Below are 111,447 nucleotides of genomic sequence, written 5' to 3' on the forward strand. Positions count from 1 at the left end.
TACAAATAATATTTGCCCTTTTTTGCATAACCATAAAGAAACGTTAACCCAATCCAGAGACAACAGCACCTGAAACTACCCTGACACTCGATGGCAGCTCAATAAAATGCTCGCCCAGCTATACAGTATGTGGCCACTGCACAGCTGTACATGGTTGACCTCGATCTGCCCCGTCAGCCCTGTAGGTCATGTCCCCAAGGACTGTGGGTAAAAAGTGAGGTGCGGGTTGGACTACAGCAAACACAGTAATGGAAGAGTGAAGGGGAGGGGGGTCGCTCGTGCCAAGTGACACAAACCCCCCTTGGCAGCCTAATTAAATGTTCCACTTTTCCACACTCGCATTAAGCCTCCATCCAGCCAGAAGAAATGGACTCACCGGAGGAGTAGACCTCGGGAAAAAACTCTGCCCCCCACCCTTCCCTCCTTCCTTCTTTTTCGCTCCTGTCTCCTCTTTTCCCTTCCCTTGCATTTGTGCTGTAGTTGTTTGCGTATTGCAAAAGGGAGAAAGAGTCTGTTGTGCGTGAGACAAGAGCAGTCAGGAGAAGTCAGTCTCTTCGTCTTCACCAGCTGACTGTCCCTTAGCACCTAGAAGAGAAGCCCTAGTGGGAATACTCATCCGTCATTATAGAGATGCCTGCTCATTTGCTTCCATTTAAAATGTACATGAGGGAACATGATCAAAAGCATAGATAAAACACAAAATTATTGGGACGATTCTTGCAGATTAGAAGCAACATGCTGAGCTTGAGGCAGTTATTGGCACACCATGAATTATTTTCTTCAAGATTAAGAAATACAAGCTCAAGTCTATTGTGTGGTAATTTTGCTCAAGCATTCCATGGAAATCCAGGGATATAAGCACAATTTCTGGATTCCTGATTTTCCTTCGTTAATGTGTCTGTAAAGAGAGTATTCAGACAGGACGATGCTCATTTGAGTGTGCACAGTGACCAAAGAGATATTCTGCCTGTGTGTCGCTCTCTATTTCTTTCCCTTTGATGCTATCCTTTTCTCTATCTCACTTCCTTTTTCCCCCCCGCTTCTCAATGTTTGCTGTGCTGTGGCACACCTGCCCTCTAGATGGCCATTGTTGACAACCTCATATTCTTCTCATATCTAGTCTGACAACCTACATTTCTTCTTAGATCCTCTAGATAATCTTTGAGTTAAGTAATTACACTTTATCACTGTATTTAGGAGTCATCATAAGAAAGGATCAGTTAGTGAGGATCATTCTCAGCAAACTGGATGCAGTTTATCACAGAGCCATCCGTTTTGTTACTAAAGCACCTTATACCACCCACCACTGCGACCTGTATGCTCTAGTCGGCTGGCCCTCGCTACATATTAGTCGCCAGACCCACTGGCTCCAGGTCATCTACAAGTCCATGCTAGGTAATGCTCCGCCTTATCTCAGATCACTGGTCACGATGGCAACACCCACCCGTAGCACGCACTCCAGCAGGTGTATCTCACTGATCATCCCTAAAGCCAACACCTCATTTGGCCGCCTTTTGTTCCAGTTCTCTGCTGCCTGTGACTGGAACGAATTGCAAAAGTCGCTGAAGTTGGAGACTTTTATCTCACTCACCAAATTCAAACATCTGCTATCTGAGCAGCTAACCGATCGCTGCAGCTGTACATAGTCTATCGGTAAATAGCCCACCCAATTTTACCTACCTCATCCCCATACTGTTTATATTTATTTACTTTTCTGCTCTTTTGCACACCAATATCTCTACCTGTACATGACCATCTGATCATTTATCACTCCAGTGTTAATCTGCAAAATTGTAATTATTCGCCTTCCTCCTCATGCCTTTTGCACACAATGTATATAGACTCTCTTTTTTTCTACTGTGTTATTGACTTGTTAATTGTTTACTCCATGTGTAACTCTGTGTTGTTGTCTGTTCACACTGCTATGCTTTATCTTGGCCAGGTTGCAGTTGCAAATGAGAACTTGTTCTCAACTAGCCTACCTTTGTTAAATAAAGGTGAAATAAAAATAAATAAAATAAAAAAAGTGTAGTTAATGGGAGCACGACTTGCTCTCTGACCCCAAAAAAAGCCATTAACATTCCCAGCTGACAGGCTTTCCCGCTCAGGCCGACATTTTCGTATGCACTGGACAACTTTGTTGACGGACAGAGATAAACTTCCCCATTGTGTTGTGGTTCCCTTGAAAAGCACTACTGAAAACACAATTCGATTTGACCTGTTTTGGAGCAGTGAGGCGTGAAAACAAGGCCGAGAACTACCAAAATAAAAACCTGACCTACCACTACAATGTCAGGTGGCCAACTAACAGGTTACTTTGTCATTGTTTTTATTTGGCCTTTTTCCAGTCTGCAAAACAAGTTGGCGAAATGTCCGGTAAGGTGATGGACGTACTGTTTATCCATAGCTGCAGATGGAGGGGTTGACTCCTCCATTGCCTGTTCAGAAGTCCCCCAACCACTGAAGGGGTGGCAGGGTAGCCTAGTGGTTAGAGCATTGGACTAGTAACCAAAAGGTTGCAAGTTCAAATCCCTGAGCTGACAAGGTACAAATCTGTTGTTCTGCCCCTGAACAGGCAGTTAACCCACTGTTCCTAGGCCATCATTGAAAATAAGAATTTGTTCATAACTGACTTGCCTAGTTAAAAAAAAGTTATTTTCCTCTCCAAGTCCAGGCTATTTGTTTGCTTCTTCGACCACACACTCCAACATTTCCCCTCTTCTGTTTTTCGCCTTGCCTGAGCAGTGTTTCATTCTTCTTTGTTTCGAGGTACGCTGCGTTTGTGGCGTACTTCCTTCCATTGTAGCAGGAAGAACTGATACCCTCTGGCTGTAAACTTATGGTAAAGAAAATCTCACTTATTACTGTTAAGTGTGTTCATGTGTGACATGATTGAGGATATCAACATAAGAACGCCTTGATTCTGTCTTATGTAGAAGAATTGGAGATTCTGTTTTTTACATTGGATAAAAGCAGAAGCACAAAGCTACAAAATGGTATATAATACACTGTATTTGAGGAACAATGAGAAAGTCATTCTGCTTTGAAAGTTGATAAACTTGTAACTTCACTTTTGAGAAAATGGCCTTTGAATGTTTTGGTACCTACTAGAGAGCTCTTCTTTGTCTACACCCATTCAGCATCGTTCACACAAACTTTAGCCCCCACCCAAACTCTGACCATTTTACCCTAGCAGAGCTGGTTAGGCTGTTTTCATGTTGTCCAGAGCGTTAGTGAATGTAACTGTGCTACTGGAAACAATGATTATTATTATTATTATTTTTTACCCCTTTTTCTCCCCAATTTTGTGGTATCCAATGGTAGTTACAGTCTTGTCCCATCGCTGCAACTCCCGTACGGACTCGGGAGAGGCGAAGGTCGAGAGCCATCCGTCCTCTGAAACAAATAGACAGAAGTGTGCTACAGTATATGGCAGACCAATCCAAACTCATCTTTCGGCATGTCTAGCCCACTCATTATCTTAGCCAATCATGTTTAGCAGGAAAGTTGCTGTCTTTTTCTGTGGCTAAACCAATGAGGCTCGTAATTCAACAATTGTATTCATATTTACATTTGGCATACAAGTTTGTTATTAAGGCACATGAAAGTTCACATATTCGAGAATGCATTTCTGCCAAAAAACGCATTTTGATTTAAAAAAAAGTTTATGTTCAAACGGCTTTCATGTGAAGTAGTCACCTGCGACATAAGCCTAGTTTCCTGAAACAGGTCACATATGGTACCTTCACTCACAGTCATCTCTTGTTGCACATGGTGTTGTTGCAGCTTGTTTTTGCCACTAGAATGGCTAGGGTAAAGGTTATGATTCCATTGCAGAATTGTATAGCATTTAACAACGAATATCGAGAATCACCTTTAGTCCACTATGCAATGGACTGCGGGTTGTCAACATACAAAGGAGAAGTGTTGAACCGTAGCGTTCCTTAACAACATTGAGTCACCTCTCAGGTCACCAGCTAGATTTTTCCGCCCTCAGCAAACAAACAAAGAACCATTTGGTGGTTGCTACATAATGGCAAGTTGGCATTTTAGCCAGTGCTATTCCTCAGAGGTTTTCACATAAGGTTATTCTTTTTTCTACAGCACTAGTGTCCAATTGGATACTTTATGACATATTGAAATTATAAGGAGACTGAGGCATTATGAATGCAAGGTTTGTTGACTACTACAAATACTCGAATACTGTTTAAAATAAGCAAAGAGGTAGGCCTACCTACTAGCGCCTCATCCATAAGCAACCTTTAAAGGTTGGATCCCTGAGATCACCACCCAGTTTAAAATGATATCAAAGCCTGCCCATACCTCCTTGAACAGATCAGTGATCTGACAAGGATGTAAAGAAGAAGTTTATGATCGAGTCATAGAAATAGATCATAGGTGGGGTTATCAATCACTGTGAAGCCCTGGAAGCTCTTGGCTTGACGTGTCCAAAACACCATATAGGCTTTCTGATTTTCTTGCTCTGACCCTCTAATTAGTTCACATCATAATGACGGCTGTCAGAATAGAGACCAGAGGGTTAAAACTGCACTTGGATAAAATAAATTCCCCTCGGTATCACACATTCCACTATGGTCAGGAACGCTCTATTGTGCTGGTGTGCTCCTCTGTTTCTTACTTCTTGACATTAGTCACCATGGTAACCGGCAAATACAATTGCAGAAAGATAGGTTGCTAATATGGATCAGCTGTGTCTACCAATCTGGATTAAAATACAATACAAATCTGTGCAAGGTTCATGACGTGAAAGGGTTGTCATCTTGAGCACTGGTTATTCAAAATATTACATGAAATGTAGTAACATTATGAAGACCATGGTAGATGTCCATGGTAGATGTCACCAACAAAGGGTGCATATTTGGCTCTTACATTTTGTCATTTAAAATAGGTTGTAACAAAATTATATGTTCTTGCTTAAATTCAGGTGGTGGTTAGAAAATCTTATAGACAAACCACTATATTTTCAGTCACCTGGATAACATGTCAGCTTACGTATAGTATAATAATAACAATAATAATAATAATAATGGAAGTACAACTAGGCTTTTGAATTTTTATATGTAAAATATATATATATGACTGTCATGCTGCAATAACAGCTCACACTGCCTAGTTCCCTGTCTGATCCTTTACCCCATTGCCCTCCGAGTCAGCATTTTAGCGTGTGCACGCATAGACAGCATTTGGAGTGATCAGATTAGCTAGTCTGATCACATGAGGTATTATCCAGGTTAGAGTGTTAATTGAACCTGTTTAAAAAATACTGTCGCGGAGGTGATACAGAGAAAGAAAACAAATGAGTTTTGTCATCCCATTCCCATACATTCATTAAATGATTTGATAGTCGATGTAAACATTTTCTCATACTTTGAATATCAGTTCATATCCTTGGCTAACTTTTAAACAAATGGAACTGAGCCCACTTCAGTTTATAGTCTGGTTAATCACACAGTTCTTCTCCCTGCCTTTCCAGCCATCTCACTTTTATCTTAACACTTTCATCATTACACGTTACCTTTACGTTCCTAATCTTTCAGATTTGTCTTCGCACAAGTGAAAACATTAGTACACCAAAAAGCATACTATTTCAAATATATATTACTTTCACATACATTCAAATCAAGTATTCAGATATATTTTCTTTGAAAGACAAGTAATTTAATATTTTAATGTATTTGGAAATACACTTGGAAAGTATTCTACAGTATTTTCAAAAATGTATTTCAAATATTTTCAGATACCTGAGTTAAATGCATGGGAGTGTATTTGAAATATGTCTTCCATATATCTGTACCAGATGTACTGTCATTATTATATTTGCACTGATGTCATGCTGAAATTAACATAAGCCCTGCAGCAAAACAAAGCCACGCATTATATAGATGGATATTACAATACCACGGAAACTGTAACCAGCTAACAGAATGGTGTTTTGTCTCATACGGTCATATGGAGGTGGATGGCCAAACATTGATCTTGACCTCTATTGATTTATAAATTGAGTTTTGTTTTGTTTGAATGCCAGCTGTTGGTGGATATACAAACAATAGGAACTGGGTTTAGCCATTGAAGGCAGTGGGTCAAAAGGGTTTGACCCTCCTGATCTCATGCAGGAAATGACACGCTATTTGTATTTATTAAGGATCCGCATTCGCTGCTGCCAAGGCTAACATTTTAATTTTTTTAACTAGGCAAGTCAGTTAAAGAACAAATTCTTATTTACAATGACAGCCTACCGTGGAACAGTGGGTTAACTGCCTTGTTCAGGGGCAGAACAACAGATTTTTACCTTGTCAGCTCAGGGATTTGATCCAGCAACCTTTCAGTTACTGGTCCAACGCTCTAACCACTAGGCTACCTGCCGCCATAAAATAATGTACGATAAAACAGTATATCATATAACATTATCATCATATAACATAATTACACATATCTCCACTACAAACCACCATAAAACAACATTACAATGCACGTGTGTGTAGAGTGCGTGTGCTAGCGTGTGTCGGTACCTGTGTTTGTGTGTGTCTTCACAGTCCCCGCTGTTCCATAAGATGTTTTTTATCTGTTTTTTATCTGATTTTACTGCTGGCATCAGTTACCTGATGTGGAATAGAATGCCATGTAGTCATAGTCATAGTCTGTTCTGGACTTGGGGATTGTGAAGAGACCTATAGTGGCATGTCTTGTGGAATACGTATGGGTGTCCGAGGTGTGTGCTAGTATTTTGAACAGACAGCTCGGTGCACTCCAGTGTCAACACTTAAACTAGAAGTAGTGATGAAGTCAATCTCTTCTTCACTTTGAGCCATGAGAGACTTACTTACTGACTTTATTGTCCCTGTGCTGAAATTTTGTTGCAGTGTCATGTACACAGTGGTGTTTTAAATACATAACACAATTGACAATACAACTTTCAGAACAGTTACGTACCAATAAAACCTTTTTTTTTTTAAAGACTAGCCTACTGGCCTTACTGAGTCGATAGGAACATTAGCCCGAGCTATTTAGGAGGGATATCACATCTGGCACAAATTATTGTCTAGTTCTGTTTTTCCTGCTGAGGGGTGCCCTGTATACCCGCGCCAAGAGGGGAGTAGTTTAAAGTCCGGGTAAAGGGGGTGGCTTGGGTCAAAAACTATTTTGTGAGCCTTGTGGAGGGTCCTGACCTTAAAGATCTCATCCAGGCCTGTCCGTTTGACTCCAAGTACCTTGCTTGGTGTGGTGATAATCCTTCTCAGCATATTCTGGCTGACAGTGGCATTGCCAAACCAACAAACACAGACAGACATGCATATCATTAATGTTAACTCTGCTGCCCTGTTCTAAGCCAATTGTAATGTTCCTAAGTCCCTCTTTGTGACACCTTACCACATGACTGACCAGTAGTCCAGGTGTGACTAAACTAGGCTCTGTAGGATCTGCCTTGTTGAAAGTGTTGTTAAATAGGCAGAGCAGCGCTTTATTATGGACAGACTTGTCCCCATTTTAGCTACTATTGTATCAATATGTTTTGACCATGACCATGACATCTTTGTTAAATGTTGCAATCATTGCAGTCGCTACAGTAGCTGACGTGTATAGAAGTGAGTCGTCCGCATACATGACACACTGGCTTTAAAAACAATTTTTAAAAGTAAGGGGCCTAGACAGCTGCCCTGGGAATTCTACCTGGATTAAGTTGGAGAGGCTTCCATTAAATAACACTTTTTGTGTTCTGTAAGAGCGTCTGCTAAATGACTTAAATGTAATGTAAATGTAATGTAACAGTTTATCCACAATATAGCAGAGGGTGTAAAGCCATAACACTATTTTTTTTCCAGCAGCAGACTGTGATCGATAATGTCAAAAGCCACACTGAACTCTAACAAAACAGCCCCCACAATCGTTTTATCATCAATTTCTCTCAGGCAATCATCAGTCATTTGTGTAAGTGCTGTGCTTGTTGAGGGTGCTTCCTTACAATCATTCTGAAATTATGTTGTCAATTGTTTACTGTGAAATGGCATTGTATCTGGTCAAACACTTTTTAAAAAGGGAGCTTTACTATTCTTGGGTAGTGGAATTACTTTTGCTTCCCTCCAGGTCTGAGGGCACACACATTCTAGTAGACTTTGATTGAAAATATGGAGTAGGAGTAGGAGTGGTAATATAATTCGCTATTATCCTTAGTAATTTTCCATTGAAGTTGTCAGACCCGGGTGGCTTGTCATTGTTGTCTGGACAACATACATTTTTTCACTTCTTCCAGACTCACTTTACGGAATTCAAAATTACAATGCTTGTCTTTCATAATTTGGTCAGATATACTTGGATGTGTAGTGTCAGTGTTTGTTGTTGTCATGGCATGCCTAAGTTTGCTAATAATTAAAGTAGTTGGCAACAACAGTGGGGTTTGTGGTGAATGAGCCATGAATGATGAAGCAGAGTAGCCTTTTTACCCAAAGTTTCATTTAAGGTGCTCCAAAGCTTTTTACTTTTGTTCTTTATATCATTTATCTGTGTTTCACAGCACAGTTTCTTCTTCTTTTTATTCAGTTCAGTCACATGATTTATCAATATGTAGTACGTTCCCAATCGGTTGTGCTGCCAGACTTATTTGCTATACCTTTTGCCTTATCCCTCTCAACCATACAATTTTTCAATTACTCATCAATCCAAGGGGATTTAACAGTTGTTACAGTCATTTCCTTAATGGTGTGTGCTTATTAGTAACTGGAATAAGCCATTTCATAATTGTGTCAAGTGCAAGGTCTGGTTGCTCCTCATTACACACCACAGACCAGCACATATTCTTTACATCATCAACATAAGAATCACAACAAAACTTATTGTATGACCTATTATACACTATATTAGGTCCATCCTTTGGAACTTTGGTTTTCCTAGATATCGTGATCACTACATCCGATGAATTTGGATACTGCTTGAAAGCACATGTCTGCAGCATTAGTAAAGATGAGATCATTAAATGTTGATGATTTCATTCCTGTACTGTTTGTAACTACCTATGTGTTGCACGGCCTTGTCCTACATTGTTGATGAGGCTGTAGAGAGCCCATGTAAAACAATTAGGTAACCATGTATAATTACTTTCATGAATAAATCTTCTTAAACTATATAAGTAATGTACATATTATTAATCAATGAGTATGTACATTTGTTGTTTGGAAAATGATGTATTGATACATTTGAAACGATGTCTAATTGTAACCGGATTAGATTGTGAACGTCTCTTGGCGGAATGCATTGCTTGACTGCTGTGAGGGGCGATAAGCATGATATCGTTCGTGAACTGCAGCACCCAGGCAGACCCCCAAACAAGTTGTTCTCGAGTTCGAGTTTGTTAAGCAGAGACTGTGTGTGTTTTGGTTCTACAAAGCTGTGTCCATCATAACATTCAATAAACAATTGTTTGCATTCGTTCTTGCACCATGCGATCAATTATCAATTCTAAACATATATTTTTATTCTCTATGCTGTCTGCAGCATGCTCTATTTTCCTGCGCACATACAGTAAAACTGAGTGCACAAAATGTTAGGAACACCTGCTCTTTTCATGACATAGACTGACCAGGTGAATTCCGATGAGATGAAGGGGAGGAGGCAGGTTAAAGAATGATTTATACTCTTAAGACAATTGAGGCATGCATTATGTATGTCTGCCATTCAGAGGGTGAATGCGCAAGACAAAATATTTGTGACTTTGAACATAGTATGGTAGTAGGTGCCAGGCACACTGGTTTGCGTGTGTCAAGAACGGCGACGCTGGTCTCCAGTCCGGAGCCTCCAGAGACGGTGCCCAGTCCGGGGCCTCTAGAGACGGTGCCCAGTCCGGGGCCTCCAGAGACGGTGCCCAGTCCGGGGCCTCAGAGACGGTGCCCAGTCCGGGGCTTCCAGAGACGGTGCCCAGTCCGGGGCCTCCAGGGACGGTGCCCAGTCCGGGGCCTCCAGAGACGGTGCCCAGTCCGGGACCTCAAGAGACGGTGCCTAGTCCGGGGCCCGCAACGAGGGTGCCCAGTCCGGGGCCCGCAGCGAGGGTGCCCAGTCCAAGGTCGGCGACGAGGTTCCCCACACCAGAGGTGCCACCAAAGTACATTTACATTTACATTTAAGTCATTTAGCAGATGCTCTTATCCAGAGCGATTTACAAATTGGTGCATTCACCTTATGACATCCAGTGGAACAGCCACTTTACAATAGTGCATCTAAATCTTTTAAGGGGGGGTGAGAAGGATTACTTTATCCTATCCTAGGTATTCCTTAAAGAGGTGGGGTTTCAGGTGTCTCCGGAGTGGGGTGAGCCGGTGGTGGAGCGGGGTCTGCGTCCCGCACCTGAGTCGCCACCGCGGATAGATGCCCACGCAGACCCTCCCCTATAGGTTCAGGTTTTGCGTCCGGAATCGCCACCTTTGGGGGGGGGGGGGGGTTCTGTCATGCCCTGACCTTAGAGATCCTTTTTATGTCTCCTATTCGGTTTGTTAACAAACTATAGTTTTGGCAGGTCGGTTAGGACATCTACTTTGTGCATGACAAGTAATTTTTCCATCAATTGTTTACAGACTGATTATTTCACTTGTAATTCACTGTATCACAATTCAAGTGGGTCAGGAGTTTACATACACTAAGTTGACTGTGCCTTTAAACTGCTTGGAAAATTCCTGTCACGTTCTGACCTTAGTTCCTTTGATTTGTCTTTGTTTTAGTATGGTCAGGGCGTGAGTTGGGTGGGTTGTCTATGTTCCATTTTCTATGTTGTGTTTTGCGTTTGGCCTGGTATGGTTCTCAGAGGCAGGTGTCGTTAGTTGTCTCTGATTGAGAATCATAGTTAGGTAGCCTTTTTCCACCAGTGTTTTGTGGGTGTTTATTTTCTGTCTCTGTGTATGTCACCAGACAGGACTGTTTCGTATCATTCTCGTTGTTATTTTTGTTTTTGTGTTCTGAGTTGAATAAATATCATCATGAACACGTACCACGCTGCGCATTAGTCCTCCGATTCATCTTCCTACTCCTCCTCAGAAGAGGAGGACTAGAATCGTTACAATTCCAGAAATGTATGGCATGGCTTTGGAAGCTTCTGATAGGCTAATTGACATCATTTGATTCAATTGGAGGTGTACCTGTGGATGTATTTCAAGGCCTACCTTCAAACCCAGTGCCTCTTCGCTTGACATCATGGGAAAATCAAAAGATATCAGCCAAGACCTCAGAAATGTTTTTGTAGACCTCCACAAGTCTGGTTCATCCTTGGGAGCAATTTCCAAACATCTGAAGGTACCACATTCATCTGTACAAACAATAGTATAAACAATAGTATAAAGTATAAACACCATGGGACCACACATCTGTCAAAACCGCTCAGGAAGGAGACACGTACTGTCTCCTAGAAATGAACGTACTTTGGTGCGAAAAGTGCACATCACTCCCAGAACAACAGCAAAGGAACTTGTGAAGATGCTGGAGGAAACAGCTACAAAAGTATCTATATGTACAGTAAAATGAGTCTAATTTTGACATAACCTGAAAGGCCACTCAGCAAGGAAGAAGCCACTAATCCAAAACCGCCATAAAAAAGTCTGACTACGGTTTGCAACTGCACATAGGGACAAAGCTCGGAACTTTTGGAGAAATGTCCTCTGGTCTGATGAAACAAAAATATAACTGTTTGGCTATAATGACCATTGTTATGTTTGGAGGAAAAAGGGGGAGGTTTGCAAGCTGAAGAACACCATCCCAATCGTGAAGCATGTGGGTGGCAGCATCATGTTGTGGGGGTGCTTTGCTGCAGGAGGGTCTGGAGTACTTCACAAAATATATGGCTTCATGAGGTAGGAAAATTTGGTGGATATATTGAAGCAACATCTCAAGACATCAGTCAGGAAGTTAAAGCTTGGTCACAAATGGGTCTCAAAATGACAATGACCCAAAGCATACTTCCAAAGTTGTGGAAAAATGGCTAAAGGACAACAAAGTCAAGGTATTGGAGTGGCCATCAGAAGGCCCTGACCTCAATCCTGTAGAACATTTTTGGGCGGAACTGAAAAAGCGTGTGCGAGCAAGGAGGCCAACCAACCTGACTCAGTTACACCAGCTCTGTCAGGAGGAATGGGCCAAAATTCACCCAACTTATTGTGGGAAGCTTGTGGAAGGCTACCCAAAACGTTTGACCCAAATTTAAACAATTTAAAGGAAATGCTACAAAATACTAATTGAGTGTATGTAAACGTCTGATCCACTGGGAAAGTGATGAAAGAAATAAAAGCTGAAATAAATAATTCTCTCTACTATTATTCTGACATTTCACATTCTTAAAATCATCTGGTGATCCTAACTGACCTAAAATTGAATTTTTACTCAGATTAAATGTCCGAAATTTTGAAAGACTGAGTTTAAATATAATTGGCTAAGGTGTATGTAAACTTTCGACTTCAACTGTATTTAACAACCATAATCGCACCAATTTCCATGAAATCTGTATTTTTGTGGATGATCCAAATACAGTGGGGCAAAAAAGTATTTAGTCAGCCACCAATTGTGCAAGTTCTCCCACTTAAAAAGATAAGAGAGGCCTGTAATTTTCATCATAGGTCCACTTCAACTATGACAGAGAAAATTAGAAAAAAAATCCAGAAAATCACATTGTAGGATTTTTTATGGATTTATTTGCAAATTATTAGTCATTCTGATGCAATAGATTGAAAATTAGTTCTTTCATTACCTATGCTGAAACTTGCACATCACACACTATAATTCATGTTATGGATTATATAACACATTGTTTATGTTGAGAGGGAGTAAACCCCAAAGGCTGTTTGCACACCTGATCTACAGGCTACTAAATGTGGACGATGGGGCGCAATGATCAATAGCCTAGGTTCTATCTGGCACTACCCCAAGCCTACATTTAAGTGTTTATATCACCTTTGGTCTCATTGTAGCTTTACCTTTCAACTATTTCCCGTTAGCCTGGCTTTTCATATTGGACCACTCTGGAAACTGTCTTGAACAGATTATGGCTATAGGTCAAGGGCAACTCAATTAATTCAAAGGTCATTTGAGGTAACTCCCAATATTTTGTTGTTCCTTTTGTGTCATATTGGAAGAACACCCTTGGTCTCTGTCATTGGTCTTTCGTTTCGAACGTTTCCTAAACAAGTGTAGACCTAATGTAACGGTACTTTGTTGAGCGTAGGCATCTCTCTTAAATTCGCTTTCTTGGCAAGGATGCATGTAACAAACACTATTTTAGTGGTGTTATTTGTAGTTGTGGTTTTAACGACTAATATAGGAACCATATAACATTGGATTACAGTTAATTTGGCATTTAGTAGGCCTCTTCTACGTGGCGTAATTCTGGGCTCTATGCCCTCCTGGAACTGCGTCTGAATTACCCCACATTTCATGTCTCATCCTTTGCGGTAGCTATGAAACACATTTTTGTGTGACACATTATCCACAGCTGCACTCTATGATAATTCCATAGCATTTTTGTGTTGTGTTTTGTTTCCAGATGTCCTTACAGCAAAATAACCAATATATCCTGCATGAACCACATAAGCAATATGCCTTTGCCAGATGTATTTTCTGAAATGTCACTGGTCCAAATAGTTCGATGTGCTATGAGGACTCGAGACGGGGGAATAATGTCGAGAAAGTGGTAGCGTTTCCTTTATTATTTCCCGTTACTTTTGGCCTAGCGACATCTATATGTTACTTGGGCTACACATAAGGGCAAGAATTGACATACTGAAGCTGCGATTTTTTTTTCAAGGGATATCATCTCTCTCGATTGCATTCTCCCTCTCTCTTTCTCTCTCTTCGGTAAAAATAAAAAGCTTCAAACACTTTGAATAGTTATGAAATGAAAATCTACAAGGACTGCAAGATAAAGATATAACATTCGGTGATTAACTGCATAGACCTGCACTGTGCGGCCCAGAGACCCTTTCCCTAGAGCAAGAGATGAGAAAGTGCGTTGAAGGAGGGGAGGTAATCCCTTCCAGTCTCTGACGTGTCTTTACCAAGGAAACCCACACGCGTGTCCTCTGACGCAACTGCCCATTTCAGGAAACATGCGTCAATGGACCGAACCAAATCAGACAAACGGTGTATCTCACCTCCAACGGATTTTATATACATGTGCATAAACATTTAGCATAAACATAATAAATCCCCTTTAACTATGTAATGTATAAACAATAAAACTGATTTACGATACTGTCTGCTGATTTTTACAATCTTAGCTGTGATAACCCCTTCCCAAGTGAAGTGTCTACGCCCAGGGACTGTGACGTGGAAGCCGTTAGCGTTGATAAGCGGTTGCATTTGTTCGTATTGTCATTAGAGTGAGTCATCTTAGCGAGTTCGGTGAAGGGATATGGAAAGAAATACAGAACAGTTCCAAGGGATAGTTGAAATAAATGTGTCTTGGGGAAGGGATTCTATAGAGTATGCTGAGGTGGAAAGCAAACAAAGCTTCTGTCTGTGACTCACACGCAAAACGGGTCTATTCTCCGTCAACTCTGTTTTGACAGAGAAAGTAGGTGTCCTGCTTACTTTTTTTTCTTGAAGTTGGCTCTTGTAGCACACCCGAATAGGCTAGCAGTGGAGGAAAGAACAATAGCTGAAGTTATTCTCAAGGAGAGAATTATTTTGGAGTGGACAAAACAGCTTTACTTCTTGGTAATTGCCTTAAGTTTCATTTCGAAGAGACTGGATTTATTGCACTAATAGTCAGGCTATTTTGAGAATTTTGTGAGGGTTCTCAGTGTTTTAAAGACTGTTCAAGTCAACTTCGTTTTTTTTTGAGAGCGTCGGAGCTCATATCATCTACAGAAATCGTCCTCTTTCCTGGATCATGTACCAGGACTACTCCGTGAACTACGACACCTCGTCCCGCGGCAGCAGCACTTCTCCGGCCCAGCCAGAGTCATTCACGAGCGGCAGCAGCACGATCGGCAGTCCAATCTCAACCTCAAGCTACCAGGTAACCAACACTATATATTTTCTCTTCTCTCAAATGAAAATATTGGTATTCACAACTATCATTAGCTTAATTTGAGTTTCATTGTATCTAAATGTCACTGCAGTTGTCTGAGTTTCTACCCATTGACGCACTCTTCGATTGGTAGGCCTAACTTGATGCGTAGTTACAGTATTGTCAAGGCTATCACGCTGAAGACTGGTGCCAATTCTGGGATTTTTGTCATGACTGTCTGCTTCTGCCAAATGGAACCAGTTGACGTGCGGAAGCACAATAGCTGGACTGGTCTTAGTTTAAGTTGGTCTTTTGAAATGAGCCTATACATCAAATGACCGTATGGGTTACATCAGCTTCGAGATAGTCAAGCGTTGCCGTTGGTGCTTTCTCTACCCTGGAAGGGTTTAGTATTATGCAGGTAAAGGTTGCTGGAATTTGACATCCTTTTAGTTTTCTGGGGGCGGAGGACAAGTATTCTGTTCGAGTAAGTGGTCTTTTTTCTCTTACAGCAGTGGTCAAGTCCCAGTATGTTATTAAGGACCAGAATCCGGGAAAGCGGGGAAAGTTTCCCGGGGCACAAGGACTGACATGATAGCTTATTGGAGACAAATCTCGGTGCCATGAAACGTGTTGGCTGTGTTTTATTTGGACCCCGCACCAGAAATGTTTCCAAACAATGGTGCTTTTCATGCATTTTAATTAGTTTACCAACGGTCGATTCACCTATTGTCTCTAAAATTAAGTTTGCACAATCGCCTTCCTTGACATATGTTCATATCCCCCTCTTTACCAGAAATGTATGACCTCTCCGTGTGACAACAGGCACCTCAATTGATTGTAACCAACCATTAGATTACTCAATTTATAGCTCTACCTTCTGGTTAGTTATCTGCCACTGGGATTTATGATTGCAATGGAATTTTCACTGTTGCCTCACTTCTGGAATGTATTGGTGGGGGACCTGGTTTCTCTCTAGCCTAATATAATACCGCTTCCGCCTTACTGGAACTGACCGACATGCGTTACATATCCCCAACATGACTCATCACAACATAATGGGTGAATTGTCTGTACAATGGACACGCTCACTGGTGTCATATCCTTTAAGTCTATCATAGCCTTTAAGTCTATCATCATAAAGGTGCCTCATGAGGGCTTAAGAAAGAGTAAGCTTTATTTAGTAGGCCTCTACTATATTTTGCCTCAGATGGTCACTTCTGTGCTTGCAACTCACAATGTTGGTAAAATGTGTCAGTCTTATGAGCGTTATAGTCTTCAGATACCCAAGTAACCTTGATGTCTTATTGAATCTATTCATATAATCTATTTTATTAGATAGGTTACACTTGTATATGGAAAGAGATGGGCCTATCCAGTGTTATCAGTGCCAATGCAAAACAACTATCACATTTTCTGACAGGAATAAACTAGTCATCACACCTTTCTCCATGGATTGTATTTTTTTTCCAGAGATGTACAATTCCATACCAATTTGCTCACCAGATGACTTGCTGATTGATGCAACTAAGCTCTTCTCTCCTATAGCCATAGTAAGATGGAGGCAGTAGCAGCACTACGGGCTTTCCCGCCATGATTCACTGAATGTGTCACTGACTGCCACTCCGGGGGTTAAACAGGCAAATCTAGACAGTGTTTGTGTGTGGAGTCAGTGATTCACTACTACAGTAGGCTTCAATGTAGAGGATTTGTGAGTATGATTAAGAGTGGGTGACCTGTGTTCAAGGTGGTTAAGCTACAGGGCTTGGAAATTAATAGCAGTCAAATAGCCTACATGTCAAGTGGTGTTTTTCTTCTGCTATAACAAGTGGAGAACAAAAGAATGAATGGAAATTGAGATCTGTGAAATAGTCACCATGTTGGTATGTTACTTCAATAAAATGATGAGTCTTCCCCTAGAGTTGACACACAGAACTTACTTGCTAGGCCCTGCCCCAGAATTTTGGGCAACCAATGGATAGTCGAGTCCACCACAAGGACAAGCTCACTTTTTAAAAATAGTTTGAAAGCCTGTGAAGGCTGATTTAAAAGTTTTTTTTAAATCTAAGTTTTTAAATGGCTGAATAATTTAACAGTGCTGCAGGAGTAACTGTGATTCCTGAAATTCAGAGCCAGTTCATGGAGTATTTTTAAAATCTGAAATTATACTTTTGTTACATTATTTGCTAGTCCAGCTGGTTAGCTAGTCTCATTGACCTCCAAATGTTGCTAATTCTAGCTAGCTAGCCACTTAATATATATTGTTTTCTTAAGGTGTAGGTTAGCTAGCTAAGTTGGCAATGTTATGAATATAACTCCCATCTGCTGTCGATATGATTTGAGAGCACTAGTTGGCTCAAATTGCATGCTGGCAGGGAATTCAGAGTCATTCAGTGGCTAGCTACACTACAAATATAATTTTACCAGCTTCACATGAAGCAATTGTTATAGCTGTTTAATTTTAGTCTGTATTAGAAACAGTTTGATTTTGGCAGTGGTTGAATTGAGCTTCCCGGGAAAATGTCAGAGGTTGCAATAGTAAGCAAAGATCAATTGTCATCTTGAAATCATCCACTCACCATTTCTCTCCTGATCTGCCCTCTTTCTCCCTCTCCCAATCTCCCTTTCTCTTTGCTACCTTTCCTGTATCTAGAAATACCGGGCCGACATGCCTGGCTCTAGCAGTGCCTTCATCCCCACGATTAACGCCATAACGACCAGCCAGGACCTGCAGTGGATGGTGCAGCCCACAGTGATCACCTCCATGTCCAACCCTTACTCACGCTCCCACCCCTACAGCCACCACCTCTCCAACAGCCCAGGGCTCCTGGGTCACACTGCCCTCGCCCGCCCGGGTGTCATACGCTCTGTCGGGGACACCCGCGTACGACGAAGGAGAGATGAGCAGGTGAGGACCACAAGTGTACAGATGCTTGTGTTCAAAAGTTACTTATGTGTGGAGAGCATCTTGTGGCGGCAAGCAACATTTTAAAATATCTTCTAATATTGTAAAACGGTTCTACTTTCAAAGTACCAAGATGTGAGGAATTTGGCCATTTTGAAGATGGCTTATAGTTGTAAACCCAAAGCTTCTCTACTTGTTTGTTCTGTTCAGCTTAAGTGTTAATGACAACTCAGTGTTCTTTTTGCCCTCAGCTTACCCCTGAGGAAGAGGAGAAGAGGAGGGTGAGGCGCGAGAGGAACAAATTGGCAGCCGCCAAGTGCCGCAATCGCAGACGAGAGCTCACCGAGATGCTCCAAGGGGTTAGTTAGACAACTGCACAACACACTCTCCTACGCGTACGCACATGCATGCGCACATACACACACCCCTGTCAGTTTAAATTCCAGAGACTCTGTTTGTCAAATTAGTTGCTACAATTCTTCATATGTTGTGCACTTGCAGTACAAACGAGGCATCAAAGGGGGGAAAAATATATTCACTTGTGCAGGACAGTTTCATGTTCAGCTCAGTTCACTAACACTTCTCAAACAGTGTTGCACGTATTTATGAGTCAACCTCAAACCAGAACCTCGCGACACTGGTTTGTCTAGGTCTCGGAGGACTTTAGCTATTAGCACTAAGTCGTGCTGACAGTGGATGTAAGGGTTTTTGTCTGGGTGCAGACAGCTGTGGACAGGGCTGGGCCCTAACCCTCCTAGCTAAGCAGACAGCACTAATTAGACTCATTAGCTCAATTACAAAAGAAACAGGAAAGGAATGTGCTGCAGGCGGCTGTCATTATGAATGGGAGATGTTTAATAAAGTGGGAGTTTCATTTCTTACTATCCCATGCAATTTTGACGAATCCATGGCTATACCCTCCAACTCCCCCCAACTGCTTCCAGCAAAAACGCCTTCCCTCCACCACACACGACTCTTAGTTGAATCACCAAATAAGGAAGTGTCATATTCCAGCCATGTCAGCAAACTTATGATCTTTCTTGTTCTATTGCTCTTTTTTTTGGGGGGGGGGGGCTGCTAGTTTGTTTCCTACTTTCTCATATCTTTGTGTTGGAGACAAAGTTCTCAGACAGGCCTGTGACTTATCTGTTTTCTGCCCTCCTGATCTGGTGACTACAGGTTTTAAGGGTCTGTCTTTGTCTGCTGGGTCCGTGACACATTAATGACACATTACGCTAGAGGAAACGCGCTGTGTTTTGCGTGTTACATCATGTAGCTCCATCTGAGAACAACAACCTTAAACATGAATGTGTTTTTTTGTTTGGACAAAGTTGTAATAGTAATTACTTTTAGTATCAGGATAACGGGCACACCGCCAAGATGTGTATTGATTGCCCTTTTGCTGTATCAACTCTTTTCCTTAGCAAACTTACAGTACCTTCAGAAAGTATTCATACCCCTAGACGTTTTCCAAATGTTGTCTTGCAGCCTGAATTTAAAATGGATTAAACTGAGTTTGTTTTTGTCACTGGTACACACAATACCCCATAATGTCAGTGGAATTATGTAAATAAGTTCAGGAGTAAGAATGTGTAAGTGTCATGGACTCACTGTGCAATAATACAATAGTTTTAACATGATTTTTTTGAATGACCTCCATCTCTGTACCCAAACAAACATCTGTAAGGTCCCTCAGTTGATCAGTGAATTTCAAACACCGATTCAACCTCAAAGACCAGGGGTTTTTCAATGCCTGACGAAGGGCACCTATTGGTAGATGGTTCAAAATAAAAAAAGGCAGACATTGAATATTCCTTTGAGCATGATGAAGTTATTAATTACACTTTGGATGGTGTATCAATTCACCATGTGATTACAAAGATACAGCCGTCCTTCCTGAATCGGTTGCCGGAGAGGAAGTAAACCGTTCAGTAATTTCACCATGAGGCCAGATACTGAGCTGAATGGCTATGATAGGAAAAAACTGAGGATTGATCAACATTGTAGTTACTCCACAATACTAAGAAGGAAGCCTGTACAGAATAAAAATATTGTAAAACATGTATCCTGTTTGCAACAAGGTACTAAAGAAAATAGGCAAAAAAAAAATATGGCAAAGCAATTCACTTTTTGTTCTGAATACAACGTGTTCTGTTTGATGCAAATCCAACACATTACTGAGTATCACTCAATATTTTCAAGCGTAGTGGTGGTTGCGTCATGTTATGGGTATACTTTTAATAGTTGAGGACTGGTGAGTTTCAGGATTACAAATGTACGTAACGGAACTAAGCACAGGCAAAATCCTAGAGTGACAATCTGGTTCAGTCTGCTTTCCACCAGACACTGGGAGACTAATTCACCTTACAGCAGGACAATAGCCTCAAACACAAGGCTAAATCTACACTGGAGTTGCTTATCAAGAAGACAGTGAATGTTCCTGTGTCTGAGTTTTGACTTAAATCTATGGCAAGACCTGAACATGGTTGTCTAGCAATGATACATTTGAAAAGAATAATGGGCTAATGTTGCACAATCAAGGTGTGGAAAGCTCTGAATTTGCCCATAAAGACTCACCGCTGTAAGTATTTACTCAGGGATGTGAATACCGACGTAAATGAGATTTCTGTATTTCATTTTCAATAAATTTGCTAAATTCTAAAGCATATTTTCACTGTCATTATGGGGTATTGCGTCTAATCATTTTTAATTCAGAATGTGGAGTAAGCAAAGGGTTATGAATACTTTCTGAAGGCACTGTACAATGTGCTTTGGGTTCTTTTGGTGACATGGTGACCTCTTGTGGTAGCATTAGGTGATGCAGAAACTTAATAATGTGAACCTTAAACAGTGGTTGGGGCTTTGCTGTCTAATCCATACACCAGAATTGTAATTGAGCTGAATATGAACCCTTCAGATACTGAAGATAAGTGTCCTTATCTGCTGTTTTTTTGTTGCTGTGGTTTACAGGAGACTGAGGAACTGGAGGAAGAAAAGTCTGATCTACAGAAAGAGATAGAGACACTGCAGAAGGAGAAGGACAAGTTGGAGTTCATTCTGGTGGCCCACAACCCCATGTGCAAGCTGCCCCCCAACGATCGCCACCAGAGGGGCCACCACCAGCAGCAGTGTGCCCCTCTCCCTCTGACCATGCGCAACAGTCTGTGTCCCCGAGGCCCCATCAACACCGTTGTGGTGAAGCAAGAACCTCAAGAAGACGACGTGGAAGGAAAGTCCCAGCGCTCTGTCATTAAGCCTATCTGTCTTGGGGGAGGTAGTGGGATCTTCTGCGATAGTGACAGCCTCAACACCCCGGTGGTGGCAGCCTCCACCCCAGCATCCACACCCAGCGTCCCCAGCCTCATATTCACCTACCCCAGCATGCTGGAGCCCGAGAGCCCCTCGCCATCCTCTGAGTCCTGCTCGAAGGCTCACCTGCGCAGCAGCAGCAGCAGCGGGGATCAGTCTTCGGACTCCCTCAACTCGCCCACCCTCCTGGCCCTCTGAGCAGGGGCAGTTATGGTGATTTTGTGGGGGAGGGTGAGCAGCGCCCCCCCTACTTGGCAGACAAAAAGCACACACAAACCTGGACCAAGCCAACCGTGAGCTGTGTTCTTGCCATCAGGAACCCTCAAGGGCTAAGCCGCTTGTTTTTCTCATACGCGTCAGTGACATTAACTCGAATAAAATGTATACCCAAATGTGTTCCCCTGTACCAGCCAGTGTCAGCCCTTCATTTCAACTCCAGCACCTCAATTTGCTTGTTGAGCAATAAACAGATGACATGGAGGTGAGAAATGCCAGCAAAGCCATTCATATGAGGGGCAAACTGTGGAAAGCAAGACATTTTTAGATCAACATTAAGTAAAGCCATCTGGTGACAGTTGCACTCTCCTACAATCAATTTACCAATAAATCATTAAATGAGAAATCCTTTCCTGACATCCCTCCTGTTTGAAGGAGGGATACAGAGACAATGGAGAGATTTCAAAAGACAGTATGTTCATAAATATCTGACTATTTCCATATCTACTTGTATTTATGGCGTGTGCTAATATTTTCTAAATGTGTCCTTGCGTTCTGATGTCTTCTGATCTGCCTGTAGAACAGCAAAAATGGTTCACTGGGTGAGCTGTAAAGCTGCAGTGTCTCATAGGAAAAGAGCCAATTTTTACTCAATGCCTTGTTTGTCACCAGTCTATTCCTAAAATTGATCATAGTATCAATGGCCATCGTGTTGATGTTTTCCTCAGTAACGTACCTGAACTATATTATGCATTTATTACAAGTTTGTGCGATTTACATTGTGAGGGATTTCTCTTCTGTGTGGTGGTTGAATAAAATGTATTTTAAGGCGCAGCATTGGTTTAAATGCTAGAGTGATATCTGAGGACTTCTACTTCTAAAATGTCATTCACCAAGACAGTTTGACCATTGAGGTTATTGTGAGCAACTCCTTATACCCCCACTACTGATGGAAAGTTCAACCAGACACTCGAGCTTGATTGAAAGTTATCCATTTGTTTTGTATCAGCATTCTTTTCCTCTCGCCTGTAACAAACTCTGGCTTTGTCAGAAAAAGGGGATTGGATATTGCCCAGTGAACTCAATATTCCCTTGCAATGGGGTAGGTTTCGAAACCAAGAAAAGACATCTGTATATCATTTGTACTAAAGGAGTGGTCTGGTTGAACTTTTCAGATGCTACTGTGGTGTGAAAACATGGTAATAGTAGTAACACTGGCTACATAATTTTGTAATTTCATCATTAATGTTCTTATAAGGGGCAACACCGATATGTGTGCAGGTGACCCTATATCAACAAGCACATTGTAACCTGTTCACTGGCCATTGTGGCCATTTCAGACCCATAGCAAAAACAATGCACTTTTCAATTCCTTTTGACTGATGGGACAAATGAGATTTTCTTTACAGCTGGCCTGAGGTGGAAGAGGAATGTCTTGAGGATAATGGTGAAAGAACACTTGTGTGTTTTTTTTTATGGGGCAGAGGGTTAAGGATACCAAGCACTGAAATGGATAGAATTGCAATATTTCAGACATTGTTTACTTCAAACATTCTTTACATGGCCAGTGGGGTAATGACCATTGTGGTGATCACAGGACAGAAGACGGACTGAAACATTTGTTGTGCTGGGTGCAGCAAATAAGATGTAAAAAGCAGTGCTGCTGTTGTTGTGGACTAGTCGCATCACTTATTGATCTTTGTTTGGATGGTTATAGTATCACATGATGGCATTTGGACAACTCATCATGCTTTGGGATAAATTGCAGACCAAGAAAAAAGAACAAAACGTAATTGTCAGTTTCTTGTCTGTTCGAGTCTTGAGGCCCTAAAAACACATAGGAAAGCCATCAACTTGAGATATTCTACAGTACATGTCTTCTGTTTTTGAAAACTATTTCTTATTTTTCCAAATGCTTTAATTGTTTTAAAATGAATCGAAACAAACAAAACAGCAATGTGTCGCAATGTTTGTTAATTTCGTAATTCAATAATAAAAATTTCAACAAGGAATTCTTGAAAGCTGCTATTGACCTGTTCATTTATGTCTTCAGTGTCTATGGGCAAAGCAGTGTCATTTTTGTATCTCTGAACATTAGGCACATTTGATTTAAAAGGTGGTGTACCTCAATTAGGGCTTGATTCAATCTGTATTGCAGAAGATCCAGGGTATAGCAGGATGGAAATTTTAAAGATAATGTTCCCGCATTAATGGAGACTGCATTCATGGTAAACGCTGTGTATCTCGGCTCAATCGGACATTAGGCTACCTTTTTAAATTTCAATCGTGCTATACCACAGATCTTCCTCGATCCGGATTGAATCGAGCCCTTAAGTGGAGTATGAGTAGAGTAAACCACCTGTCATGCAATAGCAGAACATAACACTGCCATAAACGATGGTGAAAATGTCAATACAGGAGGATTCATGGTGGGCTTGGAGGTCAGTGTTACACATGCACACATCTTGGTAGGTCGTTCTAAGCAGTCAGTTTCAGTCAGTCCTCGTCTTGTGTCCCATATATATCTTCGCATATCTTTTATATATTTTCTTTTCCAAAAACAACTTAAACACTCCTGCAACCCACCTCGCCAATTAAAAAAAAATGTTTACCTCAAATGAAATCCACAATAGAAGCTAGTCAGTTTACTGGCTAACGTTAGTATTCCGCAAACCACAGTTTGTGGTCATCAGCTATCCTTTAGCTCAAATCTATCGCCAGTTTTGTACAATGCAACTCAGACCAGAACATACCGGACCTATTTTTCTCTCCATATCCCTGGATTTCAACCGCAAGCTCTGGACATTTACACCTGGATCTCGCAGCGAGATGGCTGCTATCCGTGTGACTGCTATCCCCTCCGTCGCGACGTTACCTGAACACCCATCTGCGGCCCGCTAATCGTTAGCAGCCAATAAGACAGCTATCTGAATAAGTCTATCGGACAATTTTTCTTTGGTCACTATAACTATATCTATTTTGCCAATTGGATTGATCCCCTCTACCACACGGAACCCCACTAATCTACCGACGGAAACGCACAAGGTGAATAAAAACAGACCTCCATCCAATGCTAGCTTGCTACCGATGGACCGGCTTGCTGTCTGAATCGCTGTGACCCCAACCAACCTCACTATTCACTGGACCCGTATGATCACTCGACTAAGCATACCTCTCCTTAATGTCAATATGCCAATATGTCAATATGCCTAGATCCTCTAACCCTGCTCACTATACCTTATCCAACCTTTCAGCTCCACCACCCACACATGCAATGGCATCACCTGGTTTCAATGATGTTTCTAGAGACAATATCTCGTCATCACTGAATACCTAGGTTTACCTCCACTCTATTCACATCCTACCATACCTTTGTCTGTACATTATACCCTGAAACTATCTTATCGCCCCCAGAAACCTCCTTTTACTCTCTGTTCCAGCCCTGCAGTGCCTAGCTCCACTCCTATTCCCCAGGTGCTCTCTTTTGATGACTTCTGTAACCGTAATAGCCTTGGTTTCATGCATTTTAACATTAGAATATCCTCCCTAAGTTTGTTTTATTCACCGCTTTAGCACACTCTGCCAACCCGGATGTTCTAGCCGTGTCTGAATCCTGGCTTAGGAAGACCACCAAAAATTCAGAAATGTTCATCCCTAACTACAACATTTTCAGACAAGATAGAACGGCCAAAGGGGGCGTTGTTGCAATTTACTGCAAAGATAGCCTGCATAGTTATGTCCTACTATCCAGGTCTGTACCCAAACAATTTTAACCTCTACTTTTAAAAACTACTCTCTAAAAACAATTCTCTCACCGTTGCCGCCTGCTATAGACCAACCTCTGCCCCCAGCTGTGCTCTGGACACCATATAGTGGGGAGAACAAGTATTTGATACACTGCCGATTCTGCAGGTTTTCCTACTTACAAAGCATGTAGAGGTCTGTCATTTTTATCATAGGTACACTTCAACTGTGAGAGACAGAATCTAAAACAAAAATCCAGAAAATCACATTGTATGATTTTTAAGTAATTAATTTGCATTTTATTGCATGACAAGTATTTGATCACCTACCAACCAGTAAGAATTCCGGCTCTCACAGACCTGTTAGTTTTTCTTCAAGAAGCCCTCCTGTTCTCCACTCATTACCTGTATTAACTGCACCTGTTTGAACTCGTTACCTGTATAAAAGGCACCTGTCCACACACTCAATCAAACAGACTCCAACCACTCTACAATGGCCAAGACCAGAGAGCTGTGTAAGGACATCAGGGGTAAAATTGTAGACCTGCACAAGGCTGGGATGGGCTACAGGACAATAGGCAAGCAGCTTGGTGAGAAGGCAACAACTGTTGGCGCAATTATTAGAAAATGGAAGAAGTTCAAGATGACGATCAATCACCCTCGGTCTGGGGCTCCATGCAAGATCTCACCTCGTTGGGCATCAATGATCATGAGGAAGGTGAGGGATCAGCCCAGAACTACATGGCAGGACCTGGTCAATTACCTGAAGAGAGCTGGGACCACAGTCTCAAAGAAAACCATTAGTAACACACTACGCCGTCATGGATTAAAATCCTGCAGCGCACGCAAGTTCCCCCTGCTCAAGCAAGCGCATGTCCAGGCCCGTCTGAAGTTTGCCAATGGCCATCTGGATGGTCTGATGAGACAAAAATAGAGCTTTTTGAGCTAAACTCCACTCGCCGTGTTTGGAGGAAGAAGAAGGATGAGTACAACCCCAAGAACACCATACCAACCGTGAAGCATGGAGGTGGAAACATCATTCTTTGAGGATGCTTTTCTGGGAACAGGACTGCACCGTATTGCACCATATTGAGGGGAGGATGGATGGGGCCATGTATCGCGAGATCTTGGCAAACAACCTCCTTCCCTCAGTAAGAGCATTGAAGATGGGTCGTGGCTGGGTGTTCCAGCATGACAACGACCCAAAACACACAGCCAGGGCAACTAAGGAGTGGCTCCATAAGAAGCATCTCAAGGTCCTGGAGTGGCCTAGCCAGTCTCCAGACCTGAACCCAATAGAAAATCTTTGGAGGGAGCTGAAAGTTCGTATTGCCCTGCGACAGCCCCGAAACCTGAAGGCTCTGGAGAAAGTCTGTATGGAGGAGTGGGCCAAAATCCCTGCTGCAGTGTGTGCAAACCTGGTCAAGAACTACAGGAAACGTATGATCTCTGTAATTGCAAATACAGGTTTCTCTACCAAATATTAAGTTCTGCTTTTCTGATGTATCAAATACTTATGTCATACAATAAAATGCAAAGTAATTACTTAAAAATCATACGATGTGATTTTCTGGATTTTTGTTTTAGATTCCGTTTTCAAACAAGATCTCAGCAATCACTACCTCATTGCCTGCATCCGTAATGGGTCAGTGGTCAAACGACCTCCACTCATCACTGTCAAATGCTCCCTGAAACACTTCAGCGAGCAGGCCTTTCTAATCGACCTGGCCGGGGTATCCTGGAAGGATATTGATCTCATCCCGTCAGTAGAGGATGCCTGGTTATTTTTTTTAAATGCCTTCCTCACCATATTAAATAAGCATGCCCCATTCAAGAAATTTAGAACCAGGAACAGATATAGCCCTTGGCTCTCTCCAGACCTGACTGCACTTAACCAACACAAAAACATCCTATGGCGTTCTGCATTAGCATTGAACAGCCCCTGTGATATGCAACTTTTCAGGGAAGCTAGAAACCAATATACACAGGCCAAGGCTAGCTTTTTCAAGCAGAAATTTGCTTCCTGCAACACAAACTCAAAAAAGTTCTGGGACACAGTAAAGATGGAGAATAAGAACACCTCCTCCCAGCTGCCCACTGCACTGAAGATAGGAAACACTGTCACCACCGATAAATCCACTATAATTGAGAATTTCAATAAGCATTTTTCTATGGCTGGCCATGCTTTCCACCTGGCTACCCCTACCCCGGTCAACAGCACTGCACCCCCCCACATCTACTCGCCCAAGCCTTCCCCATTTCTCCTTCTCCCAAATCCAGTCAGCTGGTGTTCTGAAAGAGCTGCAAAATCTGGACTCGTACAAATCAGCCGGGCTAGTTAATCTGGACCCTTTTCTTTATAAAATGATCTGCTGAAATTGTTGCCACCCCTATTACTAGCCTGTTCAACCTCTCTTTCGTGTCGTCTGAGATTCCCAAAGATTGGAAAGCAGCTGCTGTCATCCCCCTCTTCAAAGGGGGGGACACTCTTGACCCAAACTGCTACAGACCTATATCTATCCTACCCTGCCTTTCTAAGGTCTTCGAAAGCCAAGTCAACAAACAGATTACCGACCATTTCGAATCCCACCATACCTTCTCCATTATGCAATCATGTTTCAGGGCTGGTCATGGGTGCACCTTAGCCACGCTCAAGGTCCTAAACGATATCTTAACCGCCATCCATAAGAAACAATACTGTGCAGCCGTATTCATTGACCTGGCCAAGGCTTTCATTTACATTACATCTACATTTAAGTCATTTAGCAGACGCTCTTATCCAGAGCGACTTACAAATTGGTGCATTCACCTTATGACATCCAGTGGAACAACCACTTTACAATAGTGCATCTAAATATTTTAAGGGGGAGGGGGTGAGAAGGATTACTTTATCCTATCCTAGGTATTCCTTAAAGAGGTGGGGTTTCAGGTGTCTCCGGAAGGTGGTGATTGACTCCGCTGTCCTGGCGTCGTGAGGGAGTTTGTTCCACCATTGGGGAGCCAGAGCAGCGAACAGTTTTGACTGAGCTGAGCGGGAACTGTACTTCCTCAGTGGTAGGGAGGCGAGCAGGCCAGAGGTGGATGAACGCAGTGCCCTTATTTGGGTGTAGGGCCTGATCAGAGCCTGGAGGTACTGAGGTGCCGTTCCCCTCACAGCTCCGTAGGCAAGCACCATGGTCTTGTAGCGGATGCGAGCTTCAACTGGAAGCCAGTGGAGAGAGCGGAGGAGCGGGGTGACGTGAGAGAACTTGGGAAGGTTGAACACTAGACGGGCTGCGGCGTTCTGGATGAGTTGTAGGGGTTTAATGGCACAGGCAGGGAGCCCAGCCAACAGCGAGTTGCAGTAATCCAGACGGGAGATGACAAGTGCCTGGATTAGGACCTGCGCCGCTTCCTGTGTGAGGCAGGGTCGTACTCTGCGGATGTTGTAGAGCATGAACCTACAGGAACGGGCCACCGCATTGATGTTAGTTGAGAACGACAGTTTGTTGTCCAGGATCACGCCAAGGTTCTTAGCGCTCTGGGAGGAGGACACAATGGAGTTGTCAACCGTGATGGCGAGATCATGGAACGGGCAGTCCTTCCCCGGGAGGAAGAGCAGCTCCGTCTTGCCGAAGTTCAGCTTGAGGTGGTGATCCGTCATCCACACTGATATGTCTGCCAGACATGCAGAGATGCGATTCGCCACCTGGTCATCAGAAGGGGGAAAGGAGAAGATTAATTGTGTGTCGTCTGCATAGCAATGATAGGAGAGACCATGTGAGGTTATGACAGAGCCAAGTGACTTGGTATATAGCGAGAATAGGAGAGGGCCTAGAACAGAGCCCTGGGGGACACCAGTGGTGAGAGCGCGTGGTGAGGAGACAGATTCTCGCCACGCCACCTGGTAGGAGCGACCTGTCAGGTAGGACGCAATCCAAGCGTGGGCCGCGCCGGAGATGCCCAACTCGGAGAGGGTGGAGAGGAGGATCTGATGGTTCACAGTATCGAAGGCAGCCGATAGGTCTAGAAGGATGAGAGCAGAGGAGAGAGAGTTAGCTTTCGACTCTGTCAATCACCACATCCTCATCGGCAGACTCGACAGCCTTAGTTTCTCAAATGATTGCCTCGCCTGGTTCACCAACTACTTCTCTGATAGAGTTCAATGTGTCAAATCAGAGGGTCTGTTGTCCGGGCCTCTGGCAGTCTCTATGAGGGTGCCACAGGGTTCAATTCTTGGACCGACTCTCTTCTCTGTATCCATCAATGATTTTGCTCTTGCTGCTGGTGATTCTCTGATCCACCTCTACGCAGTCGAGACCATTCTGTGTACTTCTGGCCCTTCGTTGGACACTGTGTTAACAACCCTCCAGGCGAGCTTCAATGCCATTACAACTCTCCTTCAGTGGCCTCCAATTGCTCTTAAATACAAGTAAAACTAAATGCGTGCCCTTCAACCGATTGCTGCCTGCACCTGCCCGCTTGTCCAACATCACTATTCTGGACAGCTCTGACTTAGAATATGTGAACAACTACAAATAACTAGGTGTCTGGTTAGACTGTACACTCTCCTTCCAGACTCACATCAACATCTACAATCCAAAGTTAGAATGGGCTTCCTATTCTGCAACAAAGCTTCTTTCACTCATGTTGCCAAACATACCCTTGTAAAACTGACCATCCTTCCAATCCTCGACTTCGGCGATGTCATTTACAAAATAGCCTCCAATACCGTACTCAATAAATTGGATACAGTCTATCACAGTGCCATCTGTTTTGTCACCAAAGCCCCATATACTACCCACCACTGCGACCTGTACGCTCTCATTGGCTGGCCCTCGCTTCATACTCGTCGCCAAACCCACTGGCTCCAGGTCATCTACAAGACCCTGCTAGGTAAAGTCCCCCCTTATCTCAGCTCGCTGGTCACCATAGCAGCACCCACCCATAGCATGTGCTCCAGCAGGTATACCTCTCAGTACTGTCGTCGGACGGTGTGTCTCACAACTCCTGACCGGTCAACTAAAAAAGGTCATCAGAAACTTGTTGTGAAAAACTAAAGTTCTGCACATTGGAGTTATCCAAATTTAGTTTTGTGAGACACCTGTTTGATGTAAGTAACCAAATTCTATTAATTTGTATTGGTAAAGGATCATGGGGAATACATAGTGGTAAATGCAATTTTGAACTGATCAATCGCTCTTATGGTATAACAACGAATGTAACGTACTAAATGGGTCGGTTGGTGTAACGTGTACCCAGTTGTTTGAATGACAGTGAATCGGATTGGTTAAAGGAATTCACTAGTGTGTGTGTGAGCAGGATCGCAATGTAACAATGAATGCTGTGTACTGTTGTGCATGAGGAAATTTTTCTAGTATAAATGGATATTTACTTTGGGTAAATTTAGAGTGAGTGCAGTAACACTGGGATATAAGTGGGCGCGCTGTATCAGAGTGAATGATCTACGGATAGAATTTGCAGGCCAACAAATTAAAAAAGACCTGTGTTACATTGGATGGTTGCTGAAGCATATGTAGTACATTAGATATTTCAGTTGTAGCTGGTATCAAGTTTGAATGAAAGGTTTATTAAATGCTTATAAGGGTCATAGTACCTGGTTATATTGCATAAGAGTAAGGGAGGATAAATAACTGCGCATTTTTATTATTTAAATTGAGTGCTTCGAACTGACGTATGTTTGTAAGGTTTGAGTGATTCAACCATGTATGTTTGCAGGTTTGAGTGATTCAATCGTGTATGTTTGAAGGTTTGAGAGAGTCGAACCGTATGATTGTAGTACATTAGGTATTAGGTCGAAATACTAATCCCAAGTTTGTATGACCTTCGGCTAAATAACAGGTGTGAGACCTAGGTTATGTTTTGAAACGGTAAAGGAGAAGTGCACGGTGTTTACTAGACAGTGGCTAGATTGGGACACATTCTAAGGCAGCACACAATTGAACCTGATCATTTATATTGTATTCAAATTAAAACAAGTAATTTAAATACATTAGACAATGGCTAATCAGGAGGCAGTGAAGGTGTTGAAAACATTGAAATCAGCATTAGAGACCAATGGAGGAAGAGGGAAAAGATTGGAGAAAAATTATACAGACGATGGATAGAAGAGAGCAGTATTGCCGCGCCCAACGGGCTCCCAGACGAAGGGGAGCCTGGTAGAATGCTGGAAGCGCTGAAGCGTAAAACATACAAAACCTGTTCGGAGTGGAAACAGGGAGGAGAGCCGAGTCAGTGTAAAATCAAGGAAGACATGGAGAAGGCTCAAATTGAAGGAACGCATAGGACTGGCTATGCTGGAAAAACTCAAGAAAATGTGCACGGATGAAAACCCACCAAAACCACAGGGAGGTAGACTGTACCCGGGAACTCCCTAAAGAGCCACCACCCTATGATAGTCCACGAATAATGGCACCCGTACTGGATCTCTCAGCCACAGTAAACTACCACAAAAGACCAGATGATGGCAGCAGTGGACAAGAATGGTGCCTGGCGTCAGAGGGAAGAAAAGAAGAAATACAGGCTCTGGTGGAAGCTGCCAGAGAGCTGAGCAGAGGAGTGGCTGAACTAAGTAAAGTACAGATGGAAGGAGGAAATATGAGCATAGACAGCAGGAGTGAAAGTGGATCCTCTGATAATGGAATCAGATGGACTGAGACAAGCCTGACAAATACCCAAGAGGAAGAAGAGGAGTGGAGGAGAGTATGGAATGAACTCCAAGACAAACTCAGAAAGGAGGAGGGAGCAGTGAAAATACTGGAACGGAACCTGAAAGACATGGAATGGATTGAAATAAGGTGTAAGGAGCAGACTAAGCTGAATCAATGCACAACGACATCAGGGCCAGGTGTACATTTCATCAGGCTGGGTACGCACAGCCAAGGAACAGAGGAATATGAAGATGGTGAAGACACACCCCGGGTCGGGCCCCCACAGTGTGAGCTTGACCAAAGATTCATCTGTGGCGTATTTGAGGGGGGGCTATGGGATCAACAGTCTGCTCCCGCACACCACACCAGGAGTAAGACCAAACAGGGTGGTGCTAACATGATGCCACTAATACAACTACCTGGTGGACAAACAGTATACAAACCTTGGGCTCACAGGGACTTGCAGACTCTAGTAGAAGCCCTGCCGCTACCAGAAGAGTCTGAATGTAGGTGGGTGAAGGCCTTTGAGAGCCTGACTGCAGCGGATGAACTGACAGTAGGAGACATGGTGGCTGTCATGAATAGATGCATGGGGGACCAGGAATGTCGTGAACTCATGAATGATGCAGGGCTGAGAGGGATGTTTGCCATAAAGACTCCATTAGATCAATACCGCAATGGGATGTGGACTGCCATCAGGAGGAAATACCCCACTCAACCCATGCCTCAGTTGATGAAATCATTGACCCTAGAAGAGGATGAAACTGTGCCGGTTTATATGAAAAAAAGCCAGGATCCTGTGGAGACAGGCCTGGAATGCTGAGCCAGATAAGAATGAGATGAAACATCTATTTCTGGAACAGTGCATGAAAGGGCTGCCGGACCAGGTGCGCACAGAGTGTGAAAAAGTGGTGTGGATCACTGTGAAGAATGTGATGGAATTCACTGAGATTGCTCAACACCGTGTGGAGAGATGGAGAGAAGGAAAAAGGAAGGAAGAGGATGAAATAAAGCAACTACAGAAGAAAGTCTTGAAGAAGCAACTGGCAGAGGATATGCCAGCAAAACAGATGCCTCTAACCAGCACTCCTCAACCTGCACCACAACCTTCTGGAGCCAACACCAGTGACACTGTTACTGCTGTGGTGCAGACTATGGCGGGATTGATGACACCCCAAAGGAATGCGTATGGGGGACAACCACCTTCTACAGGATGGCCAAGCTACAATCAAGATCCAGACAGAGGGGCTAACCTCACCTGTTATAGATGTGGAGGCTATGGTCACTGGGCATGGAGTTGTGGGCAGTCATCAGGAGTAGTCGGAGAAGTGGTAGGGGTCCTTTTGGACCCCAATGGGGGAAGAGGCCAATGGGGGGACACGCAGGAACTCAGAGAGCTGGCAGGGTCAGAGAGGGGGTTCACAAGGTCAACAATACCAACAACCACAATGGATTGCAGGTTGAGTTTATTTGGAGAAAGATTGAATGAGTTACATGAAACATTGAGGAAATTTAAAACTTACTATTTGAGGGTATTATTATAATTATTAGGTTTTGTTTGTAGCAAACGTTTTGGGTTTAAGGGGATTTCTATGTTCACAGAGACAAGATATCTTAAAGGGGTACACTCACATATGGAATATTAGGAGTTTTATTTTCTTAGTTTTGATTAAACAAGTGATTTTTTAAATATATATTTTAAAGATAAAGGGTTCTTTAATATGTCTAATATGGTATGGAACACGAATGTAAGGGGATGGTGTAACCTTTGACCTGCTTTCATGGCTCTCCCAGGTGGTCTGATCAGCCACAGGGGGGGTGCCATTTGAATAATGAATTTGTGGTCATGGGTAATACTGCTTTAAAAAAATTATATATATATATATATATGTTTTTTAAGGTCAATTAATTAGAGTGGAGTTTAACCTCTTCGAGATAGGGGGCGCTCTTTTAATTTTTGGATAAAAAACGTTCCCGTTTTGAACAAGATATTTTGTCACGAAAAGATGCTTGACTGTGCATGGAATTGACAGCTTTGGAAAGACAAAACTCTGACGTTTCCAAAACTGCAAAGATATTATCTGTGAGTGCCCCAGAACTAATGCTACAGGCGAAACCGAGATGAAGTTTCATACTGGAAATAACCCAGATTCTGAAGGCACTGTGTTCCAATGTCACCTTATATGGCTGTCAACGCGCCAGGAATGAGCCTGCCCTTTGTATCATTTCTCCAAGGTGTCTGCAGCATATCATTGGAAGATTGACCATAAGAGACTACATTTCCCTGGTGTCCGCCCGGTGTCCTGTGTCGAAATTATTGCGTAATCTGTAGGTTCATGCGCGTTCCATTTCTTCAGAAGAGAAAGTCAACTGCCACGAAGGATTTATCGTCAATAGATATGTGAAAAACACCTTGAGGATTGATTCTAAACATCGGTTTGCCATGTTTCTGTCGATATTATGGAGTTAATTTGGAAAAAAGTTCGCGTTTTAATAACTTAATTTTCGTTTTTTTTCTTACCCAAACGTGATGAAGAATGATGAACAAAACGGAGCGATTTGTCAACACATAATAGTTTTTTAAAAACGGAACATTTACTATCTAACTGAGAGTCTCCTCATTGAAAACATCTGAAGTTCTTCAAAGGTAAATGATTTTATTTGAATCCTTTTCTCTTTTTTGTGAAAATGTTGCATGCTGAAAGCCAGGACTAATACTATGCTAGGCTATTAATACTGTTACACAAATGCTTGTTTAGCTATGGTTCAAAAGCATATTTTGAAAATCTGAGTGTTGTTAACAAAAGGCTAAGCTTGAGAACAAATAGATCAATTTCATTTCATTTGCGATTTTCATGAATAGTTAACGTTGTGTTATGCTAATGAGCTTGCGGATAGATTTACACAATCCTGGATACAGGTTTTTTTCGTAGCTAAACGTGACGCAGAAAACGGAGCGATTTGTCAACACAAATAATATTTTTTGTAAAAACGGAACATTTGCTATCTAACTGAGAGTCTCCTCATTGAAAACATCTGAAGTTCTTCAAAGGTAAATGATTTTATTTGAATCCTTTTCTGGTTTTTGTGAAAATGTTGCCTGCTGAATGCTAACGCTAAATGCTATGCTAAATGCTATGCTAGCTATCAATACTGTTACACAAATGCTTATTTTGCAATGGTTGAGAAGCATATTTTGAAAATCTGAGATAACAGTGTTGTTAACAAAAGGCTAAGCTTGAGAGCAAATAGATTCATTTCATTTCATTTGCGATTTTCATGAATAGTTAACGTTGCGTTATGTTAATGAGCTTGAGGCTGTAGTCACGATACCGGATCCGGGATGGCTCGACGCAAGAAGTTAATTAACCTATATAAGGACTTTAGAAATTGCCACCATAGACATGTTTTTCAAAAAAATCCATGAGTTTAGATAAAGCCAAACAGTGAGACATTTAGTTAAAATTTGGAAACATGAGAAAAAGAGCTACAGACAGAGGGAGAAAAGGCAGACAGAACAGCCCTCCCCACACTGCGGAGACCTTGAAGGTTGGAGAGCAGAGAGGATAAGTTTTAGAAGGGGCGCCAGGACGAGCAAAGATAACAGAATGGGTAGATAATAGTTACTGAGTGGAGACAAAAGGGAGAATTGGACATGTGGAGAATGAAAGGGGCGCTCCTACATGATAATGTCAGAACATAAGGATAATACTAATCTTACCTAAATTAGTATGGGGATTACATGATAACCAATTTGGGACAGCTCTGGGATTGGAGAAGAGGGTATCCTTATAGCATAGGGGATCCCACAAAGGTGGATAGGTTTTCCATGATATGGGGGAAACCTGGGAGCACTGTTGAACTCTTTAAATGTGATGAAATCCTACTAACCATCAAAACTATTAAGCTCTCTGATGCAGGCACTTACACCCTCGGACTACAAAGGACCGGGACAGACACGATGGGTGTGTTTTCTATTAAGGTGCTGCCAAAAACCACAGAGGTCCCAGACGAACCAGAGCCAGACACACTCCTCTACCACCCCTGGACCGAGCCTGCCACCTACCACCACTGTGTCAAATCCCATTCAGGTAATTAATGTTAGAGATGATTCAGCTATTGATTAATTAGGCACTGAGACTGGTTTTGATGGTAGGGACAATTTGTGGCTGTCTTATATGATCTATACAGCTAAGACCCTGAAAAGAAAGGTCCAGCCATAGTAGATGCAAGACAGACTGCATGGATTAATTATATATACTATAATCAACAGCGTTTTGTGGTATGTAAACAGACTGTGGTGGTATGTAAACAGTTGCGAAAAATGCAGATGAAATCTCCCTCGGTAAATAGCGTGGTCTACAGCTTATCATGAGATACTCTACCTCAGGTGAGCAATAGCTCGAGACTTCCTTAGATATCGTGCACCAGCTGTTATTTACAAAATACATAGTCCGCCACCCTTTGTCTTACCAGAATCCGCTGTTCTATCCTGCCGGTGCAGCGTATAACCAGCCAGCTGTATGTTGATAGTGTCATCATTCAGCCACGACTCCGAAAAGCATAAGATATTACAGTTTTGAATGTCCCTTTGGTAGTTTAATCTTCCGAGTAGGTCATGGTTGCATGGTTGCTCGCAGAATGGAAGGAAGTGGGGGTTTATTCGATCGCCTACGAATTATCAGACGGCAGCCTGCACTCTTTCTCCACCTCCTCTTCACGCAAATCACGGGGATCTGGGTCTGTTCCCGAGAAAGCAGTTTATCGTTCACGTCGGGCTCATTAGACTCATGAAAAGAAAAAAGGATTCTGCCAGTCCGTGGTGAGTAATCACGGTCCTGATATCCAGAAGTTATTTTCAGTCATAAGAGACTGTAGCGGCAACATTATGTACAAAATAAGTAAAAAAATAAGTTACAAATAACGCAAATAAACAAACAAAAAAATACAATCGGTTGGGGGCACGTAAAACATCTGCCTTCTCTGGCTCCATTGTTATGAAGGGAGTAGATATTTTGGCATTTATTGCTATGGCGATAAACTGCAGAAGTAGATTAGGAGGCCCCCTTGGAGTCAGAATTTTCTGACCTCAACTGACCAAGACTCACCTCCAACAACACATCAAATTTCACATAACTCTGCCCCAAAACAATTACAAATTATCTCAACCACTGGCATAGGGGCTTTTTAGGTGAGCACTGATGCCAACCTGTGATAAGCAGTGCCCACTTTGCAAAATATTTATCGCCTCTCCGGGGCGCTTTTGCAGTGACGCATCGTTGTGGCGCTCCCCCAACATTCAAAAAAAGAATCTAACATAAATCATGTAGCAGATATAGTATATATATCTGTAGAAAGAGAATGTGGCCTTTTCTGTAGCCTACAGGCTGTAGCTAAAATATATGACAATGTAATGAGAGACAGATTTTACATCATGCAGGTTTCTCTGATCAAATAGCCTAAACTAAATGGTTCCATCAAATAAAAAAAGTGCTGACATGTTAACAAACAACATGCCCTAAAAACAGAACAGGTCAAAGTAAAATGGAAAATATGGAATCGAGACAGGCCTGAGTAGGGCTCTGAGTGTGTTTTGAGGGACTGAGGGTTTTACGTTTTTGCTTTGTATTTAGTTTTTAGTGAATTCCATTTTACGTTTTGGATATCCCTTTTTTTATTGGTCATCCGGGATCCTTGGGACATCCCTACCCTAACCTTAACCATAATCCTAACCCTGACCCTAATCTTAACTTTTTTAAATTTCAAATTCTTTGGGGGTAGGGATGTCCCAATGAACCAGATAGCACCAAAGCTTTTTTTTAATTTCCAGCATGCAGTAGTGTGCGGAAATACACCGTTTGCCCCAAAACATCACCTGAGAAGAATGGTTTCCACTAGTTACCATGAAAACAACCAGTTTTAGTCTCAATTTAAGTTTATGTTTTGGCATAATGTTAGCCGCGTGGTTAGGTTGAAGGATAGGTTTAAAATCACATTTTAAGAAAATAAATTGTAGAAATGGGCGTGGTTTACGACTTTGTGGATGTGGTAACTAGTGACGAACGACAGCTACGTAACTTTGTTCACGTGACTCCTCCGAGGGAGCAGCATGGCGGACATGAATACGCAACCTCAAAACAAACTCCTGCAATTATACACTTAGCAAACCACGAAAACCGTGCGACAGGCCTAGGCTACGTCCGCCCGAGGTCACTGCAACATGGACAAGGATAATAGACTTCAGTTCCCGTCCCTTCCTGCGTCAAAGGATGACCTATTGGTAAGCGATAGCATGCAAGCTAACGCAGCTAGCAAATCATGAACAATTTAGCTAACTTGCGAGCATACTCAAAAACAGCCCGTAACATGAACAAATTACTCTAATAACATGTAATCGCACTCGCTAAATTGAACTTGTAGCTAAATGTAATCATGTATGAAGTGAATTCAAATGTTTGTTTGCTAGTTTGCTAACCACATATCGCCAGTCGAAAGAGTTCAGCTGGCTATCCCATTGGCAAGTGTAGCTTATGCTCGCTACAATAACACATCCAGGTAGGGGTATCTTGTGGCAGATGACTACTGACCGGCGAGAGAACTAGCTAACCAGTCAGTTAACATATTCCATTGATTTTCTTATCTATTCCACAGGACTGGGCGTATCCAATGAGAAGAGAGATGCAGGTACCGTTTGCTTGTTGCCCTTTTGTCCCCAAAATTGAATTATTGTAAGGGGCACCAAAAGTGACTGCTGTTGAGTGATTAGCTATAGTATCTAAATCATGTAATCTCATAATGATGTACCTAAAACCTGCTCATCTGTTGTTTTAGGAAATTCTACCAGGCCTGTTTTTAGGTCCCTACTCAGCTGCTATGAAAAGCAAGGTAATTTGGTATCCCATAAATCTGCTGGGGTGGCTGTTCTTATCTGCTGAGGGCAGGTGTGGGTGCAGGCATTTGTTCCAGACTAGTCAAGCAGAAACTCTTTACTGTTTAAGAACCAAACGGAATGAAACTGGGAGGAAACTACCAAAGTATTTTTATTTAACCTTTTTTAGCTAGACAAGCCAGTTAAGAACCTATTCTTATTTACAATGACGGCCTACCCCAGCCAAACCCGGACGATGCTGGGCCAATTGTGCGCCGCCCTATGGGACTCCCAATCATGGCCGGGTGTGATGCAGCCTAGATTCGAACCAAGTACTGCAGTGACGCCTCTTGCACTGAGATGCAGTGTCTTAGTCCACTCCCCCATAAGTAACGCTAATTTACAATAGACAACGTTTTGCAACAGAATTGGCGTAATGGTTACACCCCTGATTCAACCCGTCAAATCTTGACTATAAACTGGGTTTAGCTGATTACTAGAAGCAGGTGTGTTTCTGCTTGGCTTAGATGACAAGCCAGAACCCACACCGGCCCTCTACGTTGGTCAGTAGAGTGATGGAACTTATACTGTTTTAATGATCCTACAACGCGCCGAATAACAAATGATGTGTGTCGTTGGAGCATGTGTTGATACTGATAGGATCGAAAGGCAGGGCTGCTCTTTGATCAACCTTCCCCCGTCAAATCTTACCTTGAAATTATAATTATTCCACAATATTAATGACGGATCAGCTCAGAAAGAGATGATTTTGGGAAACCGTGCCCTGGACTATAAAATAACAACATATTGTAGAATCTCAAAGTTAACTCAACTCTTTTGGTCTTTTTTAGCTTTCTGTCCTTGAAAGACAGGGGATAACGCACATGGTGTGTGTCCGCCAAGATATCGAGGCCAATTTTATAAAGCCCAACTTCCCACATAAATTTAGGTAAGCGACAAACTGAGAACAGGTACTTGTAGTGTATATAACTCAGCCAATGACATCTCTCACTTAATTTGTCAGCTAATTAATGTGGCCTGCTTTCTTCTGTTTTCAGATACCTCGTTTTAGATATTGCTGACAATCCTGTGGAAAACATAATTAGATATTTCCCTATGGTGAGTTTCAGCATGTGTGGTGGATAATGTTACATAGTATTTCAGTCGGTCAATAAAAAAAGTGGTCAGCTGAAGCAGATGCTAAGCTACAGGACTGTTTTGCTAGCACAGACTGGAATATGTTCCGGGATTCTTCTGATGGCTGACTGGCTTCATCAGTAAGTGCATCGATGACGTCGTCCCCACAATGACTGTACTTACAATTGAAGTCGGAAGTTTACATATACTTAGGTTGGAGTCATTAAAACTCGTTTTTCAACCACTCCACAAATTTCTTGTTAGCAAACTATAGTTTTGGCAAGTCTACTTTGTGCATGACACAAGTATTTTTTCCAATTGTTTACAGACAGATTATTTTACTTATACTTCACTGTATCACAATTCCAGTGGATCAGAAGGTTACATGCAATAAGTTGACTGTGTTTGGAAAATTCCAGAAAATTATGGAATGGCTTTAGACCACGCAGCCGTCATACCGCTCAGGAAGGGGACATGTTCTGTCTCCTAGAGATGAATGTACTTTGGTGTCAAAAAGTACAAATCTATCCCAGAACAACAGCAAAGGACCTTGTGGAGATACTTTTGTACCGGTTTCCTCCAGAATCTATATCCACAGTAAAACGTGTCCTGCATCATGTTGTGGGGGTGCCTTGCTGCAGAAGGGACTGGTATACGTCACAAAATAGATGTTATCATGCTCAAGACATCAGTTAAGAAGTTAAAGCTTGGTCGTAAATGGGTCTTCCAACTTGACAATGACCCCAAGCATACTTCCAAAGTTGCGGAAAAATGGCTTCAGCGGGAAAATGGCTTAAGAACAACAAAGTCAAGGTATTGGAGTGGCCATCACAAAGCCCTGACCACAAGCCTATAGAAAATTTGTGTGCAGAACTGAAAAAGCGTGTGTGAGCAAGGAGGCCTAGAAAACTGACTCCTTTACACCAGCTCTGTCAGGAGGAATGGGCCAAAATTCACCCAACTTATTGTGGGAAGCTTGTTGAAGGCTACCCAAAACGTTTGACCCAAGTTAAACCATTTAAAGGCAATGCTACTAAATACTAATTGAGTGTATGTAAACTTCTGACCCACTGGGAAAGTGATGAAAGAAATAAAAGCGGAAATAAGTCATTCTCTCCACTATTATTCTGACATTACACATTCTTAAAATTAAGTGATCCTAACTGACCTAAAATGGATTTTTTACTAGGATTAAATGTCAGGAATTGTGAAAAACTGAGTTTAAATGTATTTAGCTAAGGTATATGTAAACTTCCGACTTAAACTGTACATACCCCAACCAGAAGCCATGGATTACAAGCAACATCCGCACTATTATTGGGTAGAGCTGCCGCTTTCAATGAGTGGGACTTCTTATAACCCGGGAAGCTTATAAGAAATCCCACAATGCCCTCAGAAGAACCATCAAACAGGCAAAGCGTCTACTGGAATAAGATCGAATCTTACTGATGGGATTACCAGGACGTGTACTCCGAGCATGCGCTGACCAACTGGCAAGGGTCTTCATTGTCATTTTTCATCTCTCCCTGTCTGTAATACCAACTTTTCAAGCAGACCACCATAGTCCCTGTGCCCAAGAACACTAAGGTAACCTGCCTAAATGACTACCGACCCATAGCACTCACGTCTGTAACCATGAAGTGCTTTGAAAGGTCAGTCATCGCTCACATAGACACCATTATCCCAGAAACACTAGACCCACTCCAATTTGCATAGCGCCCCAACAGATCCATAAATTATGTAATCTCTATTGCACTCCACACTGCCCTTTCCCACCATGACAAAACACCTGTGAGAATGCTATTCATTGACTACAGCTCAGCGTTCCACACCATAATGCCTTCACTAAGCTAAGGACCCTGGGACTAAACACCTCCCTCTGCAACTGGATCCTGACGGGCCACCCCCGGGTGGTAAGGGTAGGTAACAACACATTTGCCACGCTGATCCTCAACATGGGGGCCCCTCAGGGGTGCGTGCTCATTCTCCTGTACTCCCTGTTCACTCATGACTGCATGGCCAGGCACGACTCCAACACCATCATTAAGTTTGCCGATGACACAACTGTAGTAGGCCTGATCACCGACAACAATGAGACAGCCTATAGGGAGGAGGTCAGAGACCTGGCCGTGTGGTGCCAGGACAACAACCTCTCCCTCAACGTGATTAAGACAAAGCAGATGATTGTGGACTACAGGAAAAAGAGAACCGGGCATGCCCCCATTCTCATCGACGGCCTCTATACCAGGCGGTGTCCGAGGAAGGCCCTGAAAATTGTCAGAATCCAGCCACCCTGGTCATAGACTGTTCTCTGCTACCGCATGGCAAGCGGTACCGGAGTGCCAAGTCTACGTCCGAAAGGCTTCTTCCCCCAACCCATAAGACTCCTGAACAGCTGATCAAATGGCTACCCAGACTATTTGCATTGCCCACCTATGCTGCTGCTACTCTATTTATTATCTATGCATAGTCACTTTAACTGCCGACATGTACATATTACCTCAATTACCTCGACTAACAGGTAACCCCGCACATTGAATCTGTACCTGTACCCCTGTATATAGCCTCGCTATTGTTATTTTACCACTGCTCTTTAATTATTTGTTACTGTTATTTTTCATTTTTTTACTTAACGAACAATCCAGTTAATTCTTTTTGTTTAAGGGCTTATAAGTAAGCATTTCACTGTAAGGTTTTGTATTCGGCACATGTGACTACAATTTGATTTGATTTGCCCTGTCATGTTAAAATGTATATATTTTCCTCTCTCCACAGATTAAAGAATTTATTGATGACTGTTTAGCCAGTGGAGGTAATAAACATTTCTTTAATTGAATAGTATCTTGTCTTTAGAATTTAGTTGCAATAAACTGTGTGCGTACAACCGTGTGCGGGTACTTTTACTTCAATGTTACATTTCTTGTACCCTGCACCTTGAGAATTGTTGGAATTTGCAGTACTATACAGTACTTGTGAACTCTACAATATACACTACTGTTCAAAAGTTTGGAGTCACTTAGGAATGTCCTTGTTTTTGAAAGAAAAGTAACTTTTTTGTCCATTTAAATTTACTTTAAATTTATCAGAAATACAGGGTAGACATTGTTGATGTTGTAAATAACTAGTGTAGCTGGAAACGGTTTATTTTTATTTTATTTTTATGGAGTATCTACAGAGGCCCATTATCAGCAACCATCACTCCTGTGTTCTAATGGCACGTTGTGTTAGCTAATCCAAGTTTATCATTTTAAAAGGTAAATTGATCATTAGAAAACCATTTAGCCTGTTTGAAGGCTGTTCAATGCGAGAAATTGCTGCCAGTTTTAGGGCTTATGAGGCATCTGTTTCTCAAACTAGACACTAATGTACTTGTCCTCTTGCTCAATTGTGCATTGGGGACTCCCACTCCTCTTTCTATTCTGGTTAGGGACAGTTTGCGCTGTTCTGGGAAGGGAGTAGTACACAGCGTTGTACCAGATCTTCAGTTTCTTGGCCATTTCTCGCATGGAATAGCCTTCATTTCTCAGAACAAGAATAGACTGATGAGTTACAGAAAAGTTATTTGTTTCTAGCCATTTTGAGCCTGTAATCGAACCAACAAATGCTGATGCTCCAGATATTCAACTAGTCTAAAGAAGGCCAGTTTTATTCCTCCTTTAATCGGTACTACAGTTTTCAGCTGTGCTAACATAATTGCAACGGGGTTTTCTAATGATCAACATTAGCCTTTTAAAATTATAAACTTGGATTAGCTAACACATGCCATTGGAACACAGAAGTGATGGTTGCTGATATTGGGCCTATGTAGATATGCCATAAATCAGCTGTTTCCAGCTACAATAGTCAATAACAACATTAACAATGTCTACACTATTTCTGATCAATTTTATGTTTTAATGGACAAACAATATGCCTTTCAAAAACAAGGGGATTTATAAGTGACCCAAACTTTTGAACAGTAGTGTATCTTGACTCTGTCCTTGTCTTGTTCACATAGGAAAGGTACTAGTTCATGGAAACGCAGGGATATCAAGAAGGTTTGTCACATCCCATGTTATAGATTAGATTTTTAATAGATCCTTGGTGTTTGAAAATACTCTTGCCTGCTTGAGTGTTGATATCGCTTGATCTTCCTGTTAGACAAGTATTAAACTCAATCACAATTATTGTCTTGTCCTTTCAGCGCTGCCTTAGTTATTGCATACCTTATGGAGACATTTGGCATAAAGTACAGGTAAGACCGTTCAACAAACCAAGCAGGTTTCATTTATTGCAGAGACACTGTCCAGATGCATTGTGACCAAATATCTAGTAACATTTCCTTCTGAAATGTGCTGGTTCTTCTACAGGGATGCTTTCAGCCACGTTCAGGAGAGGAGATTCTGCATCAACCCTAACGTGGGCTTTGTGCATCAATTACAGGTAGGGTCCTGTGTATCAAGTCGTGAACTCATAATCTTTCAAACAGCTCTGATCACTGAGATTACATGAGGCATATTCAATGGTTTTCAACTTTACAAATGTGTCAGATGGATGTCTGCTTGATACCAGACATTTCTGTCTGAATGGTTTGTAAATGCAGCGCTCCATCTCTTGATGATGTGTTTTCCAGGAATATGAAGCGATCTACTCAGCTAAACTAACCATCAAGATGATGTCACCAATACAGCTGGGCAGATCGTTCTCCCTGCATGCTGGAATGCCAGGTCAGTGCGTGCATCTTCCATTCATGTTACAGTTACAGGAACCTGGGCTCATTCCACGCTTACCATACACGTCTGTGTCACCGTGGGTGCATTTTAAGAGGACTTACCAACAGCCTAGAAAGTCCTCGATTGCAGTTGGCGGAGGTTCTTATGTACAGACAACACATTTAGTGGTTTTCCAACCGCAAAGCTCATAGCAACAGGGCAGTGTCAAAATACCCACCGTTGTTCAATAGAGGTTTTAGTTAGAGAAGAGTTTAGTGACATTCTACCACCCTATATCGTCCAACAACACATTAAGAACACTCACAAACTAAATATCATATTGTGGTAAGAGGTCTCTCAAATATCACATTTGTTTGGATCTGCTATAGCAGGGGTACTCCAGTACTATTTGAGAAGTTCCGGTCACACACCTTTCCTAGGTGGCAAACCCCCATTTCGAAACCCATGCGACCCAAACGGTTCACAGCCCTGTTGGCGGAGATAGAATTATTAATTTTAAAGCTAATTTCCCGCAATTCTACACATTTTCCATGCCTTATGAGTGTTTATATGATATCGGGTTGTAGTCCGACCGCGGTCTGCCAGTAGAGTATATGGGGGCATTACAGCTTATAAATTGTGGCAAATGATTCTTATTCAGGTTCACGTAGGTCAAGCTAAACACCCTAATTAATAATTGGGGGACAATTGTGCTTTCCACAATAGCTGCAGGGTGCAGTGGATGAGGAGCAACTGCAGAGACTTGAAGCGACTTAAATCAAAACGGCATGACCGCCAATCATGTGGTTTATGCAGTCGACATGTAGGCTCAACTTTAATCCCTGTATTGCAATATGCATTGAAAGGTGATCAGCAACTGAGCAGAATTGATGCTCTCATAAGTGCCCAAAGATAAGCGATTCTTTCCCATGAAATTCAGGTGTTTACAAGTTTATTAAAGGGATACTTCGGTCATTTCCTACTTACCCAGATTCAGACAAACTCACAGATACCATTTTTATGGCTCTGCGTGCAGTTTGAAAAAAATGTAAGGTAGCATATTGTACCGAAGTATCCCTTTTAAGTTCACCACCAGTCACTGCTATTTTTCCCTTTCTTTATTTCTGGATGTTTGACCCTGTGAATGTCTGTACTTCTCAGGCAGCCTGAAACGAAGCCTGGAAGAAGACGAGGACTTCGGGGGAATGCAGGTCACTGCTGCACAGAACGGATAGGTTTATTATGCAGATAGCGGTGTCTTTGCATACAGTGCACTCTTTTAAAAAAACATTTTTATTGGGATTAAAAATGTAGATATTTCAACTTTTCTAAAGGGGACGGGTGGGGTATTAGGTTCGCTTCCTGACGTCTGAGACCAAAGGGAGGGGGGTACAGTTTCATAAGTGATTATTATTTTTTGCTGAATGCACTGTTTTTTGCAGTTTTATACTATTTAAAGCATTTTGCATTTTCAGCGGGACAGTATTGCAATAATGCATTTTTGATACTTGATTTGTTATTTCTTGCCAGAAGGTGGCAGTTGGCGTAAGGGACAGTAATAGAAAGTCAATGCCCTATGGAGAGATGGAGGCCCACATTTGGGAGTGTTGGACAGAGATTAGGTTTAAAATGTGATGGTATTTAAATGAAAGGGAGAGAAAAAAGCTTGCCAGAGAATTAACGACCCACTGCTCAATAAACAGACGGCTAACATGCCTGTTGTACTGTCATTTCTAGATGATCAATTTTACACATATTATGGAAGTTTACGTAAAAGTCAATGCACCCAAGTAGTATAAGTCAGGTTTTTGTATTTCGAGCAATAGATAAAGTAACAACCAGTCGAATGTTTAAAAAGTATTTATTTGCATTTTACATAGAATGTATTATTATAATGAAATGATAAAATACAAATGTCTGCAGTTAAGACTACTGAAAATAAGGTTGAATAAATAAGCTTTCACAACAATTACATTTAATTTACCCCACACAAATGTACATGGCAATTCTTTCTGATACCAAATGTACTGTAGCTATGTAGTTTATGGGACAGAATTTCATCTTGATTACAAACTTCCTGAGGGCTGAAATAACCAGTAACTAATACAACCCATGTCAAATCAAATTGTATTTGTCACATGTGCCGAATACAACCGGTGTACAGTCGTCGCCAACGGTTTTGAGAATGACACAAATATTAATTTTCACAAAGTCTGCTGCCTCAGTTTGTATGATGGCAATTTGCATATACTCCAGAATGTTAAGAGTGATCAGATTCAGATTTGCCATGCAAATTAACTGAATCCCCCAAAAACATTCCCACTGCATTTCAGCCCTGCCACAAGACGGCCAGGTGACATGTCAGTGATTCTCTTGCTAACACAGGTGTGAGTGTTGATGAGGACAAGGCTGGAGATCAAAAGGAGGGTGGTGCTTGGAATCATTGTTCTTCCTCGGTCAATCATGGTTAACTGCAAGGAAACACATGCCGTCATCATTGCTTTGCTCAAAAAGGGCTTCACAGGCAAGGATTATGCTGCCAGTAAGATTGCACCTAAATCAACCATTCATCGGATCATCAAGAACTTCAAGGAGAGCGGTTCAACTGAAAGTCCAGCAAGTGCCAGGACCGTCTTCTAATGTTGATTCAGCTGCGGTATCGGGGCATCACCAACACAGCTTGCTCAGGATTGGCAGCAGGCAGGTGTGAGTGCATCTGCACGCACAGTGAGGCACAGTGAGGCAAAGACTTTTGGAGGATAGCCTGGTGTCAAGAAGGGCAGCAAAGAAGAAGCCAGATTGATATTCTGCAAAAGGTACAGGGATTGGACTGCTGAGGACTGGGGTAAAGTCATTTTCTCTGATGAATCCCCTTTCCGATTATTTGGGGCATCCGGAAAAAAGCTTGTCTGGAGAAGACAAGGTGAGCTCTACCATCAGTCCCGTGTCATGCCAACAGCAAAGCATCCTGAGACCATTAATGTGTGAGGTTGATTCTCAGCCAAGGGAGTGGGTTCACTCACAATTTTTCCAAAGAACACAGCCATGAATAAAGAATGGTTCCAACACATCCACCGAGAGCAACTTCTCCCAACCATCCAGGAACAGTTTGGTGATGAACAATGCCTTTTCCAGCATGATGGAGCACCTTGCCATAAGGCAAAAGTGATAACGAAGTGGCTCGGGGAACAAAACATAGATATTTTGGGTCCATGACCAGGAAACTCCCCCTGACTTTAATCCCATTGAGAATTTGTGGTCAATCCTCAAGAGGCGGGTGGACAAACAAAAACCCACAAATTCTGATGAACTCCAAGCATTGATTATGCAAGAATGGGCTGCCATCAGTCAGGATGTGGCCCAGAAGTTAATTGACAGCATGCCAGGGTGGATTGCAGAGGTCTTGATAAAGAAGTGTCACCACTGCAAATGTTGACTCTTTGCATCAACTTCATGTAATTGTCAATAAAAGCCTTTGCCATGTATGAAATGCTTGTTACTATGGAATACTGAGGTATAATTACATCTGACCAAAATATCTAAAGACACTGAAGCAAGAAACTTTGTGGAAATTAAAATGTGTCATTCTCAAAACTTTTGGCCATGACTGTAGACCTTACCATGAAATGCTTACTTACAAGCCCTTAACCAACAATGCCGTTCAAATATTTTCCAAAACTAAATTGGGGGGGACGAATGGAAGAATCACATATGTATACAGTTGAAGTCTGAAGTTTACATACACCTTAGCCAAATACATGTAAACTCAGTTATTCACAATTTGACATTTAATCCTGTTTACAGTCAGATTATTTCACTTAATCACAATTCTAGTGGGTCAGAAGTTTAAATACACTAAGTTGACTGTGCCTTTAAACAACTTGGAAAATGTCAGAAAATGATGTCATGGCTTTAGAAGCTTCTGTTAGGCTAATTGACATAATTTGAGTCAATTGGAGGTGTACCTGTGGATGTATTTCAAGGCCTACCTTCAAACTCGGTGCCTCTTTGCTTGACATCAAGGGAAAATCAAAAGAAATCAGCCAAGACCTCAGGAATTTTTTTGTAGACCTCCAGAAGTCTGGTTCATCCTTGGGAGCAATTTTCTAAATGCCTGAAGGTACCACATACCAACAATAGTATGAATGTATGAACACCATGTATGAACACCATGGGACCACGCAGCCGTCATACCGCTCAAGAAGGAGACGTGTTCTGTCTCCTAGAGATGAACGTACTTTGGTGCAAAATCATTTAATTTTTAATCATTGGGTAGCTCTAAAGATTGCCAGAAAACCGTTAGATATCAACAGAATACCCTGCCATACACCTCAAGGTAGTAAAAGTGATCTATAGACACAATCACAGTCTGGAGTTGACTGATCTACACTCCTAGAAACAAAGGTTTTGATTTGATTGTACCCCAGTTCATACCTCAGTTTCTTCATTATATACAATGCATTCGGAAAGTATTCAGACCCCTTGACTTTTTCCAAATTTTGTTACATTTACAGCCTTATTCTCAAATGGATTAAATATTTTTTTCCCCCTCATCAATCTACACTCAATATCCCATAATGACAAAGCAAAACCAGGTTTTTAGAAACAAAAAAACAGGTTTTTAGAAACAAAAAAACCCCTGGAAATATCATATTTACATAAGTATTCAGACACTTTACTCAGTACTTTGTTGAAGCACCTTTGGCAACAATTACAGCCTCGAGTCTTCTTGGGTACGACACTACAAGCTTGGCACACCTGTATTTGGGGAGTTTTCCCATTATTCTCTGCATGATCCTCTCAAGCTCTGTCATGTTGGTTGGGGAGCGTCATTGCACAGCTATTTCCAGGTCTCTCCAGAGATGCTCGATGTTGGAAGGTGAACCTTTGCCCCAGTCTGAGGTCCTGAGCGCTCTGGAGCAGGTTTTCATCAAAGAGCTCTTTGTACTTTGCTCCGTTCATCTTTCCCTCGATCCTGAATAGTCTCCCAGTCCCTGCCGCTGAAAAACTTTCCCACAGCATGAAGCTGTCAGCACCAATCTTCACCGTGGGGATGGAGGCAGGTTTCCTCCAGACATGACGTTTGTCATTCAGGCCAAATAGTTCAATCTTGTTTTCTTCAAACCAGAGAATCTTGTTTTTCGTGGTTTGAGATTCTTTAGGTGCCGTTTGGAAGAATTTGTTCTTAATTGAATTGCCGAGTTAAATAAAGGTTAAATAAAAACAAATTGGCAAACTCCAAGTGAGCTGTCATGTGCCTTTTACTGAGGAGTGCTTTCTATCTGGTCACACTACCATAAAGGCCTGATTGGTGGAGTGCTGCAGAGATGGTTATCCTTCTGGAAGGTTCTCCCATCTCCACATAGGAACTCTGGAGCGCTACCATCGGGTTCTTGGTCACCTCCCTGACCAAGACCATTCTTCCCCGATTGCTCAGTTTAGCTGGGCGGTCAGCTCTAGGAAGAGTCTTGGTGGTTCCAAACTTGGTACACAATCCTTTCTCTGAACAGTACGGACAATTCCTTCGACCTCATGGCTTGATTTTTGCTCTGACATTCACTGTCAACAGTCAACCTTATATAGACAGGTGTGTGCTTTTCCAAATCATGTCCAATCAATTGAAATTTGAGTCCAAACAAGTTGTAGAAACATCTCAAGGATAATCAATGGGAACAGGATGCACCTGAGCTCAATTTTGAGTCTCATAGCAAAGCATTGGAATATTTATGTAAATAAGGTATATTTTGTATTTTATTTGTATAAATTTGCAAATATTTCTAAAAATGTGTTTTCGCTTTGTCATTATGGGGTATTGTGTGTAGATTGATGATGAAAATGTTTTATTTAATCCATTTGAGAATAAGGCTGTAATGTAACAAAATGTATAGTCACAGGTACAAAGGTGACTTTAGATAAGGTACATGGTACAACACTTCCACTCACTGGTGGCACAAAGAAATGAACTAAAAAGCCACGTCCACACTAAGCAACGCCTCCCAATATAATTTCACAGTGTGCCTTGCCTGTGAATTCGTTCATTTTCAGTCCTGTGGTCTTCTCCAAGTGAGTTCCTAGGCTAATGTTATCATAAAAATGTAATTATTTATGACTTGAAATTACATATCTCATACGGCCTTATTTTGCGGCCTAGTTTTACCGTAATAGAGTAGACACCTTAGCTCATGGTTTACAGGCCACATCAGGCCTGCAAGTAGGGTTACAACATTCTGGTTACAGATTTCCTGCTTATTCCCTCCTGTTTCCAAGAATCTTCCAACCGGGATTCCTGGAAAACCCGGTAATTTTGGGAAAGTTACCAGAATTTTGCAACCCTACCTGCAAGTCACATTATGCTAGCTTGGAAAGTGCTGTGTAATTCCTATCAGAATCCAGTCATATATCCAACTATTTTTATTCACCCACAGCCTGCATTCAGAATGAGAACATTATGGGGAGACTACCTAAACCATTGAAACTGGAACAAGCATTTCAGTAAAGGATGCAAAAAATGCAACTGATTGCATTAGTTTAGAAAAATATGTTATTTATCTTTGTGTAGCATAAGATTACTTGATCAATCTACATTAAAGTTCCTTTAAAGTGGCAAAAATACATCATTATACCTTGAGGGTACACTCAGTAATGGGATGGGGACGGGGACGGGGACGGGGGTCTGTTTTATGATCACTTTTAATACAGGTGTCATGAATAGCTCCTGCACGGAGGGACGTTTTTCTTTTGAGTTTGGTATGACAGCAACAATTTGCACTAAAATAAGAAATGCCACATAGTGACCGGGCACAGAGTAGACCTGGTGTGTTTTCACAGTGGAGGGAGAAGGGGCTCACAACAATTATACATTGATGGTCAGTTAGCTTCATCAACAATTACAGTGTAATAAGTTTGACATGCCAACAACATTTTTTCAGATACCTCCAAATACCAGGAATTTCTTAAGGACACATATCCCACAGTATGGCATTAAGCCAAATAATCCTACATTAGATAGCTTTATCCTTGTCAAACCTCGTTCAAAAGGGTCGGTCTCTAGACTTTATGATGTGCTACAGGCCCACATAGAGGGATCTACAGACACTGCTAAAAGGGCTTGGGAGCTGGAACTTGGTTCAGAAATCTCAGATGAGGACTGGGTAGAAGCTCTCAGGAATATAAACCACAGTTCAGTGAATGCCAGACACAATCCTGTTCAGTTTAAAGTGATACACAGGTTACGTTACTCAAAACTGAAACTGCATAAAATATTCCTGGACACCTCACCACTGTGTGAGAGGTGCAAGCAGGATAAGTCCTAAGTTACATGCTTACTGGGCTCTCATTTTTGATTACTTATCTAAAGCCTTTGATAGAGTTATAGCCCCAGACCCATTGATCACTCAGTTGATGGGAATAACCAGGAAGGGAAGGCTGTCTCTCTTTGTACTCTATTAGCCAAAAAACAAAGCATAAAATACAGTACATTTGTATTTTTAAAAACAACAGAAAAATATCCTCACAGTAGAGTGGGATGATTGTATATTTTATATTCAAAATATAGGGTATAAAAATTTACCATTATACAAGGTTATCTGCACATCTACCCTAAAAGATACTGAACAGTACCATGTGAGATGATGTGTTCCTCTAAATGTACATTATGTGTATTTGGATATTTTTTACCCCAGGGAACAATTTGTACCCTATCCGTACCCTTATATATCATTTTTTTGTTGCTTTTCCATAATCATTTTTTACAAAAATCTATAGGGATTTTACCACTGATATGTTACAGAGCTGTGAATTCAGGAGGTGTTAATAGACTACTTAAAGGGATAGTTCTCCCAAAACGTTTGCCAGCATTTTCATGTCGTAAAGAACAGGGACGCAATTAGCGGGACGCAACGTTTTGGAACGTTCAGATAGAAATATGCTATGTAGAACAAACATGCCGCTCTAACATGTAGAATAAGGATTCACGTATTCACAGCATTTCTATCTGCAACATTCGAGAATGTTTGGCAACTGAACATGGCCCAGCTGGCCATGTTCCACATCATGATTGGTTACTCTCCCTTTAATTAATAAAACAGATGAGAGAAAGGGGGTTAAATGTCTAGCCCACTGTAGCAAAGTCCTCAGTATGTCTGCTTAGAAACAGCCCCTTGTAGAATGCATACAAAAAAAACAAAATGATCCATGTAGAGTTTCAGGTTCACAACCATGTCCATTTCTGGTGGAAAAAGGCTGAGAAGGACAGAGAAAAAAGCTTCATGGCTTCAAAGTGACACAGCATCAGGTGATTTTATTGATTTTGTTTCACATCATAACTTTTACAAATTATCAGTGCTGTAGAATAGCATAATATTCAGCCTTGTGTACTCTAGTGATTACAGTCATTTTCTCCAGGTAGAAGTTTGAGTTTATTAACATCGAAGACAGTTACTTGGAGAAGAAGGCGGCAAAGCAGAACCAAGGCAATTAAGTGGAGCAGCTATATAAAGTGGTGGGAACTCCAGCTAAGATATGCGTAGTCTGATCCCCATAAAGAATCACATTAAAACAGTAAAAAACATCAAGCCTTGTCCCGGAATGGTTTGTGTTGTCAGGCCATGACAACAATCATATTGTTGGCTATGAAGCACAAACAGATCTGGGATCAGGCTAGAAAACATTCGTCCTTGCTTTCAGTTCCAACACACAAGCACCATCACCTAGGAATCCATGCCTATAGCTCACACTGTGATTTAAGGTCAACATTTGAAGGTGAACATGAACTGTGGCCTACTGTGGATGAAGTCACTGTATTGTGTGCGTGCAACTTCACGAGTTGGCTTGAAAAACCACCAACATCAATCAATCAATGGGAAAATCTTAATCGCCACCATTCGGTTTGGGTTGGGCAACATTGGACAAATGTTTCAACACCGTTTTGGGTTGCCAGGCGCCTGCTCTGTCATGATTAGGAGTCGGGCCTAAGTTTAGAAAGGCTAAGGCTATTAGTCAGATGGACCACTTCTAGTTTTCAGTCCCACAGCGTCCTGACTGAGCTGCTGGACCAAGATGTCATGGTTACCATCACATAACAAGGAAGTGGCGGCAGAGTGGTGGGTGGATGCAAGGGTAGACATTCCGTATTGAAGTCCCACCGTATTTAGTGGCTCTGACGCAAGACCACCCATTGTCGACATGCCCCTCTCAAAATGAGCCCAAAAGCAGGAGGCATTGTGCGATAAGATGTGGGAGGCCGCTCTTGTAAAAGACCATCCTTGTAAAAGACTGGACATTGTGTTAAGTCTGGTGGACAAGAGATCTATCATCATACAGTTTGACTGTGACTGTAGGTGGGAAAAGAGAGGGAGAGAGAGGAGCATTGTGTCTCGCTCTTTAGTCATTAGCCATGTCGTAGGCCGGCATCCCAAATGGCACCCTATTCCTATATAGTACACTACTTTTGATCAGAGCCCTATGGGCCCTGGTCAAAGGCAGTGCACTATATAGGGAATAGGGTGCCATTTGAGAGACAGACCATCTGGGCTGACGTATGGCCTCTGGGTCTTTTGTGACATTCGCTGCCTCACTTCATTTGCATTGCAGAGAGCAGGGAGATACAAATATCATGGCCTACTGCAGGGTTGTGGCCTGTAGGCTCAATTTAAAATGGGCTCTCTTAAGCCTACTCTGAGAGTTGCAGACAGAAGTGGTACAACAATCACAACAGAAGAAAGGTAGCGTCTTACAAAGCTCATACCCTAATGAAGACACTAACACAGTCCTCAAATTGTCAAAGCTAATTAGCAGCATTCAAACATTTTCAGTTGTGGGTTTTCAATATTGCAGACAGACATGGTACAACAACTGTATAGAGATGCTTGAGATATCCTCAGACTTAGAGTACAGTAGATTGACATGGTTGATTCATGACAAGTTGAATTGAGTGCCTCAATGTATGGTCTGTGAACAACGATGCTGTTCATTGTGACAATTTCAAGAAAGGAAAAAGTCTGGTTAACCATTTCCACTTGTCAACAGAATCCTTTCACCTTCACTACTTCCAAGCCTCCATATACAGTTTGCTACGTGTAAACATATTGCGACCTCTACGTATAATCAAAAATAGTATGTCTTTACACTATGTACACAGAGTGGACAGCTAATTGGCTAAGCCCGTGATTTGTAGTATCCAGTCTAATAGCTATTTTGGTAGGTGCAATGGAAGGTAGGGAGGATTTCTACTCTTATTTACAATTTAGGAGACACTGATTATGGGACAGCAACATCAAGCTTCAAGTTAATATACTCTAGTTGTTGTTGTTTATGTCAATGGCACAATGCTGTTTGAAAGGCAACTGGGGTGACAAGCTGGCCTGGTTCCAGATCAGTTTGTGCTGGCTTGCCAATGACCATAGGAGTCAACAAGTCAGCACAAACTGATCTGGGACCAGTGTAGTGAGGAGCAATTGCAGGGCTGAAGAATCTACAGTATTACTTTGATCACGACCGATGGCGGTCAAGGAACACAATTGCACAATGTCAAGTAATACAAAAATCAGGAGATGACAACATTCACAGTAAAAAAGTTGAGGATTACAAAGACGATTATTGTGACAAAACGCAGAGAAAAACAACACCATGTTGGGTGTTACTTCAGTCTGAAGAGCTACATGTTCAATGTTGTTTTTCATAGCGTTAGTGTTGGTCTAGCTATAGCATAAAGCAGGAAAAATATTTCCTTTGTGTGCACTTCTACTCCATGCTTGAATGGAGGCGTTTTATCAAGAGCATTTAGAAACATTGCTCGTTATTGATATATACATACAAATGTCAAAAGTACCACAAGTACATGAAAATGCATTGCATGACAAAGTACACCCTTGGCATGTACTGTATTCTAAGAGGTAAAGGTAAAACTTTACAGTGGAATCATACCAAAGGACTAACTGGAGTATCATAAACAGAGGATAATGACTCAATAACGTTCTGTACTTGCTAATAGTAATAGTTAATGTACATGACTCAGTACACAATAGGATACCTGATTCAATCAAACACTGACAACCAAATATCCAAAACAATTGAAAAACAAAATTCTTCAACTTCCTTGACATTAGAATTCAAATATAGTTCAGTTTCCTAATGTCTGACTACACATATAATTTTGTCCAAGACAATGCAGCACATCAACAATAATGTCTATTTATCTTAACCCCGGATACCCGGTTGGATTAAATGGGGCCTATGGGCATTTATTCTGTGGCCTTTTATTTTGAATTTTGTTTTACTATATACTATTTTTGCAATGTCAAGTATAACCGCGGTATAACTTCAGTGGAGCGGGAAAGGAACTCAGTGGCCAGCTGCTGAGAAGTACAATGACACTGAGCCAGGGTCATATTCTTTAGTGCAAACGGAAAATGAAAACAGTTGTTTCTTTGTTTCTTATTCCGTCCCCCCCCGTTTGGTTTCTAGTGAATAAGGTTATTTTCATTATTGTCCCGCACATAGTATCTGAGAAGACACTGATTGGACCAGCTCTTTTTTGCCAATTCCAATTGAACCCTATTGGATCAGACTCAGACTAAATCAGTAAAGTGAAAAACGGAGCAATATTCAGTGTGGACTCCAGGCTACTGTATAGTACGGCTGTGCAAAGGAAAGTAGAGAACCACGGAAAGTCACAATCACAACAGCAGCAAGGCAGCGTCTTACAAAGCTCATACCCTGAATGAAGACACTAACACAGTCCCCAAATTGTCAAAGCTAATTAGCAGCATTCAAGCATGTTCATTAGTGGGTTTTCAGTAACACTTCATTTTACAGTCATTGTTTACCAGGTAGTTACCTAGAAAGTACTTGTTTAAATGGTAATTATCTAATAATTGCATAGTAATCACACGAGATGCGTTGACACACGTGTCGCTATGTGCCATTTGGTAACAGTAAATTACCAATAGTGTTGTATTCTTTGAGGTGAGTACCAGAACATATCCATTGTTACTACCACATCGTTTTTAAGTAAATACCATGTAAACACCATCTTAAAATGGGTTGTAAAAAAAAGCATAATATTTGTTTTTCTTTTTTGACATGTTATTATACCTTATTAAATAGAGTTTAAGACCACAACGCAGGCAAAGAAGGAAAAAGGGGGGATTTTGCCATTTGTCAGTTCTGTCTCCCCGTGAAGAATGCTCAAAAACAAACGGGGGCTCATGAAGAAATAATCTTATACAGTGCATTATATATTTTTGCAGTTCATACAATACGTGTTGACGGAGCCCTGTATAATGACTTGATATGGATGAGGTGGGATGTCTTAGAGTAGCTAATGAAAGAGGACACAAAATGTCAGTCTACAGTATGTGGGGAAAACCATTTCTTCCTCTCTTGCTCCAATCAAGTTCCACCATATTTGAGTTCTACTTCCAGGTGGGCTTGATGGTCCTACATGACGTAGTGGATTGGACAGATTTTTCTGAGAAGCTGCTGCTCTGCAGCCTCTGCAGACCACCCTCTTGGGCCTTTTCCTTCTCCTCCCCCCGGGGTGAATGCTGCCCCCCTTTGGCAGGAGGTGTGGTTGTGGCAGCGGCTTGCGGCCGAGCGGGTGCTTGACTCTGGGAGCTGCTCCGGGACAGGAGAGAGGGGCTCCTGGAGGGGGTCAGAGGGTTGGAGAGGGTTGGAGCGAGTTCCTTCTTGGTGGTCCGAGAGGAGGAGGCCACAGTGTTGCGTGCCCAGCCAGGCAGGGTGGCTGATGGGGTTTTGGAGCTGTGAATAGGTGTCTCAGGAGCGCTAGCCTCAGAGGGTGTCCTAACCTGACCTTGGGCCTGAGCAGCCAGGGCTCTCATGGTGGAGCGGCACATCTTCTCCTCCGGCGGTGCCTTGGGCAGGTTCCTCAGCGGCTTGGCGCTGGGCTTGCGGAAGGAGGGCTTTCGCAGGTTGAGGTCACGTGCCCAGCCAGAGAGGCCAGCGTTCCACTGGGATTTGGTCTCTGGGGGCAAGCTGGAGTGGCGGACGGGCCAACCGGTCTTCTCACCCCTCTCCCTGGCTGGGGTGCTCTTGTCGATGAGCGGCTGCCTGGCACCCTCATGGCCTCCGGCGGGTCTCTCCACCCGCTTGGCATTACGGCCAGTCCGGCTTAGCTTGGTGATGGGCACCACCTTCCGCATGCCCTGGTTCTCAGTGGTGGTCAATATCCTGACGCTGCAACCCACTTTGCTGTTTTTGGAAACTTTTGACACATTCTTGGTCTTGGCGTGTGTTGGTTTATGGCTATATGTCTGTACAGGTTTCTCGCCCACCTGCCTAGCCTCTGCCGTGTTCCAGCTATTTGCGTCCCCCTCTTCCGTGGTGACGAGTGAGCCAACGGATGGGGCACGTTCGTCTGTGGACTTTGACACCGACAGCTCATTTGTGGGGGCAGAGACGGACGGATCATTTTTGGATGTGGAATCAAAGTTGGAGTTGGAGGATAGTGAGCTGGGGTCTCGAAGGTTCCCCTGGATGTTGTTGCAGTCAGTGTTTTTTATATCGGGGACCAATCCTTCCCTCATTAGAGGTGAGCTTTCGATCTCAGAGTAGTCAAGCGCTACGGAGCAGTCCGTTTCTGTGCAGTCTAAGATGTAGAACACCGGTTTCTTATTGGATACGGATGGGTCAAGAGGGAGGGGCATATCACAGGTGGTTGAGGAGACGGTGCTGCTTTCCTCCTCTTCCTCCTTCTGAAGCGAACCAACCACAAACTGAGAGGACGGCATTTTACCTTCCCACGCCACGGGCTCTGGTCCTCTTTCCAAACTCTTTGGACAAGGAGGAGGGGTATCCAAAATGAGTGTCTTTGGAGATTCCGTCTTCATTTCCAAGTCCGTTACCACCAAGTCTTTGTGGTCAACGAAGTGCATTTGATTTGTGTTATTGTTCGGACTGGGGAGGTCAAACTGTTGAATTCCCAGGACTAGAGTGTGCCTCTCCACACTGACGTTCATGTGTGCCGTGACGCTCGCTCTGGGGTTGGGCGTCTTCTGAAAGACGTTGCGGTTCTGACATGAGCGAGGCAGATAGCTCCCCTCGGACACGGTCGTGTAATTGTTATTATTGTTATACGGTTCCTCGTTGGCATTAAAGCCTGTGAAAGAGTACATGGCCAAGGGGCTGATGGGCTCCGTCTCAGCCCGGTGTGACGTGGCCAGCACCTGCTGCCCATTCCCCAGCTTGGGGTTGACATCCTGGGACACAAGACAGGGGGCGGTTCTCCGATGGAGGGTGCGGCCGGAGCGCGGCAAGCTGTTGAACTTGTTGGCATAGTCAGCTGGTAGTGCCGTTTCACTGCCGAACAGCTCCAGGTATTCGTTAAGCTCGCGGTCGGCCATGGCGGCCACGGTGTGGCGGTGGCGACGGGCGCTGGCTGAACGACCCAGGGGGCTGTGGGGGCTGGCGGGACGCTGCTGGAGGAAGTCCAGGAGGCCCTCCTTGCTGAGCATATCCATGTCGTTCCCGCTGCTGCTGCGGCCGAAGCCGCCATTACCTGCGCCAGCAGCCTGCTGCTGGTCGGCATTCCAGGCAAAGCGCTTCTCCTCCAGCTCTCTGAGACGCCGCTGCCTGGCCGCCTCTTTATGCTCCCGCTCCCGGTTATCCTGACGGAGACAGTGAAAGGACGGGCTAATAAATAACATATTGTGTACAGTGTCTTCGGAAAGTATTCAGACCCCTTGACTTTTTCCACATTTTGTTATATGTTTACATACATCTACATCAGTATGTCCTTTTGAAGAGTTTATTTGTTTTGTTACTTCAGGACATGCAGTGCAGGTTAATGTGAGTGTGCATTTGTAGGTTAGATAGAGAATGTGAGTTACATTACTTATCTGAAACTACTTAGTAGAGACTTAAGATTTTAAATTGAAATATTTAAAGAAAAGACCTCACCTTGACAGCCTTTTTGAACTTGAGACAGAAGTCCTGGAAGATGCGGAAGCACTCATCCAGCATGAAGGTGTCCTTGTCTTCACAGAAGAAGTCAATAAGCGATTTACCCTCCTTCCGCAGGTCCAGCCTACACCTCTTCAGGTCCTGGAGTGTCCTTGCGGAGCACTGTTGGGGATGGCAAACAATGGATGACAGACACAGATAAGATATAAAAGAATTATAACATATTATTACCATCAAAATATACCAAAAACAGGGGGCTTGGTGATACCGTATATCAGGGATTTAGGATATTGGCCAATATTTTCTTATGCTTATAGGGTGTTCTTCCAATTGAGACCATAGTGGTAAGTTATCTGATATACATTTCTTTGTTACAGTCACCCTAGGATCCCCTTATATACCACAACTGGCTAAGGATGCCTTCACTGTGTGCCGCCCTCATGCACCGTAATCAGTGCATGAGGGCGGAATTCCTAAATTAGATTCTGACTAAATGTGCTGCCACCTGCAGAAAGGGGTTCAGCTGCTCCAGGAGCTCTGGGTCACTCTGGACCTTCTCCTCCAGGGATCTGGTCCTGACGTAGAGAGACGAGAACTCCAACTCAATGTTTTCCACTGATATTCTGCGGGGATATGCAAATCATCCAAAGGCTGTTAAAATACATTGTGTGGCTCAGTTGGTAGAGCGTGGCACTCGCAACATCAGGGTTGTGTGTTTGATTCCTGTGACCACCCATAAAATAGATGAAAGTGTATTTTAAATGCCGTATAATATATATATATATATATATATATATACACACACACACACAGTGGGGCAAAAACATATTTAGTCAGCCACCAATTGTGCAAATTCTCCCACTTAAAAAGATGAGAGAGGCCTGTAATTTTCATCATAGGTACACTTCAACTATGTCAGGCAAAATGAGAAAGAAAATCCAGAAAATCACATTGTAGGATTTTTAATGAATTTATTTGCAAATTATGGTGGAAAATAAGTATTTGGCCAATAACAAAAGTTTATCTGAATACTTTGTTATATACCCTTTGTTGGCAATGACAGAGGTGAAATGTTTTCTGTAAGTCTTCACAAGGTTTTCACACACTGTTGCTGGTATTTTGGCCCATTCCTCCATGCAGATCTCCTCTAGAGCAGTGATGTTTTGGGGCTGTTGCTGGGCAACACGGACTTTCAACTCCCTCAAAAGATTTTCTATGGGGTTGAGATCTGGAGACTGGCTAGGCCACTCCAGGACCTTGAAATGCTTCTTACGAAGCCAGTCCTTCGTTGCCCGGGCGGTGTGTTTGGGATCATTGTCATGCTGAAAGACCCAGCCACGTTTCATCTTCAATGCCCTTGCTGATGGAAGGAGGTTTTCACTCAAAATCTCACGATACATGGCCCCATTCATTCTTTCCTTTACACGGATCAGTCATCCTGGTCCCTTTGCAGAGAAACAGTCCCAAAACATGATGTTTCCACCCCCATGCTTCACAGTAGGTATGGTGTTCTTTGGATGCAACTCAACATTCTTTGTCCTCCAAACACAACGAGTTGAGTTTTTACCAAAAAGTTATATTTTGGTTTTATCTGACCATATGACATTCTCCCAATCTTCTTGTGGATCACCCAAATGCTCTCTAGCAAACTTCAGACGGGCCTGGACATGTACTGGCTTAAGCAGGTGGACACGTCTGGCACTGCAGGATTTGAGTCCCTGGCAGTGTAGTGTGTTACTGATGGTAGGCTTTGTTACTTTGATCCCAGATCTCTGCAGGTAAACAGTTAAGGAATGTGGCTGGGGCAGCAGAAATGTTACCAGACTGCAGCTAGTGGGTGGGGCAGCAGAAATGTTGTGGGTGGGGCAGCATTAGATAGGGCAAATGGAGGGAAATAATCATGCTAATGCTCTCTAAGAACAGTGGCTGAAGCAAGAACCTATAGGCTACACATAGCATTCCAGGAACTGAGTTAGTGATATTGATTGTGAAAAGAGCCCATTAAAAGACCTTATACAGTATAGGGAATTCATAGATAATGGGTGTGAAATTGACTGGGCGTCTTCTAGGTGAACTAGTTCTAAAACTCCTGTCAAACGAAAGCAGTGCAAATGCTGTGTCCTTGACGTCAGAGTGTTTTGAAACAAAACATACAAACTCTGAGCATTAAGTTGTATGTATTCACATGCTTTGAAGTCATTGAAAATGCCAATTGGCTAACTAGGTATGTTAACCATATTGGCTAACTAGGTATGTTAACCAAATTACAGTGTTCAAAAACGGTATAAATAAATTCAGCAAAAAAATAAATGCCCCTTTTTCAGGACCCTGTCTTTCAAAAATAATTGGTCAAAATCCCCAAAAATCAACAAGATCTTCATTTTAAAGGGTTTAAACACTGTTTCCCATGCTTGTTCAATGAACTATAAATAATTAATGAACATGCACCTGTGGAACAGTCATTAAGACACTAACAGCTTACAGACGGTAGGCAATTAAGGTCACAGTTATGAAAACTTAGGACACTAAAAAGGCCTTTCTACTGACTCTGAAAAACACCAAAAGAAAGATGCCCAGTGTCCCTGCTCATCTGTGTGAACGTGCCTTAGGCATGCTGCAAGGAGGCATGAGGACTGCAGATGTGGCCAGGGCAATACATTGTAATGTCCATACTGTGAGACGCCTAAGACAGCGCTACAGGGAGACGGACAGCTGATCATCCTCGCAGTGGCAGACCACATGTAACAACACCTGCACAGGATCGGTACATCCGAACATCACACCTGCGGTACAGGTACAGGATGGCAACAACAACTGCCCGAGTTACACCAGGTGAGAGAAGGGCTGGATCGAGGGTTTGTAGGCTTGTTGTAAGGCAGGTCCTCACCAGACATCACCGGCAACAACGTCGCCTATGGGCACAAAAGCACCGTCGCTGGACCAGACAGGACTGGCAAAAAAAGTGCTCTTCACTGACGGTTCACGGTTTCGTCTCACCAGGGGTGATGGTCGGATTTGCGTTTATCTTCGAAGGAATGAGTATTACACTGAGGCCTGTAATCTGGAACGGGATCGTTTTGGAGGTGGAGTGTTGTTCATGGTCTGGGGTGGTGTGTCACAGAATCATCGGACTGAGCTTGTTGTCATTGCAGGCAATCTCAACGCTGTGCGTTACAGGGAAGACATCCTCCTACCTCATGTGGTACCCTTCCTGCAGGCTCATCCTGACATGACCCTCCAGCATGACAATGCCACCAGCCATACTGCTCGTTCTGTGTTTGATTTCCTGCAAGACAGGAATGTCAGTGTTCTGCCATGGCCAGCGAAGGGCCCGGATCTCAATCCCATTGAGCACGTCTGGGACCTGTTGGATCGGAGGGTGAGGGCTAGGGCCATTCCCCCAAGAAATATCCGGGAACTTGCAGGAGCCTTGGTGGAAGAGTGGGGTAACATCTCACAGCAAGAACTGTCAAATCTGGTGCAGTCCATGAGGAGCAGTACTTAATGCAGCCGGTGGCCACACCAGCAACTGATGTTACTTTGATTTTGAGCCCTCCCCTTTGTTCAAGGACACATTATTTCAGTTCTGTTACATGTCTGTGGAACTTGTTCAGTTTATGTCTCAGTTGCTGAATCTTGTTATGTTCATACAAATATTTACTTTTGCTGAAAATAAACGCACTTGACAGTGAGAGGATGTTTCTTTTTTTGATTGTTTTGATAAATAATGTATTGTTGTTGCATTTAACTGCTGAAAATGCTCTCTTCTAAATAATTTCCTGAATAGGTGACGTTGTAGTTGCGGCACATATTTGACACCTGAGTGTCTTGACTTTACGGAAATTATGAGTTGGAGGACTGTTCAAACGACTTATTCCCAGTTTGTTTCTGACATCATGAAGACCGCATAATGAAGGACTATTTACCTGGAAGCGCTCTGGATGTCCTGGAGTTTCTCAGGGAACTTCAGCAGCTTCTCGTCCTTCTTCTGTGCCTCCTGAGTAGATAGAAAAGGAATTATGATTAGCCTTGTATAATGCTTTAATATGTTTTATGTACACCCATATCCCGCTTGTAATTTCCAATCTGAAAGCTTGAAAAAAGCTTGAAAATACATGCAGATGGTGGAACTCAACTCCTTAACATCTGCCATCCTGCAATATTCAACATTTCTTTCATTTAGTCTCTGTTTACTCAAACATCGATGTCATGGAATATTTACGGGTGACAACTTCTCTGCCGTCTAAAAGGCATCTGTGGAAAGCCTCTCCTTTTTCTGTGTCAAAAAAGACGTATTCACACATTTCAAATTCTAACAACCTAATTCAAATAAACTACTGAATTCTGACCCACTGGGCACACCACGTCATTTAAACGTGGAAATTTTGGTAATATTCGGTTGATCAATGAGAAACCTTTATTGACCCACTCAAAAGACAGCCAGAAGTTTGTTTAATTCCCAATGTGTCACTATGCTTTACACCTTCTAAAAGCAAAACCAAATTCCAATGAAAAAACAATGTCTGATGTTTGGTTTAGTTGTCATCTAAATGTGTTATCAAATGGGAATACAATGTCAGATATTTTGTGTCCATACACTGAGTATAACATACCTTAATGGAACATTTTGACATTCGCCATATGGTTAGTGAGAAAGTCCACATTGCAAATGTACAGTCCCTTACTAACGTTTCTAAAATTTGCGTACTGCGGCGGGCCGTGCAGCAGGGCCGGATCTTCCAGGAAGTCATCAAATGAAGTCTCTCGGACATTCGGTTTCCATTTTATAAAATTTTCAACTTTTGGTCATTTTTCCGCTGTCCCGGTAAATCCCACAAGAGTGCGAATGGAATCATATTGCAAATGTACAAAACATCACCAATCACGACGTGGCCTTTTCTCCTAAACGGAAAAGACTTCGTAGACGAAACTTGGTGAGCATAGGTTTGGCATAATGGGCAGTTGGCCCCAAACAAGATGGCGCCTAGGCCTCAACGTTTTTTGTGTTATGGTCATTTTTCTGGGATTAAATGTCAAAAACGAAAATAGAGCAATGATTTCATTGCTTCACGTCAAAGTAAATGAACCTACGGTGTCAGGAAAAAAAGAACCAGCCATTTATCTATTGTAATTTAAGAAATATTGTACAATGTATAATTGGTGATGTTCAAAAAAAAAAAGTTACAGATCCAGTTGCAGCGTGTTCAGACGAATCTATTTGAAGTGTGTGTCGGAGCTCTGTGAGATTTCTGTGTTTTTCTGAAATAACACACACTCATTCAACCCTCTGTAAATAAGTCAGTTCTGAACATAAATACTTAAAACTCAAGATTCTATAAGTGCCTACCCCAAGGAAGATATGTGTTCACTTTCGGCTTCCCGGGTAAACCGGAAGTGCCTTAAAATGGTGTCATAGGTGCTGTTTCGAAGGGTTAAAAAATTCAGATATTTTCAAAACTTCATATGTGTGATTAGGCAACCCTCATGAACTGTAAGTCAGTCATTTCTCCCAACAGATGTCAAAGAAAATCTCTCTCTCTCTCTCTCTCTCTCTCTCTCTCTCACACACACACTGGAGACAGACACACTGGAGGAGACAGACCCACTGGAGGAGACAGACACGGTAGAGGAGACAGACACGGTAGAGGAGACAGACACGGTAGAGGAGACAGACACGGTAGAGGAGACAGACACGGTAGAGGAGACAGACACACTGGAGGAGACAAACTGACACACACACACACACACACACACACACACACACACACACACACACACACGCACACACACACACACACACACACACACACACACACACACACACACACACACACACACACACACACACACACACACACACACACACACACACACACACACACACACACACACACACACACACACACACACACACACACACGGAGTGACAAAGTACGGTGCTTAAAGACACTCAGAGCCTGCAATGGCATTATCATAATCTCTCGGCCGAGTTCAACGAGATACCCCTAAATTGCTGGTGCTTTTGGGTGACAGCGGGAGAACAGTTAGGTTTAGAACCACAATTAGACCCAAGGAACATTCCTGAGGTCCTCCCGATCTGTGGAAGCCTAACCTTGACCATGTGGCATTAACCCTTAACAGTTAAAATAAGGTGTTTACATCAAACAGTTTTCAATGACTTCTCTCACCATAGGAATACATTGCCTGCACCCCTAAATTCAACCTGAAGCCTATGTGGGTTATGAATGTCTTATGAACTTGTCTTTAATGACAATCCATCAGGCCACTATGAGGTCTAACTGTGTTTATTCTAAGCTTCCTGGAGCAATCGGAAGTGGTTAATATCATCCTAAAAGTGTTTTTCATACCTAACCAGCAATTTGTGATAAATAGTGCATTCAACCCTGTGTAAATCAGTCAGTTCTTAACGTAAACACTTAAAACTCAGGATTCTGTAAAGGCATACCCCATTCAGGATATGTGTTTACTTATAGCTTCCTGTGCAAACCGGAAGTGCCTTAAATGGTGTCATAGGAGCTGTTTCGAAGGGTTAAAGAGACAGACAGTGCCTGCAATAGTTATCTTTGTTCTAACTAAAAAAGAACCGTTTGACATTTGCAATATGATTCAACAGTGAAAAAACATAACCAAATGGACATGATGAAATCAACACAACGAGCGATGGAGAGGAACCCCTATCACTGCCCGGCCATCCCGAGTTCATCAGGCCAGTCAATTTTGCATTTCCGCAGAATTTTGGGCATGTCAAATTTGTGATGGTAAATGCACATTGAAACATATTGCAAATGCACAGCCGTGCACCTGGTGATTGGAACGGGCTACCGGGCGCACATTTTTAAAATGGTTTTTAATGCCATTACCCCCCACCCGTACCCCTTGTCATTTTGGACATTTTTCAAAAAATCGTTAAAAAACAACAGTCCCACTTCTCCCTCATCATACATGACAAATAGACCATCGAAGTTGATTCATGGCTTAACATAGTGCTATATATAATTTTGGCAGTATAAATGCCTTTTGGACATGGTTCACTGACTTTTGGGGCTGTAAACCGACTGCCATTGATCGAACATGGCAAGAGGACATAACATCCTGATTTGGCACTTTCAAATCTTTCATATTGCATTTGGGGATTTCTTATGGCATTTGGCCCCCAATTGTTTTTAAGTGACTTTTGACGGACTTTCTATGAAATCATATTGCAAATGGACAAAACATACAGTGGGGAGAACAAGTATTTGATACACTGCTGATTTTGCAGGTTTTTCTACTTACAAAGCAGGTAGAGGTCTGTAATTTTTATCATAGGTACACTTCAACTGTGAGAGACGGAATCTAAAACAAAAATACAGAAAATCACATTGTATGATTTTTAAGTAATTAATTTGCATTTTATTGCATGACATACATCAGAAAAGCAGAACTTAATATTTGGTACAGAAACCTTTGTTTGCAATTACAGAGATCATACGTTTCCTGTAGTTCTTGACCAGGTTTGCACACACTGCAGGAGGGATTTTGGCCCACTCCTCCATACAGACCTTCTCCAGATCCGTCAGGTTTCGGGGCTTTCGCTGGGCAACACGGACTTTCAGCTCCCTCCAAAGATTTTCTATTGGGTTCAGGTCTGGAGACTAGCTAGGCCACTCCAGGACTTTGAGATGCTTCTTACGGAGCCACTCCTTAGTTGCCCTGGCTGTATGTTTCGGGTCGTTGTCATGCTGGAAGTCCCAGCCACGACCCATCTTCAATGCTCTTACTGAGGGAAGGAGGTTGTTGGCCAAGATCTCGCGATACATGGCCCCATTCATCCTCCCCTCAATAAGGTGCAGTTGTCCTGTCCCTTTGCAGAAAAGCATCCCCAAAAAATGATGTTTCCACCTCCATGCTTCACGGTTGGAATGGTGTTCTTGGGGTTGTACTCATCCTTCTTCTTCCTCCAAACACGGCGAGTGGAGTTTAGAACAAAAAGCTCTCTTTTTGTCTCATTAGACCACATGACCTTCTCCCATTCCTCCTCTGGATCATCCAGATGGTCATTGGCAAACTTCAGGCGGGCCTGGACATGCGCTGGCTTGAGCACGGGGACCTTGCGTGCGCTGCAGGATTTTAATCCATGACGGTGTAGTGTGTTACCAATGGTTTTCTTTGAGACTGTGGTCCCAGCTCTCTTCAGGTCATTGACTAGGTCCTGCCGTGTAGTTCTGGGCTGATCCCTCACCTTCCTCATGATCATTGATGCCCCACAAGGTGAGATGTTGCATGGAGCCCCAGACCGAGGGTGATTGACCATCATCTTGAACTTCTTCAATTTTCTAATAATTGCGCCAACAGTTGTTGCCTTCTCACCAAGCTGCTTGCCTATTGTCCTGTATCCCATCCCAGCCTTGTGCAGGTCTACAATTTTATTCCTGATGTCCTTACACAGCTCTCTGGTCTTGGCCATTGTGGAGAGGTTGGAGTCTGTTTGAGTCTTGGCCATTGTGGAGAGGTTGGAGTCTGTTTGATTGAGTGTGTGGACAGGTGTCTTTTATACAGGTAATGTTCAAACAGGTGCAGTTAATACAGGTAATGAGTGGAGAACAGGAGGGCTTCTTAAAGAAAAACTAACAGGTCTGTGAGAGCCGGAATTCTTACTGGTTGGTAGGTGATCAAATACTTGTCATGCAATAAAATGCAAATTAATTACTTAAAAATCATACAATGTGATTTTCTGGATTTTTGTTTTAGATTCTGTCTCTCACAGTTGAAGTGCACCTATGATAAAAATTACAGACCTCTACATGCTTTGTAAGTAGGAAAACCTGCAAAATTGTCAGTATATCAAATACTTGTTCTCCACCCTTGTATGCCTTATGGACAAGTTTTAAAAAAATGATAATAAACTTTGACAAAAGTATGTTCATACAGTTCTTATACTGTACATGTGTTTATTTTTCAATACCAAAAGTGAAGTTTTGTCTCGTGTTGTAAGTTGGTTACCTTTGAATCCAGCAGGTAATCATTCTTAAAGTCCTTACTTAATGTATTGAGTTTATAAACCAATTCTGGGGTCAATTTGACTAATGGTTTAGATTTGTGTTTATTGGTATATTGTGGTCATCTTTGAATTCTGGGGCTCCAGATGGGAGCAGCAGTCTAAGGCGCTGTATCTCAGTGCAAGAGGTGTCACTACAGTCCCTAGTTTGATTCCAGGATGTCCAGACGTGATTGGGAGTCCCATAGGGCGGTGCACAATTGGTCCAGTGTTGTCCGGGGTAGGCCGTGATTGTAAATAAGAATTTGTTATTAACTGACTTGCCTAGTTAAATAAAGGTTACATTTTTAAAAAATCAATCTGTTTTTGTAAATGATTTAAATCTCAGTTGGTACACTCCACATTAGCATTCCAAAATACTTCAATACACTCTCACAGATGTAATACGCTGACTGCGCAAGCGGCAGGACCCAAATAAAATAGCCACTTTTCATGTTCAAACTACATAAAAGGGCAACTATGTGTGATTATACAGATATACTTATCACAATTACATCACATTGTTTGCCTGCATAATTTAAATCTAACACTCATTTGCATGAGACAAAGTCCATTTGATCAATAGTAATTACTCTAGTATCCCTATGGTGCCACTAGTGCCAATGACATCTATAGTGCCACCAATTCGTCTGGTGACCCATCTAAGGTTGCAGTGACTTTATATTCATATAAGATCTACATGACACATTTCATGGCCCCATGTCCATCGGTTCAGTTCTTATAGCCCTGGGGTGATATGGTGCAATCTAGTGGTGTACCGTTGCCGACTTTGAATGCAGCACCTTATAATTCTAAAATTCATTAGAGGCTAATTCATGGAGTCTATATACCAAATCTTGAGTCAATCTGACTTAAAAACATGTTGCTGCATTCAAATATGGCTCCATTGTACCAATAGGTGTAGTATAGCAAATAGGATAATGCTAAAAATATTTTTTGAAACAACATTTTTCAAAAGTATTTGTAGCATTAGCATATTTGTAGCATTAGCATATGTGCTAACATGCATCTATAGGCACAAAGGTCTCAAAACCATTAAAGACTGATGTAATGAGTCTAAATACAATATCTGAAGTGATTCTGACATTTTTCATGAGGATTAGGTAAATGCAGATGATTTTGAGCATTAGTGTTACACATGCAAAGAATGAGTTGTTAAAATCTTTTAGGGCTAGGCATCCAGCTAGCGGGACAACTAACATTGTCAATAACTTTTGTTTGTTTTGGCCAATCCCTTAGCTTTTGAAATAAATTAAGACATGTACAATAGGCCTACATTCCACATTTGGTGTGTACATTCAGCAAATTGTAGCATATTAGTGCATGTGCTAATATGCACCTACTGGTATAGTGTGGACATCATTGAATGCATCAATGTAGGGACTATTATGACCAAAAACCAAATTTGCAGTGAATCTGTCATGTTTTGTCATTTATTATCTTGTCTTGTCCCTGTGCTTCCCATTCTATTCGTTTCCCTCTGCTGGTCTTATTAGGTTCTTTCCCTCTTTCTATCCCTCTCTCTCCCCCTCCCTCTCTCACTCTCTCGCTCTCTCTTCTCTCTATCGTTCCGTTCCTGCTCCCAGCTGTTCCTATTCCCCTAATCAATCATTTAGTCTTCCCACACCTGTTCCCGATCCTTTCCCCTGATTAGAGTCCCTATTTCTTCCTTTGTGTTCCGTTCCTGTCCTGTCGGTTCCTTGTCTAGAATTCACCGTGCTGTGTTTGTGTATCGCCCTGTCGTGTCGTGTTTTCCTCAGATGCTGCGTGGTGAGCAGGTGTCTGAGTCTGTCTGGTTCAAGTGCCTTCCCGAGGCAACCTGCTGTTCACCTGCTGTTCAAGATCGAGTCTCCAGTTTGTCCTCGTCATTTCGAGTGAAAGTTGTGTTTTTTGTTTGTATTTACTTTACTGGATTAAAGACTCTGTTTTCGCCAAGTCGCTTTTGGGTCCTCTTTCACCTGCATGACAGAAGGAACCGACCAAGGAATGGACCCAGCGACTTCAGACGCTCGTTACACTGCCGTCGAGATCCAAGGAGCCATGCTCGGCAGACACGAGCAGGAATTGTCTGCTGCTCGCCATGCCGTGGAGAACCTGGCCGCTCAGGTTTCCGACCTCTCTGGATAGTTCCAGAGTCTACGTCTCGTGCCACCTGTTACTTCCTGGCCTGCCGAGCCTCCAGAACCTAGGGTTAATAACCCACCTTGCTACTCCGGGCAGCCCACTGAGTGCCGCTCCTTTCTCACGCAGTGTGAGATTGTGTTCTCTCTCCAACCCAACACATACTCTAGAGAGAGAGCTCGGGTTGCTTACGTCATTTCACTCCTTACTGGCCGGGCTCGAGAATGGGGCACAGCTATCTGGGAGGCAAGGGCTGATTGCTCTAACAAGTTCCAGAACTTTAAAGAGGAGATGATTCGGGTTTTTGACCGTTCAGTTTTTGGTAGGGAGGCTTCTAGGGCCCTGGCTTCCTTATTCCAAGGTGAACGGTCCATAACGGATTATTCTATTGAGTTTCGCACTCTTGCTGCCTCTAGTGAGTGGAACGAGCCGGCGCTGCTCGCTCGTTTTCTGGAGGGACTCCACGCAGTGGTTAAGGATGAGATTCTCTCCCGGGAGGTTCCTTCAGATGTGGACTCTTTGATTGCTCTCGCCATCCGCATAGAACGACGGGTAGATCTTCGTCACCGGGCTCGTGGAAGAGAGCTCGCATCAACGGTGTTTCCCTGCTCCGCATCGCAACCATCTCCCTCCTCTGGCTCAGAGTCTGAGCCCATGCAGCTGGGAGGGATTCGCATCTCGACTAAGGAGAGGGAACGGAGGATCACCAACCGCCTGTGCCTCTATTGCGGAGTTGCTGGACATTTTGTTAATTCATGTCCAGTAAAAGCCAGAGCTCATCTGTAAGCGGAGGGCTACAGGTGAGCGCAACTACTCAAGTCTCTCCATCAAGATCCTGTACTACTTTGTCGGTCCATCTACGCTGGACCGGTTCGGGTGCTACATGTAGTGCCTTGATAGACTCTGGGGCTGAGGGTTGTTTCATGGACGAAGCATGGGTTCGGAAACATGACATTCCTTTCAGAGAGTTAGAGAAGCCTACGCCCATGTTCGCCTTAGATGGTAGTCATCTTCCCAGTATCAGATTTGAGACACTACCTTTAACCCTCACAGTATCTGGTAACCACAGTGAGACTATTTCTTTTTTGATTTTCCGTTCACCGTTTACACCTGTTGTTTTGGGTCATCCCTGGCTAGTATGTCATAATCCTTCTATTAATTGGTCTAGTAATTCTATCCTATCCTGGAACGTTTCTTGTCATGTGAAGTGTTTAATGTCTGCCATCCCTCCCGTTTCTTCTGTCCCTACTTCTCAGGAGGAACCTGGCGATTTGACAGGAGTGCCGGAGGAATATCATGATCTGCGCACGGTCTTCAGTCGGTCCCGAGCCAACTCCCTCCTCCTCACCGGTCGTATGATTGTAGTATTGATCTCCTTCCGGGGACCACTCCTCCTCGGGGTAGACTATACTCTCTGTCGGCTCCCGAACGTAAGGCTCTCGAGGATTATTTGTCTGTGTCTCTTGACGCCGGTACCATAGTGCCTTCTTCCTCTCCGGCCGGGGCGGGGTTCTTTTTTGTTAAGAAGAAGGACGGTACTCTGCGCCCCTGCGTGGATTATCGAGGGCTGAATGACATAACGGTTAAGAATCGTTATCCGCTTCCCCTTATGTCATCAGCCTTCGAGATTCTGCAGGGAGCCAGGTGCTTTACTAAGTTGGACCTTCGTAACGCTTACCATCTCGTGCGCATCAGAGAGGGGGACGAGTGGAAAACGGCGTTTAACACTCCGTTAGGGCATTTTGAGTACCGGGTTCTGCCGTTTGGTCTCGCCAATGCGCCAGCTGTTTTTCAGGCATTAGTTAATGATGTTCTGAGAGACATGCTGAACATCTTTGTTTTTGTCTATCTTGACGATATCCTGATTTTTTCTCCGTCACTCGAGATTCATGTTCAGCACGTTCGACGTGTTCTACAGCGCCTTTTAGAGAATTGTCTCTACGTAAAGTCTGAGAAGTGCTCTTTTCATGTCTCCTCCGTTACTTTTCTCGGTTCCGTTATTTCCGCTGAAGGCATTCAGATGGATTCCGCTAAGGTCCAAGCTGTCAGTGATTGGCCCGTTCCAAGGTCACGTGTCGAGTTGCAGCGCTTTTTAGGTTTCGCTAATTTCTATCGGCGTTTCATTCGTAATTTCGGTCAAGTTGCTGCCCCTCTCACAGCTCTTACTTCTGTCAAGACGTGTTTTAAGTGGTCCGGTTCCGCCCAGGGAGCTTTTGATCTTCTAAAAGAACGTTTTACGTCCGCTCCTATCCTCGTTACTCCTGACGTCACTAGACAATTCATTGTCGAGGTTGACGCTTCAGAGGTAGGCGTGGGAGCCATTCTATCCCAGCGCTTCCAGTCTGACGATAAGTTTCATCCTTGCGCTTATTTTTCTCATCGCCTGTCGCCATCTGAGCGCAACTATGATGTGGGTAACCGTGAACTGCTCGCCATCCGCTTAGCCCTAGGCGAATGGCGACAGTGGTTGGAGGGGGCGACCGTTCCTTTTGTCGTTTGGACAGACCATAAGAACCTTGAGTACATCCGTTCTGCCAAACGACTTAATGCCCGTCAAGCTCGTTGGGCGTTGTTTTTCGCTCGTTTCGAGTTTGTGATTTCTTACCGTCCGGGTAGCAAGAACACCAAGCCTGATGCCTTATCCCGTCTGTTTAGTTCTTCTGTGGCTTCTACTGATCCCGAGGGGATTCTTCCTTATGGGCGTGTTGTCGGGTTAACAGTCTGGGGAATTGAAAGACAGGTTAAGCAAGCACTCACGCACACTGCGTCGCGCGCGCTTGTCCTAGTAACCTCCTTTTCGTTCCTGTTTCCACTCGTCTGGCTGTTCTTCAGTGGGCTCACTCTGCCAAGTTAGCTGGTCATCCCGGTGTTCGAGGCACTCTTGCGTCTATTCGCCAGCGCTTTTGGTGGCCGACTCAGGAGCGTGACACGCGCGTTTCGTGGCTGCTTGTTCGGACTGCGCGCAGACTAAGTCGGGTAACTCTCCTCCTGCCGGTCGTCTCAGACCGCTCCCCATTCCTTCTCGACCATGGTCTCACATCGCCCTAGACTTCATTACCGGTCTGCCTTTGTCTGCGGGGAAGACTGTGATTCTTACGGTTGTCGATAGGTTCTCTAAGGCGGCACATTTCATTCCCCTCGCTAAACTTCCTTCCGCTAAGGAGACGGCACAAATCATTATCGAGAATGTATTCAGAATTCATGGCCTCCCGTTAGACGCCGTTTCAGACAGAGGCCCGCAATTCACGTCACAGTTTTGGAGGGAGTTCTGTCGTTTGATTGGTGCGTCCGTCAGTCTCTCTTCCGGGTTTCATCCCCAGTCTAACGGTCAAGCAGAGAGGGCCAATCAGACGATTGGTCGCATACTACGCAGCCTTTCTTTCAGAAACCCTGCGTCTTGGGCAGAACAGCTCCCCTGGGCAGAATACGCTCACAATTCGCTTCCTTCGTCTGCTACCGGGTTATCTCCGTTTCAGAGTAGTCTGGGTTACCAGCCTCCTCTGTTCTCATCCCAGCTTGCCGAGTCCAGCGTTCCCTCCGCTCAAGCGTTTGTCCAACGTTGTGAGCGCACCTGGAGGAGGGTGAGGTCTGCACTTTGCCGTTACAGGGCACAGACTGTGAGAGCCGCCAATAAACGCAGGATTAAGAGTCCAAGGTATTGTTGCGGCCAGAGAGTGTGGCTTTCCACTCGCAACCTTCCTCTTACGACAGCTTCTCGTAAGTTGACTCCGCGGTTCATTGGTCCGTTCCGTGTCTCCCAGGTCGTCAATCCTGTCGCTGTGCGACTGCTTCTTCCGCGACATCTTCGTCGCGTCCATCCTGTCTTCCATGTCTCCTGTGTTAAGCCCTTTCTTCGCACCCCCGTTCGTCTTCCCTCCCCCTCCCGTCCTTGTCGAGAGCGCACCTATTTACAAGGTACATAAGATCATGGACATGCGTTCTCGGGGACGGGGTCACCAATACTTAGTGGATTGGGAGGGTTACGGTCCTGAGGAGAGGAGTTGGGTTCCGTCTCGGGACGTGCTGGACCGTTCACTCATTGATGATTTCCTCCGTTGCCGCCAGGATTCCTCCTCGAGTGCGCCAGGAGGCGCTCGGTGAGTGGGGGGTACTGTCATGTTTTGTCATTTATTATCTTGTCTTGTCCCTGTGCTTCCCATTCTATTCGTTTCCCTCTGCTGGTCTTATTAGGTTCTTTCCCTCTTTCTATCCCTCTCTCTCCCCTCCCTCTCTCACTCTCTCGCTCTCTCTTCTCTCTATCGTTCCGTTCCTGCTCCCAGCTGTTCCTATTCCCCTAATCAATCATTTAGTCTTCCCACACCTGTTCCCGATCCTTTCCCCTGATTAGAGTCCCTATTTCTTCCTTTGTGTTCCGTTCCTGTCCTGTCGGTTCCTTGTCTAGAATTCACCGTGCTGTGTTTGTGTATCGCCCTGTCGTGTCGTGTTTTCCTCAGATGCTGCGTGGTGAGCAGGTGTCTGAGTCTGTCTGGTTCAAGTGCCTTCCCGAGGCAACCTGCTGTTCACCTGCTGTTCAAGATCGAGTCTCCAGTTTGTCCTCGTCATTTCGAGTGAAAGTTGTGTTTTTTGTTTGTATTTACTTTACTGGATTAAAGACTCTGTTTTCGCCAAGTCGCTTTTGGGTCCTCTTTCACCTGCATGACAGAATCTGACTTTTAGTCCATGAGAAGATTCTTTATACTTATTTTAAGCATTAGCGTAACAAAAGTAAATTGTTAATAGTTTCCTTATTTTTTAGGATATCAATGCCAGACTTGGTACATCATGGTAATGTCTCTGACGAACTTAAACGGTTTCAAGTTGATAGGCCATTGTGGAGTGGATTTACAAATTATTTAAATGGACACATAAATCAGATTTATCAATAACTCAGCCATTCTTTACTCATGGCCTCTAGTTTCTGTGTGCTTCACTGTGAACCCTGAATTACCTGTATTGTAGTTGAGATTACATTAAACATACAAGTAATCCATGCTGTTTAATATTCTGCACAGATTATTATAACAACTGTGAAGATCTCCACAGACCTGCAACCTTTGCATACTATCTTGAACATGCACGCTTTCTATGACTGCAGAAGAAGATCTTTATAGTTACAGGAACCTCAATAAGTGGCTCTGGATGTGTTACTAATTTTAAGGTTGAATAAATACTGTCACATTAGTTTGTAAAATAGCCTAACTTTAGGCTATTAACTGTATTACAAAAGTTATATTTGTAATACAAATATCAACATTTAAAGGAGCTGTATCTAATGCTTAGATAGTTTAATCTGAGGCACAAGCTTAATCCTATTCTTGAAATTATATTTTTGGTTTAGTTGGAGACCTGAATCCAACATATAATTTGTTAACTTGTAGACAAGTTAATAGGAAAAAGTGCATTGCAAAAGTGATATTGAATTGTGTTTTGTTGTCCCCACAACCAAATATCAACATTTGAAGGAATTGCATATTTTGTACCATTGACTTCGTCTGACTTTAATTCCAGTTTATCAACCATTTAATAATTGATATGTTGAAAGAACTGTTCCATCTCAATCAAAAATATAAGTTAAAGATCATGACAAAATCAAATCAAACTTTATTTAAACACACTTTAAATAAAGTTTTGTAGATGACTTTGCAAATTCTATAACAATAATAATATTTAGAATATTAATAATAAAAGGCTAAATATAGGCCTAAATAGTATCATTGTATAATAAATAGTATCATATATATAAAGCATATAAAGTATGCTTAAATTTGTTCTGTTAAACCCATCTCTTGAAATTACTTCGATAACAACAGTGAATCTATTTAGTTATTAAGAGAACGCTCAATAATCATTCTCACGATAACAAATTGGAATTAGTCAGTGACATATTCTAAAGCTAAGTAGAGCTGAACTTTTCCGGATGAAAATCGTGCCAAAGTAAACTGCCTCTTACTCAGACCCAGAAGCTAGGATATGCATATAATTGGTAGATTTGGATAGAAAACTCTAAAGTTTCTAAAACTGTTAGAATAATGTCTGAATAGAACAGAACTGATTTGGCAGGCTAAACCCCGAGGACAAACCATCCAGGGAAGAAAACAAATTGCGGTCATAGGATTTCCCAATAGTTTACAATGGGAAACCCTATTTATGAGGAACCTGGTTGCAGTTCCTATGGCTTCCACTAGATGTCAATAGTCTTCAGAAATTGGTCGATGTTTTCCATGTGTCACTCTGAAGTTCCCTACTATTTAGGTACTCGTGCACATTGTTTTTATCCGGTATTAGAAAAAGTTTATCCCATCTTAAATTTGATCGATTATTTACATTTTAGGATAACTGAAGTTGGATTAGGAAAGTTGTTTGAAATGTGTTGGACTAAGTTTACAGGTAACTTATTAGATACTTTGTAGTCATGTTGGGTGAGTTGGAACCGGTGTATTTCTGAATCAAACAAGACAAATAAATTGACATTTTGGGGATATAAAGAAGGAATTTATCAAACAAAATGATCATTCTTTGTGTCTCTGAGACATTTGGGATTACAAAAAGAAGAGGATCTTCAAAGGTAAGGCATTTATTATATCGTTATTTCTGACTTTTGTGTCGCACCGGCCTGGTTGTGATAATCGCATGGTCTGCTTTCGCCGTAAAGCCTTTTTGAAATCTGACACAGCGGCTGGATTAACAAGAAGTTCAGCTTTATTTTGATGTATATACACTTATATTTTCGTGAATGTTGAATATTGATATTCCTGTAATTTGAATTTGGCACTCTGCAGTTTCACTAGATGTTGTCAAATCGATCCCGCTAAAGGGATTGGCGCGTGAAGGGATCACTAAGAGGTTAAAATCCTGGACGAGAGACCAAATGCATAGCTGTAGATAGATCAGCTGATCAGCTTTCTGATAGTGGATATAACGTTGAAGATCTGATGTTGTTTCAAATGTACAAATTGAACAAGGTTGAATTTGATAAAAGTTATGACTATGTTGAAAATCCTGTGGTTTAAATTTTACCCTCAAAACAACAGTTGATGACTTTTTGCAAATCCAATGTATTTTCCACCTAGATTCCATGTCTCAATATGTGGACAAATTACGTTGAAACAACATTGATTCAACCAGTTTGTGCCCAGTGGGGAGTGTCTGTACTCTGTGCGAATGCCAAAAGCATCCACGGGTCAGCACACTGACTCATAGTCCCAATCGGTGACATTTCATCTTAAAAGTGAGCATGACCAGGAGAAGAAACCTGAAGATATTCCTGCACACTGCTTGCTTTACAAAGGGATTCTCCACTAATCTGCCTCTCTGTGTGTCTCCTTCAGGGTCTCCCCTACAGTGTGTGTGTGTGTGTGTGTGTGTGTGTGTGTGTGTGTGTGTGTGTGTGTGTGTGTGTGTGTGTGTGTGTGTGTGTGTGTGTGTGTGTGTGTGTGTGTGTGTGTGTGTGTGTGTGTGTGTGTGTGTGTGTGTGTGTGTGTGTGTGTGTGTGTGTGTGTGTGCATGTCAGTTTGTCTCCTCCAGTGTGTCTGTCTCCTCTACCGTGTCTGTCTCCTCCAGTGGGTCTGTCTCCTCCAGTGTGTCTGTCTACTCTAGTGTGTTTGTCTCCTCCAGTGTGACTGTCTCCTCCAGTGTGTGTGTGTGTGTTTTACAGGAGGCTGCTGAGGGGAGGACGGCTTATAATAATGGCTGGAATGGAGTGAATGGAATGGTATCAAACACATGGAAACCATGTTTACCATGTTTGATGAGTTCGATACCGTTTCATTTATTCCATTCCAGCCATTACTATGAGCTCGTCCTGCCCAATTAAGGTGCCATCAATATCCTGTGGTGTGTGTGACAGTCTGTGTGTTTCCTCCAGTGTGTCTCCTTCAGTGTCTCTTCCCATCTCTCTCTGTCAGACTCACCAAAGCCACAAAATGCAGCAGGTTCATGCCAGGTTTGTTGGCCTTGGTGTCGGCCAGCGAGAGGAGCGATGACAGCTTGAAGCCCACGGCATTGCCCGCGTAGCCACCCTGCGGGACAGGGAGGAGGATAAACAGGCAGTAGTGAAATAAAAGCCATTATCCCACCTTAGCCATCGTCATATCAGACAGATAAGGAGTGAGGAAGAGAGGAGAGATGTGGAGGAAAGAACGAGACAGATGTCACAGATTGATGGACAGAGAGAGAGAGAGAGACCGACTGAGTGAGTGAGAGAGTGAGTGATTGAGGAGAGAGAGAGGAAGAGAGAGTTAGGATAGATAAATAGAAAGGGGTGGGGTGGGGGGAGCGAGTGAGAGATAATGGCATCGTTGACTTACAGCGTTCATGATGTTTCCAGCCTGCAGGACCAGGTGGAGGATGGCGTGTAGTTCCTCACAAGTCATCAGCTCTACAGAGAGAGAGAGGAGAGAGGGGTCAATACAAACCCATAGCTCACAGAGCATTCAGCAGCAACCTCCATCAGATCTGGGTTTCAAATACTTAAAAATCGATTCAAATACTTTACCTGTGCCTAGTTGACCTTGCCTGGCTAACTAATAAAAAAGTTCCAAAACTGCAAACCCCGCCCATCTGGCACTCCAGGCAGACTCAAGCAAATGCTCAAAGTATTTGGAAATACTTTTCAAGTATTTCAACCCAGGTCTGCCCCCCATCTAACACCATCTCTGTTTGGAATTAACTTCCACCATACACTTCCACTACAACTCAAGCTAGTTCTCAACTGAGGTATACAACTGTATGGAGATGATGTCATAATTCCAGCATGACTGTAGGCCTATTGATATTTCAAATACTGTACAATACAGCTAGCTACTCATTAGGAGTAACGTCAGCCCACACCAAGAGTCTGGTTTCACGAGTAATCACAATCAGGAAGTAGCTTGTCTGTGACTTGACCTTTGTTTAAATAGCGAATGGACAACAGCATACCAACTTTTCCAACGTTGCATCAATGTGCAGAGCTGTGGTCGAGAGGATAACACTCCCGACACGTGTCACACGTGTCCCGCTCAGCCCAGTCAAAACTGTTCGCTGCTCTGGCCCCCCAATGGTGGAACAAACTCCCTCACGACGCCAGGACAGCGGAGTCAATCACCACCTTCCGGAGACACCTGAAACCCCACCTCTTTAAGGAATACCTAGGATAGGATAAGTAATCCCTCTCACCCCCCCCCCTTTAAGATTTAGATGCACTATTGTAAAGTGACTGTTCTACTGGATGTCATAAGGTGAATGCACCAATTTGTAAGTCGCTCTGGATAAGAGCGTCAGCTAAATGACTTAAATGTAAATGTAACATAAGGCTCTGCACTGGAGATCAGGGCTCAGTCCCTTCTACCTGTGTTGTAAAAGCCCCAAATTCACTGAGAGGTGAAAATCTGTGTCAAGCCGTTTTATGAATCCTTCAAAAACCCTGCGTCATGCCCTAAAAGGCCTCACAATGCAAATGATACAGCAGCCTGCACTCTCAAGATATGTTTAGCTTACTAAATGTATCAGGGCAAATAATTAGCTAAATTGGTGCTGCTCTTTAGGCACTACCAAGCTCATTTGAATGTATTAGCTACAGTAGCTGCATACCAACAAATCATGCATAGGCCCACTGTACTGCAATAAATGTCAACGACTTGCATATTTCAGAGCCCAAATTATAAAAACAAGTTGACTGTGGATCATATGAATGGTTTCAGACGCAGAGATTAATGGAAACCCTACAGCATAATAACACTGACACACCGCGGCACCATCAGCACAGTCTGTTTTGTCCTTTGCAATCATTAACCATTAACCAGATTTGGTTTACTATCCCTACCCCTGAAAAATTCTCCCGGTGCATCCATCCATGTCTCTATATAGCTGTAAATACAGTACGTAGCTCAGTATTTTTCTATCTCTGTATCGCTGTATTTACATGTCTGTTCATTGCAGACATGAACCCCCATTTATGTCATTAACCTGAAAACATCCTCTGCATGAACCAGGGTTTGGGATTAAAATTATTTTTCAGACGTTTACTTCTGAACAGAACCATTATTTATTTTGTTATGAACTGGTATGAACCCCAAAAAAGTACTGGTTTATATAATTTCTTTCTGTTCCTTTGTAAAACTCTGAAATATTTTTCTTTACATTTAGCTCGACATTAAATGACTTCACCAATCAGTGAGGATAGAGAAACTTGCTGTGGAGCAGGTAAGCAATTTAATCTGTATAAGAAAGTCGTTAAAAGAGCAAATTGAATTTTGTCATAATAGCATTTAATCATAATGAAAGACAAACACACATACTGTGCTGCCAGTCACAGTGTAGGGTGCGAGACGCAACTGACATTTTGAGGGTGAGGAGAGAACGAGAGAGGATGGTGGAAGCTTGCCTTGAAGCGCTGGGCATCTTATGTTATGCATTATCTGTATTAGGTCCACAGAATTATACCTACGGAGCGGCTTCTATGGAGGAACTTTGAACTTTGAACTTTCCAAGTTGGTTTAAAGTTGGACCAGAGCAAACGTTAGCTAGAATTAAAAATGCGTCTTACTTTTTGTATCTAATCAATCCAATGTGAAACCTGATAACTATAGTATCCTTAACAAGCATTGAAAAAGTCTATCCATTCTTCTCTAATTTAACATCTCTGCCTAATTTCTGAATTACACTTGTAATGTCGTCAGTAGGCTACAGTAACCTATGCTTCAGAGGGGAGGGGCATGTAGCCTACACACACACGCACACCCACTGGCAAAGATTTACAGCTGGCAGGCAGACTCTGTAATACGTTTCTGAGTGACAGAATGAGGGCTTTGCATAGGAGCTTTGTTGTGATTTTTGTCGGACTGGAAGAAAATGCCCAGAATGTAAGGTAATATTATTAACCTGTTCCCATGCTTTCAAAATAACAGTTCTGTTACGGAACTGTCACACCCTGACCATAGAAAGCGGTTTATTCTCTTTGTTGGTTGTGTCGGGGTGTAATTTAGGGTGGGTTATCTAGGGGAATTGTATATCTATGTTGGCCTGATATGGTTCCCAATTATAGGCAGCTGTTTATCGTTCTCTCTGATTGGGGATCATTTTTAGGTAGCCATTTCCCATTGTGCTTTGTGGGATCTTGTCTATGTATTGTTTCCTGTGAGCATTAGTCGAGCGTCACGTTTCGTTTGTTCGTTTTGTTCGTTTTGTTCTTTGACGTTTTCATTTCCAAAATAAAGGATGGAAACATACCATGCTGCATCTTGGTCTACTCCTTATGACGAACGTGACAGGAACAGTATACAGCACTTTTGTTTGTTGGTTTGGGTTCTGTTCCTCAAATCATTTTGTTATTTTCCGTTTTTCTGTTCTGTTCTGCTGTTCTGCTGCTATCACTCATCTACTTTTTAAATCTGTCCAAATACAGCACCAGCTCATATAACACGCACGCACCCGCACATACACACTGGGTCCTTGTCACACCTCAGAGAAGTGACTCTGGGTCACCAGTCGACGATGTGTGGCAGCGCCAGTGGCCGATGGTGGGGCAGTGGTGTGTCATCATCATTACCTTTGGTGGCCACGCGGATGACATCGATCTCATGGCTCATCACAGAGCAGGACTGAAAGAACTCCTCACGCAGGACCATGGCCTCGATGCGCAACTCAAACCTGGCAGGGAGCGACAGAGAACAGGGGTTGTCAGATTCACTGGCACAGGGCACAGAATAGTGCAATTTGCTATACAACTCCAGGCCCTCAGTCTCGTGGGCCAAAGCACTGCTGGTTTTCATTCTTCTAATCTGGTACTGATTTACACTTGGCCTTGATCAATTAACTACCAGGGAGAAAAACATCAGTAGCTTAGCCCTTGAAGCAAAATAGAATAGACCTTATGTACAGTACCATATACTACACACCCTTTTATTTAATTGAAGTAAGTACTCAGTCAATTTCTCAAACCTGCATAATTTATGCTATAGCATATAACCATGCATTTTCCTTTGAGAAAATTCAATTGAAGAATGAGCAGTTGTGGGTACCTGAAAAATACTAGCAAGGTAGACTCATGGCTGATTTGATTGATAAGTGAATCAAGATTTGATTGATTCATGCAGTAACAGGGTTCAGAAATTGTCTCTGGCATTTCCTCGAGGCCCCCACACCGGCCCATTTATTTTGTTGAGGCCCTCTTTATTAGGTAAATAAGGATACTTCTGCATCAAAAAAAGGCTAAAGATGGACCAGCATTTGTCCAAACTGCCCTATTGCCAATCCGTTTCTGAGCTGTAATACCAATGAGTGTAGCTTACCGAGGCACCTGGATCAACAGGTACATGAAGGAGTCTGCCAGGGTCAGTTTGCTGGAGTCCCCTTTGAACGCCCTCAGTTTCTTTACCTGTGGATACGACAATAAACATACAAACATGTTCCTGTGTGGCTCAGTTGGTAAAGCATGGCGCTTGCAAAGTCGGGATCATGGGTTTCGATTTCCACTGGGGCCACCCATGTACAAATGTATGCACACATGACTAACTGTAAGTCACTTTTGATGAAAAAATGTGATTTACAAAGTAACTTAGAAAATGTCTGTCATTGAATTAAATCATTGAATGATCGTGCTCCATCCATTTGAGAATGATTTAAAGGTATTTATAAACTGGGTGGTTAGAGCCCTGAATGCTGATTGACTGATAACCGTGGTATATCAGACTGTATACCACGGGTATACCAAAACATGTGTTTTTACTGCTATAATTACATTGATAACCAGTTTAGATCAGTAATAAGGCACCACGGGGGGTTGTGGTATATGGCCAATATACCACGGCTAAGGGCTGTGTCCAGGCACTCCACGATGCGTCTTGCATAAGAACAGCCCTTAGCCATGATATATTGGCCATATACCACACCCCCCTCGTGCCTTATTGCTTAATTATATCATAGACATAGAGGAAGCCTATGCAAGCTGGGCTGTGCTAGTATCCTATTCAAAAACTGTGGTGCATTGGTGCCTTGTTTGGCTGGTACATTGTATGTGTGTGTGTGTTTTTCCCTCTCTCTCTCTCTCTCTCTCTCTCTCTCTCTCTCTCTCTCTCTCTCTCTCTCTCTCTCTCTCTCTCTCTCTCTCTCTCTCTCTCTCACACACTTTCTCCTTCACGCACGCACGCACGCACGCACGCACGCACGCACGCACGCACGCACGCACACACACACACACACACACACACACACACACACACACACACACACACACACACACACCTACCTCTTCAGACTCGGGCAGGAGTTTGAGCAGGTCTTTGAGGGGTTCAGCTCCGTACAGCTTGCCATTTCCCTGGCGAATGTCCTCGACGATGGAGTGATTGGACCTGGATGAGATGGACACAGTGATAACCGTTATAGTGCATTATGATGTGGTTATAATGCATGGCAAGATTTGTTATAAGCATGTACACTATTATATTATCTTATGAACATCTCATAAGGATCCTGACTGAATAAAAGCCATTTTGAGCCAGTTGACAATTTGGTGCAATGAGACTTAACACACTATAAGCCATGTTCTAAGAGGCTCTTACGTGCTCATAACAAGTTATAAGCATTATACCCGTTGGTCAAAGAAACATACCATATTATACACCTTATAATAGAACATCCTAAAGGCTCATACAAAACAAGTTATAAAGCCGGTACCACTTATGGCTTAAGTGGTACCGAAACAGTCAGTTCAGTTCATTGGTAAACCACACAGGCTCTCACTCTCTGTTTGTACATAGCAGTAAATCCAGCCATTCCTAACACAGGCAGTCCGATGAGTGAGCCTAATGCCCAGGCCTGATATGGATTTATGAGCCATGGGACTGGAGAATCCATTAATTGAAAGGGGTTCAGGGAGATGCGGTGGGAACCCGTGCAACTGCAACAACATGCCGCTAATTCAGTAAAAATGAATTCTGTGGAAATTTGTGTCATATCAAATTCGGGAGAATCACTTAAAATATGATATTCTCATTGGAGATTAACTGAAAGGGGGAGAATGTATGTTTCAAATGTCTAGTTAGCTTAGTTAGCATTATCAATCTGCCTATTTTCTGCATTCAAGGTTCCCATCGACATGAATAACGAATAACATACTATAAGTAGTTAGAGTTACTGTTAGCAACATGCTAGCTGAGAATGGCTGGAGGCAATGCTAGCCACTTGCAAAAAAAATGGCGATATACTGTACAGCACTAGCGACTGTGTTACATAAGCGAAAGTGTCCAAATCCAATGTGGACAAGGTAGTGTTGATAGGTGCTCTTGTGATAAGAGTCAAATGCTATGAAAATTACAGGTGGAGCCATGCAAAATGTCCTATGAGATCAGCCCTCTGGCCCCGTACACACTCTGATGTAAACTGATGTAAAACCGTTGTGATATAAGGGAGAGTTTCTCTGCACAACTGTGCAGACAAACTCTCCATTAGTATCACAAAAATATCAGTTCAATCACACCCATTGTGTCAAATGTGTTGTACAAGCTGAGTGTATACAGCACATGCTCTGTGCTGGCATGCAAATCCCGAGCTACAACTCTCTCCCAGGCTACCACTCCACAGTGAGTTAGCATTAGCCACTCCAGACTGCTTATGTAATAGATACAGTAGGACATATTGCTAGCCAAAGCTATCGCCATCCTGTCAGGTTGTATCACTGCCTGGTACGGCAACCGCCTGGTACGGTAGCACGCAGGTATATCTCACTATCTTTTCTGGATTTCTTTTTTCATTTTGTCTGTCATAGTTGAAGTGTACCTATGATGAAAATTACAGGCCTCTCTCATCTTTTTAAGTGGGAGAACTTTCACAATTGGTGGCTGACTAAATACTTTTTTGCCCCACTGTAAATTAATTAAAATCCTACAATGTGATTTTCTGGATTTCTCTTTCTCATTTTGTCTGTCATAGTTGAAGTGAACCTATGATGAAAATTACCTATGATGAAAAAAGTATTTAGTCAGCCACCAATTGTGCAAGTTCTCCCATTTAAAAATATGAGAATATTTTTAAATAGGAGAATTTGCACAATTGGTGGCTGACTAAATACTTGTTTGCCCCACTGTATATACTGTATACTGTGTCCTTCACTATCTATTCTTTACTATCTATTGTATCTTAGCCGCTCTGTCACTGCTCATCCATATATTTTATACTTATACATTCTCATCCCATTCCTTTGCTAGATTGTGTGTATTAGGTTTTGTTGTGGAATTGTTAGATATGACCTGCTAGATACTGCTGCACTGTCGGATCTAGAAGCACAAGCATTTCACTACACTCACAATAACATCTGCTAACCATGTGTATGTGACCAATACAATTTGATTGGTGACTTGATTTGAACAATGTGGACGTTTTCTCCTGGATTATCAACCCAGATAATCTGAGGGTCACTTTTGTGATGTTCCTGAAACCCTCTCTGTACTTTGTGTGTGTGTGTGTGTGTGTGTGTGTGTGTGTGTGTGTGTGTGTGTGTGTGTGTGTGTGTGTGTGTGTGTGTGTGTGTGTGTGTGTGTGTGTGTGTGTGTGTGTGTGTGTGTGTGTGTGTGTGTGTGTGTGTGTGTGTGTGTGTGTGTGTGTGTGTGTGTGTGTGTGTGTGTGTGTGTGTGTGTGTGCACCTGCATGTGTGTATGTGTCCGTGTGTATATGTGAGTGTGTATTGTATGTCGTGCATTGCTCTTTCAGTGCGGATATCTTCAGTGCCAATACTAATATTCCTCTGTAAATGTAGGAATTAGTCTAAAGAAATTATATATATTTTTTTACATAAAACAACTTTGCAGGAGCCTTTGAAGGACATGCACAGACAGCGATGCGGTAAGACCAGACTGTACTTCTTCTGCAGGCCGTCATGTTTCCACGCCATACTTATTAACTGTGTGTCTGAGCTGAGAAGAGCACTGCCAGTCACACACACACACACGGAATAATACAGTATATGCCCAGTCGGGCTGGATAGAGAAATACTTTGATTAGAAAACTAATTCTAGGGGTTTTTCATTAAAACTACTACTGCATAAAGCATGGAAAAAAGCATGGAAAAACATCCCCACAGCATGATGCTGCCACCACCATGCTTCACTGTTGAGATGGTATTCTCGGGGTGATGCGTTTTCCTTGATGGCCATTTTTTATTTATTTTAGTCTCATCTGACCAGAGTACCTTCTTCCATATGTTTGGGGAGTCTCTCACACGCCTTTTGGCGAACACCAAAACTGTTTGCTTATTGTTTTCTTTAAGCAATGGCTTTTTTTCTGGCCACTCTTCCGTAAAGCCCAGCTCTGTGGAGTGTACGGCTTAAAGTGGTCCTATGGACAGATACTCCAATCTCCGCTGTGGAGTTTGCAGCTCCTTCAGGGTTATCTTTGGTCTCTTTGTTGCCTCTCTGATTAATGCCCTCCTTGCCTGGTCTGTGAGTTTTGGTGGGCGGCCCTCTCTTCGCAGGTTTGTTGTGGTGCCATATTCGTTACATTTTTTAATAATGGATTTAATGTTGCGCCGTTGGATGTTCAAAGTTTCAGATATTTTTTTATAACCCAACCCTGATCTGTACTTCTCCACAACTTTGTCCCTGACCTGTTTGGAGAGCTCCTTGGTCTTCATGGTGTCGCTTGCTTGGTGGTGCCCCTTTTTTCATTTCACTTCACCAATTTGGACTTATTTTGTGTGTGTCCATTACATGAAATCCAAATAAAAATCCATTTAAATTACAGGTTGTAATGCAACAAAATAGGAAAAATGCCAAGGGGGGTGAATACTTCTGCAAGGCACTGTATGTCATGCTGTGATCAACAAACACAACAGGCACAGACAGTACAAACTAGTTGTACTGTAACTTGCCTCGCCCCTCTATTGAAATACCCTAACCCAGTGGTTGTCAATCTGGGTCCTGGGGACCCAAAGGGGTGCAAATGTTGTTTTTTGCCTAAGCAAAATCAACTCATCATCAAGCTTTGATGATTTGAATCAGGTGTGTAGTGCTGTGGCAAAAAAACAAGTGCACGCCTTTGGATCCTTAGGAACTGGGTTAAGAACCACTACCCTAACAGATTGACAACTCTACAGGGGCGGCAGGTAGCCTAGCGGTTAGAGAGATAGGCCAGTAATCAAAACGTTGCTGGTTTGAATCCCCAAGCCGACTAAGTGAAAAATCTGCTGATGTGCCTTGAGCAAGGCACTTAACCCAAATTAACACACTTAACCCAAGTTGCCCTGGATAAGAGCCTCTGCTAAATGACTAAAATGTAAATACAGCAAACACCATAATTACGACATGCACGCACACGTGACCTTATCCTCTAGCGTGCCGGACTAAGGAGGCTACCACTTAAAACAAGTTACACAACGGTGTCGTGTTTCACACAAGGCGTCTCGTTTCTCTACCTCAGGCCGATCGGTGGAATTGTATCCCCGCTTTATGTAAGCTAATGTAATAAAACAGGAGGAATACTTACTTCTTGAACTGCCTGAGGAAAATGCCCACGTTCATGCCCCGCTTGGAGTCCAGAATGCTGATCTGAGAACAGTAGAAAGAGAAGAACACGATTCGGTACAGGAGGATCATGTGGGAATGATTGTGATGCGAGATTAGTGTTGTAAAGGTACAGGTAATTTACCAACGTTACCGGGATCAATAATGTTGGTACATAACAGGTGAGTATCTACAATGAGTACACAAAACACATGCTCTTTCCATTACATAGACTGACCAGGTGATTCCAGGTGAACAATATGATCACTTATTGATGTCACTTTTTAAATCAGTGTAGATGAAGAAAAGGAGAAACGTTATTGAAAGATGTTTAAGCCTTGAGACAATTGAGACATGGATTGTGTATGTGTGCCATTCAGAGGGTGAATGGGCAAGACACAAAACATAAGCACCTTTGAACGGTGTACGGTAGTAATTTTGCGCTTGAATAACTTTTAAAAACTGTATTTATGTATAGTATTAATGGTTTATATCTGTGTCCATATTGTCCACAAGTTTCAAGTGGATAGACCATATGGATCAAGAGCAAATTACCTAGTTAATGAAATAAATAACTAACCAACAATGGTATTATTTTCAATTAACTCTGCAACTCTTCCAGACCTGGGATAACTATATGTTTAACTATAGTTAAAACAATAGGGGGTGAAGACTATAAAAAAGTACTATTTTTTAAGCAACTACCGGTACGTTTTTTTTTATATAGATCTCAGGAAGTGACTACTTTTCCGAAACTATTAGATTGGCTCGCCTTGTATCTGGGTTGTATCTGGAACTACATTTTTGAAGATAAAAATTTGAATGAATAGAACACAATTTCCTATTCTCTTCCAATTTATCTGACAGTCATATTTGATCTACACAATAGATGTATATCTGAGCATTCTGTAAATGTCCGTTCTCCTGAATGTCCATTGCCTCAGGTGTACATAATCAAGTCAAACAAAAAACAATTATATTTTGTACAGATAAGTATGACTCTTTCAACATCAAATCAAAGTTTATTTGTCACGTGTGCCGAATACAACAGGTGTAGTAGACCTTACAGTGAAATGCTTACTTACAGGCTCTAACCAATAGTGCAAAAAATGTATTAGGTGAACAATAAGTGCCACTGAAACAGTTGAAAGCTGCAATAAATTGTATGACAGCTGAAAATACAACAGAAAAATTAAAAGCCATTGCAATCATTGCAATCAGCAATTTGGATGATAGGCAAAAGCAACTTCAAAACTCATTTTCCATCGGAGGGGAAGTGTTCTTGTTTCAAACATACTATTCCAGGGTTCCCCAAATACATTCAGCCGTGAGACGATTTTTCCATGAGCAGATGGTCGTGAGACCGGAACATAATTATAAATAATTTGTACACTGCACATTTTGACTGCACAAATCCCAAACTGATATAAAGCTGAAGTAGGAAGTTTACATACACCTTAGCCAAATAAATTTAAACTCAGTTTTTCACAATTCCTGGCATTTAATCCTAGTAGAAATTCCCTGTCTTAGGTCAGTTAGGATCACCACTTTATTTTAAGAATGTGAAATGCTTAAATGCACAGTCAACTTAGTGTATGTAAACTTCTGACCCACTGGATTTGTGATCCAGTCAGTGAATTATAAATGAAATAATATGTCTGTAAACAATCGTTGGAAAAATTAATTAAGTCATCCACAAAGTAGATGTCCGAACCGACTTGCCAAAACTATAGTTTGTTAAGAAAAAATTGTTGAGTGGTTGAAAAACTAGTTTTAATGACTCCAACCTTAGTGTATGTAAACTTCTGACTTCAACTGTAGTATTTGACAAAAATAGAATCATTCCAAACCCTGATTACATTGAGATACGATCACGTTTGCCTCTAAATTTATGCGTGGGAATACTTGGGAACCGATTTCCTACATTAAAATAACTTTGAGTTGATTTCCGGGTGATTTTATAGCAGTTTATGTTGGGGGGGGGGCAAATAAAGTATAGTGCAGGGTTCCCCTATTGGGGAATATAACATGATATTAGACTTACCTTGGCTGTAGTTGATTCAAGACGGCAGCTTTTTGCATATTTAGTTTCCTTTCGACACTTAATAGCCATATTTCGTTACTGTTAGCATTCTCAGTAACACTTAACGACGAATTGCAAAAATCACTTGAAAAAAAAAAAATCTCCCTCACCAACTTCAAACATCAGCTATCTGAGCAGCTAACCGATCGCTGCAGCTGTACATAGTCTATTTGGTAAATAGCCCACCCATTTCACCTACCTCATCCCCGCACTGTTTTTATGTATTTACTTTTCTGCTCTTTTGCACACCAATATCTCTACCTGTACATGACCATCTGATCATTTATCACTCCAGTGTTAATCTGCAAAATTGTAATTATTCGCCTACCTCCTCATGCCTTTTGCACACATTGTATATAGACTCCCCTTTTTTTCTACTGTGTTATTGACTTGTTAATTGTTTACTCCATGTGTAACTCTGTGTTGTCTGTTCACACTGCTATGCTTTATCTTGGCCAGGTCGCAGTTGCAAATGAGAACTTGTTCTCAACTAGCCTACCTGGTTAAATAAAGGTGAAATAAAAATATATATATTTTTTTTAACTGTTCTTGTACCTGTGTAATAAAACTGTAGTTACTTTTGGAGAAACATTTTATTAGCATGTGACTTAATACTTTGGTCATTGCATTTTAATTGCATAGAAATGGGGTGAGCGTTTTCGGTTCTTCATCAAATATTTGACAGCCTTCAAATAAATATATATTTTTCAAATATTATTTGTTTTTCTGAGGCCTGTATTTGAATATCAAAGAAAATAGTTGCCTTTTAGTTGAAACTCTATAAGAGCTACATTCCACTGCCTCAAGTATTTGAAAAGGTTTCAAAATAAGAATAGGAGAGATGGAGACCCGCACACTGTCGAAAAAGTCGACAATCCAAAACTGAAGTTTAAATGCAAAAATATAGATGATTTATTGGGACATCATGATGCCGAAAAAGTGCATTGGGAGGAAAAGTTGAAAAAAAGTTGAAAAACAAATCTAAATATGTTTTTATCAAGCCATCATCACTATTTACACTAGCATATGGCAGAGCAATTGTGTTAAAAGCAAAATAGGGCATACTTCCTTTTGGAATTTATTTTGTATTAACATTTTTGTTATTTAAATAGCCAAGTCAGTTAAGAACAAATTCTTATTTACAATGACGGCCTACACCGGCCAAACCCAGATGGCGCTGGGCCAATTGTGCACTGTCCTATGGGACTCCCAATCACGGACGGTTGTGCAACATTGAGGTTTGGTTAGTAACTGGTGCCACAGATGGTGCCACAGATGGTGACATAGATGCCAGCCAGAAGAATTCCGATGAATGTTTTTTATTGTACACCTGCCCAGGGTCTGGTTATGAACATTTGCTGTACAATGCTGCCACAATGAGCTAGTACAATGCATTACATTGCAGTCTCAGAGATTCATGTTTTATTTGCACATGGTCCCTGACAAAGGAACTGCATAAAACAATAAAACCTGTCATAAAAATACCTTCATAATGCCTATGACTTCCAGTTATTGCGTTAATGCTAGTTAGCATTGGCTTGCGAAACTACCTTTAACTTCCTTCATACTGGACACTGAGACATAAAAATGGTATCCACGAGTTCTGAGGAAGTGCATGTATGTAATGGGCTTCATTGCATGTATATAATGGGCTTCAATCGCAAAGTATCCCTTTAAGGTACAGCACCACAAATGCTGGCATTTGTGGTGCTATTGTTTCTGTATCCACAGTGCCTTCAGAACGCATTCATGCCCCTTGACTTATTCCCCCAAAATTGTACAGCCTGAATTCAACATTTATTTAAAAAATATATATATATATAATAATCTCTCAGCCCCATACCCCATAAAAAAGTGAAAACATGTTTTAAAATGTTTTTGCAAATGGATTGGAAATTAAATACATAAATATCGAATTTATTCACACCCCTGCATCAATACTTTGTAGAAGCACCTTTGGCAGTGATTGTAGCTGTGAATCTTTCTAGGTTGGTCTCTAAGAGTTTTCCACACCTGGATTTTGCAACATTTGTCCATTATTCTTTTCAAAATTCTTCAAGCTCTGTTAAATTGGTTGTTGATGATGGCTAGACAACCTTTTTCAGGTCTTGCCATAGATTTTCAAGTAGATTTTAGTCAAAACTCAGGAACATGCACTGTCGTCTTGGTAAGCAACTCCAGTGTAGATTTGGTCTTCTGTTTTAGGTTATTGTCCTGCTGAAAGGGGAATTCGTCTCCCAGTGTCTGATGGAAATCAGAAAGTTAATTGCTTTTCCAGATTTTTTGCAGCATTACTTTAGTGCCTTGTTGCAAACAACATGTTTTAGAATATTTGAATATTTGTTATTATGTACAGGTTTCCTTCCTTTCACTCTGTCAATTAGGTTCCTCATGTACTTTGGTATTGGTATTATAACTATCCGAAGCCTAGCACCAAGAAGTATGTAGAGGCAGCCTTTAGTTATTATGCCCCATCCTCTGGAATAGCCTGCCAGAGAACATTAAGGGGGCCGAAACTGTGCACATATTTAAAACACAGATCTTAAAACACATCTTTTTAGCTTTGCTTTTCCTTAGGGTGCTTTTTAGTTGTTCGGCTTCTGTAATTCTTTCGTTTTTTATGATATTGTGTAGTAAATATTTCAGCATTTAATTTCATTGTTTTCCCCTGTAAAGCACATTGCGTTGCATTCCACGTCTGAAATGTGCTGTATAAATAAAGCATGATTTGATGTTGTTGTCACGACTTCCACCGAAGTCACCCCTTCTCCTTGTTCGGATGGTGTTCGGCGGTCGACATCACCGGCTTTCTAGTCACCACCGATCCATGTTTCAGTTTCGTTCTGTATTACACACACCTGGTTTCAATTCCCATATCATGTTCCTTATTTAACCCTCTGGCATACATTTCTGTTCTGTCCGTGATTGTCGGTGTCTAAGTGGTTGTTGTATGTGCTAGTGTGTATGTATGTTCCTATTTGGAAATTTTGCTTGACTTTTTTGAGTAAACTCCGTTGTGTTGCTCAAACCTGTGTTCTGCGCCTGACTCCGCTACATTTCTGCACCCAATCGCTGACAATTGTGGAGTAACTACAATGTTGATGATCCCTCCTCAGTTTTCTTCTATCTCAGCCATTAAACTCTTTATCTGTTTTAAAGTCACCATTGGCCTTGTGGTGAAATCCCAGAGTGGTTTGCTTCCTCTCTGGCAACTGAGTCAGGAAGGACGTCTGTATCTTTGTAGTGACTGGGTGTATTGATACACCATTTTTATCCATCTACCAATAGGTGTATTTTTTGCGAGGCATTTGGAAACCCTCCGTGATCTTTGTGGTTGAATCTGCGTTTGAAATTCAATACTTGACTAAGGGACCTTACAGATCATTACATGTATGGGGTACAGAGATGAGGTAGTCATTCAAATATCATGTTAAACACTAATATTGCACACAGTGAGTCCATGCAACTTATTATGTGACTTGTTAAGCACATTTCTACTGCTGAATTTATTTAGGCTTGCCATAACAAAGGGGTTGAATACTTATTGACTCAAGATATTTCAGCTTGTCATTTTTTTTTTTTTTTTTTACTTTTCTAAAAATGTAATTCCACTTGGACATTATGGGGTATTGTGTGTAGGCCAGTGACAACCTCAATTTAATACATTCAGGCTGTAACAACAACATGTGGAAAAAGTCAAGGGGTGTGATTACTTTCTGAAGGCACTGTATATCCTACGTACAATCACAGGGCTCTCGGGAGTAGTGTGTAGCATGTTGCTATATTTGGAGTCCCTTGAGGAATAGGGGTTGTGAAATAACAGCCAGTATTCCCTCCAGGTTGCTCAGACTGTCAAACTGTGACATAAGCTTCACTAAGCCTCATGTGGGCATAGATTTACAGTTTGTCCAAAGCCTTTTTCAGGGGTATACAATGATTTACCATGCCATACAATTGGCTTCTGTATTGGTAGTGTTATTTCCATCCCTCGAGACGAGGCTGATTGTGCTGTGCTGTGCTGTGCAGTGGTTGTGTTAGCTTGTGTTCTGTGATTACAGTGACTTCAAAGAATAACCTTTGAGTTCAGGTTCAGGTACAGTATATACTGTCTGTCTATACTGGTCTTGTTGTTGTCAATTTCTGTTTCGTTTTATTGTTTTTACTACAGAGTAAACTGCCATACCAACCAGTCAATCTTAGTCATGTTAGTGCAAACCAAAAACTCTTTGTTAAGCACAGTATACTGCTAACATCTTTTTCTAGTGAAGGGGACCTACCAGCACTCTTCTGTCGTGTAATTCCACCAGCAAAACAAAAACAGGTCAGGGCGTATTCTAATCCACCATTCACAATCCACCCAGTCAGACTCACCTTGTCCTTGTTCTCCTTGAAGGACCTGGACCGGGTGATGCGGGCTGAGGAGGATCCACTGGTGGCGGGCACACACCCCCGGCCCTGCACTTCCTCCGGCTGGCCGAACAGCTCCTCCACGGAGCGCACGTCGATCTGGTACTGCTGCTGGCAGCGCACCGCCATGGTCCAGATGTTGGGCTGCCCCCGCACCTTCTCCTCTGGGATGGGCTTCCAGAAAAAGCTCCGCACCTGCCGCTTCTTCCACACACCGTGGCTGGAGAGGGAGGTTGGTGGTGGGGGAGGAGGAGGAGGAGGTGTGTTCGGGGGTAGGGGTGGTGGTGGCGGTGGGGTGTAGTGGTGGGGTAGTGTGGTAGGGTGCAGGGGGTGTTCATTGGGGAAGGGAGAGGGGAGAGTAGAAGCAGAGGGGATGTGGCCCAACATTGGGGAGAGGTCGGAGGTGGTGCTGGCGGCACTGCTGCTGCATTCGCTGCTGCAGTTCTCTGTCTCATTGGTCAGCGATGGGCTGCTCATAACATGCATCACACTAGCGTGGGGATGGGGTGGGGCCTAGTCCTGAGAGGCTCTCAAGAGTTTGAAGTAGCCCAATCAACTAACAACCTTTCATGCAACTTCAACTCAAGTTACTCAAGTTATTCAGGTATGTCGAAGAAATGATACACTGATAAACTAATAAAATCACGAGTCAAGGATTAAATGGCAAAATAGCAAGAGCACAACAGTTTTTTCCTGAGGCGAATGAGATGAGGTGTCCTTCTGTCTGTGTAGTCACGGCGATGTTAGCATGCTCTCTGATTCCGTCTGTCTCCATCTTGCTGCCTGTATACCATCACTCCAAACTGGGCCTTGATAGGGTTCTGGAGCATTCTGTGGAGGTCGTAGTTGGGGGAACCGCCATGGAGCTATAGGGAGGTACAAAAACAACCAAAGAGACGATTATTTGGGGGCATTCATGCGTGTTGTCCTCAGGACAATCTACATTTGGGGAAATTGAGGGGTGCGACACATCAAAAGAGAGAAGGGGGAAGCCCCCGGTCGAGGGGAAACCACAATAGGGATATGACAGACTCCATTGTTCTTTTGAAGTCCTTGAAGTCAAAATGTCCGGTGACACTAGTCTACACATGCTTACGCCAGTGGTTACTGGAAGATTTTCCAAAGCACAAGTGCAGTCAACATGGATTTGCCAGGAGTGTATTTCATTTTCCACAGTTTAGCGAATTTTCAATTTCTTTACATTTTCCCTTTGTGGATTTGAATATAGTTATAGTATAGTATAAAACCATTGAATTAGATTTATTTTCATTTGTACAAAAGTTTCCAGTCCATTTCTCTGTGGAAGTTTTCTCATGTAGGAATTAAATATCATAGATTGGATGATAGGTAGTTCTACTGACCTACCTTTATGAGTGGGAGTGGACTACGAATCTACTTCATGAGTGACGTCATCTTACACCTTTGTATGAAATGAGTAATAGTCCATCGACGTTCGCATAATGACCCAAATTTCTAAATACAAAGCACCTGATATCACAAAGACAGCTGTTGCCAGAAGAGCAGCATAAAACATAAAGGGCCACTTTGAGAGAAAGTTACCTCAAACCTGAACAAATCCCCTTATAGGGCCTTAGTTTCTACCAAACCTGAATATGATGCATTATTCCTGAAAGGAAGTAATTGAACCAGTCCTGGCACCATGATCATATTCAATTCAATGCTTGATTGCTTAAATGTTGTTTTGTGTTTCATACCTAAATCATCTTAAAGTTACTTTATTTTACACAGTCAATTTCAATTCAGGATGCATTGGTTCTTGGAGAAACATGCTAAATAGTTTGGAGAAAGTGGCCAGGTTAACTAAACCAAAGCATTGATTGCTCTCTTTTCTGCTTGCAGGGTAAGGAAATCAACATATCATTTTGTAATTTGGGTGAGCCATCTCTTTAAGTTCCGCTTTAACAATTCCTTCTGTTGTACAGTACTTTCAGGTTTTGTCTGATAATAAGAATGAAAGCAGTAGCCTCCGGGAATGCGGATAGTAGGACACAAGACTCAATCAATTTCTCTCATCCTAATCCCTTTGTCTGTTTGATAAAAGACCACGACCATAAAGGAAGGCAAATAGGGTCTTCCTCCCTTTTCAAATCAATGCCCATAGTTCTGTGATTGTGACTAACTCTCTTTCAGAACAACACATCACTCACAACCTAAGCTGACATGGCCTTGGTCATGTGATAGCCACTCATGTCCAAACAAGTAAATGGATAGCTGACCCGACAAAACAAGGAACTGGATATACATAGCCGTCTGTGTATCAAAGATAATTGTGTAGTCTAGAGCGATTTTCTAGGTTAGCTAGCCAGCTATTGTCGTTCTTTTAACGCAGCGTAACGTAATCAACACTGCTAGCTAGCCAGCTAACCCCCGAATAGCAGCACAGTAGAAACTATTACACTCAACGGAACGACTTGATTAGTGTAGTGTCAACAACGCAGCCACTGCCAGCTAGCCTACTTCAGCAGTACTGTATCATTTTAATCATTTTAGTCAATAAGATTCTTGCTACGTAAGCTTAACTTTCTGAACATTCGAGACGTGTAGTCCACTTGTCATTCCAATCTCCTTGCATTAGCGTAGCCTCTTCTGTAGCCTGTCAACTATGTGTCTGTCTATCCCTGTTCTCTCCTCTCTGCACAGACCATACAAACGCTCCACACCGAGTGGCCGCGGCCACCCTAATCTGGTGGTCCCAGCGCGCACGACCCACGTGGAGTTCCAGGTCTCCGGTAGCCTCTGGAACTGCCGATCTGCAGCCAACAAGGCAGAGTTCATCTCAGCCTATGCCTCCCTCCAGTCTCTCGACTTCTTGGCACTGACAGAAACATGGATCACCACAGATAACACTGCTACTCCTACTGCTCTCTCTTCATCCGCCCATATGTTCTCGCACACCCCGAGAGCTTCTGGTCAGCGGGGTGGTGGCATCGGGATCCTCATCTCTCCCAAGTGGTCATTCTCTCTTTCTCCCCTTACCCATCTGTCTATCGCCTCCTTTGAATTTCATGCTGTCACAGTTACCAGCCCTTTCAAGCTTAACATCCTTATCATTTATCGCCCTCCAGGTCCCCTCAGAGAGTTCATCAATGAGCTTGATGCCTTGATAAGCTCCTTTCCTGAGGACGGCTCACCTCTCACAGTTCTGGGCGACTTTAACCTCCCCACGTCTACCTTTGACTCATTCCTCTCTGCCTCCTTCTTTCCACTCCTCTCCTCTTTTGACCTCACCCTCTCACCTTCCCCCCTACTCACAAGGCAGGCAATACGCTCGACCTCATCTTTACTAGATGCTGTTCTTCCACTAACCTCATTGCAACTCCCCTCCAAGTCTCCGACCACTACCTTGTATCCTTTTCCCTCTCGCTCTCATCCAACACTTCCCACACTGCCCATACTCGGATGGTATCGCGCCGTCCCAACCTTCGCTCTCTCTCCCCCGCTACTCTCTCCTCTTCCATCCTATCATCTCTTCCCTCTGCTCAAACCTTCTCCAACCTATCTCCTGATTCTGCCTCCTCAACCCTCCTCTCCTCCCTTTCTGCATCCTTTGACTCTCTATGTCCCCTATCTTCCAGGCCGGCTCGGTCCTCCCCTCCCGCTCCGTGGCTTAACGACTCATTGCGAGCTCACAGAACAGGGCTCCGGGCAGCCGAGCGGAAATGGAGGAAAACTCGCCTCCCTGCGGACCTGGCATCCTTTCACTCCCTCCTCTCTACATTTTCCTCCTCTGTCTCTGCTGCTAAAGCCACTTTCTACCACTCTAAATTCCAAGCATCTGCCTCTAACCCTAGGAAGCTCTTTGCCACCTTCTCCTCCCCTGAATCCTCCTCCCCCTCCCCCACCTCCTCCCTCTCTGCAGATGACTTCGTCAACCATTTTGAAAAGAAGGTCGACGACATCCGATCTTCGTTTGCTAAGTCAAACGACACCGCTGGTTCTGCTCACACTGCCCTACCCTGTGCTCTGACCTCTTTCTCCCCTCTCTCTCCAGATGAAATTTCGCGTCTTGTGACGGCCGGCCGCCCAACAACCTGCCCGCTCGACCCTATCCCCTCCTCTCTTCTCCAGACCATTTCCGGAGACCTTCTCCCTTACCTCACTTCGCTCATCAACTTATCCCTGACCGCTGGCTACGTCCCTTCCGTCTTCAAGAGAGCGAGAGTTGCACCCCTTCTGAAAAAACCTACACTCGATTCCTCCGATGTCAACAACTACAGACCAGTATCCCTTCTTTCTTTTCTCTCCAAAACTCTTGAACGTGCCGTCCTTGGTCAGCTCTCCCGCTATCTCTCTCAGAATGACCTTCTTGATCCAAATCAGTCAGTTTTCAAGACTAGTCATTCAACTGAGACTGCTCTTCTCTGTATCACGGAGGCGCTCCGCACCGCTAAAGCTAACTCTCTCTCCTCTGCTCTCATCCTTCTAGACCTATCGGCTGCCTTCGATACTGTGAACCATCAGATCCTCCTCTCCACCCTCTCCGAGTTGGGCATCTCCCGGCGCGGCCCACGCTTGGATTGCGTCCTACCTGACAGGTCGCTCCTACCAGGTGGCGTGGCGAGAATCTGTCTCCTCACCACGCGCTCTCACCACTGGTGTCCCCAGGACTCTGTTCTAGGCCCTCTCCTATTCTCGCTATACACCAAGTCACTTGGCTCTGTCATAACCTCACATGGTCTCTCCTATCATTGCTATGCAGACGACACACAATTAATCTTCTCCTTTCCCCCTTCTGATCACCAGGTGGCGAATCGCATCTCTGCATGTCTGGCAGACATATCAGTGTGGATGATGGATCACCACCTCAAGCTGAACTTCGATCATCGCAAGACGGAGCTGCTCTTCCTCCCGGGAAGGACTGCCCGTTCCATGATCTCGCCATCACGGTTGACAATTCCATTGTGTCCTCCTCCCAGAGCGCTAAGAACCTTGGCGTGATCCTGGACAACACCCTGTCGTTCTCAACTAACATCAAGGCGGTGGCCCGTTCCTGTAGGTTCATGCTCTACAACATCCGCAGAGTACGACCCTGCCTCACACAGGAAGCGGCGCAGGTCCTAATCCAGGCACTTGTCATCTCCCATCTGGATTACTGCAACTCGCTGTTGGCTGGGCTCCCTGCCTGTGCCATTAAACCCCTACAACTCATCCAGAACGCCGCAGCCTGTCTAGTGTTCAACCTTCCCAAGTTCTCTCACGTCACCCCGCTCCTCCACTCTCTCCACTTGCTTCCAGTTGAAGCTCGCATCCGCTACAAGACCATGGTGCTTGCCTACGGAGCTGTGAGGGGAAAGACACCTCAGTACCTCCAGGCTCTGATCAGGCCCTACACCCAAACAAGGGCACTGCGTTCATCCACCTCTGGCCTGCTCGCCTCCCTACCACTGAGGAAGTACAGTTCCCGCTCAGCCCAGTCAAAACTGTTCACTGCTCTGGCTCCCCAATGGTGGAACAAACTCCCTCACGACGCCAGGACAGCGGAGTCAATCACCACCTTCCGGAGACACCTGAAACCCCACCTCTTTAAGTAATACCTAGGATAGGATAAAGTAATCCTTCTCACCCCCCCTTAAAAGATTTAGATGCACTATTGTAAAGTGGCTGTTCCACTGGATGTCATAAGGTGAATGCACCAATTTGTAAGTCGCTCTGGATAAGAGCGTCTGCTAAATGACTTAAATGTAATGTAATGTAATGTTTGCCTGCCCCTGTACTAGAAATAAACTTTTGTTACTTCGACACTGTCTGCAACTGGGTCATACCTGAAACCTACCTGGCCCCAGCCTACATCCAGGGTACAGCTGCACTGTTTCCTGGGAAAGGGCTACTATCCCGGAACCTGAAACGATCCTTCCTACCTCGTGCCTGGCGACGGCACTCATCTGGGGAATAGGGAAGCAGGTTTGTGAGGTGCAGCGTTCCCAGCCGAACCCCGGGGGGACACACACACACACACAGATAAACAGATGTTGGTTCCTGATGTGGCTTGCTCCTCAGTCCTGGAGTTGACCCACTCCTCCAGGCTTGCCTGCCACACAGGCTCCCGTCGGACCCTGGCCTTTGTGCAACAACGCTTTTGGTGGCCTACCATGGTTCCTGACATCTCCGCATTCATCAATGCTTACACAGTCTGTGCACAGAACAAGACTCCTTGGCAAGCTCTGGCTGGTCTCCTCCAACCTCTGCCTGTCCCTCACCGTTCCTGGTCTCACATCTCCCTGGACTTAGTTTCACTGGGGCTGAGCTCCCTGCCACCCAGGACCTCTATACCAGGCGGTGTCAGAGGAAAATGGTCAGACACCAGCCATCCAAGTGGTACCGATGGACCAAATCTGGAACCAAGAGGACACTGAACAGCTTCTACCCCCAAGCCATAACACTGCTAAATAGCTACCTGGACTATCTGCATTGACCATATTTTGCACTCTCTTTTGACTCATCACAGATGCTGCTGTTACTGTGTATTATCTATCCTGTTGCCTAGACACTTTATCCATACCCATATGTACATACACTAAATGACCAAATCAAATCAAATCACATTTTATTGGTCACATACACGTGTTTAGCAGATTTTATTTATTGAAACAGGAAAGGGCCTTCCCCAAACTATTGCCACAAATTTGAAAGCATAGAATCGTCTAAAATGTCATTGAATGTTGTAGCTTTAAGATTTCCCTTCACTGGAACTAAGGGGTCTAAACTGAACCATGAAAAACAGCCCCAGATCAATATTCCTCCTCCACCAAACTTTGCAGCTGGTACTATGCATTCGGGCAAATTTGTCTGTCGGACTGCCAGATGGTGAAGCATGATTAATCACTCCAGTTTCCACTGCTCCAGAGTCCAATAGCGGCGAGCTTTACACCAGTCCAGACAATTTTTATGTGCTACGTGCTTTGGCACTCGGCTGTCCCGTTCTGTGAGCTTGTATGGCCTACCACTTCGCGGCTGGGCCGTTGTTCCTCCTCGACATTTCCACTTCACAACAACAGCACTTACAGTTGACCGGGGCAATTCTAGCAGGGCACAAATTTGACAAACTGACTTGTTGGAAAGGTGGCATCCTATGACGGTGAAGTTACTGAACTCTTCAGTAAAGCCATTCTACTGCCAATGTTTGTCTATGGAGATTGCATGGCTGTGTGCTCGATTTCTATACACCTGTCAACAATGGGTGCGGCTGAAATAGCCGAATCCACTAATTTGATGTCCACATGATTTCGTATATATAGTGTATCTACTTCAATTATCTCATACCCCGGCACATTGACTCGGTACTGGTACCACGTGTATATAACCAAGTTATCATTATTCATTGTGTATTTATTTCTCTTGTTATTATTTTTATATTATTTATATTATTTTCCTTTCTGCATTGTTGGGAAGGGCCGGTAAGTAAGCATTTCACCGTTAGTCTACACCTGTTGTTTAAAAAGCATATGACAAATAAAATGTGATTTGATTTGACACACACACACAAACACACTACAGATTCTGAGCTCAATGGAGGGCCAAGGCTATCAGGGATGGCTATTATAATATTAACACACATCTGAATATGCTGCATATTCATACACTGCATTTGGAAAGTATTCAGAACCTGTCACGACTTCTACCGAAGTCGTTGCCTCTCCTTGTTTGGGCGGTGCTCGGCGTTCGACGTCACAGGTCTTCTAGCCATCATTGATCCTTTTTTCATTTTCCATTGGTTTTGTCTTGTCTTCCCACACACCTGTTTTCTATCCCATTCATTACCTGTTGTGTATTTAACCCTCTGTTTCCCCTCATGTCTTTGTCAGAGATTGATTTGTTGTCAGTGTAGTGTGATTGTTTGTATAGGTGCGCGTCGGGTCCTCGTACCCATTGTTTGTTTGTTTGTTTGTTTGTTTGTTTGTTTGTTTGTTTGTTTGTTTGTTTGTTTGTTTGTTTGTTTGTTTGTTTGTTTGTTTGTTTGTTTGTTTGTTTGTTTGTTTGTTTGTTTGTTTGTACATTTATTGTTATGGAGCATACTCTTGGAACTTTATTAAAAGACTCCATTTGACTCTCCTGCGCCTGACTTCCCTGCCAATATATATGAAGTCAGCAGGAGAAGACACTATACCCATGGACCTGGAGGAACGCGTTCAGGAACAAGTGAGGGAGCTTGACTGTATCAGCTCCGTCATGGAGCACATTGTCCAGAAAATGGATCGCTGGGAGAGACAGGGAGTTTCTCCAGCGCCACCACCACCACAACCAGAATCTCCCGTGAACGTTTTTTCCTCTCTGGAATCGAGGATCCATTTATCCCCACCGACGGGATACAACGGAGATACTGCCGGCTGCCAGGGTTTCCACCTCAAGCTAAACTTATATCTAGCCATGGCCTCCCCAGTACCATCTGACCGTGAGAAGAGTTACGCCCTCGTCTCATGCCTTACCGGGAAAGCCCTGGAATGGGCCAGCGCTGTGTGTAGAAGGGAGGATGCGGCGTTGGACCATTTTGAGGAGTTCACCTGCCAATTCCGGATAGTATTCGATCACCCACCTGAAGGCAAAGCAGCGGGTGAGCTCCTCTATCATCTGAGGCAGGAGACGAGGAGTGCACAGGATTTTGCTTTGGAGTTTAGGACCTTGGCTGCCGGCGCTGGATGGAGCGACAGGGCCCTGATCGACCATTACAGTTGTAGTCTACGCGAGGACGTCCGTCGGGAGCTGGCCTGTAGAGACACCACCCTCACCTTCGACCAGCTGGTGGACATGTCCATCAAGCTGGACAACATGCTGGCTACTCGTGGACGTCTAGATCTGGGTCTGGTTGTTCCATCCTCCCGCACCCTCTCTCCCGAACCTATGGAATTGGGAGGGATGGTGCGCAGGGAGACCGGAGGGGGTTCCCGCTCGAGCACCATTCATGGTCGCAGAGGGCACACTGCTGGTCGGTGCCGGGTTGGTTCCTCTGGGAATAGAGAGGGCAGGCAGGGCATTCTGGCGTCACCCCAGGTGAGTAGGCACCATTCTCATCCAGAGCCCTCTGCTGCACTAATGTTTGTCTCTGTCTCTTTTCCTGATTTTTCACTGCATTCCCAGTATAAGGCACTAGTAGAGTCAGGTGCGGCTGGGAATTTCATTAATAAAAGTCTAGCTCATAGTTTAGGGATCCCTATTGTTTCTGTGGATATGCCTATCCCTATTCATGCCTTAGATAGTCAACAATTAGGGTCAGGGTTTATCAGGGAGGTTTACCGCACCTTTGTGTATGATAACGCAGGAGGGTCACAAGGAGAAGATTAGTCTTTTCCTTATTGATTCTCCTGCGTATTCTGTGGTGCTAGGCCTACCCTGGTTAGTTTGTCATAACCCCACTGTTTCTTGGCCACAGAGGGCTCTCACGGGGTGGTCGCGAGAATGCTCAGGTAGGTGTTTAGGGGTTTCCGTTGGTGCTACTACGGTGGAAAGTCCAGACCAGGTCTCCATCGGGCGCATTCCACCGAATATGCCGATTTGGCTCTCGCCTTCTGTAAAAAGAAGGCGACTCAATTACCACCCCATCGACGGGGGGATTGTGCGATAGATCTCCTGGTAGACGCTGCATATCCCAAGAGTCACATGTATCCCCTGTCGCAAGCAGAGACTGAGGCTATGGAGACATATGTCTCTGAATCCCTGCATCAGGGGTTCATTCAGCCATCCATTTCACCCGTCTCAAGTTTCTTTTTTGTGAAGAAAGGTTTACGCCCATGCATTGATTATCGAGCTCTTAATAAAATCACAGTGAAATATAGCTACCCGCTACCTCTGATCAATACAGTTATTGAGTTAATGCACGGGGCACGTTTTTTCACAAAATTGGATCTCAGGAGTGCGTACAATCTGGTGCGTATTAGGAAGGGTGATGAGTGGAAGACGGCATTTAGCACTACCTCAGGTCATTATGAGTACCTGGTCATGCCATATGGGTTGATGAATGCTCCATCAGTTTTCCAATCATTTGTAGATGAGATCTTCAGGGACCTGCACGGGCAGGTTGTAGTGGTGTATATCGATGATATTCTGATATACTCTGCTACACGCGCCGAGCATGTGTCCCTGGTGCGCAGGGTGCTTGGTCGCCTGTTGGAGCATGATCTATATGTCAAGGCTGAGAAATGCTTGTTTTTCCAACAATCCATCTCCCTTCCTAGGGCATCGGATTTCCACTTCAGGAGTGGAGATGGAGAGCGACCGCATTACAGCTGTGCGTAATTGGCCGACTCCAACCACGGTAAAGGAGTTGCAGCGTTTTTTGGGATTTTACAATTACTACCGGAGGTTTATCCGGGGTTTTGGTCAGGTGGCAGCTCCCATTACCTCACTGCTAAAGGGGGGCCCGGTGCGCTTGCAGTGGTCGGCTGAGGCAAACAGGGCTTTTGAGCACCTGAAGACTCTGTTTACCTCGGTGCCTGTGCTGGCTCATCCGGATCCCTCTTTGCCATTCATAGTGGAGGTGGACGCATCCGAAGCTGGGATAGGAGCAGTGCTCTCTCAACGTTCGGGTACGCCACTGAAGCTTCGCCCCCTGTGCTTTCTTTTCAAAGAAGCTCAGCCCAGCGGAGCGAAACTATGATGTGGAGAACCGAGAGCTGTTAGCTGTCGTAGAAGCCTTGAAGGTGTGGAGACATTGGCTTGAGGGGGCTAAACACCCTTTTCTCATCTGGACTGACCACCGCAATCTGGAGTACATCCGGCAGGCGAAGAGATTGAATCCTCGCCAGGCAAGGTGGGCCATGTTTTTCATTCGTTTTGTGTTTACTCTTTCTTACAGACCAGGCTCCCAGAACGTTAAGGCAGACTCATTGTCTCGGCTGTATGACACAGAGGAGCGGTCCATGGATCCCACTCCCATACTCTCAGCTTCGTGTCTGGTGGCGCCGGTAGTGTGGGAGCTGGACGCGGACATTGAGCGGGCGTCACGTGCAGAGCCTTCTCCCCCTGAGTGTCCAGCTGGTCATCTGTACGTTCTGTCTGCTGTCCATGACCGATTGATATATTGGGCTCACACGTCACCCTCCTCTGGTCATCCTGGGATAGGTCGGACGATGCGCTGTCTTGAAGGAAGGTACTGGTGGCCCACTTTAGCTAAGGATGTGAGGATTTATGTTTCTTCCTGTTCGGTGTGTGCCCAGTGCAAGGCTCCTAGACACCTGCCCAGAGGTAAGCTACAACCTCTACCCGTTCCTCAACGGCCATGGTCGCACCTGTCGGTGGATTTTTTGACTGATCTTCCACCTTCACAGGGTTACACCACGATCCTGGTCGTTGTGGATCGGTTTTCAAAGTCCTGTCGTCTCCTCCCTTTGCCCGGTCTCCCTACGGCCTTACAAACTGCAGAGGCCCTGTTTACACACGTTTTCCGGCACTATGGGGTGCCTGACGATATAGTGTCTGATCGGGGTCCCCAGTTCACATCAAGGGTCTGGAAGGCGTTCATGGAGCGTCTGGGGATCTCGGTTAGTCTTACCTCAGGTTTTCACCCCGAGAGTAATGGGCAGGTCGAGAGAGTTAACCAGGATGTGGGTAGGTTTCTGCGATCTTATTGCCAGGATCGGCCGGGGGAGTGGGCGAAGTTCGTGCCCTGGGCAGAGATGGCTCAGAACTCGCTACGTCACTCCTCCACTAACCTTACTCCCTTTCAATGTGTATTAGGGTATCAGCCGGTTCTAGCTCCTTGGCATCAGAGCCAGACCGAGGCCCCTGCGGTGGACAATTGGTTTTGGCACGCTGAGGAAACCTGGGAGGCAGCCCACGTCCACCTTCAGCGTGCCATAAGGCGCCAGAAAATTGGCGCAGACCGTCGCCGCAGTGAGGCTCCAGTGTTCGCACCAGGGGACAGGGTCTGGTTCTCGACCCGAAACCTGCCCCTTCGCCTGCTCTGCCGGAAGCTGGGTCCGCGGTTTGTGGGGCCGTTTAAAGTCCTGAGGAGAGTGAACGAGGTATGTTATAGGTTACAAATACCCACTCATTACCATATTAATCCCTCGTTCCATGTGTCTCTCCTCAGGCCGATGGTGACTGGCCCACTCCAGGAGGCTGAAGTGCGTGATGTTCCTCCGCCTCCTCTAGACATCGAGGGGGTTCCGGCGTACTCTGTTCGATCCATTTTGGATTCGAGACGTCGGGTGAGGGGCCTTCAGTACCTCGTGGACTGGGAGGGGTACGGGCCGGAGGAGAGATGCTGGGTTCCGGTGGAGGACGTGTTAGATCCTTCCATGTTATCAGAATTCCACCGTCTCCATCCGGATCGCCCTGCGCCTCACCCTCCGGGTCGTCTGGGGGGGGGGGGGTACTGTCACGACTTCTACCGAAGTCGTTGCCTCTCCTTGTCCAGGCGGTGCTCGGCGTTCGACGTCACCGGTCTTCTAGCCATCATTGATCCTTTTTTCATTTTCCATTGGTTTTGTCTTGTCTTCCCACACACCTGTTTTCTATCCCATTCATTACCTGTTGTGTATTTAACCCTCTGTTTCCCCTCATGTCTTTGTCAGAGATTGATTTGTTGTCAGTGTAGTGTGATTGTTTGTATAGGTGTGCGTCGGGTCCTCGTACCCATGTTTTGTTTGTTTGTCATTTATTGTTATGGAGCATACTCTTGGAACTTTATTAAAAGACTCCATATTTACACTCCATTTGACTCTCCTGCACCTGACTTCCCTGCCACCTATTCCACCTATGCGTGACAGAACCTTGACTTTTCCACATTTTGTCATGTTACAACCTTATTCTAAAATGGATGAAATAATTTTCCCCCTCATCAATCTACACACAACACCATAATAATAAGGCAAAAACCATTTTTTTTGATTTTTTTTTTTGCACATTTATACAAAAATAAATACTGTTACATAAGTATTCAGACTGAAACACCTTTGGCAGCGATTACAGCCTCCAGCCTCGAGTCCTCTTGGGTATGACGCTACAAGCTTGGCACACGTATTTGGGGAGTTTCTCCCATTGTTCTCTGCAGATCCTCTTAAGCTGTGTCAGTTTGGAGGGGTGTGTCGCAGCGCGGCTATTGAAAATCAAATGAAAATCAAATCAAATGTTATTTGCCACATGTGCCGAATACAACCTTACGTGAAATGCTTACTTATAAGCCCTTAATCAACAAAGCAGTTTATGAAATATGTGTTAAGAAAATATTTACTAAAGAAATTAAAGTAAAGAAAAAAAAATGAAAAAAATAACGAGGCTATATACCACTACAGAGTCAATGTGCGGGGTACAGGTTAGTCAAAGTAATTTGTACATGTAGGTAGGGTTAAAGTGACTATGCATAGACAATAAACAGCGAGTAGCATCAGTGTAAAAACAAAGGGAGGGGTGTCAATGAGACTTGTCCAGAATCCACTACTGCATTGTCTTGGCTGTGTGCTTAGGGTCCTGAGCACTCTGGAGCAGGATCTCTCTATACTTTGTTCCATTCATCTTTCCCTCGATCCTGACTTGGCATTTAGGCCAAAGAGTTCAATCTTGGTTTCATTAGACAAGATCATCTTGTTTCTCATGGTCTGAGGGTCCTTTAGATGCCTCTTGGCAAACTACAAGAAGACTGTCATGTGCCTTTTAAATGTTTTTATTGATTTATTTAACCTGTATTTAACTAGGCAAGTCAGTTAAGAACAAATTATTATTTACAATGATGGCCTACCAAAAGGCAAAAGGCCTGCTGCGGGGACAGGGGCTGGGATTAAATCAAATTAAATAAAAATATATATAGGACAAAACACACATCACGACAAGACAGACAACACTACATAAAGAGAGACCTAAGACAACAACATAGCAAGACAGCAACACCTGACAACACAGCATGGTAGCAACATAACATAGCAGCAGCACAAAATGGTAGCAGCACAAAACATGGTACAAACATTATTGGGCACAGACAACAGCACAAAGGGCAAGAAGGTAGAGACAATACATCACGCAAAGCAGCCACAACTTTCAGTAAGAGTGTCCATGTTTGAGTCTTTGAATGAAGAGATCGAGATAAAACTATCCAGTTTGAGTGTTTGTTGCAGCTCGTTCCAGTCGCTAGCTGCAGCGAACTGAAAAGAGGAGCGACCCGGGGATGTGTGTGTGCTTTGGGGACCTTTAACAGAATGGATGTTATATGTGGAAGATGAGGGCTGCAGATATCTCAGATAGTGGGGAGTGAGGCCTAAGAGGGTTTTATAAATAAGCATCAACCAGTGGGTCTTGCGACAGGTATACAGAGATTACCAGTTTACTGAGGAGTATAGAGTGCAGTGATGTGTCCTATAAGTAGCATTGGTGGAAAATCTGATGGCTGAATGGTAAAGACAGTGGTGGATAAAGGACTAAATTGTCATACTTGAGTAAAAGTAATGACACCTTAACAGAAAATGACTCAAGTAAAAGTGAATGTTACTACTTGAGTAAAAGTCTGAAAGTATCTGGTTTTAATTGTACTGAAGTACAGTGGTAGAAAATGTACTAAATTGTCATACACAGCAAAAGTACAAAGTAAATGCTATACATCAAATTCCTTATATTAAGGATTAACGATTTTAGAATTATTTTTAATTACAGGGGCACTCTCCAACACTCAGACATAATTTACAAACAATTTACAAACATTTACAAAGTCTGCCAGATCAGAAGCAGTAGGGATGACAAAGCGTTATATTGATAGGTGCTATACTTCTGTCCTGCTTGAGCATTCATTTAGTAATGTAGTGGAGTAAAAGTAAAAATTGTCAAAAATATAAACAGTATAGTAGTACTCAAAAGTATCTTTACTTAAGTACTTTACACCACTGGGTAAAGTACATCTAGCCGCTCATGAGCACGCTTACCTGTCGATCTATAAATTGTAGCGCATTTAACACAAAATCCGTGAAGGGGCCAGCTGAGTACAAGACTGTATCATCTGCATATAAATGTATACTGTGGAGTGGCTTCCGTCTGGACACTCTACAATAAAGGCCTGATTGGTAGAGTGCTGCGGAGATGGGATAACCTTCCAGAAGAACAACCATCTCCACAGGGGAAGTCTGTGGTTTTTGGTCACCTCCCTACAATACATCCCACCTGCTGTACTGAGAGTGAGCGAGCCCAGACAGACTGTTTAGCCCTACAGCGTTCCCACTCCCATCAGTCTTTATCAGTGACAGGGCTGCCCCACCCAGCCTTATTAACCACTGGGGATGATGTGCCCCGGCACAGAGAGAAAGGGTTTTAAGGTGGACGCAAAAAAAGCTCTCTAAAGTTTATCTTTAAAGGACGGGTAGTGTGGATTGTTGAAGCTAGATTTTTAGCCCTGAGGATACTGTGGCCAGATTCTACACAATAGGGGGAAAGGGGGTGGCAGAGATATGATATTGTATATGTGTATGTGTGTGTCGTCCCCCAACTGTAGGGTGACATTCTTTACCTAGACCATGTGGCATATTACTTTCCACCTAGCCCACCACCATCTTCTCATTCACTACTCCAATATTGAGGGCTGAGGAGAAAAATTATCCTCCAGATCGAAGGGCGAGTTGTAATCCGGCGTCCCCAAGAGAGGTTACTTCCTGTGGCTGTTTGAGTGCTTGTTAACCCCAGTACACACGCAGTCACACACACAGTCTGAGTGCTAATTAACCCCCGCAGTGCTGGAGCTTTTCATTCGCACAGTGGGAGCAGAGAGGGTCCGCCTCTCTGGGATTAAGCCAATCCTGCATCCGCCATCATCGAAGCGGAGACGCTTATTAGAGGAGAACAGCTTTGAGGAGAGCTCAGTGGGGGAATGGATCCCTTGCTTTTGAACTTATATGTTTTAAATCCCTCAAAAGTGTCTCGATCTAGACTTGTCTACGAGTGTAAGGTAGTCATATTGCCCATGGCCTTCTTTTGTGTCTTCTTCATATGTCTAAGCCTTATTTTACTAGTGTTAACCTCATTAAGACTGCCTGTTGACCCTGTGACAGTGAATCTTGTCCAAATCTGGCTCTTTTCACTGTCCATCATCATGTCATTTTTTTTTCTCCTTAACTTAACCGGGTAGGCAAGTTGAGAACAAGTTCTCATTTACAACTGCGACCTGGCCAAGATAAAGCAAAGCAGTTCAACACATATAACAACACAGAGTTACACATGGAGTAAAATAAACATACAGTTAATAATACAGTACAAAAATAAGTCTATATACAATGTGAGCAAATGAGGTGAGATAAAGGAGGTAAACGCAATAAATAGGCCAAGAATTGTGTCGTCTGCGTAGAGGTGGATCAGAGACTCACCAGCAGCAAGAGCGACATCATTGATGTATACAGAGAAAAGAGTCGGCCCAAGAATTGAACCCTGTGGAGCCCCATAGAGACTGCCAGAGGCCAAGACAACAGGCCCTCAGATTTGACACACTGAACTCTGTCGGAGAAGTAGTTGGTGAACCAGGCGAGGCAATCAATTGAGAAACCAAGGCTGTTGAATCTGCCGATGAGGATGTGGTGATTGACAGAGTCGAAAGTCTTGGCCGGGTCAACGAATACGGCTGCACAGTATTGTTTCTTATTGAAGGCGGTTAAGATATCGTTTAGGACCTTGTGCGTGGCTGAGGTGCACCCATGACCAGCTCTGAAACATAGCGGAGAAGGTACGGGGGGATTCAAAATGGTCGGTGATCTGTTTGTTAACTTGGCTTTCGAAGACCTTAGAAAGGCAGGGTAGGATAGATATAGGTCTGTAACAGTTTGGGTCAAGAGTGTCCCCCCCTTTGAAGAGGGGGATGACCGCAGCTGCTTTCCAATCTTTGGGAATCTCAGATGACACAAAAGAGAGGTTGAACAGGCTAGTAATAGGGGTTGCAACAATTTCGGCAGATAGTT

At 43.2% G+C, this 111,447-nt stretch overlaps 3 protein-coding genes across 3 annotated transcripts; 2 read left to right on the forward strand and 1 right to left on the reverse strand.

Annotated features, from left to right (window-relative positions):
• Positions 1–14,343: 14,343 nt before the first annotated feature.
• On the forward strand, positions 14,344–23,437 carry LOC124001808 (fos-related antigen 2-like). The gene is made up of 5 exons (XM_046308893.1): positions 14,344–14,700; positions 14,828–15,004; positions 17,649–17,903; positions 18,152–18,259; positions 20,871–23,437. The coding sequence occupies exons 2-5, from the start codon at positions 14,876–14,878 to the stop codon at positions 21,405–21,407; spliced, it is 1,029 nt and encodes a 342-aa protein (XP_046164849.1). The 5' UTR covers positions 14,344–14,700; positions 14,828–14,875; the 3' UTR covers positions 21,408–23,437.
• Positions 23,438–37,888: 14,451 nt separating this feature from the next.
• LOC124001604 (serine/threonine/tyrosine-interacting protein A-like) lies at positions 37,889–46,227 on the forward strand. Its single transcript, XM_046308540.1, has 11 exons — positions 37,889–38,098; positions 38,470–38,502; positions 38,650–38,703; positions 39,538–39,635; positions 39,745–39,805; positions 42,599–42,635; positions 43,821–43,860; positions 44,007–44,057; positions 44,173–44,245; positions 44,436–44,529; positions 45,676–46,227. The coding sequence occupies exons 1-11, from the start codon at positions 38,039–38,041 to the stop codon at positions 45,747–45,749; spliced, it is 675 nt and encodes a 224-aa protein (XP_046164496.1). The 5' UTR covers positions 37,889–38,038; the 3' UTR covers positions 45,750–46,227.
• Positions 46,228–52,825: 6,598 nt separating this feature from the next.
• Positions 52,826–95,434, reverse strand: LOC124001216 (FH2 domain-containing protein 1-like). Its single transcript, XM_046307841.1, has 11 exons — positions 94,538–95,434; positions 88,067–88,128; positions 83,838–83,940; positions 82,882–82,967; positions 82,140–82,240; positions 78,919–78,989; positions 78,523–78,630; positions 63,360–63,430; positions 59,939–60,056; positions 59,431–59,595; positions 52,826–59,138 (listed from the first exon to the last, which is right to left on the reverse strand). The coding sequence occupies exons 1-11, from the start codon at positions 95,057–95,059 to the stop codon at positions 56,928–56,930; spliced, it is 3,618 nt and encodes a 1,205-aa protein (XP_046163797.1). The 5' UTR covers positions 95,060–95,434; the 3' UTR covers positions 52,826–56,927.
• Positions 95,435–111,447: the final 16,013 nt, after the last annotated feature.

The sequence above is a fragment of the Oncorhynchus gorbuscha genome, linkage group LG17 (assembly GCF_021184085.1).
Source record: "Oncorhynchus gorbuscha isolate QuinsamMale2020 ecotype Even-year linkage group LG17, OgorEven_v1.0, whole genome shotgun sequence".
Taxonomy (NCBI): domain Eukaryota; kingdom Metazoa; phylum Chordata; class Actinopteri; order Salmoniformes; family Salmonidae; genus Oncorhynchus; species Oncorhynchus gorbuscha.

What these genes read in the sequence shown, in the direction of transcription:
- LOC124001808 (XM_046308893.1), top strand. Translation starts at nt 14,876, where the DNA reads ATGTACCAGGACTACTCCGTGAACTACGACACCTCGTCCCGCGGCAGC. An exon ending in TCTCAACCTCAAGCTACCAG is followed by an intron (nt 15,005 to 17,648) that starts GTAACCAACACT and finishes TCCTGTATCTAG; the next exon opens with AAATACCGGGCCGACATGCC. An exon ending in TCACCGAGATGCTCCAAGGG is followed by an intron (nt 18,260 to 20,870) that starts GTTAGTTAGACA and finishes TGTGGTTTACAG; the next exon opens with GAGACTGAGGAACTGGAGGA.
- LOC124001604 (XM_046308540.1), top strand. Translation starts at nt 38,039, where the DNA reads ATGGACAAGGATAATAGACTTCAGTTCCCGTCCCTTCCTGCGTCAAAG. An exon ending in CGTCAAAGGATGACCTATTG is followed by an intron (nt 38,099 to 38,469) that starts GTAAGCGATAGC and finishes TCTATTCCACAG; the next exon opens with GACTGGGCGTATCCAATGAG. An exon ending in CAGCTGCTATGAAAAGCAAG is followed by an intron (nt 38,704 to 39,537) that starts GTAATTTGGTAT and finishes GGTCTTTTTTAG; the next exon opens with CTTTCTGTCCTTGAAAGACA.
- LOC124001216 (XM_046307841.1), bottom strand. Translation starts at nt 95,059, where the DNA reads ATGCATGTTATGAGCAGCCCATCGCTGACCAATGAGACAGAGAACTGC. An exon ending in CTGGAAACATCATGAACGCT is followed by an intron (nt 78,631 to 78,918) that starts GTAAGTCAACGA and finishes CCTGTCCCGCAG; the next exon opens with GGTGGCTACGCGGGCAATGC. An exon ending in AGTTCAAAAAGGCTGTCAAG is followed by an intron (nt 59,139 to 59,430) that starts GTGAGGTCTTTT and finishes TGTCTCCGTCAG; the next exon opens with GATAACCGGGAGCGGGAGCA.